General features: G+C 28.4%; 10 protein-coding genes across 20 annotated transcripts in view; 5 read left to right on the forward strand and 5 right to left on the reverse strand.

The window, feature by feature from the left end:
* Window positions 1-5819: 5819 nt before the first annotated feature.
* LOC112596168 (protein spitz-like) lies at window positions 5820-64795 on the reverse strand. 3 transcript variants are annotated; one of them, XM_025341664.1, is made up of 7 exons: window positions 64645-64795; window positions 36788-36928; window positions 13084-13255; window positions 9904-9965; window positions 8006-8150; window positions 7800-7896; window positions 5820-6904 (listed from the first exon to the last, which is right to left on the reverse strand). In XM_025341664.1, exons 1-7 carry the CDS (start codon window positions 64769-64771, stop codon window positions 6830-6832), a joined length of 819 nt encoding a protein of 272 aa, XP_025197449.1. In that variant the 5' UTR covers window positions 64772-64795; the 3' UTR covers window positions 5820-6829. The 3 variants fall into 3 exon arrangements, with proteins under 3 accessions (XP_025197449.1, XP_025197461.1, XP_025197456.1); XM_025341676.1 differs by lacking the exon at window positions 64645-64795 and adding an exon at window positions 44154-44250 and having other exon boundaries at window positions 5821-6904; XM_025341671.1 differs by lacking the exon at window positions 64645-64795 and adding an exon at window positions 41602-42539 and having other exon boundaries at window positions 5823-6904.
* Window positions 64796-66540: 1745 nt separating this feature from the next.
* On the forward strand, window positions 66541-68986 carry LOC112590963 (CCR4-NOT transcription complex subunit 11). The gene is made up of 9 exons (XM_025334609.1): window positions 66541-66578; window positions 66643-66734; window positions 67144-67292; window positions 67361-67632; window positions 67691-67814; window positions 67883-68092; window positions 68170-68309; window positions 68370-68535; window positions 68685-68986. The coding sequence occupies exons 1-9, from the start codon at window positions 66541-66543 to the stop codon at window positions 68886-68888; spliced, it is 1395 nt and encodes a 464-aa protein (XP_025190394.1). The 3' UTR covers window positions 68889-68986.
* A 1059-nt stretch (window positions 68987-70045) lies between these two features.
* Window positions 70046-72962, reverse strand: LOC112591035 (EF-hand calcium-binding domain-containing protein 1). Of its 2 annotated transcripts, none has more exons than XM_025334714.1 (5): window positions 72919-72962; window positions 71243-71416; window positions 70863-70980; window positions 70539-70792; window positions 70046-70417 (listed from the first exon to the last, which is right to left on the reverse strand). In XM_025334714.1, the coding sequence occupies exons 1-5, from the start codon at window positions 72960-72962 to the stop codon at window positions 70189-70191; spliced, it is 819 nt and encodes a 272-aa protein (XP_025190499.1). In that variant the 3' UTR covers window positions 70046-70188. The 2 variants fall into 2 exon arrangements, with proteins under 2 accessions (XP_025190499.1, XP_025190575.1); XM_025334790.1 differs by lacking the exon at window positions 72919-72962 and adding an exon at window positions 72544-72687.
* A 9796-nt stretch (window positions 72963-82758) lies between these two features.
* Window positions 82759-94885, forward strand: LOC112591162 (prosaposin). Of its 2 annotated transcripts, XM_025334912.1 has the most exons (18): window positions 82759-83197; window positions 83361-83463; window positions 86738-86885; window positions 87091-87297; window positions 87357-87476; window positions 87561-87725; window positions 87784-88005; window positions 88075-88212; window positions 88289-88499; window positions 88617-88849; window positions 88913-89053; window positions 91388-91586; window positions 91696-91877; window positions 91951-92122; window positions 92212-92408; window positions 94400-94517; window positions 94577-94671; window positions 94730-94885. In XM_025334912.1, exons 1-18 carry the CDS (start codon window positions 83122-83124, stop codon window positions 94883-94885), a joined length of 2883 nt encoding a protein of 960 aa, XP_025190697.1. In that variant the 5' UTR covers window positions 82759-83121. The 2 variants fall into 2 exon arrangements, with proteins under 2 accessions (XP_025190697.1, XP_025190779.1); XM_025334994.1 differs by lacking the exons at window positions 94400-94517; window positions 94577-94671; window positions 94730-94885 and adding exons at window positions 92754-92948; window positions 93253-93388 and having other exon boundaries at window positions 82760-83197.
* Window positions 94886-95044: 159 nt separating this feature from the next.
* LOC112591294 (histone H2A.V) lies at window positions 95045-97921 on the reverse strand. The gene is made up of 5 exons (XM_025335100.1): window positions 97598-97921; window positions 97294-97371; window positions 95751-95864; window positions 95560-95689; window positions 95045-95502 (listed from the first exon to the last, which is right to left on the reverse strand). Exons 1-5 carry the CDS (start codon window positions 97598-97600, stop codon window positions 95441-95443), a joined length of 387 nt encoding a protein of 128 aa, XP_025190885.1. The 5' UTR covers window positions 97601-97921; the 3' UTR covers window positions 95045-95440.
* Window positions 97922-99177: 1256 nt separating this feature from the next.
* Window positions 99178-102062, reverse strand: LOC112591374 (secretory carrier-associated membrane protein 1). Of its 3 annotated transcripts, XM_025335290.1 has the most exons (10): window positions 102047-102062; window positions 101502-101725; window positions 100883-100978; window positions 100511-100648; window positions 100365-100443; window positions 100164-100292; window positions 99942-100098; window positions 99775-99876; window positions 99583-99703; window positions 99178-99521 (listed from the first exon to the last, which is right to left on the reverse strand). In XM_025335290.1, the coding sequence occupies exons 2-10, from the start codon at window positions 101562-101564 to the stop codon at window positions 99402-99404; spliced, it is 1005 nt and encodes a 334-aa protein (XP_025191075.1). In that variant the 5' UTR covers window positions 101565-101725; window positions 102047-102062; the 3' UTR covers window positions 99178-99401. The 3 variants fall into 3 exon arrangements, with proteins under 3 accessions (XP_025191075.1, XP_025190997.1, XP_025191144.1); XM_025335212.1 differs by lacking the exon at window positions 102047-102062 and having other exon boundaries at window positions 101502-101895; XM_025335359.1 differs by lacking the exons at window positions 100883-100978; window positions 102047-102062 and having other exon boundaries at window positions 101502-101895.
* A 248-nt stretch (window positions 102063-102310) lies between these two features.
* Window positions 102311-107217, forward strand: LOC112591574 (U3 small nucleolar ribonucleoprotein protein IMP3). Its single transcript, XM_025335455.1, has 4 exons — window positions 102311-102484; window positions 102542-102649; window positions 105542-105748; window positions 107063-107217. Exons 1-4 carry the CDS (start codon window positions 102348-102350, stop codon window positions 107157-107159), a joined length of 549 nt encoding a protein of 182 aa, XP_025191240.1. The 5' UTR covers window positions 102311-102347; the 3' UTR covers window positions 107160-107217.
* A 2242-nt stretch (window positions 107218-109459) lies between these two features.
* Window positions 109460-112831, reverse strand: LOC112599810. Its single transcript, XM_025346872.1, has 4 exons — window positions 112800-112831; window positions 111930-112046; window positions 111012-111134; window positions 109460-109589 (listed from the first exon to the last, which is right to left on the reverse strand). The coding sequence occupies exons 1-4, from the start codon at window positions 112829-112831 to the stop codon at window positions 109460-109462; spliced, it is 402 nt and encodes a 133-aa protein (XP_025202657.1).
* Window positions 112832-118217: 5386 nt separating this feature from the next.
* LOC112599827 (cap-specific mRNA (nucleoside-2'-O-)-methyltransferase 2-like) lies at window positions 118218-123532 on the forward strand. The gene is made up of 11 exons (XM_025346895.1): window positions 118218-118699; window positions 120831-121151; window positions 121217-121417; window positions 121488-121599; window positions 121667-121879; window positions 121945-122204; window positions 122285-122470; window positions 122609-122766; window positions 122852-123092; window positions 123166-123358; window positions 123441-123532. The coding sequence occupies exons 1-11, from the start codon at window positions 118466-118468 to the stop codon at window positions 123530-123532; spliced, it is 2211 nt and encodes a 736-aa protein (XP_025202680.1). The 5' UTR covers window positions 118218-118465.
* Window positions 123533-143502: 19970 nt separating this feature from the next.
* LOC112593219 (activating transcription factor 7-interacting protein 2-like) overlaps window positions 143503-144179 on the forward strand; it is a 15552-nt gene continuing 14875 nt past the window's right edge. For 4 of the 5 annotated variants that reach the window (XM_025337582.1, XM_025337612.1, XM_025337573.1 and 1 more), the window contains exon 1: window positions 143503-143565. In XM_025337582.1, coding sequence (XP_025193367.1) covers window positions 143518-143565 — 48 coding nt within the window. In that variant the 5' untranslated portion in view covers window positions 143503-143517. Of the gene's footprint in view, window positions 143566-143929 lie in introns of those variants that run through there. The other variant, XM_025337605.1, reaches the window with a different exon arrangement.

The raw sequence follows: 144179 nt of genomic DNA on the forward strand, positions 1-144179 counted from the left end.
ATATTAAACGACGCGGAGAACTCGTAGTTGTGGTAAAAACCAGGAACAATACAATACATTAGCAATAACTAATATTTACAATACATAATATTATAAACAAGAGATTGTAGGTACTTGCGCCGTAAAGGTAATAGTCGAATAATTATAGAACTCCTTCGTATAGCTGGTGAAATCACCTCCTCGCATCAATTAAGTTTGAGTTATCGACTGACAGGAGTAACGGACACATTTTTTTTATGTTTTATGCATTTTTTTTTTGTTGTTTTTTTGTAATAAGTATTTTTCTTGAATATACGAATTATCGAAAATCTCAACTCAACCCATCGAGTCTATCCATCCACTTCCCCTGCAAATGAAATGTAAAATATCCCACTGTGGTGCGATTAATATTATAAATATATGATAGGTATATGTATACGTAGAGAGAGAAAGAGAGAAAGAGATTGAGCTGCAAACAAGCAAAATATTTGAAGTTATGTGCTAATTAGCTAATATTATGAATAGATAATACACTGTATTACAAAGGTATTTTATTTTTATTCTTTTTGTTTTTAATTCAAACATGGCTTAATATAATTGCACCAACAGAGTGAATTAATTTGTCACATGACTACTCGTATAGCGAAAACATACATAGGTACCTACGCGTGATGATGCGATATAATTACGCCGATCACATAATAGTAGGTACTGCAGTAGTTTACCTAACCTGCACCTTAGTTTCAAATTAATAAAATTGCGAGATGATAAAATGTGACCAAACATAATGATGTAATCACTATTTACACGCGTACATCGTGTACGCAATGTCATGCGTACTTTTTTTATTTCTATTTTACACGTGTTTTCTGTACACCCATATAATATGTATTATATTATTATTGAACACCGCTCAAACGTGCGACCCGGCCGTTCACTTTCGTTTAGTCGTAAAAATCGTTTCTCGTGTATTGCTCGCACGGGATCGTAATATTATATAGGTATTAAAGGTATTGTAGGGCGAGGTACGCCTAACCAGCTCTTTAATAAACACACACACACACAACATACCTGCCAACCAGTATTGTGTTATTATATGTAGTTTAAAATATTATAGTGCCAGCCAATGTACGTGCGCCGATTTATTATCGCGAACACGCGTGCGGGAGGTTAACACGCGATAACCGGCAATACCGTTTTGACGACAGCGAAACGGGCGCGCGCGACCGCGGTTCTCCAAAATCACGTGAGTCCGATTCCGCACGGGACGTATCAACGTGGGGTACAAAAACGACCAAGGGCGGTCGATAGCCCCTAAATCACTAAAATCGCCTGTATAATATTACATTGATGTTATGTACAATATGATTCACTAAGCATACAAACCTCCAATTTTTATTTTAACTATGAATGTATCCAAATTTTAATTTTTGGAATTTTTAAATAAACATTAAAACCGCGTTTTTAAATTTTTGAGATTTACGCGCTGCTTGTTTAATGATATAAGCTTTTACTTTTCAAACAAGGACCCCCATTATTTTTACTGTACTTAAGCAACATTATTTTGTGGATAATTTTAGGAATAGTTTTTTTCAGTTATTAAAATGTTTATATTAAGGATAATAGTCCTTAAAAATGAGTTTACTAAAATATAAAATAGATGTAACATTGAAGTAGTATTTATTAAAATTGGATTGTTTTTATAAATTATAGATATTGACAATTAATAAAAATTACTACTCATATACCTTCCAAACTCATTGCCATAAACCTATTATTATCACAAAATTAAATAACTCAAAAATTACTCGTTTAAATTCTGACACGTTAAAATTTTTCTGAAAAAATATCAACTAAATAATCTACAAAAAAAGGGAAATCTCTTATTTACAAAAATAAAATGCTGTATCTCCACAAGACACTTCTTAGGTAAGTAGTAAAAAATATTTCAATTTTTATAAATGGTATTTAAATGTATTTCAAAATTTCAAAAATCAGAATTTTAAGAAATGTATTATTAAAGTAAAAATGGGGAGTAAACATGTTTGGGAAATTTTCTTGTATAGTATTAAACGTTTATTAAAAAGTTAATCTTACAGTTTGTGTATTTGGCATTGAAGTAAAATTCTACAACCTATACGCATACTTAGCGTGAAATGTCGAATTACAGTATATGTCAAATTGAATATTATGGATATACAATATTCATATAATTAAGTAATTGGCTAACCTATAATAATGAACAACTAAATATTATAAACCTATAGATTATTATTCAATAATTTTTTATTTTACTAATTTTTTAAAGTAACTACTTTGGACTTTGACAAGTTTTACAATACTCTAGCAACGCCCACTACTTATGTACTGAAAATGGTACATTTGAGGTTTGAATCATCTAATATTATAAATTAGAGGGCGTATAAAAATAATTTACTGAATAAAACGAATACTATCAATTTACTAACGTAAGATATCATGTTAAAATATTTTGATGACAATATTTCCATGAACGATATTTGTACTCGGTTTTTATTCATAGTAAAAATCATAATATTCATAAGCATAAAAAAATTAGTATATATTATAGAACATAGATTATTATTGTATTTCATTAAAATAGTTTATATTTCCTCACCACCTTTACTCATTAAACGACAATAATGTAGGTACCAATAATCTAAATGTCTATTTTAAACGAAGTATTAATATTTATGTTAAGTTTATGAACTATGGAAAATGAGAGTTATGAATAAATGTATAAGTATCTATAATGTGTTATTGTGTTTTATGTTTATCATATATTATGAAGTTGTTTGTTGTTCTTGGCTTTTAAAAATATTATTTATAAGAATCAGTAATAATATACTTGTTAATTACTTTATTGGTATTTTTTATTATTTTATTTTTAAAAAATAGACAACTATGTAGAACTGTAAAATAGTAGAAACTGAAATTATTTTTATAATTGAGATTATTGAGGATAAAGGTTAAAGTTTGAAAGATAAGAACGGTTTATTAGAAGTGTTGTGTTTCGAGATTAAATGCACTTTGAATCCAGATTTTAACAAGTTAACAGATTGAGCTAAGTTAGTTAATTTTCTACTTTCTACTACGCTATGTTAAGCATTTTCATAAAACATATTTTATTACTTGTTAAAAATTAGTAAAAAATAATTATGGTACTATATGCCATAGCTGATACTTAAATTTAGTTGTAACAATGTCGCTGCTAATATTATTGCTGATTTTAATTTACTTAACTGAACCTATATATGAAATACACAATTACACAAATAATCTATCACCAATCTTCTACAATTTTATTTTCATTATTGCTCACAACAGAGGAGTATTTTAATTTATCGTATATTTGGCAATAGATAGGTATCTTGTTTGTCCTTCATAAATACTTGGTGGAACATAATTGCTATATTTATATGCATAAATTATGTTTTATCAGCTATGATAAATGACTAAAATTCGATTTCGATTACGATGTAGGTATTCGGTATAAGTATTCTTGGAAAATTTTAATAAAAACTAAAATATATATAACTCGTGACTGAACAAAATAAGAATAACTGACTGTTAAAGTACGAGTACATTATAAAAATAATATGTTATTATTTAATAGATTTCTATTATAACTCTCTTGTTAATTTGTTTTATAAATGTTGTATTACAATCAATATTATTATTTTATTATATTTTGGAAAAAAATTATTATTTAAATACTAGCTATAACGCTGTTAATTATAAATTATAGATTATTAGTTAGAACGTAAAATTAGTTCACATATTATGATTACCTGATGTACAATACAATATATTTCACGACTTTTAGTTAAATATTTCATCTAAAAAAACAAAACGAAATACGATGAATTATAAAATAATAATGTTACTTACATTTTACTGGATTTGCGGTAGTTATAGTCTTATGGACTCAAGTATTTTGACTAATACATTTTCATATCATAACCTAAATTATGTCAAAATATTAGCGTACCAACCTTTATAGTGTTGTTTATTTTTTTAATGTTTATCCTGCTCTTGAAATAAGGGTAGGTAGTAGCCAGTAGGTAGGTATGCATACTGATACAGCAGTAATCATTTTTACGCTACATCATCATATTATTATCTGGGTTTGGGTTGAGGGATGTACGACAATTGAAAATCTGAACGAATGGATTTATCATAATATAGTTATATAGTACCTATATGATGGAATTTTAACAACGCGAAATATCGTAAAATACAGATTTATGATTTTTGGTTTTTTAAGTTTATGTTCAAATATAACATAATGTCTCTTACAACAGCTCCAATCGGTACAGGATAACTCGATGAAAAGGTTGTAATTTTACAAATTTACTTTTTTAAGTTCAAACTCGCTCAAAAAAATAGGTATTTTAAAATTTAATATTAATAATAAATGTTTATAATAAAAAAAAAACATTACGAATTTTAAAATCTGGTCGTTATCTTATATCAAATACAAATTAAAATGATCAGGAACATATATAATGTGATACAATTGTTTATAGTATTTCAATTAAAATGATTAAACAAAAGGACAATCAGAAGATTTAAGGTACTTAATATTAAAATACTTAAAATGTTCAATACATTAAGTATGTATGAATCTACATCTATTGCTAATAAGAATTAAAATTTTAAAAAATGATAACTTTTATCATTAAAAATGTTTAAAACTATCACTAAAAATGTCATTGTTTGTATGTTAGAAAAGAGTATACCATTTTCAATAATAAATCAGTCAATTAAAATATAAAGAACACCTGTGGGATGCAAACGCTACCCTTACACCATGCGATTGACACCCCTACTGAACGACGATCCCGAATAATAATTTTTTTCTCTCATTCGATTTAAATTTTTATTAATTTCGAGTCGTGTGGAAAAAACAATCGTGAGTAAAAAATGTATAATGGTTTAAATAAAAAAATATATCAAACGAATAGGTCGGTTGCCAGCCACGAAGTCTTGCAAAAAAATATTAGTTTTAAACGTGTAACAAATACGTAGTTTAATTTATTGAAAACGCGAACCCAGCATCCACTGTCTCCCACTGAATGTATACAGTGTAAATATTGTAATATTTTATATTAGACAAATATATAGAGTAAAAAAAAAGTGTTTGGTATATATTTTGAGTTTATTTTTATTTACAATAACTAAAAAATATCGTAAATTTACTATAGCATTTTTTTTACCATTGTTATCATTAATATTAAATTATTACAATAAAAAAATTAGGAACTGGTAGATTTCTCTGTTTTTTGTTTTTGTAAAAACTTATTTTTTTTTACAACAGTTATAATATAATATTTATATATATATATCATATATTATACTGTAAAAAAGGATTTTTATTTTAGCGTATCTAAAATTCATTATACACATAAATACAACAACACACTGGCTGGAGGAATGAGGGAGGGCACAGGGCAGTAAGCTTAATTTGATAACAACAAACTGGTAGTAGGTGTGCTCGAAGAAACAATAATACAAATCTACTTTTTCAACAGAGAATAACAGCAATAATTTACATTAAAAATAATAATAAATAAATAACTATAATAATATAAAATATAAAAACGCATAAATTTCAAATTTACCACTTTACACAATTTTCTTTTATATATAAATCGAAAAGACATTTTGTTTTTTTAAAAAAATATTCACAATTCCTCGCTTTCAAAATACAATTGGTTTTTAGTTATAATTTTTTTATGCATTATTAAGCATTGGGAAAAAAAAAATGGTAACCCATTATTAATAATAATAAGATGGGAGGAGGAAAAAAAAACAAAACAGTTTAAAACAATGATTCTAAAAATTATAAAAAAATAATAATATCTATATATATTATGATGGAGATACACACAGAGATAGGTTAGCAGAATTATATATATATGTATACATATACATTTATTTATATATGTATATATATACATACATACATACATACATATATACATTTACAGACATATATAGGGATTGTGGGCCATTATGGAGACAACTAGTTGAAGTCTTGTCACGCGGACTTGTTTTGTTTTTCGTTGATATCGAAAACAAAACACAAATCGCTATATTATATATATTATATATAATATATGTATATATGTATCTATAAATTATATATATATTGGCTCAGACGATTTTTTTTTTTTTTATATATTAATATATACGTTTGAGGTTAAAAATGTCACGAAAATTACGATTTTATACAATATAAAACACTATAACATGATCAATTTCGAGCGCGTTTTCTACTATAGCGGCACGTATTTGCGTTAATAATATTTGGAGCAAAACAGCAAGCAAATAAGAAAAACGCGATGGTGACACCACGCCAGGGGATCGACGACGACGACGGTAAAAATGAATATAATCAAAAAATGAATATCAAAACTATTTGAATTATGTCAATTAGCGTCATCGATTATATGCCACGGCGTTGCTCACGACATATCCATCGTACACGATACACAAAAGTTGAAAAAATCCGTTTAAAAACAATTTTTTTTAAAATTTTATTACATTCGATTTTGTATTTCTCAACTCCAAATTTTGCACGTGTCGTATGTAAAATCCTTAACGTAGCTGTTGGGCGTCATCACCGGCACGTGACATCGATGTTGTGTTTTCGCGTTGTAATTTGTGTGTCTAGCTGCTGACTGACTGTTGTGCCATGTGTAGTAGTAGTATTTCCGCGGCGTCACGCTTGACACCAAACATTGATCTCCACGTGAAAAAAAATCGTCATCTGTCGTCCGCACGGATTGTGCTGATTATAATAACTTTGGAATTAGCAGTCGTTTCATACGATCAAAGGTTCTTGTCGCGAACTCTCATCCGATCGGCGGCCATCGCCGGAGGATCGCGTCGACTGTTCCTACGGGGGAAAAAACAAATATAATTCGTTAAAAAATTGTATTTTTATATTAAGTATTTATACGATATTTAACAATATTGTTTCCCATACTATACTGTCGTCGTCGTCGTCGTAATAGTAAGTTTATAATAAACGCGCGTCTATTTTTTTTTTTTATTTTTATATATAACTCGGACATTAACATAATACATTATAACCAACCTCACGTCTCAATTACAATGATTTCGCCCACGATTTGTACTTAAATTACCACGGTAGAGAATATAATATAGTTATAATAACAATGATAATATATACGCACACGATGTTTTCTTTCCCTCCCGACGTTATAAAAAAAAAGGTTTCAATGAGTATATAGTTTTATACGCGCCGCCACTGCCGCCGTATATATTTTCTTTCTTCGTAAAGAATAGAACGCCGACGACTAGTATATAAAAAGATCGTAAAAACCATATATTAACGTATAGATCAAATTCGCATCCGACTCTTCTATATACATATACACACACATATATATAATATGTGTGTGTTCCGTGCTGCTTAGCATACCCGCCTGCACCATATTTGGACAAACTATATACAGTGATGATTGTGTGAGTATATGTTGGCTTTAAGGCGCACAGAGTGTATTATTATTATCATTATTATTAGAGTTTCCTTTTTTTTTTTTTTAATTAAACGAGATGCGGCGGCATTTATATTATTATGTATTCACGTGTGTAGCAACAATAATCGTCGACGACCATCGACCTAAATGATTAAAACCGAAAAACAGAAAATAAAAATAAACGCGTGGGTTTATTCGTAAAAAAATATAATCCGTTTTTGTCCAATAGAATACTGAGGTAGTATTTTGTATTATACTCATGTATGTATGTATTTAATTTACACTCACTGTGATTACTGTCTTTAGGGGAATTGTGATGATCGTGTGCTTCGGCCGGTACGAAAACGGCCGCTTTTCCGCGTCCGTCCAGTTACCGTCTACCATTCTATAAACAAGATAAAAAACACACACCGTTTTAGACGATACTATTATATAATATGTTTGTACAGATTATAATGAGTGTAATGCGACAACTCTGCAGATGGCTAACTTACGAGACGTCGGCTGCGTTCAACTTGAGTTTCCGCTGTCTCTTGGACCTGACGTAAAACGTGGTACAAATTATGAACACTAAAAGTACCGCCACGCTGACTCCCGATGCTATGCTGGCCGATTCAAGCATCACTTGTCGCCGGGCAGCTGTAAAAAATCAAAAATCGAAATAGTTAATACACGAACGACAAGTCTATATCATAATACCCATTTATTGCATACAATAGTATATAAAATATTTTGTACACACGCATACACACGCATGTATAGCAACTGTAGTTTAGGTCAAACTTTACCGTCGTGTAAGACACACTATATACATGCCTATTGGCTATTATTATAATAAGTATGCGTTTACTTTGTATACGCTTTTATTATCTTATCGTTATTTTCATAATGGACCTAGTAAAATCGTATACTATTTATGTATATATAGCGTAATATATATATATATATATAGCTATATACATGTAATCGAGCGGTGTCGTTTTCTTTTTTATTATTATTATTTTAATAACGCGACGGGCGCTGCAACGGAGGAGGGATGATGGCGCATACCTATAGTAGGTAAATCATTAGTATGCCGGACCGAGCGCGGGTTTGGTATGCGGTCTCGTTTCTTCTTTGCCTCCCCCTACACCTGTGCACAGTCTATACACAATGTTATATAAGTGCGCGCACACACTCACACACTCACACACACACACACGCATACACGCACGCAAACACATACACATACATTTATGTACACGTATATAATATGCAAACGCAAGTATAAACCTACAATATTATTACACACGTGCTTGTGTGTGTGTGTGCGCACCGGTGTCCCCACGGCCCATTCATGCGTCCGATGCAGTTTTGACGGTCAAGTCTCTCTCTCGCCTCGTCGGTGAATTTTCGTCATCGTCTCGACGTGATGGCGCGCGAGCAGTAATATACATCGTAATAATAACAATATTAAATCAAATCGAAATGTGGCAAACTCGAATGACGGTGGCGGTGGCGACAGAGACGACGAGGTCGTGGAGAGACGACGGTCGGGTCGCCTTCAAAAAGTAAAAAATAAAAAAATAACTCACACAATGTAACCTCCTCGTCCTCTTCCACCACCACCACCACCACCACCACTACCTTCACCACCGCCTTCGCGCCGCCGACGGATTTGTTGTTTCGTTTATGTTGTAGCAGCGGCCAGTAATAAGAGATCGCGGCGGACGGCAATCAATCGATTTCGTCAAAAGCTATATTATACGCTGCACAGGTCCCCACCCCTCTCGGCCACCCAAGTAACACGACATCGTTTTTATTGTTTTTGGTTTTTAGTTTATTTTTCTTCTTTTTTTTTCTTGTGTTAGTTCGTTTCACAATTTAGAAATAGCGCACAGATGATTGTGTGCACCGTTTGAGTGGTGTACTCGACGGTTTTAATAAACCGCCGTCCTTTCTTGGACGGCGCCCAAAATCGCGGTCGTAATAATAAAAAGAAAAAAAAATGTAAATCGGTAGGCTTCGCGTGTTGATTTACTCGTACACAGATTTTTATTGTCATCTCCGCCGCTACCGAGCAGTAATTATTTTCGGAGGAAAAAAAAATCCCGTTTGTAAAAATAACGACGTCCATCAACCGCTCGCGCGTTTTACATACGTTATGTATATACCTACGTATATAATATGGCGTGGGGATTGGGGTTTAGTCTATCAAACCGCTCTGAATACGTTTATGTGTGAGTGTGTATGGATGTTTTTTTTAATTTTTATACCCGACGTATAATATACACGCCAGAGTTCTCTGTAACTCCTCGGTATCATATAATAATAGTATAATATAATGATAGATGAATGCGTGTATATAAGGCACATAATATACGAGTAATATCATACGTATTATACTACTTACTCGTGTACGAGCCGTCCAAATTTTTGAACTCGCATCTCTGTCCCATGAAACCGTCGGTACACCTGAAACACAAAAAGCGCATTATATTACAACAAAACTGGCCAAATAATATATAATATTATGATATTATTTTAAATTTATTATGTTATAAATTTGTAATAGTAGGTAATAATAATAAAGTTATAGTTGTGTGTTCTCTGTGTAGCGTACGTATGCATGGGAAGGCGCGGAATTCTAATCGCTCGGGACAAATCAAGTAACAATTAAAACGTTATCGCAATGAAATTCGTATTGCCATTTAGTACTGGTATTAAAGAATGTACAAATGTATTTATTATATTATATATTTATATTTATATACACGTACTAATACACTGCAAGTCAACACAATATAACTATTAAGTGCCTGTGTTTGTGTGTATAATGTAGTTAAATTCGCATTCTGCGCCAAAAGCACTCCTTACAAAATTACGACGCCCGTTGCAACAGTATAAGTATTGCTATGTGTCTCGACCTTGTCCCGAATTGATTTTTATCAACAACAAGTCACTTCGTTTGTGTAACGGTCGCGGGTGTAATAATTTCTGTTTCAAAGGCCGTTTGTGCGTGTCTCGTTAATCCAATTCTTTTTAAACGTATACATAAGTAGTATAATGCAAATTCCAAGTAAACAAATTTCGTAAATGTGTACAATTTTCGAACATTGTCTGAAGATTTCTGAAACCGTTTCCTTCTCTCTCAATAAATAAACATATATTTATTATGGTATATACTATATACACTATAAAATCGTTTCCCAACACACGAGAAACCCACGTTCCATATATATACGCGTAAAGTGTATAGTGCATGTGTATTCGGTATTTCTCCGACTGAAATATGTTTATGCATGAGTAATTCAAATGGATTTTTCCTTTTTCAGCGTCATCGTAATTAATAAGCAAATGATTTCTTCGTGGAAAGTTACGTTTTATTTCTTCGTTAATATTCAAATTAAATTAGAAACAAAAAAAAACACATCGTAAATAGATGCATACATATACAGCGTGCACACGATTATTATTATTATACTTGGAGATTTACACAAAAAACAACAAACGTAAGAAAATGTTCCATCACAATATTTTTCACAGTAATAGTTCACGAATGAACAGATTTATCACAATAGAAAACGTCGAACGTGGTAGGCAAGTATATGTATGTATATAATGTCTATATGCATATATGTAATACGCGGTGTATTTCGCACGTTTATTTTTAACATCTAATCGCCCGAATCGACCGTTTCGGAACGTTAAACTCCAAAGTTTAATCTCGTACGTTACCTATGTATATAACTATACTATACGCATGCATATACACTAATTATATATTCCCTTCCAACAGTAGCTCGTGAAACGTTCGATCGGACAAACGACGTGCACGAAAACAATTGCCACGTATACGTAAATGCATATATTATTATATATGACAAAAATCGGTTATTATGGTCGATCTGTACAGATGGCATAAGATAATATAATAACAATAATAATTAATAATATATAGTACAACGTATAGACGACGATAAAGATAGCGATATGGAGATTTCCGGCCCACAATATTCGACACGAATACATGACAATACCGGCGAAAGTCAAGGTATTTGCGAGATCAAAAAGCTACAGTCATGTTTACTTAAATAGCGAATCGTCTAGCCACAGTCTGTACGCGGGTAATATAAGCACAACTGCGGTAAATACCGCTCTATTATATAATATTATTAAACATACCTACGTTATTATTATTATTATTATTATTATTATGTACTATAGAGTTTTCCAAACGTCGTTGTGGCCGTGCAGCTGCAGCGGACAGTTTTCGGGTGTGCGGTAGGAATTTTTTGAAATATTTGCGACCCCGGCGTACTGCTGCGCGCGACTCGCACGGTGGCGGTACGAGAACGGGAGAGCGAGAAAGAGATCCGAAGGATATCCGTGCTCGGGCATTAAACAGATACGTGACCCGCAATGCGGCCCGGGGATTATGTGCGTACACACACGCATTTAATAACGCCTGTCTATGTATATATATAATAGTGTGCAGTGTATGTGAGTGCAGTGCGTACTTCTAGTCCTCCCGCCGCTGAATTCACATAATATATTGTAACCCGTCCACCACCGCCGCCCCACACCCCGTTCGTTTGTATAATTCATATACATATATACACGATATAGGTACGTGCATATGGGTACGTAAGTATAATGCATACATAGGTACGTGTACGGGAGTGCGTGTATGTGTGCTAGCGTAGCGCCGGCGGTCGACAAAACGCGATACACTTACACAAGTATAGCCGGTATTTCGATGTAATAATTATTATATTATTACAGTGGCACAACCAGAATATTTTTAAAAGGAGTGGGAAGTCCGAGAAAAATGCTAGAAAATCGTTTTAATCATCATCACATAAGAATATAAAAAAATATTTTATAATCTATACTACAAAAATCTAATCAATATTCTCTGATGCGTTTATTACTTTTAATTAAGTTTAACCTAACACATCAGACAACGTTTTGAATTAATATTACAGTAATTGTCAATCTACAATACATAATGATAAAAGCTCTATAAAAAAAGAAAGAATTAAATTGATAAGAACAAAATTAGTATCTATTTTAAAATTTAGATTACCAGCCCATGTGATATAAAAATTCCCATAGCTAATTTAAAAAAATGTGCACTATAAAATCTAATCAATAAAAAAAATGCTAACCAAATCACACCGAATTTTTATTAGAAAATTTTGTTTTCTGATAACATTTAAATAATTTGATATTTTACATGCTATTCTGATAAAGGGAAGGAGTTCGGAACAAAACAAACCTTTTTGGATACGCCATTGTAAATATATCTATCATTTATAGGTACGCGTAGAAAGAAATAAATGATTTATTGAAAATCACTTATAAATAATTTTGTAGACAAAATACGCTAGATACCGTCGATACCGATATATTAATTTTTTTGTGTTTACTACAATCCTCGTTATTTTTACATGGAAATGTAATTGTGGAAAAAATCCAGTACGTTAAAAGGGGTACTCGTATGTTTATTTTTCGACAAAATGTGCTTTACTTCTGCTTTACGCACAATCGTTAAATAGTAATGGGAGATTAAATATAAAATTATACTCACTCGCAATTATACAGCACCGATTCGCCGATTTCGATGGCGAAACACGTTGCGTCGTTAAGACAATACCATTTGGCATAAACGTTTGGACAGGGGGTAGTGTGAAAGGTGATGTTCGGCCGTTCCGTAGGCTGCAACGGTCGTGGTTTAGGCGTCGACCTACTCGAACACGCGTCTGCAACATACACAAAAAAAGAACAAAAATTAAAAAAATTAAAAACCAAACAATAAATAAAGATTATTTCAAAGCGTAAAATACAAAACATGATTGAAAGGTGGTGCAGCAGCGATGTTACACCTATCCAGAGCTGGATTTAAACTATAAAAATCCTAGCGCTAGGAAGATTTTGAGGCTAAAACTGTGAACTTATCGTATTCTATTGACTAATTATAATGAAATAAAAAATTAATTATTATAAAATTAATCTACGATTAATGTACAAGAAAATCGATGATGACGATAAGATGTATAACTACATAACTCGCAACTTTACGCCACCGCGATAATTTATAATGTAGTCACGACCCGTAGAATACAATTATATATTTTAAAACGAACATTTTTATTTAAGAAAACCAATATTTTTTCTTAAATACCTATAGGATCCAAACCACAATTTTTCATATTTCAAGCCCAGAAGCCCCTTAAATGACATGAGGCCCTGGACAGGTGCCCTTAATGCCCTCCATCAAATCCGGTCCTGCGCCTATCTGCTTGATACATCATGATACATTATAATAATAATATATATTATGACGGAAAAAAACATGTGTGATGAATAAGACATCTCTATATATTATAATAATATATTATGCACGCGAGTCTTACAAGAACAATGGCCGCGAGTAATACAACACACCTATATAGAAGGGACCTCCCGCACGACGAGCCCGGACATCCGATATCTTTCGGAGCGCTTGGCGCGTGATAACGGTATACGCACTATATTATACAAAAACGTAGCCGGAAGGGACTATGTTATAGTATATTATTATTATGACGATGCATAATAGCGTACCACTGTCGCAGTTGCGATATGCTATATGCTGTTATGTCATATTGTGCATATCGCACCCCGCTCGTTTGCCGCTGTATCAGTTTAAGCACACGCGCTCGCACACAATGGTTTTGCTGGTATCGAGACGCGGTGACGACGATGACAAAGTGGAGGGTACGACGACCACGAACTACGACGATATTTTAACGCGCCGGGAGACCCAAAACGGATGTACGATTTGTATTCATTTCGAGATCATCGCGTCTACAAACACACGCGTGCGCACGCAGTTTTTTTTTTTTTTTTGTTCATCGTTTTATATCATGTCTATATAATATTAAATACCTACCTCTTGAAGTGTGTGTATAGTAGTTTCAATTATTACTTTATAAACACGCACGACAAGATTACAAGTTTTTCGTCTTTGGAGTAGGTATGACTAAATATTTCTACTTTATTTTCAAGCGGACTCATGCCTACAAAATGTATAGACATTTTATTGGTAAAATAATTAAATACTATAAAATTAGTCAAAAAATAAATTTATTAACCTCGATTTTTTTTTTAATGTATTGAACAATTTTTTTGGTATTTTTATAATCAGATTTTAAATCATGTAAATTTATGATACAGGATGTTATTTATTTATCATTTTTACTTATTATACAATGATTTACTTAAAATGTTAATTATTTAAAAGAAAGTTATACTTATTATTTATGTTGGAATCAGAAACGCTTTTGTAAAATGTATATAACTTATCGAAATAAGTGTACATAACCTACGTGATTATCAAAATAATTATGAACCATAAATTATGATATCTATATGCATATATAAAATATATAATTATCGTTATATCATGACGATTGTTTGCAATACTACGATAAAATTATTATATTATATAATAAACCCAGGTACCTACTATTGGTATAAAAATTCAAGTTTCATCATAATATCGTTAAAATTATGATTAATTTCTATTCATCGTGTTCTACACGTTATAATATGTGTGTGTGTGTGTGTTATAATATATATATATATATTAATATATTATATTATTTTATCATTGTCAACGTTTGATCATTAGCCATACGTATAGTCAGATAATATTTATTAATGGTGGTTAAAGTACAATTTCAAATGTCATTAGTGATTAGCCAAAAGCCAAGGTAGTTAAACTTGACATTAGTCAAGCATCGGACATAACCCGTAACATAATATATAATATATACACGAGCTGTGCAGTCAAAGAACTTACATCAGAACTTATCAGCGTTATAATCATAATACATTATTATTGTTATCGTTGAGTTTAAAATTTAAGACATAATAAATTAATAAGTAATAAATGAAAACGGTTAAAAGATAAACATATAAACAAAAACTTTTTAATGCGCGAGTATGTATATTAGAAACGCAAGTATATTATTTTATCAATAACGATTCGTGTGGTCTTAAGAAAATAACACTATATGTACTATATTTACCGAGCCAATCACTGGGCCCAATTGCCCCAATTGACTGCCAAGAACATAAATTTTCGACATTTATTAGCGAGTCGCTGAAGTAAATGCCCGACAACGATTATATTAACACGAAAACATTAAATTAAATATTTATAATAATACTATCTCTAATAAATACGTCATCTTAAACCGCGGTATCATCTTACAATAATACATACTGTTTTGTACATAAGTGTATTATACGTATACACATATACCTATACTGCAGGGTGTTTGAAAAATGTTTGAGGAAAATAAATTAAGTAGGTATACCTACTACCTAGGTTTAATACGGATAACGTTCCGTGTTTTTCCCTATTACGGTAAACGCGTGTTCGTGCGTGCGTGTAGTACATTATAATAAGTATAATCGACAAGAACACGGTGACGGTCGGTAAAATGCGCGTAGTGGTACCTATATAAATAAATGTTCAAAATATTATACAATATACATATATAGATATATATTGTGTCATGCAATAGTAATTTTCGTAGGGAAATGTCGTTAAGTGTTTATCCGCATTTTTGTTCATATCAAATTCTTATAATATTATTAATATACGGTAATTTATTTAAAACTGGATTCATTATATTTTACCACAGTGAACGGTGTTTTTTTTTTCTCCCGTCCATGGGAAATATCGTATTATATTATGTACTATAGAAACTTCTCGCTCTATACGCGCGTACATAGAAACCGCCAATTAACCGAGTTTTGGTATTTTTTGAATTACAGCACCTGTTTATTATTATTATTATTATTATTATTATCATTATTATTATTATTACAGGTGAACAGACGAATTATAATAACTCACTACGAGTATCCGTAGTTCTTATACGTGTATATAAGAAAAAAAAATATCAAATATAGAAGAAACCTAAATTCCGCAGCGCGAGATCGAGGCTCGCGTCAAGGGCGACTCATGCGTTGTGAGGAGATAGTCGTGAAATAATACGACGTGTAAACTACGCGTGACAAGTGACCTCCTCGGCGGTGCCTCTGCATCAATACCGACGGGCAACATCACACTGTGATGTACGTGTGGGCCGTGTGGGCATTAGGAGCGAAAAGTATTGTAATAACAATAAGGGACGAAGTTGTCTGTACACACATGGGCCGGCTGCAGCGAAGATACGTGCCGCCGACAAACGGTCTCCGCGAAAATTGCGGTGGTCTCTTCTCCGCCCACCTACGTACGCACACATTATATTACACCCATATTATGATGGGTAGGCAGGTAAGATATAAAAATAATTGTGTTGTCACGAGGGAGACGACGGCCGGTGGTCGTAAAAGTCAGACCGTCGGCAGCGGTGGTTAGGTCTTCTAGTTATGTATTATAAAGATTCACCTCTCTCTTCCTCGCCACACCGCCTTGTCGCACTCTCGACGTTGTCGGTACGTTTAAAAAAAAAAAAAAAAAAAAACGACGATTTTCTTTTCGTACACAAACTTATTATACTGCAACAGGCACGATACTCGCACTAATGTAATGTTATTACTTATTATATAAAAACGTAATACCAATAAAAGCTGGCGAAAAAAAAAATAAATACAAACACGGATAAAATAAAAAAATCGGACCGCCCAGAGTACATATAATATAGAGTGGTGCACTAAAACGCACGCCGCCACTGTTAGTCGAACCTATGTATGAGTGTGTTTATGTTTATATATATTATAGTATATATATGCGCGCGCGGCGTATGGCGTGCGGGTCAAATAATGTAATTAGTGGGCGGTGGCTGCGGCGGCGGTAACCGGCGAGAGAAGCGCATCGCCGTCGTTCGGCGGCAGCAGCAAGAAAACGCCACTCTATATACTGCTCCGAACGAGATTTACGAGGATAAAACAATAAATATAATTAGAGAGACCTATCACATCGGCAACAGTATAATAGGTACAACGCGTATGGTTACCGCCGACCATACGTATCGAAGGTATATAGGTACCTATAATATATTTATAATGTTCGCAATGTGTACACTGCACCCGTGTGATGTGTACCGTCGTGTGCGCGCGCGAGTATATACGCGTATATAATAAATAATAATATAATAATAGTGCAATATAGTATTTTCGGCCACGACCTACCACACGACGGCGGTGGCGGTCCGGAGGCGGTGGCATTTTTTTTCTTTTTACTTTTTTACTTTTCTCCTTGAGCCTCCTTGCGTATTGCCGTCGTCGTCCGCGGAGCGGGACCGTGCGTATCGCGTGATTAGCGTAAAAAAGACCGCCGCCAAAAGTAAACATTGTGCCGCGATATAAAGTGTATAGGTATACATAGGTACCTACTTACCTACCACCAATCTATTTATAAACACACGACGCTTTTGAGCTCTCCCAGAAAACGCGGCAGTGGGCTCTGTAATTACGGAGGCGGCACTTTTTTACGGATCGGTCGGTGGCAGCACAAATGGACAAATCGAAAATATTTTATTTTTTCTCTTCATCTCCTTTTGGTTAATAATCTGGGAAAACGCACCGCGACTCATCAACAAGGCATAAGTGTGCGTACCTACTTCATGTGTGTGTGTGTGTTTTTGTTGTCATTACTCATTATCCAACCAACCGACCCCCCCAAACGTGTGTTTAACTCGCGCGCGCAGCGTGTGTGTATGTGTGTGTAAAATGATTAGATCCCCAAAGATTATGTGGTTATATCATGGTTGTTTATTGTCTTTTCACCGTCGACACAGCGGTCACACGACGATTTTCACCGGTAATTCAAAATAAATAAAAAATATACCGAGTCACCGCCACTATATAATATACTTCGCGGTCACTGCATTTACACTTACGTACAACACACGCTCCGACACTCGTTTTCAAAACGTTTCCTATCGACCATAAATCAAATATGATATTATATGGAATAATTTATATATTAAATAATGTATAATATCAGTTCAAAAGAAGATTATGCAACAGAATTTTTAGTATTTTTTAAACGAAATGCGCGTTTGCACAGAAATTATATCAAAGTAAATGCCCACTCAATTTATTTCATGAAATCTAGCAAGAAGGTTTAAAAAATAAATTTGCTAATAAACGCCTAAAGAGGACACGCCAGCCACACCCGCATATGTAATCTCCATCTTACACACATACAACATAGCAAATTTTCGTTCAGCAAAATCTATTTTATGTCATTAGTTTTAATATTAAAATAAATTTACCTATTATCAAACTTAAAGGTAAGAATTTTATCTAGGCCATCACATGTGCTTTTCTTGATATTTTAATTTTAAACTGAGTTATAGCTATGTAAAATATTAAAACTTTAAAATGCTCATAACTCACTTGAAAATTATAATATTAATAAAAGCCTATATGATGGCCTAGATCAAATTTTTACCTTTAAGATTGATTATAGATAAATTTACTCTGATGTTAAAGCTAACAACATAAAATGGATTCTGTTGAAAGTTAGGCTAGCATGCCACTTTTCTCTTATGCCTTCGTATATATTTATTTCTGTTAATTATCTATATAATTTAACTATTGTGTTATAATTAGTATAAATTATAAATATTCTTTTAAATAAAATAAACCAAAAATATACTATAATATTATATTATAAATTATAAAACGGTTTAATTTTTTTTTCGTTTTTATCAAACAATTTTATGGTCATTATAAACTCACTCAAATGCCATTATTATACGATAAAATAATAGTATGCGAGAGTATACAATATTATAAGTCCCAACTATTTAAACATAGAATTATAATAATAATATAATAACTACAGAAAACGATAAACTACTAATAAGTCTGTTGCTATAATACTTTGTATATGGCAACGTATTTTTCGTATTATTCATTGAATTTTTAACTCAATAATAAACAGTGGAATATACAACTTTATTGTATAATATTTATTATGTTAGTCTTAGTCACTACAATAGTTTAATAACAAAATAGGTTTATTATTGTAGTCGAATATCAATTTATTACGATAGCTTTTTATATGCTTTTTTCATTTTCGTTTATTTAACCGTAAATAATATTTATGTTAATGTTTTATGTATTAAAAAAATAATTTTTCCCATTCAATAATAAATGGTCTCTGAGAACTAAAATACAGAACATTTTTAACCGAATATAGTTTTATTGTGCGTATGTGTATAAATATATATATATATATATGTTTATACTCTTTATACATTGTTAAGTATAATAATTTTATTTTATGTCGTCTGGAAATATATTACGTAAAAGACTACGTTCGGTCGAAAGAAAACGCACTATTTATTATATTTTATTATTTATACGATGCGAGATAACGTTATATACCTAAACCACAAAATAATAATATTTTAGACAGAGTGCGCATAAAAATACACGTAGACTGCCACGCACCTAGCCTACATGTTGCTCATAATTTCTATAAAATATTAGGCCGACAGGAAACCTTTTAGAGGCGCACAGATAAGATTGCTAAACCATATCCACAATGCCACATTAAATATACTGCAAAACTTAAGGTTCACCATTATTTAGACTATATAAAAGCTATAAAGAGTGAGAGAAAAAGAGAGAGTGAAAGAGAGAGTACGAGAAATAGAGTGGCGCGGTGGAAAACAGCATAATGAATAAACAATTTTTATTACCAAACCATTATTAATAAATTACTTATTAATGGTTAAGTCAAAAAGAATTGTGTTGCTTTCATCCGACAGTATAATATAATAATATAGGTACAACATAATATATTATATAAATTTGGACAAAAATGATTATTTGTTCAAAAACATTTCACTAGCTCGACTTGTTAGTACCTAAACACGGTTAGAGCTAATAGCTGCTTCGCCCTCCCCCCCGCGGATTTGTCATCAAAAATACAATTCTTAAAGTATTTTAGGAGAGTGAGGTGGCAAATATCGAGTTACACACTTACACTCAACGGCGACGTTAAACCTAACATTGTATGCGCGTAATGTTAAAACTCACAGAATAAATTTTATTAAAAGAGAGAAAAGGCTTGACCTAGAAATGTCTATACTCCGCAGTTGGTAGGCCTCAAAGTGACGATCGTTTGTTTTAATTCGGTCAAAACACTGCAGCAGTATAGCTAGTATTGCTGTGGGCTTACTGAACGCTGTTACGTTAACAGCTGACGATCATATTGGATACGATTAAATTTAGAATTTTTTTTCGACGGTACGCGTAGACGGTCGACGTTTCGCATGTGATAAACAGTTTACACTGTTGGAACTTTAATCAAACATATACGTTGAGTACCACTACGATCGTCAACGACATACATTATAATTTATAATATTTAATAATAAAGAATTATATAGAGCGTTATGATATTAAACAACATATTATCGTAGAAGCTATAAAAATAAATAATTTAATTGGATTTCTGTACAGTTGCATAGTTGATAAGGCACATACAAGTCACATAGATGTTATGAAGAAAAATAAAATGACGAGTAACACACATTTTTATGGTAATTAAATAATGACATACAGTACACGGTGTTTCTGTGTTAATTTGAATTTCAAATAACCGCGTCGGATTCTGATGCAAAAGTGCAATCTATAAAAGATAATAGAATACTAAAACATTTATGTGCACACGTACAAAATTTGTAAACCATCAATTCGTGAAATATATTACACGTACTTAATGACTTTCGAGTATGAAATACGTATTATTGTTGTTAGGAATAAAATATAATAGAGATTTCAAAACCAAAATGGACGTATAGCGTATCAATAGATTGCGCTGCGTGTGTGCGGTGTGGAAAAATACAATTTGTTCTACTTGGACAATATTATATTATATATATTATTATGTAAGACACCTACAAATGGGTTTAGGGTATACATAGTACACACCTCTTATATTACGTATACACTATACTCACAGCATCACGTCGCGCGCAGGGTCACCGCTCGTGAATAAACGGTGGCAGCGATCCGTGTATAAAATGCCATGTACACGCTGAATACACCCGCAGTGGTCATGGACAGCAAGTGTTTTGATAATTAATGATTGTGGGAGATTAGTTTTTGGACGATTTCCGAACGGAACGCGGAAATGATTTCCAAAAGACATAGCACGGTGCAGCAGGTGGCGCGGTAATGATATGAGCTCTGAACGATCAACAATATTAATATAATGTATAGTGACGCATTTTTTCCGGAGTAAAAAAAAAATCGATGTGTTTATCACCAAAAAAATTTTTACGCAGGTATACGAAAAATGTATATAGGTACATAAAGGTCCGTAATAAATATAATCTAAGGACATGTCAGTACAGGAATTTCAATTGAGAAGACATGCTAGCGGCAACGGCTGCAGCGCAACGAGGTCCCATTGATACAAACGGTATTTTTTCTAATACCGTCCCCTTTGCGAGAGACGCAACACACGCGGCGGTGCCTGTTACCTATACACATAATAATATATAGGTACGCGTGTTATATTATTATAATAATATGTATATTGTGCGCAACAGCGGAGGCAGCTTCGTTGTCGTCGGTGCAGATTAAAAAAAATATATATATTGTATAAATATTACGTTTGGTTTTCTACGTGTGCGATACTACAACACTATACCCCGATAGCGACGTCGACGACTAGCGATGACGACGTGCCGAAAAAGGAAAATAATAATAATAATAATACGTACATAACGTAAAATATCGGTTTTCTACGTTTTTCGTATAGGAAGAGTGACGGCGGTGGCGGGTGGGATAAAGAGAGCAATAAAAAGTAAGTTGAATACAATCATATTATTATTGTTGTTGTCATCAGAGGGAGGAGGCGGAGACGACCGTCGCGTCCAGCTGCGAGTCGTATACACACATACATATACAAAAATACACAAACCAACCGAACATAAGCCGACGGCGGCGGCGTATGTGTGTGTTGATTACGAATAATATATACGGCGGCGGGGCGGGTGTGGTACTCACTACTATAAGGATTCGGATTGTGTGGCCCAATGTATATTTGGTCGACGGGTGACAAATGACTAATGTCTCCATATATGTTTCATACGTCTCCGCCGTCTCTCTACCTCCGTATTATATATAATATATATATATATATATTATTAAATCAGTGGTGTCCGACGATATTTCTATTACCGCGGGATTTGTGTGTGTGTGTATGGGAACTCCCGCTGATTATTATTTACCTTACCCGACCGGAGAGCGTGAGCCGAAATACACATATATGTGTATCTATATATATATATGAGCTCGATCTTAGAGGCTGTAAGTACGAAATAGGTGGGGGTGAAACAAGTTGTTAGTGTAGTGGTGTTAGGGAGGACGGCAAGAATACGCGGGTTCTATCGGCGGCGGCAGCGGCTCAGGACAGTTTCGGATTGACGGACACGGTGGCGGCGAAGGACCTCCTCCGCCAGGAGCCGGGGGGTCCATGTGTACAAACAAGCCGCCTCTTTTTGCCGGCTTTTTCGGCCCTATTAATCATGACCGTTAATCGGTTGACGTCTGAAATTATTATTATATCGTATATAAAAGTAAAATATAATAAACAATAATAAAAGAAACCCACGCTACGCGCGCACCGTGTGAAAATCGTCATTATATTGTCGATTATTGTTTTTTTTTTTTTTACGATTCCATAAAACATTGGTTCCATCATTATAATACACATAGTAAGATGGTTGAAAAAAGTAGTAGTAGTAATATTTAGTACTTGTATCTAGTAGAACTAGTAGAAGTTAACTATAGTAAAAACAATATATATGGATAATGCGTTTGTTGTTATATGTCTATATTCTGTAATATATTGTAGTGGAATAGGTTTATAATAATATTAAACACACAACGACGACAACGACTGTTTCACGGAGAGAATTTCATTGCTATCCTTACAACACACACACACGAATAACACTTAATATGTTATGTATATTTTTCTCCTCTAATTATTCGCTTCGGATGGTCCGAGAGACTACTTCTCGTTAACACGCGCGCCAGCACAGTTATAAATCACCGAGTTTTTTTTTTTTAAACATATTATAATATACGCGTATAATAATGATAATGAAAAGCACCACGGACGGCGAGAGAGCGAGTGTGTGCGTGTCCGTGTACACAGTCCGAGAAAAAGAGAACAGCGCACAATTTGAATAAATAAAAAGCGTATATAATAAAAATAATAATAATAATATATAATATATACGGTCCCAGCGAGTGTCAGCATACCAGTTCGGTAATAAATATCACCTGGGCCGTTTTTCGGCAGCCTTTATGTGTATACCTACACACAAACGTACCCCACAGCCCGCGTATGTGTATAATATTATAATACTCGGGCGACACACGAAAGCGTTTGAAACGCGCCGCCGTCCGTCATGACACACACACACACACACACACACACACACACACACGCACGCAGACAGGCACAGACTCGTATGTACTGCGCGTACAATGCCCCCAACGTCACCACTGCTTTTCATCAGTGGCGACGGTGGTGACGACGACGACGACGATGACGACGGTTGCGTGCAGGGGAGTGTCGACGGGGAGAGATTGAGATTATTATTATTATTATTATTATTTGAGATTGTCAGACTCGAAAGAGGAAATCCTGTCCTATTTAAACAATGTCGCGCACAAACACCAGATAACCGCGGCGGCCATAGTATATTTAGTATCACCTGCGCGGCGTTTCGGGGTTCGACACGTTCCCGGGGCACTTGCAGCAGCCACACCGCACACACATACACATGCACATGTATGTGTGTGTGTGTGTGTGTGTGTGTGTGTGTGTGTGAAGAAAGTCAAAGATAATGTCCGTACACCGTTCGCGCCAGTCGGATTATTACATTATAATAATATTATATACTGGCGGTGCTCCTTCAGACTGTTAAACCCGATTAAAACGATTTCGTCGTCATCGCACAATAATATATAATATATTTATTATAATATACCGTCTACTTAAGACTTAACGTACTACATATACATGCGAGACGCATAGCGCCAGAACGGCTTAACCCACAAAAAATTAATTTAGTTTTAATTTATTACATTAAACATTATGGAATAATATATAGGTATAATATTACAAAGCCGAATTGGCGCAAACCTACAAAAATTGTCCGCTAGAAGTAGCTGAAACGGGATCTCATTTATTTTTTTCGACAGTCAACGTTAACATGGAAATAATTCATTTTAGAACCAGAGTACAGGATTGTAAACTCTATGCAAATAGTGCAAGATTAAGCTATTTGTTTTAATATTAATCCATTGGCATAACCGCTATAAAAACCAACTAAAATTTTAAAAAAAGCACATCATATTTAAATGGTATTTTATAGTTAACTATACAATAAACTATATTTAACTTACTATTAATTCATAATAATAATTCCGTAAAAAATTCAAAAGTTATACGAGTAGTATAATATGGTTTATTGGTTTCTTTTAAAATATTGGATTTACGAGACAAGCTGTACTGCTGCAGTTTTGATGTTATAGGCCTTAAATATGAAGTCGTAATCGCGTATCGGTGCTCTATCATATTATAATATTTTCTCGTTTGTTGAAAATATAGATGCCGGTAATATTAAATGAGATATCGTCACCCTAGTGAGAAGTTGATTAAAATATTAAAATCTGACTTAAATTATTATTACACACTCTTTAATCGTCGGGTCTTTAATCGCGTACGACATATGTTCCATTAATTGCATACTGGATATTAACGAGCGCGCCTATCGACTATTAAAACGCGTACTATTATATATAATAATTAACCTAACCTATAACTCATCAAAACCATTAATTAATTGGCACTTAATAATAGTCGACATTTTCTGACTATTATTATCGGTATCGATTTCTATTTCATAGATGAGTGGCTATGGAGAGAGATAGATAGTGAACGGAAACTAAAAGATAACAAGAGAGATAGTAGTGATGAGTTAATGAGAATTATTTATACAGTACGCATATAAAACTCTTGAAGAAAATACGAATATAATTACGTATTTCTATTATACTTCAATAGATAATTTTTTGTACTTGATAACTCACATCGTTAATATATTATACATACACTTTTGATCATAATATTTTAGGTTTATATTATACGTTCATAAAATGTCAAAGTTTTGGCGCATGCGGTTAAATGTAACTAAAAGTGAAAAAAATAGTGAAATAACTGTTTGAAATTATATTACTTTACCACGTTTGTCCGTTCGGAGCGTTCGCAGAAACTTCACAAATAAAATATTTCGAAGTTCTATGCAATGTTTCTACTATTTACAAAGAACGTTTTTTAGCCAGGGCGTCAGCCGTCTTGGCTGTAATTTTTACTGTGACATTTTTTTTTTAACTTTATTTATATACATTTATACATAAGATATGGGAAAAACATTATCGAACGAAATAAATTTATAGAAATGACGTTAAAGTGATTGTTTTCACATTTTACGACCGGAAATGAAACGCGCAAAGTCGTTCTCGGTAAACGCCTAAACTTTTGAGGCCAACGATCGGACTTGTTTCTGACCCGATACGGTCATATTTTATATAGTGGCAAAGTACTTTACACTCCACACTGGTGGCTGTGACAATGTTCGATCGATTTTTGGTCGCTAAATGCAAAAGACAATAACGCGTGTGTTCAATGATAAGATATTATAATTATGGTAAGGATTTTAATATATTTATATATTTTTATATTTATTACTGTTAGATTTTTTCCTTCAGTCGTGCATATTAAATCCGTTCGGTATACCTAATGTAAAGTCGTGAAGAAAATATACGCGTTAAATTTTATTTTGCATGTTTTTAATTTATACAGATATTTTTTCTAAAATTTAGATTTATTATATTTTATCGCACACAGGTGCTTGTCCATGATACACTGCAAGCGTATCATATCCATAACATCTTTATTATTGGTGTCACATTTATTCCGCATGAATTATAGTGTATTTTGAATGCAAATAATACAATTTTTGACATATTTCATTTTTTTCAGATCCGATTGTTTTAAGGATAAAATTTATATATTGCATAATCTACATTTAGTTCTACATATTTTTAGAGTTTTTAAGGTTATAAACATAATAACTTTATGGAATATAATTGTGTGATTGGCAAATCACTATAGAATTCACATTGTATAATATAAGATATTGATATGACTTGTTATTATTATATTATGTTAATAAGTTAATCTAAAATATGATAACATAAACTATAAACTATAAACATAAAGTATTATGTCAAAGATTAACGGAAAAAACGACATGTTATACATAATGCAATCGCTTGTGTTTAAAAAAAAACTTTTCAAACACGTTTATTTTTCTGTTTACCTAACTGGCGTCATTTAACTATGAAAAATGTTTCGATTGGTTTTTTTTTTTTTTTTTAATTAAATACGTATTTATTATTATTCATTAAATTTATTTCGAATTAAACGCAGTCACGTTGTGCACTATTAGCGATATTAATATTCAACTCCGATAAACCGGTAATCGTACAGATAAACCTGCCGTGCTGCAAAAACGATTGTTTTCGTACGATTTCTTCTATTGATCACCGTCGTGTTTTTTTAGTACGTAATTTTCGGAAACGTTTCCGGATCTACTAAATTAAATACGATATGAGATATGAATACTAATGATGAACAGTCACGACGAGTACAAAAAAAAAAAGAAAAACAATATTGACATACAGTAGTAATATAATTTCAGTCATGCGGAATGGTATTGTATTATACTCATAAATACAATTGTGTTGCCGCAAGCATATTTTTTTACCTATGTGTATTCAATTTTACACAATTCTGCACCACCATTACTTCTATAGATACCATACAGCGTAAACCTTCATCTACTTACCATTATTTAAAGTTAAATTATATTCCATTAAATATTGAACATTATAATGTTTCAAAGCAAAATTAGTTTAAACCTAAAAAAAAAATTGTCTAGTAGATGACAGATCTTTTGATAGTGAGTATAAAGAGCGATATCAAAATACTTCTCTCTATGACAGTGTATATGAGGTTATTTAGGCTGCTATATGAGTATAACCGATATTAGTTGAACCAACCCTATAAATATAACTTTATGTATTATTAAAAATGTATATAAGTATATTGTATAGTAGCCTATATATCCACTGCCATTATTTGAAAACCTAATTGAAGTTTAAGAAAAAGCATATTTAAGCGATATAGTATACAACTATGCTTACTATACGAGTGCCTACTAATAATTAAAAAAAATAATAATAATAATAATAATATGAAAATCATAAGAGTATGCAAAACTTGTATCGTAGGCTTTCTCTTAAAATAATAGATTTGCGGGATAACCTCGGTTCTGGATTACCTCCACTGCCATTGCCGTCGCCGTGTCGGCGGTGCAGGAGTTACATGTTGGTCGTAAGTATATGGTAGTAGCGGGCGTGTATACAAGAAGTGTCATAACCCCGGTTCGTCACAAGCAAGTTCTTACGTTACACGAGGAGTTAACCGTACACCGCTGCTTGTGCATGGCTTCGGGTTTTTCGGCGAGGCGGGCGCGACACACTGCTTGCAGCGACCTGCTGTTATTGTGAGCGCGTGCGTGCGTGCGTGTGTGCGCACGCTCGCGTATTATATGTACCGCGACAGGTCTACGGCGCGTTGTACCGCCGCCGGTGCGAAACGGTACCGGTGTGGTGTGCGGAGCGTGCTTCTCATTGCTCGCATGAGCTATCCAAACTATTCGCGCTCTGAATACACGCACACGCGATGCACGGCTCGGTGCGATAACGGATTGCCGGTCGTCACTTTGCTGCAAACGCGCAATCATATTGGCGATGCCGTTCAATTAATATAGTAGAGCAAATTTACCCATCATGTCAAACTTAGCTTTGATAAAATATTACTGTTGATATTACTGTTGATTCGTATGTTGGCTTTATAGATTTTTACGATGTTTCAATTTTTGAATGCGAGTCATGAGAGCAGGCAAGTAAAAATGTTCGAAACCAACGTACTTATCTAAAAAAATGCAGAGAATGTTCTCAACTTTATAAGATTTGATAATCGGTCAACGTTTAACTCTAATACAGTATCAAGCCGAACACAGAATCGATTGGTTCTACTGCAGAGCGCGAACTTTAGCGCGCTTGTCGGTGAGGGGATACAAATACAAATGACGGTACTGCGCTGACATCCTATAAAACGACAAAGTCTATTACTGCGTAATCACTGCGCATCTGCGCTTATTATACAAATGTACCAGCTATACCGTATACGATACAAGGTCGGTGACCATCGCCCTCATTTTTCCTCCTCATACTCATCACACAACATAACTACGACTAAAATATACTACTATTCCGACAGAAGTGCTATTATTGTGGTGTGTCATATTTATTGCGAGTCCGCGGCGTGTCGGAAATGAGAGAGAAATCTCCGACGATTTTGGTTTTCATTGACGGTGGACCAACAACAATGGACGTGATACGGGAGACGAGCGTCCGCGAACCTGCAGCGGTCCCGGGGGAGACGATGACACGTCCACGCGGCGAACAATCAACACGTCTGCATGTACAGACACACTCATTTTTAAATGTAAGAAGGCCGTCGTATTATTATATACATTTACACGTGTGTACGTTACATGTATATAGTAAAGCACTCGGTCACGCGTGATGTTAGGTTGGCATACGTGGGACCGTGGCGGCCGCCAAACGTGCCGCTTCCTGTGCGCTCCGTTGCCGCCTCCGACGACGACGACGACCGCGCGACGATACCGGAAACGACGGCGCATATGACGTCGACGTCTTATACGTTTTAATATTATTACATTACTATTATTATTAACACTTTGGCCCCTCAGCCAGCCAACACAAACGATTTCACAATATTATCCATTTATTCGGTGATACTCAAACTTCACTACTCGAAGCGTAATCTTATCTGACTAGTCCGTTTCCCGACTAGATTGTAGTTTTTTTTTCCTCCAATGTCGATTCGAGATGTCAAGTGTTCTTCAGATAGATTAATAATACGGTGAAAAAGTCAAAATGAGACAACCAACGTCGCCAACGAGATAGAGATCTTAACGGATACCGAAAAAAACACGTAACCCTCAAATTGTTTCTTTTTTTTAAGAGAATTTGGACGAAAAAATTTAACATACTCTTGTCGAATCATTTTTTAATAAAACTTTAAGCACTTTAGTCGCTCTGGTAAATTTCGACGCTACCACTTTCCACCTTCTGAACTGTAATAACACATATGCCACAGCTGGTCTTGCATGTAACGCTTTTCCATTAGAAAATAAGTCAAAGCTCAATAAGTCTTTCGCAGTGCATACACTTTCCGTACCTATAGTCCAAAATAATAAAATCGCTGTTTCTGGTACTGCTGTTACGTATGTAATAGATATATTATACATCACAATATATATTTTGAACAGGGAAATCGCGTATGAGTCACGTATTATATTCCAAATAAATTTCAATATGGGTCTTCATCGATTGTTTGTCGTATTATACCAACAGCAGCTACTACTATGTCGTACACTGCTGGCTGCCCATACGCACGCCACAGAAAGCTATATCGACAACGATGATTATTATTATTATAAGACGCGTATTGTTATATTTTACACCTCGTGCTGGTGTTTTTTTACCTATACGCGATTAGCGCACATAAGTTATAAACAACACGAACAGAATATTGTAATACATACAAAAAAATAATAATAATACTTTAATTATAGAGTTTTTTTTTTTAATGAATAATCGAATTTTTTGGCGAGACGTTCAAGCGTTTAAAAATTAATTATATATAATTTCAACACAAACACGTTAAACCTGAGAATCATTTTTGCGGTGAATAAATGAAGTATTAATAATTACGAAAAGAACAAAAACAAAAAAAAAACGGCAAATAGCAGCTGTACTTAAAATATTATTATTCTTCTGACACATGTGGCAGCCACCGCTTTGAATGGAATAGAAATGTTGTTTTATAAATGTTTCCTTAGTGTTATTAAAACGGAAGTATAATAATATAATATTATATAGTAGGTAATTACGACGGTAAACTGTCTGATACATGTCGACCCTAAAGGACACATTGTCGCATAATACTCGTATGAACCTCGATCGGCGATATTCGCAAGAAATACATTGTGTAGAGAATACAAATCATCGGCAATGCGATTAGTCGTTATCCAGCACTACAAGTTTAACGTGCACATCGTACAAATAATATCATTCCGGCATGCATTAATAACCGCAGAAAAATCATGGAAATTTATTTACGAGCGACGAAAAGTATATAATGATAAGTACCCATCGTACGGTTTAAACTTTGGTGGTACTACTATTATAATATGTGTATTGATATTATATTTATTTACATACATCGGATGTAAACTATAAAATTAAATTAAAATGTGAAACAAGTCGTTCTCGCGAGTAAGAATCGTTTTTATTTATTTTTATTGGACATTACGGCGCGAACCTACACACAAACAACGACCTCGAAATCCTTCTCCTCCTCGACTCGACCGCATGCTATTACAATATTGTGTTATACAGTTTCCACGATAATAATTAAATAATAACATTATTACGCGCGTATTTCGGATAAGGCCACAGAGAGAAAACGTGTACCTGCGCGACGCGCGCGGGCACGCCGCCCACCGCCGCCGTAGCACATTACTGCGGCGGACAATAAAAATAAAAATACGACGTTTCTTATTATGTCGGCGGTTGCCACTTGAGCGCCGGGGCGTTCGCACGGGGTTTTTATTATTATTATTATTATTCGTTTTTGTTTGATTGAACGGTCGCGTCTTGCGTTCTTCCTTTTGTGACGGCGGCGACCGGACCGACGCACAACAATAATAATAATAATCTTATAATAAAACCCGACCGACGACTTCACCAGAAGGTAGGTACCTACAACACTCTATATCTATGCCGATCTCTTAACGACGTCGACGACGGATTGTTTTCACGATTCGGTTGTTTAGGCGGTGTGCAAAACACTGCCGCCGCTGGTAAAACGCCGACCGGACCGCGGTAGCCTCATCGTCGTCGATCGAGTTTTTCCGTAACATTGCGTTTTCAATTGTGGTTTGCCATTTTTCGGTCCTCGTCTTTCATGGACCGAATACAATAATAATGATATATAAGCCGATGAGAACTGACACGGTCCGTACGCCGTCGTAATCGATTTGTCAGTGTATACGCACTTTATATAATACGCATAAATACACGTTACCGCCATCGTCGTGTCGTATGAAAAAACCGATTATCCCGTATTATGTATTTTATTCTTATTAAATTTATTTTTCCTCCGACCACTAACGGTTTACGCGTCGTCTCACACACACAGTGCTGTAGGTACCTACTATATATAATACAAAGATACACGTAGACATTATTAATATTATTAAACGAGACGTATATACAGCCGCATTCCTAATTATTATACAATATACGTAATGTAATATTAATAGTAATAATAATACATAATATAGTTGTCGGATATTTAATAATAATCGATACTTGAGCGCGCGCGCGTTGATCGTGGTATAATAATGTGGTATCGGCGGTAGTGGTACGGTGACGATGGCGTGTATGGTCTTTGGGGGTCATAAACGGGTTATGATTCCGTGTGAGGTCTTGCGGACCCCTCAACCCGTCGTCCCATCATCTTCGTCATCGTCCTAGTTCGGCCGACCGCCGCACAATCATCCCGAAAAGCCCCGCGTATGTCAGCCGATCGGTGGGAACGCTGCGGCGGCGACGGTGGCGTTTGACAGGTTACAACTAGCTTTGGTGGTTAATGATGATGTTGTTATATAGCGCCACAAGGACGACTCGCGCGATGGGATTCGGCGGCATCGTGGTATATACCTGTCACATAGATATAGAGGTACCTATATAATATAATATATATACACGCAACATCCATATAACAAAAACGGAACAACGACCAACGCCGCCACGGAGGAGGTCGCGTCGTCTCCGTCTGCTGATGTTGTTGTTGTTATTATTATTATTACTATTTTATTAATTTCTTCAGCTAGAGTGACAGCTATAGCAGCATCGGTGACGGAGGCAGAGTTTTTATATTATAATGACGATTTAATAAAGCCCGTTTATACCTTCACTGTCGCTGTCGCCGCCACAACCCCCACGGATCGTGAGAATATGTGCGGACCGCCTCACTAATACCTATATACAAACCACAATCTCCGGACTCGGTATTTTACCTACTGGTGCCGCTGACCACCGGTGTCTCCGCGAAAATATGTCAAAACGTGTTTTTGCAAAAGGCCGACAGATTTTACGAACAATTTTTTTTCGGAATCCTTTCGGCTTCAGGCGGTTGCTGCAGCTGTGTTGACAATGACACTCGAAATATTTCGAAATCCATTATTTAATCCGATTTGCGATATACGTACAATGTAATAATAATATTATATGTGTGTGTGTGTGTGTGTGTGTGTGTAAGTCTGTGTGCGCGACCGCGTAAACCTATATTGGTCCGTTTATAAACGGTAACCCGTCAAACGTATTTACGTAAAATACGTCGTCGAAAGGATTAAAAGTTCCACGCGAACTTATAACGGAAGGTTTTAATTTGATTAATTTTTTCCAAATACAAATTTGTTTTGATAACACTTCACGGGCGTGTTGAAATGTAACTATTATTAATATAATAAATATAAAAGAACATCAATAACACCGTATGATAAATACATTAAAAAACTACACGAATTTGAACTATTGTTTATGATTACACATAATATGCTATATTTTAGATGTATATATAAACTTTTTGTTCCTAAACTAAAATATTGCATTTATTAATCACGAATTTTCTAAAAAGAGTATTGCCAAGAAACGAAAAGCTATATTTATGCGTATTGCATCATTAAACCTACAAGAAAATGTATTTATTATACTAACAAACACACATGTATACGTCTTATTGTACATTATATATATTATTATACTTGATTATTAAAAAATACTTCTTTTAAAATTACATTATTTATAATAAACGGTTTTTGGAGACTTTCAAAAACAGGTAGTCAATAGTTTTCCAAATTCCAGCACTTTTACTTAATGTTTAGGATTTATTGTTATAAGGTTTAAAAAATGGCCAAGGAATACAATGTTTACAACAACAAAAAGATAATGCATACAATAGACATTTCAGATTTATTGTTATACCCATAAATCGTTTTAAGTATATCTCTTTTTGTTATTTTTCAATTGACATTAGAGTGCTTTCATTAAAAAGCAATATAATATAATATATACCTCATACCTACTGCGGTTTTGCATCTGAAGATTTTTTTCTACGAAAATCGATCAAATAAAAGTGAAATGTATATAGGTAGAGGTCTTTAATCCCAATTCGACATGCTCAAAGGTCAGGTTAATTCGTAAAGCAATACTTACAACAATATACTAAACAGAGGTAATTCTGTTAAATACTTGTCATGTATACCAACATTTTTCACGTGTTTTTTTTTAACCAGCCTACCTAAACTACCACCTAGTAACTTGTATTATAATAAAGGACTATTGCTTTTTTTTATTATTCACACTGTTTCGTCTATTTTGAAGTTCGTAATTCTAAAACGTTCTCAAACCATGTTTATCGACATATTATTTGCAAATAATATGAAACGCACATAAATATATATCTATCACTGTACTTATGACTCAATACACACGTGCCTTCCCGTACTCTATAGCTTGGTGGCGCCTAAGTCATGATCGTTGTATATTTTAGAGTAGGTATAAAATATTATCAACTATAATAACCATTATAATACCTAAGTTGCGGCGGCTAAGGATTTGAGTAGGCGCGCGTAGGACGAACGCCATCGCGGATGCGCGTTGGCGAAACTGGTCTCCGCCGCAATGTACTTGTACACACGTAATAATATTATTATATACCATAATATTGCATTATTATAGGTATTCACGTTGTGCAACTGACGACGCGTTATAGTAATAATATTACACGCTGCAACAAAACGGCCGATATCACCAACAACCAAATATATTAATATAGGAAACGTGACTTCCTTCTGTCGTAGTATTATAATATATGATATTATGTTTGATACATAATACATAATATAATGTACAATATACGTTTCGTATACATATTATACCTGACCTAACCGCGATATCGTTGTATCGGTTTATGATAAAACAAAAACAAAAAAGGGTTATGTGAGCGCTGCAACACGAACGCGCGATCGCAACCGACCCGCGACCCACCCTCTTAGTAGACAATTTGGTACACCTATTATACGTATATGAGTATAAATGATTATAATATACGTGTTTACTGTTTACCACACACAGGACCAAATCAATCAAAACGCGCGGCGTTCGATCGATTTGTCAGGGCGATCGATCGTCGACTTTGTGACTAAGTGGACTCCGTGAATATCGGGAAATAAGGGGGTACGGACAAAGGCCAAGAGATAATATAACGCTCCGGACGGCGTCAGGGATTTCTTCGATCAGAGAGAAAGAGAGAGAATGACAGAGAACTATGAAAATAAAATAAAATCGTTCCGACGAATACTATATAATATACCTATGTATACAATCATGTCTATAATATATTATTGGATATATACGATACGATATATTATATTATATTATATTATGTATATATTATATATATTATTATAATGTACGACGATAACTGTTGGAGGATTTTGTAGCCCGGGCCGGCCTGCACAGATCGGTATCTCGTCCAGACCGCTAATGACGCCATACGCGCGCGTTTAGATAATCTTATTATATTGTTATAATGCGAGTGTGTGCGTGTATGTATACGACTAGAAGCACGCACACACGGCGTATACCCGACGAATCTTTATTAGCGCCGCCGCCGTCGAGACCACCTACACTACTGACGATATATAAATATAATATGTGTTATATCGTATACACTATACGTAATATATAATAGGACGACCGTGTGTCACCTCCGAGATGGGCAATTAATAATCCGATTTCGATTAATATATATGGGTACCTCGCCCGCGCGCGTCGGTGTCGAGGGTTGTTGCGGTCGTCGTCATCGTTCTCGTTAAAACAAACCGAAAAAAAACGTATGCTCAATAATATTATTGACGTCGTAATTTTGATTATAAAAAAAAAAAGAAGAAATCCATTCCTACATAATATATAAACATTATGGGTAGACTGCGGTGTAGGCGTAACTAGGTCTTTAAGTTAGTTTAAATAGTGTCCTAACATTTTTTAATAGAAAATTCAGTGCAATGACAGAATCGTCCTAATACGGTTTAGACACTTAATATTATTAAATACTTTTTTTTGTGATGGTTATTTATACCGAATCTATTAGAAATTGAACCAAACAATATTATGTAAGTATACACACATATTTAGCCGAAAAAAATCAGGGTAGGGTTCAAACGACTGTGCCCCAATAGTTATGCCTATTGTATATTACGTAGAGATACAAAAAAAATAAAGAGAGCTTTGAGATTGAGGCAAGGTGAAAATTGCTGGTCTTCAGGGTCTCTAATACAATCTCAACGGTAGCAGTAGCAGCAGCAGCATCGGCGGCGATCGCGCGGGCTCCATTCCGCCGCTGTCGACCGGAAACATGCCCAGACGCCGGCACTCTGGCAGCGTGTCAACATACCGCGACGTCTAGTGCCTAACCCTCTGTACGGTCGCCGTGAACGCCGCCGCGTCTAGCCCACGCGGCCGCCAACTTTAGCCCACATTGTCGCCGCGATGCCGTTTCCAATTTCTTCTCTCTCCTGCAGCGCCGTCGTCGCCACCGATGGTCTGCTCGCACTACCGCAACTACACGTCGCGTGACCTATCGCTTTAGCCGCTGGCGTGACTCGCGCGGTCTTTCGTCACGACTATGCGAATTATAACAAGAAGATGGATACAACGTACACGACGAATGACGATATTATTATGGAAACTCTAATGAGTAATGACAAATATAACGAAAAAAAAACGTAATCAAATCACGCGGAATCACGATATAATATATTATATATATATGCGAACAAATAATATGATATTCAAGTACGACATCGAGCGGGACGTTGATATAATAATATTACGATAATATATCACTATCATGTACATAATATGAAGATAAATTGTATTTAAGAAAATTTACTCACGTGTAGTTGACGAAAGGCATACGGAGACTAGCAGGAGGAAATTGAACATGGTGAACGTGGCGGCGCGGTGCAGGCTTTGTGGCGACCCGCCGCCGCCTTGCCGCCTTACTGCTTCTTCGGATTCCGCTGTGCGTCTCCGACCTGTTAGCAAAAACACAAACACATTAATTCATTACACGTCACTCGCGTATTATGACGAAACATCAGTTTTAATTTGTTGATATTAGATTAGATGATATTAAATAATAACATCGTGGTAGTACAATATACACATGTAAACATATTATATAACAAATGTAAACTTTCAAGCCATCGAAATCGAGAGACGATGATGGGTATAGGCTGTAGGTATATAAATATATAAAATACAGACGCGCGCGCAAAGATATTAATATAATATAATATATAATATATTATATTATGGTGCGCGGTAGCCTCTGGCGATGTTTTTAAAGATACGTCGAATTAACCGAGTGAAGATAATTGAGGTGCCCGCCGCCACCGTTGCTTTGGATTACACCACACTTCCTTTTTATGCTCATTGTCAGTGAAAGCATGTATAATATAATATTATTAAACATCAGGTTTTTATCGGAAACGTCACGCTCGTAAATGATTATCACAGTTTGTAAGTACTGATATTAAATTATAAATTATAAATTATAATATACAACGCCGCCGCCGCCGCCGAAAACGTCATCGATACGCATTTTTCTCGTCTCTCGGAGAGCCAGCCATATGACGATGGGAAAGGGAGGGGGGCGATTTACTTTTCGTTTATTATTATATTATATTGTTTTCTTTCTACCTGCATCGGTGCGGAGAACAAACGTGAAAACTTGGAGATATTGACCGGACGCATACTAGCGTGATTTCCACGAGTTTTCTGGGTCGGTAACACGACGACGACGTCAACACGCGTCGTCGTCATTTAATGTAATATGGGTTATGAGCGCGGCATGGAATCCGGCATGAAATTTGCGCGCGTTCCGGTTTGCCTTCCAGATATATTATATTATTATCGCGTTCGGCGGTGCACTAAGAGTGTAAAATATCATATGCGTGTGTGTGTAGTGTATAACATCATATTATGTCCAACACTATAATACGTGTACCACTGGCAAATAGACGGGCACGTGATTACAATCGGGTCATAACAAGTCTACGGCCGACGCCGCGCACCGCCACCGATCGTGTGCCAACGCTTATATTAAGTCTTCGCACGGTACACTGTAATACTTTATTATTAGGTACATATATATTATACTTATTATTAAAATATTATATTATAGAATTCGATAGCTCTCTCCTCTCACCAAAGTCCGATACCGGTGTGTGCCGCATCTCTCGCTGCAGTTCGTTACACAACATTATTATTTCTAATATTCGATTTTATGATCCATCGATCTTTATCACGCCAAGTCTAGAACAAAATACCGAATGTACTCCAGATTTTGAAAAGATTTACCAACGGTGGCAGTTGAGAGAGGCGTCTCCGAGCCGGAGAAGCTATAGGAGACATTGAACGGTATTCGTCGGGGATAAAAAAAAACCCAAGTCTACTTCCTTTTGTTTCTTTTTACCCCCACAGCGGCTGTTGGTTGTTTTGTACGGATTCGTTATATAGGAAAATAACATGGTTATAATACGCACATGCACATAGGTATATTTACACACTTACACACGTATAAATACAGTTGTATATACGCGCACACAAACGCACACACAATATCGAAGATGAAAAATGGTGACGGACGACAGCTGTCTTGCGTGGGAAATTAAATACCTGAGGAAAGGAAGGTTAATTGACCCTGGCCAAAGGTGCAACGAACCCCCACCACCACCATGGCAGCTATCACACAAGCACTATGACAACAACGCATTGCAATATAATAATAATAATAGGTATAGATAAAATACATAATGAATACACAATGCCGCGACTACGCGGATAAAAACACTGCAAATGATTATTTGGCGGGTTATTTTGGACCTATCCCCCAGAGTCTGCACACCACTTTAATATAAATATATATATTATATAATCGCATATTGTTCGTCCCACAGACTAAGATAGTCGTGACGACACGGTCCGGTTGACAATTTCAGTAATATAGTAATGGTGCGCCGAGTTCATCTTTTGCCTAGTGTTTTGTTGCAGTTGTACTTTTTTATATTTTTTTATATTTTTTTTTAATAATAATACAGATGTATTTACGAATCCTTTCTATGTATATACATATATTTTTTTATATTTATTTATTTTTGGTTCACCATCCGTGACGTTACCGCCGATGGACCTGCCAGTGGCACAGCAACGGCAGTGGCAGTTCTTGTCCCGCGACCCGTACCGGTTAGCTCTCATAGTTTGATTTAAAATATAGACACGGCGAGAGAGACAGAATAAACGCAGAAGTCGTATTATATATTCACACAATCTAGCGACAACGATGAAACAAAAAGGACCATTTTATTTACAAAAAAATAGTCGAGGTCAATAGTCTTTTTCAAACTTTAAAAATCGTGCAATTATTTAATTTGAAAATACTAGCGTTTACATTCGTTTAGCACACATCACGTACTTATAATAAACACACAGTGGAAACATGTCATAAATAAGAACTAATAATTCTCTCGGTTGTACCATTGATTGGCTGCGTTGGAGGTCCGTTGACCTTGAACCCGTTCCACCGAGAAGTCTTCCTTTAACAGAATTTCCTATTTAATCGCCGTGTCCATTGTAAAGCTGTTTAACGTTGCTATTTTTTTTTAATATGGCTCCTTCTCTCTCTCTCTCTCTCTTCGTTGTAAACTTTACTAATCAATAAGTCATTAAAACACAAAAATGCATTAAAATAACATATTGTGCCATTATTTATTTTCTCCAATTGCTACATACTCGCACATCCTATATACAACTATATAATACATATTATTCACATCCGATTCGATTGTAAATTCATACACTTGTTTAAACATTTTTAAATTAGTATTTATAAAAACAAGAGGAATAGTTTAAACAGCACAAAACCTATTGTCGAAAATGCATTCTAAATCGAGAGTCCGTAATCGGAAATCGCGAGACTACGTGCTTAGCTGTTGATTAAAGCTTTCATTGTCAAAACATTTTGTGTACCGGATACTTCACATAAAATTTAAGTGCAATAATAACTATAATATGAATCTTGTCTTAATGATTCATGATGGTAGATACCGGATATATTTTTAAATTTTTGTTAAGCTGGTCATACTTATTCATATTATTATACATAATATTTGACAAATATTGCCATCAAATGAAAAATAAAATAATTTATGAATTACAATACAAAAATTAGTTTTGAAATAATAACGTAAAAGTTTAATTCTTATTTCTTGTTATTCTTTTTAACTCACACGTATGCTTCGAAAATATTGCCAATTGTTTATTATTGATCCCTTAGTACCGAACCATTTCATTCGATAAAAACATAATTTCTATTCATAATATAGTATATTACAATGGATATCATAACGGCATTTATTGAATATTTTGAAGAGATTAAACAAACTGTTTACACATTTAGTTTTTATGAAATTAATTACCATTTTTAGCTGTAATAATATGAATTTCAATTGTAAACTTTCTAAAACTAAAAAAGATATACAAAATTCCAAGAATTTTTTATTCTGTAATACTTTACGTTAATTTACGCAGGACATATACGAGTTTATGACATAATATTATTATGAATCACATGACGCATAAAATTCATGAAGATTTTTCTTAAACATATTAGCAATCAACATGTAACTTACTTATCTTGAACAATTTAGAAATAACCTTGGCATGTGAAAATGTACGTTAAATTATACATATATTACATAGTTTTCTAACACTATTTAGATAAACAGATGTGACCTATACATTTCAAGTGTACTGCATATATGTTCATAATTAAGCTAGATATCAATAGATCTAATTACGGGGACGCAAAAATACTTTCTCCACGGGAATAATAAAATGTCTAGCAATGCGGAAATCAGCCAGTGAATCATGTATGTGTGTGCCAACAAAAATTTTAAAACACCAGAATATACTTTACAAATGGCTATTGTTTTAGGCCCTCCAAAAATGAAAAAACAACCCTTCTAGTAAAAAAATTTCCGGTCAAATTAGCCCCGTTCACATTAGAGTCGTTATTTGATTTCGGCGGTTCGTTTATTATTTTCGGTTGACATCATTGTTTTTCCCCTTGACACAGCATCACCCCATTACTTTATTATACGTGTGCAATAATATATGTATGTATAATGTATATAGGTGTATGCACTATACATATATAAATATATATATGTATGTACATATGTAGGTATTAACCAACCGAAGGCGGCTGGTATTTTACTGATATTGCTTCATAATAAATATTTCAATGAACGAAATATTATCCAAATCTAATGCAATAAACAATTTCTGTAAAAATACTTAAAATTTTATCGAGACAAGAAATATTGATAAAATTGCGGTTTATAAAAATAAATATGTTATCGGTTATCATGCGTGTTCAATTACTAACGTCGATTAAGGTACTTAAGACAGTTTGTATAATAGTGAATGGAAATAAAGCCCACTCAACGAAATATCTTAGCGAATAATAATAATAGTTTAAATAAAAAATGCATATTATGAATAAGTATTAACGGTACGTATATGTACGTCGAACAGAAAATGAAAATGCACACAACAGTACAAACACTATAATCTCCCACTCTCTTCATAATTAATTAAATTAGCAGCAGCGTGTTTATCAAAATAATGAATATTATGTGATTACCTGAATGCCTGGCGAGAAATAAATAAAAGCCAGAATACACCGTAGACCAACAGGAGCCTTGTGGCATATTACAATCCGTTTCGTTTTCGATTCGCTCTACCATTGTCGATTTTCGAAATCTTGTTATCTCGGTTCGGACTTAGGTTTCTCAGCGTCCTTTTCGACGTTCAGGAATTTAGTCCCGTGATAGTAAGAACGTGCTCTAACATCGTTTCAGACGGAATTACATCGTTAACGACAAACACGCAAACCTTACGCACTACATCACTGTACATACACCACTGATCGTGTTTTTGAGAACAGTAACACTATGTTATACTATATTAAATAGCATAAGATGACAGTAATACGAAAGTGTATAATATTGAAATGCCGGTGGAGTAAATTGACACTAAGTAAAAAAAATGCACCACTCACAAAGAACGGTATAATTTAACAAAATTAAACGTAGGGCAATATAATTCACTCACTATAAATTATAACAAAAAGTAAGTTAAAAAATGGTTTTAAAAAAAGGCAATTAAAAGAAAATTTTTGCGTTTTACAATTCATTAAAAAAAGCACACCAAATCACGATCGGAGACCACCGGCACACGTCTTCCGCAAAAACATACGTTTTCAAGAATAGCTCGTTTCGCTTGCACCACGACTTACCGAATCGGGGTTTTCACTCGGGCGTGAGGTGATAACAACAGAACCCAAATAGACCCGATTACGATGCACGACATATTTTTAATATAATTATTATACCACACATAGAATGTGTTACCGGCGCACGTGGGTGAGTGTGATAATAATTTTTAATAAATGAATAAGTAAATAAATATAATAATATCATACACGACACCTGAACTAGATAAGATTACGCGGACAGAGAGAGACGACGAACGACCGACCGAGCAACGAACCTTCGACTGACGTGCGTGCGTGTGTGTGTAGTCGTGTGTACAGGAGGGACGGTGCCACCGTCGCCACCGCCGTCGACGCAGCCAGCCGCCGGGCCAACCGGCTCACGACCGCCAACGACCGTGCCCGAACCGGATACGCGCCGCCGAGCCATGCCTCGTTTTTACTACCCGCACGCTACCGCACTGGTGGTTATGATATTATTATATTATTATACGTACACACATAAATCAACCCTTCAGGAATGTGCGAATCACCGGTAAATTATTATTACTATTCAAATATCTTACATAACATGAATTGTATAATCAAATTTGTATGGTATAAAAGTACACATCCTCGGAACTGTTTACTCTCTACTACAATGAGCGGCGTGTCAAATTATATTAGAGCATTATTATAAGTTACCCATAATATTGTGTTTTACTAACATCGTTTTAATTACTTTTGTATGACATTAATGTTATACTTAAACAATACAGTACAGTGTACATTATTATTAGTAATTTGTAATGGATATAAAAAATAGTATTTGTTAGAAGTTTTGAATTAATATATTATTTTTTTTTTAAATATTCTTAAGTTAAAAGGAAATATATAACTTTACTATATATGTCTTCAATATATTTTATAAAAGATTTATTTTACATAACATAGCATCACATTTTTAAAGCATAAAGGAAAAAAACCAAATAAATATTAGCATTATAATATACATAATTATATTTTACTTAAAACTAATAAAAAAATAATAAACTAAAAAAATATCTAGGTATAATCTAGAACAAAAGTAACTCGTTAAGTTGAAAGTTAATAAAAAAATGTAATTCGTTAGCTATTAGGAAACCTCAATTAAAATTGACTTAACTTTTTAACTGGTTAATGTTCCCGCCTAGTGTATACTTAAACGAGTATAATCTATACGAATAACGTTTGAAAAATACAATATGATAACAAATCGTTTCGTTCATAGAGGCGCGAACGCGCCCAATAAACGACGATTAGTTGTATCAAGTTTTACTAAAACATAATTAATAACTGTTGTCATTACATGTACGATAAAATTAAAATCATTTTATATATGTTTTAATCAATTTATTATAAATACACGAAAAAAAATAAAAACACGAAACAGCACTAAAGAAAACGTGTAAAAATTAAATACGGAATTCGATTACAATCGTCCGCCGACGACCTGGCGCGGCGGCAAACGATTAACTTGTTTAGACCAGTAATGACGAGATAATCCTCGATAAACGTTATATAAGTAGTTATTATTACTTACTAGGATGGGTGACCGTCTAAGATTTTTTATCTGATACTGTCGCCTTATATCATATATTAATATATTAACCGATTATAGCGATTTACTGTTTACAGTTGATAAATATTAATTAAACAAATCTTCTAAATTGGTAAATATTTAGAACAATTGTGTGTCAAATTTCTAATATTTTTAACTATTAACTCCTACAATAATTAATAATATTTTACAGATATTTTAACAAATATCTCTAACCATACGCAAAACAATTATAAAGTAAATATTATTTTTATAAAAGTAATAACGATTTTTCTAAAATTTTAATTTTAAAATAAAGAAATTAAGCTGTTATTTCTTTAAATAATAAAATAAAATAAATCACCTATTTTATCGGCATCCATGTGTTTTAAGTTTATGTGCATTTCAATTGTTAACACTTTACACATTACACTTATAATAATTTACGTCTGAGAATCACGATAAATAATACGAATCATAGAAAGAAACATTCGTAACTGTTGTTAATCGGAAACTGAACAGATATCTCTTTTTTAAGAATTTCCCCAAACGTCCTGCGCATTTTGACATCCCACCACACACGATTTATATGATTCAATAGGAGAATAAAAAAATGAACAAATATGCGACCCAAGACCTCGACCATAGTTTGTGGGTTTTGTAAAAAAACTTCCTTCACAGCTTGACCACCACATTCATCCCTAATGACATATGCGGTAAACCTATATACCAGTGATGATACTATTTGCAAATAATAACTTATGTAATAATATTTATCAGTCTATTATAATGATTCCAAGACTTAAGCATGTATAAAAATTAATTAAATACTCAACACAGTGGTGATGCAATTGAATGTAAATAATCTTACTCGGTTATTCGTCCGGAATATACAGTCGTATGTCCAAATTACTTAAAAAAAAGTCAATGACGACAACAACAATAACAATGTATACTAAAATATAATATATATACATATACATATATCATATACAATATAGTGTAAAATGTTGTTATACCACATAAAAAAGGTATTTTATTCCACAATAAAATGTCATCATTTTCTTTTTCAAAAATTACCCATGGAGATATTTATATGACACTTTAAAAATAATCCGAACATCTCTGTTGTCAATAATACTATATAAGAAGCATTTTGCAACCACCACGCACAATATGTTCAAATTAAAAAATCCTACTGTTATACCTTACTAACTGTATTGATAATAATAATAAAAAGTAGAAATGCTTCTTGGCATTATTGTTAATAATTTTTTTGTGCTCAAGCCCCATGTCAATAATACCGTTTCGTGTCCACGATCTAATGATCCGGACACAGCATCTGCTTTTATTTCTATCGTCTGGACACGCATCGAATGAAATTGGACTATTATACAAATCTCGTACGCACGGAAATATTATTAAATACCAGTGTTCACTCTAGTGAGTAGTTTTATCGATTATTGTGCCTGCAGTCTTGTATAATATTATGGTATTCGTTTGTAATAAGGCACCATGTGTGATTATTGAAACATAACGAAATTTCATGTATGAGCGAACTCGTGGTTAAAGCAAAGCAAATTAATATTTCTGACTAATAGTAGCAAGATCGTACGTGTGTACAATATTTTATCAAATTCAATCGCTTTATCATAATATACTCTTGATTAATATACAATTATTATATACCTAACATTAATTTTTACAATTTACTATATATTTTATGTTAAAGTTAAACGACGCTGTAATAAATTACTTTTAAAATAATAATTACACATGCCTATAATTAAATATACTGTAAATATATATGTACTTGCAGTTTTATAAATTAAAACTTATATTTATTTTTTTTTTAAATTTATTTTTTACATATATACTTGTATAGGTATGTCACAGAAAATTAGTATTTATTATGATTTTTAGTATTCTAGAACACCAATAAGATTCAATTGAAACTACGTATGACTACACAAAATATCGATCTGTATTGGAAAAATATACAATAACATCAACTAATAACATAGTTGAAAGTTAAAACAACAATAGTTAAGACAATTTCGTGTAAACGATTGAATGAAATTTATTTTTAACATCAGGCCCTAATAATATTATTGTTGAAGAATATAAATCCGAAATGTTTGGGTGTCACGTTTTGTATCCGGAGGTGTACAACACCAATACATAGTAAAACATACATGATCTAAAGTATGAGTAACAACGATTGCAATGAAAAATATTATATGTGTGTGTGTGTGTGTGTGTGTGTGTGTGTGTGTGAGTGTATACATAATATATACATACATAGGGCAATTAATAATTGTATAAATGTAATTTAGTTTTACAAGCTCCCACGTTACAGCGTATAGAATTTACGTATCTGAATTGCGACACTTCAAAATAATATACTTGTGTGTCACATAGACTTTGTTAAATTGATAATTTCCGGAGAGAGAAAGAAGTTTATGCGCCACTTGTGTACGTCTGAGTTTGTATTTTATTGAGTACTCGATAAGCATTAGTTATTGAATAAGTATAGATGTCAACAGCGCTAATATTAATATATCAATAATTTAACACAACTAAAGCTGACAAATAGGCGGCACACTACATATAATAATATATTATTGTATATTTAAACAAGATTATACCGGCGTTATGGAGGTTACGATCATAACCTTTACGTCAGCTCAATATGTAAGACTAAAGGGCCTACGGCACGGCGGTGGCATTATACAAACGACCGTTTTACTATTTTTTCTATGGCTGCTCTCGATTAACACGCGCCTACAGCAGGTAAGTCGCGTATAAGGGTCGATTTCGTTGTATTCATTTACACATATAAAGTGAGATCGGAGCGTATTCGATTCGTTCTTACTATTACGAAAAAAAATCGTTAAATTATTATGCATAGGATTATTTTGAAATATATTATAAAAGATTAGATTTATATGAAAAAGTTCACAATGTGTAATATTATACACACATATATAGGTAGCTATTATATAAATACTTGTCGCCACAATTTTGAAACGTTTTATGCGTATGCCTGTCTAGACACAGCGTGCGCGCATCGCTTTTATTGATACCGTTCCAAATTCGTCTGCATTACAAAACTCTGGATTGTTTATGTGCCCTATTATGCGATATTTTATGATAATTCAACTAGAGGACTAACCTTGCCCAACGGAAAACGGCTCACAATTTGGGAGGCATTGGCGCCATCCGAACGACCGTAGACTTCCATTTATGTATAATACTGAGAAAACTTTAGTGGACGAGACAAACGCTCGAGGGGAGAAGCTGCAGGATGGAAAAAAAATAAAAGAAAAAGAAATAGTCTCCGAAAATATATAAGGTTTTATTGCTTTAGCTGGCTTTTAACAATGCATCGGCACAGCTTTTAAATATTTGTAAGCAAACAATTTTGGACCGGAGCTTTGCAGGACGAAACCCAAATTGGAGCAGCGGGAAAGGAAAGCGCAAACCATACTATCAATATATTTTATTGAAGAAGTGATGTAAAATAATAATAATTATTATTTATATTTTATAACGACATAATTGAAATATCTCTACGTTGTGATATACACATAACGCAATATACCATTATACTGCAACACCAATAAAAATCTGTTTAAATACGAAAATTCAACATTAAAGAATAACCAATAAACTTTTATATCATTACCAGATATTACGTATATTATTAGATATTGTAATAGTGGAAAGATCACGATAGAGAAGTTAATACAGTAACGGGCATAGGTTTAAAACTTTGTTTCCAATAAATCAGATGTATAAGATAATTGCAAACGTTTAAGAGTGACTTTATATACAAGAACAAAATAAAATGTCGATTTTTGTGAAAAAATGTTGTAAAATAAACTTTAATAAATGTACAGAACAACTAGGCGCCATTAAACTTGCTTTCATACTGTAAGGCGCATTGAATAGGCAATATTATTGATTAGATGCTCTTTGATATACGATACTAAATGGTTCTTCACTAGATTTTGAGTAAAATATAACGTGTAAATAATACAACATGTATTACCTTGTAATACATCATGTAAGCCTTGCAGTGTATGATGAAAATGTATAGATGTATTGGACTTGTGTAAACTTAAAGTATATTATAAAAACACATTAGCAATAATAATATTCCTATAAAAACCTATAAAAATACTGCGTATATTATATTTTATTTAATATATTGCGTCTAGAATTTATTTATGTAATAAATTATTTTCACATCGGTTTGGTTTTAAAAAAGTACCTACCATTAAAATTTTAAGCTCACCATTCTTAAATAGTAACATATTTTATATTAATTCATATAATTATATTGAATCTAAAATGTTCTCAGTGTAAGAGGATATGAAAGAATACAATTTATATCAATGGCGATTCGTGGGTTTTTAATGAAGTAATGCACAACATCCAAAAAAATATATGAATATATAATAGATTGTATAAAATACTTGTTTACAAATTTTAGTTATTTACATTTTATTTTATTTATATTTTTATTTTTTATACGTATATACATATTAAATTTAGTAATTTACTAATATAAATATTATAACTAAGTACAAACTAAAGACTTACTTAATACTTAAATCACTTCAATACACATATTAAACAGTACCAATGTTGTATGATATTTGTATAACGATTTTTTACTTAAACTAAGAATTATTATTAAGCCAATCAGATAAAACTGTTAATGTATATATTTATTAAATTAATACTTTAAAATTAGAATTAATCAAATATTTTATTTTAACTTAAATTATTGAATAATATTATGATTTATGAGTTACAGTTAATTTTTTATTTTTTTACCATCATATAACGTGATATTTATTTGTAAATCTGTAAAAACCAAGTAAAACCTTAAATAACGCAACGCTTAGTATGACAGACGTATGCATTTATGCGCGCGTTAAACACCCACCTATATATAAGTTGCCACTGAAAGTTACTATCACTCGCAATTCAAATAAAGCGTCTTGCGGCGACGTCAATAAAATCGGTATCAGAACAAATGAATATAGGTATATTCATATTTTGTAGTCAACTTTTCATATTTTTTAAAAATATAAATATAGATGATTTCTTCATATTTTATACACTGAGTTTACGTCCCTCTCCCCGGAAATTTATGTAGAGATATCATTCAAACTCAATAATTATTATGAATATTTATTAGACTTATTAAATGAATAAAAAAAAGTAATTTTTTGGTCATTATATAAATTTAGGGTTTAAAATTTAAGAAAAAAAATATTTTATTTCTATAGTTCTGTGTTGTATACGTAAAATACACATTTCAACGTTTTTAGTAAGATTCGATAAATGTTTACCGGGAAAGAATGATCTGTTTTCCAGGCATTAACATTATATTATATTGTATATATATAATATACATGTATATACAATAATATGAATATTTTTTGAAACCATTAGTAAACAAATAAAATGTGATTCAATTTTTATGGCGTTCCGTTTTGCTGCCAATAGCATAGTCATGAGTCATGACTGGAGAACATTAAAAGTCATACAGACGTCTGGAAAACAACCATATACGAACCAATGGCTCTTTGGAAAAACAGCAATTTCCTTATTATGTCTTTTTATCGATGATATATATATATATATATACAAAACACATGAAGACGCGTTTATAAAACAATATATTTGGCACGCGATCCCAGCCATACAGAGACTCTATATATTAAAAACATTATGTTAATATATACATGTATAGTATACACAGTATACATATATTATTATCAAGCAAACGTCCTATGTATGTCAAATTATCCCATAACATCATTTATTTTATTTCACTTTCTCTTGATATACGGTCTCGACATGCATCATAAAACGTAATGCAAAGATATAATGCACGAAGCACACGAACGCGAGTGAGAAAACACATACCCCTAAGCACTATTATACGCGTATAAATATATAACCAACATGTTGACTGTGCAGCGTAAAGCACGGTGTTTGTTCCATTGAACCGGTTTTCACCTTAGGGGTATATCATATACATTTATATATATATATATATAAATAACGAGGCGTTTAACCCCGTTTTCCGTTCCTTACGCGCAGAGATATACGCGTATGTTTCCAGAAATAAATTGTTCAATTTATATACGTCCCGTGGGTAAAGAAACTTCATTTTTTTTTCTCCCGGTACTAGCTCCCCTATTAAAAATTCCGTTCTTTTCGCATTGTAATTTATTGCAAGCGTCACAAACTAATTCTATTCCCCAGATGAGAGGAAAAACACCCTTTTCCACGAGATAACGAAGTAACTTGGAAAGACGACGAACGCGCTTACAAATTCGATTTTTTACATTCCATTAGACATATAACTCTTATAAGTACTACGTCACTATACTAAACATATATAATCATTATACATATTACTATATCTATTCAGTATACCCGGCGTTGTTTAAATACGTTATAAAATTGTTTTTTTATACAATATACATGTGTGTATATTATATCCACGATAAGAATCGATTTACGAAATACCTGCATCAACAAATACATTGCGCGTATATATATATATATGAAATTATTCAGAGATTTTATGCTTATATATTCGCTATATAAGGTAGGTTTATCATGAATTCATGAACAATAATAGAATAGCATTCAGTACTACCGACCTACTACAGCAATGTGCATCGCGCTGAACTGCAAGCTCAGGCCACGACGACCTTTCGAGACAGTTTATTATTATACACCTCATCCACAGTTCATTACCGCGACTCTTGGTAATGAAGCTATTACATACATAATACACATACATTATATTATAAGACGTGTGCCTGTGCGTAAATGGGCGGTGGACGGGATGGGGAGTTCAAATGTGCCATATGGCCATCGACGCGCACAGGAAGAGGAAAAACAGAGAGTGTATAGGTAACCGCGATACATTTATATATAATATATTTAAGGGGGTTGTTTTCGTCGTCGTCGTCATCATCGTCGCCGTCGTGTGTCAGTAGCGAGCGCGCGCGCCCCGTATAAGAATCTGCACGCGTCGAGGACCTGTGCAGCGCTCTACTCCACATCTGCCGCAGTGACGAGACGATAGAATCGAGAGAGACTGAGAAGGAGAGACGAACGAGAGAGGTCCCATCTGCCCTTGGCCGCCGCGTGTGCCGACGTTTCTATATTTAAAGAATATATATGTGCCGCACACGGGGCACGGCAGCACACGTGTCCCAGCATCCTGTTACCGGCCCAGACACCTCAGCTTGCCCCCATTTGTCCTGCAGCAACAGCCCCGTTAGCGCCGCGTTCGCGATATTCAATTAGTAACGATACAAGGAAAAAAAACCGAACAAACAAAAAACAAATATATTATATAGGTCGTCTCTTCTCCTCTCATTAACACGCGTTGACCTTTCAAATTGTTTTCTTGATTTTTTTCTCCTAAACGTAGTCCCGACTATCCAGACACGCAATTATTTTTTGCGGTACCAGCTATGTGTATTATGTAATTCAGCTCGTCGAAAACATAACGGTGGCGATGAAACGAATTTTCGACACGCATACAGACTGTTGGTCACACAGACGGACGGCACATATTGTATTATATTATGACGTATTTTATACTTATTATAGTTATATAATATTATTTATTAATATTAAACGAATATAACCGTACGGTTCAATGGACACGGCGTGCGGCCAACGTAACACGATCTCCCTTGCGCTCGGCCGAATAGAACATACATATTATTATTATAATATAAATACAAATAAACGGCGCGCGTATGGTGCAGGGCGGACGGACGGACCACGGACGGCCGGCCGTGCAGCCGCACAGGTATATAGCATTATATACCCAGCGACGGATCTAGACCTTTAAAAACACGCACACAAGGAGAAGAGAACGGGTGTTTTGGATAAAATATAAAATAAAATACATATACATAATATATATATCGAAAGCAAAAGCACCCGGTGCTGGCGGTATCAGGTTGCAGCGGTCGTGTGCCATTTGGTGTCTCGGCATCTCTCTTGTCTCACATCTGTCCGCCGTTATTGTGGCACGTACCTTAACGGTATGGTTCAACCCTTCGGGTCCACATATACATGTACACAATACCGACAAAATTTACCGAGCGCGAGTATTATAAGTATAGTATTCATTATCCATATAATATATTATACAAATAATAATAATAATAATATTTTTTTTCGAATAGACATACGTGCGCATAATACCGTAAGTGTTCAATTTCAGTCATTTATCTACAACATATAATATTATATATATATTGTACATTAATATGTAATGTAGTATGTATAATATATTATAGGTATAAAAAGTCGTTTACACCTTACCTCATATACTTATTTCCAAGGACCATACACGTTATACACACCTACAAGTATCGCGGGATGGCATTATTGTATATATATACCCAATACTCGGGATGAATACAAGCGCAAGTTACATATATTTCATACACGACAATACGACATATTACAGCATAAATATAACATAAAAATCGTACACGTTACATTTTACGTAACGGTACATATATATTATTTATATTTATATTTATATATATATATATCCACATTGCTGCACGGTCTACCGTGGATATACAATATGTTTGCAAGGAGGATGTGTGTATGTAGAGTACCTACCTATGTGTACGCGTATAATAATCGTCAGGGGTTGTTGGTATACACAGCAACACGTGGCTTACGGTGGCGGCGACGGCGAACTATTTAGCCATCACCATCTGCCCGTCAGATTGTTGCAAACTCCCTTTTAACAAGTTTTAATTTAATTCCTCCCACAACGCGTTCGCTCTTACCTATGTACGCGATAGAGTGAACGTGCTCCCGCGTAGGGTACTTAGCAGAGTCCTCTGCGGCGGGGGCGGGGGACGCGAGCCGTCTGCTTTTCCAATGGCTGCTGCTACTGTGACGGACGCGCGCGTCGCGAGTTTGCCAAATGTTACTCTATCGGGTTCCCGTGTTTGCGCACCCAGCACGAGCCCTTATATTTGGGGTGGTGTTTTTTTTCCTTATTTTCTCGTAAACAACTACCGAAAATCGCAAAATCATTACGGTATTATACACCTTTACGCACGTCGTGGCATGTGCGAACACGTCTAATTGGGCAGTCACCGCCGCCACCCACAATACAAAATCGCACAATAGGCCAAACACCGTGATCAAAAGTATGACGATGAGTTTTCATTATTTCGCCATTATCGTTTTGTATTTAATACTCGTATATGATTGATTTAATCGCAATTTATAAACTCCCGACATCATATTATATAATACAAAATATATTTTATACGTACAATAAGTATAATATAGGTATTCTATATACTCGTAGACATACTTTAGATATGTACTACGAGTATATTATTCTGTGCATATTATTACGAACTGTTACAAAAATAATGATTTGATGCTTTAATAAGTTTTTATATAGCCTGGTTATATTTCATAACTAAATAACTTACAACAAGTGAATTAATTCTTACGTTCATATTGACAAATTTGGTAATTAATAATCGATTTCTAATAGAAGTATTAAAATAACAGTCAGTTGTAATATCTTGCTATTTTAATTCTTTGCTAACTATTTGGACAGTTACATATAAAACTTATCACAATAGTTTATACACAAAAATCTTAAGATTTTAAAGTGTTGATTTATTTCTTCTAGTTAAGATTTACTTTATTACTTTTTATTATAATAAAAAAAAAATAATAGTTGCAAATATCAATGATGTAAATTATGTTACTTTTGAAATGTAAAACATGGTTATAAATTAAAATATTAGCTCAAAAAATCATTTAAAAAGTATATTGCCTATCTTATTACATATAGTGAGATAATAAAACTTTAGATCTATTAGAGTATTACAACTCTGACTGATCAATTTACAGTTTACACATACCTAGATATGAACAACAATTATTTATTATAACTCTGAACATGTTTAATTTATTACCGGATGAGATTAGGACTACCTAGATGAATATTCTCTTCAACGCTCTAGTCTACCTTTTATACATAACTACCCTTAACAACAGTTTATACAAACAAAATAAAACATTACATGTTCTAAGGTATATATGAATATGATGCGTTTTGGATAATTATACACATTTACGTATTTTACTATCTGTATTATAATTATAATTGCTATACATTTAATTTAACGTAATGAATTAAAATTAAAGAAAATAAAAATAATTAAAACTCAATAACTTAATAATAGATATAATTTTCTTTTTTATTCTTATACAATGGATATTTGAAATACTAATATTTCACTAAAAATTAAAATGTCAATACTATTTTTACAATTATATTTGTTGCTTATTTCTGTTACTAGTTATTACACGTTATAAAAAATAACTAGGTATACATAACAAATTACAAAATAAAAAATAAAATATATTTTAATAAAGTAAAACAGATTCTTAAATTTTAAAATACTCTGAACTGTTAAACCATTCAAAAACACTGAACTCGTTAAAAGTGTTTTAAATTTCTTATTATGTATTGCACGAGTCTAAAGGTTCAAAGTGGCACGGGCCAAATCGAGTGGCGCGGCGGTAGTTTCCAGCTGCAGGTTCTTAATATGAAGGGTAATAGCACACACATACAAACCCTGAGAAACATGAACCCGCTCTTCCATTACAACCCCTCGGACGGTCTTGGGTAATTCTAGACGGGCGCCTACTGCAGTTTGTTTAACCGGTTGTTCCGAATACTCCAGAAATGAACACATAAAATACTTTTTTATTCTTAATTTTTAAGAGATTAATTTAAAAAAACGCTTCGTTATAGAGTGTATCAATTTGAAAAATAAAACGAGCATCTAAAACGGTCCAAACATTAACTTTTATGATAAAAATCATTAACTACCTACTTTATAAAAACCAATTCAAAAAAACTGACATAAGTATTTTTTTTATTTAGTTTATTGAATAATTTACTAATAAATGTTTAAAATCTTTTTTCGTAAATAGTTTACGTATAATAATTATTAAATAACACTTAAAATAACTTGCTATGTATATTAAATAACAATATTAAAATATCATAACTATATTTTTAAGTTTTCAATAAGTCATTATAATTTTAATTTAGTCATTAACTTTTAGTTTTTGAGTCATAGAGATAACTTTTTATAATAAATTTCATAAAATGTCAATGATTTTATTATGTAAAATTGTTTCATCACAGTTACATGTAAAATATTATCAAAAAAATATTTTTAAATGTTTTCCTCTATGTTAAATAATATGTATCTAATTTAATCCGATTCTAATTTATATCTGATTTTAATTTCAACAGGAAATATAACAAAAAACATAATATACTCAGAAGTCTTATAAAATTCTTATTTTAATTCTTTTTTATTCTTTTTTTTCTTCATCAACTTCAATAAAATTCTTTTTCAACCATAAATTATTCCTTTTTTATCTGTATTTATTTTTATCATTTATAACGCTAGAAAAATTTCAATCCATTTTCGTTAACCGTTTTTTTATATTTACTTGCCGATCACATCAAACAATAATATTTGAATAAAAAATTCTACATATCATGGTCCGAAGGCAAAATAAACAACCAATCACGGGCGAAGCTGTGACGGGTCGGCTAGTGTTTAATATTCACCTAGCTAACATTAACAATTAATATTAGTATGTTACAAACAATATATTATAATATTTAAACATAAAAACAATTAAAAAGATACATTGCGCCATTTACAGCGGAAATGTCAATAACATTGTATTCGCATAAAATAAAATGAAAGGTAAATTAATTTCTACAAAATGGAATCGATTTTCTGTCAATAGACAATCCTTTTAAATATTCATTAACGATGTATTTGTAAAAATTTTATCCAGTAATATTTCTATTTAATACCTATGGGAAATAACGTATACAGAGGAATATAATCAAACCAATAAAATAAAGTGAAACATTTTAATATCATAAGAAATGTTTCAAATATATATTAAGAAAAAAAAAACAATAATATAAAATTAAATATCAGAAATTAAAATATTATTACGCTAAAGAAAATTGTAAATTTATGTCGCGTAAGAAATAAGAATACTTATTCCAATTCGTCATGATACTACCAAAAGCTAAAAGTTCGAAAAATCTATTTGTTTTTTTTTTCACCAGCTGTACTGAAAATGATGCATACATGCATACAGCATATATATTTATAATTGACACATATTGAAATCATTATCTGAACATTAAATTACGACAGCATTTTAAAGTAAAAAAGCAGTCAAGTACGTGACTAAGAACATGCGTGACCCACACAATTAATTATGTAAATTCAGCAAGCACGCGCTGTATATCGCATATCACGTGCTTATAGAGCTTTTATTTGATATCTTAAACTTAAATCAATAAAAGAAAATAGTATCAGAAACATACATTTTTATACATCAGTTTTCAAAAATAACGGAAAATAAATAGATCGACTATCGAACATTCGTACATAGTATTCATGTTATCGATGGAAAAATCATTGACTTCGTCAAACGAAATTTTTGACACTGCAATATTATAGTACTCGAACGTTACTAGTTGCCAATTTATAACAGCTAATGGCGAAATGACAAAGGAATGGTTTAATGTTACATTACCGAACAAATAATGATCGGCATATCTAAAAGCAAATATTATAAATACTTTACTTACAATGCACTTATTTAGTTTTCAGAATTTACCGAACTGTATAGAAATAATCAAAATAAAACCACGATTTACTTCATAATATCCTTAATCCGATCTAGTAATCTGTGAGCACGCGCGTGACAAATTCCTTACACACCAAAGTCGGCATATTACAATATCGGTGAATAATGTATATTAATAATGAAAAAAACAACTGGCGCCGAAAAACCGGTTCAGTCGAAAAACATATGATAATATAAAATAATTCCAAAGCTATTTAAACAGGGCACGCGATATTTAAAAAATCCCTTGTTGGAATTTAGAATAATACGTAAATACAAGCACCTGGTAAGACTACAGTGCACGCCCAAAATCCAACATACAACATCGTAATGTCGATATAGGGATATAGGGTCTTTTTTTCTTTTTTTTTTTTTTTACTCTTAGAGGTCGTCAGCTTCCTTGTTTTTGTGCACCAGGAAACTGAGGAACTTGAGTACTTCATGAACAAAACATAACGATTACTATTTTCTTTAAAGGCAATACATACGATAAATAAAAACTTCCACAACCGATATATATTATGTTACCAAAACCACGCCTACAGATGGGTACATCGAGAAATGTTTTATTATATTACAACGTGAGAGACACGTACCTAGTTTATTTGACATAAATACGCGGAGCGCTGCATACGTGACCTCACATAAAATGTGCAACATTATATATTTTTAATAGAAAACTTTTTTTTTCATCGCATTTTTCAATTTTGATTTAAAATTGTCATTCTTTAGAATAACATAAGTCATAACCAACGTTATGACTTATTGGTGGTATTCAATTTCTATAAATGTATTTTTTAGAATGAGATTTCTTAACTTTTAAAGATAACATTGAAGAAAAATGAAAATATAAGAAAACTTGTATTATACAAATTAATATTGTACAAACTAGAATTATTTATATTTAAAATTAAAATTATGAAAGTAATAAGATTCAATACTAAAAATAATTAATTTTAAAAAAGGTCTAATATTATATAAATATAATAAGCGTATAGTATATTAGTATATATCATAAAATTTAATTTAATAGGTTTTTTTTTTTATTAAAACAGAAAAATGTACAATCTGTAACTTGTACAATAAGCAAATAAGAAATTGTACGAAAAATATTTACAAGATGATATAGTGTGAGGAGGGAGGCTGCCCAGTGATAGAACCTTTAGTGATATTATGATTTATGGTCAAGAATTAAGTAAATCCCTACACCAAATAAGTTATATGTTATAGTTTAAAACTTTAAAACATTAAACAAAATTACGAAATGTATACCTTAACAATATGAATTATTGTATTTAAAGATAAAAATTGATTTATTATGGGTAATCACCAGACTCTTTTTTAAATACATTTATTTTTACAATTATGTTTTTAAAGTTAAAAAAATATTATTTTATACCCTTCTTCATGCATGTTAAAAAAAACACTTCATTCATTTTAAGGGTGTAGTAACTTATAAATATATGTATACATAATATTCAATAAGGGTGAATAAATTGTTTCAAAAAAAATAAACCTTGAATAAAAAAAAAGTAACAATTTCTCAAAGGATAGTTTTTATGGTAATAAAATAATTTTGTTGTAAATTGTGTTAATTTATTATTTTTGTTACTTATACCTTAACATTAGTAATTAAATACTAAGAACTTTTTTATTTAACTACCATAATATATATCTATAAATATTTTTAAAATAAAAAGTCAATTTTTAAACATAATTTTATAATTAAAATCAAACTATAGATAACACATGACAAAAAAACACCGTTTAAATCATTTTATTTTCAATAAATATTTTATTAAAAATTATTATTATTATTATATATGTATCATCTTAATAATTTTTAACTTAAAGATTTGTTTAGGCGTAATGCATAGGCAAAATTATTTCACCTATGTTTTGTTAAAATTATTTTATTACAATCCTATTTATAATATTTATTATTAAATAATATATAATAAATATTTATTACTTTATATTATACACGAAAAATAATTTTAGTAACAATTATTGCTGTTTATTAGTAATATAAATATACAATTTGTTCAATTATTACAAATTAGTTGTAATTTGTTATATTTTAGATTAACTTAAGCACATATTCATATTTTAATAAGTTAAAATAAAATTACGATTTTCAATTTTTGAAATGTCTTAATATGACTACTTTAAAGTACAATTCATGTTAAATTTTCTATATCTATAAAACATAAGAAAAAAGCTCCATAAGAAGCTATATAAATCTATGCGAATGTCTTCAAATCTTTTTATACTCAAACAATTATGAGTATTTAATTAATTAATATTTACATGCCTACAACTAAAAAAATTTAATCTATACTATAAATATAATAAAGCTAAAGAGTAATTGTTTTTTGTTTGAATGCGTTAATATTTAAAACTACCATTCGGATTCGCAAAATTATTTTTACATTTTATAACCCAATTCTTAGAGAAAGTTATAGGCTCTCGTACTACAACCCTTAGAAACCGAGCAAAAAAGTCAAAAAGAATGCTAAGCAAAAAAAAATAATAAAGCAGACGGACGATGCAACATTATGAGTAAGGGTCTTCAGTTAATGATGGAATAAATTTTAAAATGTTGCGTGTTAATACTTAAATATAAATTAAACGCAATTAGAGTGAAGAAATGTGTAAAATATAATTATTGTGTTGAAAATCAAATAAAAATTAAACTTAAAATATTTTAATTTTTGAACATCTTTACACCAAATATTTAATAAGAAACTGAACAAAATTGTTTTACGATAAACGAAGTACACAAGGGAGATAACTAATATATAGTATAAAATATTTAAATACGATGAAATAAAATATCTTAATTGTTTTAGTTAATATTTAAGTAAACAATAGATTGTGGGTTTTAACCAAATCGTAACAAATGTAAGATGATAAGATTTAAGGCTTAAAATAAAAATTAACATCAATATAAAAAAAAAATAGTAAGAAGTACTCACGAGAAACTATGTTTTAATGGGTCAATAGTTCGTGACAAAAGTCAATTTAAAACGCGCTTTTGACCTACTTTTTATGAAGTGAGTAATGATATATTATATTATGTATATTAACGCCGGAAATTAAAACATACATTAAGTTATTAAACTATTGAATTTTTGTATCATGTTTTAAATTGAGTAATTGATAAACTCAAGTGTGATTCATATTCATTGTATGTGCAATATTTTCGTTGACGCAAAGTAGAATTAGATAAGTAATAATAACTTAAAAATTAGTTCTATCAAAAAATAATAAATCACAGTTATCACTATATAATACACATCATATGTATAGGGAACAGTAATCTCAACCAATGTCATGAATATAAAAACACCAATTCTATTTAACTCTACGGATCATATCGACCATTTCCTTCTTTTTTTTTTGTCATTGAACTCATTGTGGTCATATCTATTAAATCATACATTTCGTTCAATATTAAAACATTCAAAATAAAGCATAAACTTTTCTTATTTAAAACTATTTTTCTTAATTATGTATATTTTTTAACTAAAATACACAATAAAAATTTAAAAAACAAAGTTCCATCTTTATAATATAAATTAAAATATATTAGATATATTATTAAGTATAGCTGGTTTTAATGGTACTATGACAACTACTATCTAATAATTGTTATTAATTGTTAGACTACAATACTTTTGCAGTGAAAGCTAATAAATACAATTAACTATTAAGAATGACTGGAAATCGTATTTAAAACAAGGCATTATTCTTCAAAATAATCTTTGGTTATATTATATACTAAAAAAATTTGTTTTTGGCAATAATAATAAATCGATCTAATAATCATTACGTATTAATTTTATAATTATTTAAATCTATATACGTATAATGTATACGTAAATCGGATTTTTTAAAAATAATGAAAAATACGATAAAATGTCTTTAAAAAGTTTAATATTCTTATAAGATAACTTAAAATTAACTATTTGTAAACATTTTACAAAATATAAAAAATAACATTCTTTAATTTAATAATATATATTAGTATATTATATCTAGATCATTGATTAGATATTGGTTTTAATTTATCAATCAACATTAATTAACAACATAATGATAAATCATAAGCATAGCATTCAGTATTTACATATAGGTATATATATAAATATTAACTATTAATCAATTTATATTTACAATTATACTAAATGTGATAATATATTTTATGAAATATAAAAGTTATAAAATTACAAACCACTTAACCATAATTTTATGCTTATAATTTATTATAATTTAAACCTAACCTTTTAATTTTAACAACTCGTGTGGTCATGCTACAAATCTCAATTAATTTTTACTTTAACATTTACAAATACAGTTACATGTTATAATACAAAATGTCTCATCAGTTATCGAATTAGACTTCGTACATATCACGAAATCTTATAAACTTATAAATATATACTTACATTAGTATTTAAATACTTATGGAAAATAATTTATTTTAAAATATTTAAATATAAATTAGGTATGGGTATATGAATAGACTATATTCGATTTTTATAATTTATGTAATTCGTTTAGGCAAAGCAAAATGCAAAAAAATCTAAGAAACCTCTCTGCTATATAGATGATTTTGAATGTACCTCATCATTCAGTAGGTTATATTGTAACAGATTTGTTAAATTTGAATTTAATTATGATAATAATATTAATAATAATAATAATAATAATAATAATACACATGAAAAATGCGTTTCTGAATATATACTGTGCATCATACGCTTATAAAAAATATTGTATTAGAATTAAAACACATAAATCAAAAAAAAAAAAAAAAAAACAGTAGTAAGCTTCAAATGTCTATACGATAAGAACCTTTAGACATCTTTTTGAAAATTATATCATAATTAGAAAATTCTAATTTAAATATTTCATGAAAATTTCAAGTATTTACTATTTTTAATTTTTGATTTATAACAAAAACATCATTGAAATTATAGAAAACTGGTTTAGCGCGATTTTGTTTGCAATTTAGTATTTATTTTTTTTAATTTTGATTGATTTTTTTTGAAAAATACTGGGAATTTTTTTAGTTTAGATGTATTCAAAGTACCAACTTGATTCAATTTTCTGTCAAGAAATACCTTCAAATTTGGAGACTTGAAGCATTATTTTTTTTAATTTACAACTAGTTTTGACAATAATTACTGACTTTAAGCATTATTACTGCTAGTGATACGTGAAGAACAAATAATAAGGCACAAATAAAATTGTACTCTAAAATATTATATTTTTTCTATAATTAATTTATAATATCAAAAATATTGATTAGAAAAAAGTTAAAATAATGAGAAACCCGGTATAGTACAGATGTACAACGCTATGCGTTTTCTTAATGACTTGACCATTTAAGACGGTCATGCTCCTAGAAAGTTCAAGTTACCTATGAAACGGTTTACGTATATGTGTGTACTGGCCTGTATTATTATGTAACGGACGAATAGATTCAGAGGTTTTACGGGTGAGTTACTGAAAAAGAGAGAACGCGCGATGTTCTACGAGGAAAAAACAGAAGCCAGGTGGTATGGACAGCGCCATAACTGCTCTGCACCTGGCAAGACATTTCATATATATACACTGAGCGTTATGTATAACTTATTACAAACAGGGAAATGACGCGCTTCCTCCCGTCCTATCGCTCTTCCCTCGCCGTCATCCCAAGGTCCTTGATACTTCCAGGCTCCAATGATTTTGGACACTTCACGCACTACTACCAAGGTCACCAAACTCAGTTTCATGTCTCAACGAAGAGATCAGTTACAATTGTAAAAAAAATAAAAAGTAATTATCAACCAACACTTTTTTGGCAGTACCTTTTGTTTTTTATTCATGTATATTTATTAAGTTATGAAAAGAATATATGAGTATATAATTTTATGTGAGCATTAGCAAATAAAATTTATATTTATACCTAGGTCTACAACTTTGACAATGAAATATTCTAAACAACTTAGACGTAGAAATTAAAAAATATCTTTTTCGATCTTAATCAATTACAAACTTTAAAAAAATACTTAATTTTAATTTCTAACCATGCAACATTTTAGAATCGAAAAATGATTAGTATAACATATGAAAGTACTTATGATAAATAATAATTGATAATCAATAGTTTGATGGAAATACAAATTATTAAAACATATAGACAGCTGTAATCTGAATTAAAGTATCTAAAAATATGCAAAGACCATTATTTTTAGTTTAAAATTATTACTATAGTATGAAAAAATTTAAGGGAACTTAATTTCTGAGTCCTTATGCGTTAATACAACTTTTTTAAATTTTAAGTTATGGTTAATTTTTATCCACTCTTAAAATAGAAAATTACTTAAAAAAGTAACGTCACAGCTATAATAATAGTATAAATAGACAATATAATTGAGTTATTTTATACTTGTAAAACATAACATTGTAATACATAAAATAAGAAATTTTTATTTATTTAAATATATAATAATGCATATTTATAATACTTAGTCTAACTCCCGGTTTTTCATATGAGAAAATTTTTAATATCATCAACTGGTATACTGATTTCCTTGTAAATATGTAATAATTAATAACAATGATGCACACATGTTATACAGCCCATTAGAAAAACAGGTACGCTACTGACAATTTCTGAATTATATAAAGTCGAATTTTAGCAAAAATGCAAAGTGTAATATAAATTACCAAGATTTATATAGTTATACTTATATTAAAGTTTTCACAAATTAAATCAGTTACTATCGACTAGTAGTTTACTCCCTCCGAGAATCAATCATATAATCATATATTTTAATAAAATAAAAGTTTAAAAATTAAATAAATCTAATAATAAGTCACGAAAATATTTTGAATATCATAAATATGAAATTGTGTACCAAATATTTCATGTACAAGTATCAATATGATATATAAGGATAGTTATAACTAATGACTAACGAGTAACCTTGAATTTTTTATCTTGTAAACACTAACGAACTAATTCTATGGACTATGGCAATTTTTTCTGCGTTGTATTGCCAAAATGTAAGTTATATTGGTTAAGGTCTTGGATGTCTCAAATTAATGATATTCATTGTGTAATAACAACGATAGCAATCAATCCCTTACGACCCGCTGAGAAATGACATTATTTTATTATTTAATATAATATCATATTAAACAACATTCGAGGGCAATGACATTATTAAACAAATTTACAAATTTTAGTTTCTTAACATGTAATATTAAATATCTATATTATACCTTAAAGACTATTTTTAATAAAATATCTACTTCCTACCTATTAATTCGATGTACCTTTAATTATTTGTATTATATAACACCTCCCTCCAGTCATTGGTTAATAACAATTCTACTTCCACTGTTTAAACAAAATATTTCATAACAACAAACCAAACATGTTTTTAACCTTTAAATTTCAATAGTCAGTTACTAATCATTACATAATGTCTTATGTCTACATACTCTACATATTTATTATTAACAGCTCTGCAGTTACTGACGTTATTACTGTGAGATGTAAGGGGAGGAGAGTACTACCATAAAAAGAACGAAAAAGTATTTGACGTAGGTACTAACCTATACTTTTTTTTATTTGTTTATTTTATTTACTAAATCAATAAAAGCTATTAAATACTAAATTTTTTCAGGGAAAATAATATTTTCTATTTTATTAATATCATTATTGTATGTAAAATCCATCAATAATCTCACTCTGAAATGTATTTCATATTCAATTATTTAAATAATACATTTTGAATTATAATTAATAAAACTATAATAAATTTGTACCTACATTACAATATTATCGTCAAATTAACTTGTTTAGTTATTAATAACTATATGTTTTAAAAAATTTCTTTCGAGAATAACATCTATACAAATACAACCGTTCAAATAATAATTTAATCATTACCTAATTTATTCAATAAAATTCGAAAATACCTACTAGACACTAACCAGTATTTTATTTTAAAACTTCAAACACATAAAAATAATTAAAATTCAATAATTACATAATATAGTCTTACCTTTGCATGCTAGGTAAATCCGAGGAGTGATATTTTTCTTAATAATGGTTTCATAATAATATCCAATTGAGAAAATTGGCAAAATTTTGAAATGACGAGATAATTTGATTACGCGTTGTGCTTGCATCAAGTTGAGTAGACATGCAATTTAAATAAAAATGCATAAAACATCGTTTGATAATAATAAATTTGTAGATTGTGAAAATTTGTAAAAAAGATTAAAAATTCTTAATTATTTTTCGGTTTAAAATATATGGACTAACAATTTGTGAATATTTGAAATGATAATAAATTAATTTTGATAAGAATTATGTTTAATAATGGTACCTGGTAACTACTGGCATGAAAATAGATGACCCCATAGATAACAAATAGTTAACACCGTAACCCACAGATAATATAGATATCTGTGCCGTAACCACATTTTGAAGGATAATGATCAGATGATATTAATAATTTTCAATAGGTAACATAGAACTTGCATAGAACAATTAATAAATTATAGACTATAGTAAAATATTATACTACAATAGTTTTTTTAAATCTGAATATTTTACCAAAGACACTTATTATTTTTTTTTTTTACACGAAAATCTGTAAATTTATATTATAAGAGTAGTAAATGATACAAAAATATAACCATAATTAAAAACTCCCATAGGTACATCTATTATTTCTATTTTATTTTTGGAGAATTATATTTACAATTTAAAATTTATTGTTAAAATATTGCCATTGATTAAGTATAGATGGATATGCTTCAATAATATTCGTATATTTAATCAATGTTATTAAATATTATAAACTATACTTAATTATTAGTGTAACCTTTTACTGAAACAGACAATTACAATTGTCGTTTCGTCTTAATTTAAGATAAAAAAAAAATAAATTTTTAAATAAATAATTTTTTTTTTAGAAGACGAATAATTTGTTTGTTAACTGTTTAAATTACAAAATTAAATTAGTATAGGAACTTTTTATTATATACGTATAAATATCAATTTAATTTTCTTTATATAAATTATAAAGTTATTGGATATTTGGATAATATAAGTAGATGTTTATAATTTTTTTTATATTATAATGAATATTTAACTTATAATTTAACAATACATCTTAAAGCTATTTTAATCTCATACTCCTATTACTCTTGTGTTTAAAATTAGTAAATAATCATTGTAATAAAGTACTTCCTACCTACCTATATCTTAATTCTGATAGGTAAACATAATATTGTAAAATATATTAGTAAATTATACATATTATATTATGTATCTATCTATCTATCTATTATATTACTATAGAACCTTAAAATTTAAAATCTTTATTCGATTACTGAAATACACCAAAACTATTAATTACATTATAGTAGGTACGTTAATTTAAAACTTATGGTACACCTATGGAAACAAATTATAAATTTAATACATTATTAATTATACTAACCTTAAAAGTTAAAATATAAACTTACTTACCCTAATAACTTAACGTTTATTTTAAATTTTTGAATAATAATAATAATTGTTATTGTTGATTATTATAAGTACAGTAATTTAAAATTTTTCAAACATTTCAACCATTTTGCTTAATATGTCCTCTTTGGAATATTTTTATAAGTATTTAGATTGTCGTGATAATAAAAATTTATTCTTTATGTTGGCAACAATGTATAATCAATTCTTATCAAGTTATTAGTCAAATGTTTATAAATTACACTATTTAAAACTAATAATTACAAATTATTTTTTGTCTTATTCATAAGCATTACAATTTATTAATCTAATTTGTTAATATTCTCTATCTAAGGTACAACCTAATTTTACTGTGAAATTTACTTAAGTATTTTATTGAATAAATAAGCATAATTTGACCACCATCATTCATACCTACAGAATGTATCTCTCTGTGAATCAATTATCTACTCTCATGAGGTATGAAAATAAACTTTTAACATTAATTGTATTTAATTTCATAATAAATTACTTATTTCCATAGTATACTCAGTGAAGAAACTGTTGAAAATCAAACACTTGAATATCTAGTTTCACAATTACACCAATATTTTAAACGAGAAGATAATTTTAAAGGTAAATTATTAAACTTAATAAAATATTCGTGTTATAACACTGAAAACATTATTTAAATAATAATAATAATAATAATAATAATAATATAAAATTTAATTTTTGCTTCAAATATAGTATTAAATATATGTATTTATGATTTTCTCATGTTAAGAATATTGCTATAATATCTTTCATTACCATTCTAGTAAGTAATAAACATAAATTTTTATCTTATTCTAATAATTTTTTTAAATTTTATTTATTCACATTTAAGTTACCTATTTTTTTTCATTACTACATTTTTAAATTTATAATTAACTGCCTAAAGGTTACATTTTAATATTTATTTATAAAAAAAAAAAAATATATATATATATATATTAATTTTCACTTATCTATAATTATTAAATGTGTATATTATTTATTACAGTTGGTTGTACTTTACTTATGCTAATTCAACATTCTGATTTCTTACTTAATCAAACACAAAAATTTGCTGCTATAATATTATGTTATGAACTATACCGAAATGAACCAATTGCAACTAATCCTTTAGCACCTGTTTTTATGCATCTTTTGGTAAGATATAATTTTGAATATAATTGTTTTAATAATAAACCTTAATGTTTATGACATTTTATTTACAGCATAAAAAAGTTGGTAAAAATGAATATGTTGGTGATTTACCAGTTTTAACTATGCCTGTTAAAATATTTCTTTCTAATTTAATTATGTCACAAAATTCTAAAGAGTTATTACGAAAATCTGCTAAACAAGTATTAACAGCACGCAGTGATCCCACTAAACCTGTAGTAAATACAGCAACAATTCTTAATACAATTAAAGAACGGCGAAAAAATCTTCCACGCACAGCAAAAAGCTCCCTTCCAGTTATCATACCAGATCCTCAAAAAACTGAGTAAGACATTAAATTATTAAACTGTTATAGTTTTTAAATTTATATTTTTATGTTACAGATCAAAAGAAGGTGCAAAACAAGTCTTAGAAATGTTAATTAGTGGACCAAAATCATATGTTTCACACAATTTTAAACCAGAAATGATGCGACTTGTACCACCATTGTATGTGTGCAAGGAAGAAGTAAGAATTAAATAAAAAATTAGAAAATAAATTATACTTTTTATTATTTCAATTGAATATCTTCATAGATGGTATGGATGAATATGAGTAGTCGATCGAATCACCAGATCATGTATGATAAAACAATGTGTGTATCTACTAGTGCTGCTACCGAAGCACGAGAACTTATGACTAAAGCTCTTAAAACACCTTTAACCTTACAACAACAACAGCATCTTTTAGCAGAACTTGGAAATGATCCAAAACTAGTTTATCATATTGGTCTTACACCTTGTAAAGTAAGCAAAGTTACATACAATTTATTGATGCTTATATGATTAGTAATAATTTATATTTTTGTATTTTAATATTTAAGTTGCCAGATTTAGTTGAGAATAATCCTCTAATAGCTATTGAAGTATTACTAAAACTAATGCAGTCACATTGTATTACTGATTACTTCTCCGTCTTAGTTAATATGGAAATGTCTTTGCATTCAATGGAAGTAGTTAATCGGTATGTCATTATTGTTATAATTTTTATCACTGTTTAATAAGTTTATGTGTTATTTAATAGATTAACTACTACTGTAGAACTTCCAACTGAATTTGTACATCTATACATATCAAATTGTATTGTAGCATGTGAAACTATTAAGGATCAATATATGCAAAACCGATTAGTTCGTTTAGTATGTGTTTTCCTACAATCTCTCATTAGAAACAAAATAATCAATGTGCAGGTAAAAACTTATTATTTATAAATAAATATTTTTTCATTGTTTACTGTATTAAGTATATTTTATTTGTTTTAAAACTTAATAAACTTAATGAATTAATATAATTATTTTATTAGTAATAAATGTTCACTTATTATTTTTATTTCTTATAGGAATTATTTATTGAAGTCCAAGCATTTTGTATTGATTTTATCCAAATTCGAGAAGCATCAGCCTTATTTCGTTTATTAAAACAACTAGAAACAGGAGATACTTGTAGTATTGGTAATATAGCTGCTGCTGCTGGTATTACACCTAGTACAATTGCTGCTGCTAAAGATAAAGATAAAGACAAAATTGTGCCAAAAGAAAAATAGTTTTAATATAGTTGTTAATTAAATTTAAATGACATCTAATTTTTTTTACGATAAGCGAGACTGTAAAGTGGAAATATAAGTGTAATAATTTATTATAATATGTTTTATATTTATACTTTTGCTAGTTCATAATGGCTGCATTTTTTTAATATATATATATATTTCAAATTAATAAAACAATACCTAATTATACATTAAAACATTATACAAAATTACATTATTCACTGTATTTTATGAATGAAAAATATAAAAAAATAATTGCGATTTTTTTTTTTGCTTTAAAAAATACTTTTAATTTATATTTCTGTTTAATTACCAAATTCAAATAATTGTAATTAAAATATTCCTTCTAGTACATAATTTATTTCATATCCAAACATATAAATACAACTTAATGACGATAAGCATTTTATTGTGCTGAGAGATTAGACTTATTTTTCTAACCAAAAATACACAAATTTGTGTCATATTATAGAAATTATCTTTACTTAAATCTTTGCTTTAGCAACAAAAATAATTTATATTATTATTATACCGTTCCATAATAATCTAAAATGTTGATACAAAAATCATCCAAAGTAACTAAAAATAGCAATAATGATGAATATTATAATTTGTAGACTATTTATTTAAGTTGAGTCATAATAATTAGTTTATATTTTTCTTTAGTAGTATTAAGATTAATTGATTTATATTGTACGATAAAAGAAAATGATTTAAGTGATTTTAAATATAGAATATAGAAAAAATAATAAATTTTAAAACTTTATTAGATTTACTTAATATAGTCCTTAGGTATATACATTATTGATATAAAACATATAACATAGTTTGTTATAGTTGATTTCTTTTATATTTTATATGTATATATTTTTGTTATGCGTGTTTAAATTATAAGTACCATGGACAAACTTAAAATACATTTTAAATGAGTATATCTTTAAATAAATATAAATACATTGTATATTAAAAATAATAGAAATATGACCTTAAAGTTTTTCCTGGAAAAATGTATTTCTATTCATTTGAGACTAAGACTAAGAATGTAGGTATTTAACATTTGAAAAAAAATATATGTTACGCTTTTATTTGATGCATTTTTAATTTTTTATCATATACTTATATTTATTTTAATAATTGTATATAATTTAGTCTACGTTAATTAAAAAGTATTAACTAATAAGATTTTTTGATTCTAATACATAACATTTCTGATAATAATAGCGTATGACTGAACGTCTGAACGAGATTTTTAAATAGTTTTATTGCTCTTGCTGGTAACTTTTTGAATATCAAATATTTACTGTACACTGTTAATAGAATTTAAAAAGCTCTCTGAAATTTCTCTAGATGGTAAACATTGTCCAAAAGCTTCAAGCAATAACGATTGTTTGATAACAGACGTAGAAAAATCTTCAAACGAAAGTTTTGAATCGTTGTCACAATCCATTTTGCGCAATACAATGTCGACAAGTTCTCGTACGCCTTCATCTGGATCCTCGTCTTGCGGATGTTTGACCAAACAGTTCCTAAAACACAAAATCCTATTTATTTATTAATTACTGAATATAATACCTGTGGGCTGTGAGACACTTCAGCTACGTCTAAGTAACATTTAATCTATAATAATGTATTGCCGAGTTTTTAAACCTTAACAGACTGAAAATCTCTTCTTTCGTTATAAATCCATCGTTATTTAGATCGTATATAGTGAACGTGTATTTAATTCGTTCGTCCTGAGTGCCTTTTAGCAATACCGACAATCCAGTTATCCATTCATCTTCGTGTATAACGCCGTCATTTCGTTGATCGAAAAAACAAAATATACGATCTGTCAAAATCTCCTCAGTTGTAATTCCAAATTCATTTTGCAGAAATTCTCTGAACATTGACCTATCAAAACCCTACATGAAGACAAAATTAAGAATGAGAAAAAATAGGTAGGTATATATAACATTATACATGGAAAATAACCTGCGTTGGAATCGTTATTAAAGCAACCGAACTCATTGCCGCTACTGAAGACGTGGATTCAACGCCATAAATAGCAACAAGTTTTTTAAATAGCTTGCATAATCCAACGATTTCTTTCCTAAAATTTTACAAATAATTGTATAAAATACAAAAACCTCACAATATAGGTACCCACTATTATGTACCTATTATTGTAATTCAAAAAATAAGATGAAATTAACAGGGATAAGGTAGTTAATTAAAAGTGACTAATTCTTAATACCTACCTAAGTAATATGTTCATAATTGTAAGTTGTAAAATATCTAATATTAAAATATTAAAAATAATGTATATAATGTATATTACTTATATCTTAAGAATTAAAAGAAGGTGTACTTACTTTGTAAATCTTGTTTGCTTAAATAAATTGTCTACAAAGTTTGGAGGGATGGTAGGTTTTACTTTTGACATTAATTTGGTTGAACAAAGTTCAGATAATTGCTTGCGTTTTGAATTTACTGTTTTTGCTGGTGGCCATTGCTTAGAACCTCTTGAAACTTTAGTTCCTGATTTCCTACAGTTAAAATTTTAATATTCAATTATTGTACTATTTGACTTTAAATATGGAAAATAATTTATCCCTAATACCTACATTACATTGTAAATTTTCGAAAAATACATATTTGCAATATTTTTCAACAAATCATTATATAATAGGGCATAAAGCCATAAAATATAAAAAATGATATAAATTTAATAATTCTTAATTAGAATTTTAAGTATTTAAAAATGTATACTACTAGGGGCGGATTGAATAACGTGTGCTGGTGTGTTGTAGCACTTGTAGCACCCTCAGCTAGTTAACGGTTGTTATAGACACTATTGTGAGTACTACCAAATGTGACCAGTTTTCCTTTTTATTTTGTAACTTCAAATTTCTTTTAATTATTTCATTCAGTTCATCCCACGGTTTATAAAGTGTATCCCCACATAAAGTAGTTTTACTATTTCTAGTATTTGGTGTAGAACGTAGGTACCTATTTAAAAATATACTGTGTAGAAGTGTAGTGTGTATCCACATCACGATGTAAATAAATTATCAAAATCGTGATCCGCACACATACTATAATACTTATTCAGCTCATTTTTACACCTAATTACAGATTGTTTTATAAATGAACTTTAAAAAAAACAATGTTAAAATGTGCGTGTGTTAATAGAAAATATCTTTACCAGCGTATTACGTAATTTAAAAAGTAACATAATAATATTATTGTAGTTTATTCACTAGACTCCCTATATTTTATGCATAAATAGCTACCTATTAATTAAAAATTAAATTTTAATATGATATTCAAGATTTTTTGCATCTATAATAAATTTAATAGTTAATAAATAGCATTAAGTAATTTTTACTTTCACTGAATAAACAATAAATACCTAATTATGCAATTATAGAACTTTTAGAACTTATTAGATACAATACTCGAGGTACTTACTAATATACATTGATTATAAAATAGACTATTCTATAATCAATGGCATAAATGTATAATATTTAATATACCATTAAAGTCTACCTACTATAAACTATAAAATACATGTAAACGTAATATTAAGTCCACCTAATACATAAAATTGGATTAGCTATTGTACTTAATTATTTGTATGTACAGTGGCTACTTTTACAAACTTAGGTACCTGATAATCTGATAAGATGGTCCGACCTGCTATAGTGCGTATTATGGTAACAAGTAACAACGAAATATTTTTATAACGAATTTCACTACAACACAACGCATGAGACTAAACGTCTAAACACCAATGATATACTTTGGTATTGCACTTACGGCATAGCACATCAAATACTGTCACCAACATTATTCAATTCATTTTTGTTATTTACTAAAAACACGCTATTTTTGGCATATACGCCGTAAACAATTTACAAATGTATGTATAAATTACACATCACGCAATATAAAAAAGACATTGTTTGTTTACAAAATATTTTTTTCATACTTTCTTTACACATATATAAGTATACTAATATAAAAAACTACCCGTAATACTTACAAGTTTGACTTTTTTGTCATTGCCTTTTGAGTTACAGCGTCCATTGTCAGTACGTATATAACAAGCCACGTGTAAGTAGGTAGGTAATATGTATTAAAAACAGTATTATTGATCAAACATATTTTTGTTCACACAATTGTCAATCTTACGTATATACCTAATATAAATTATAATATATACATATACCTATCAACTATCATTAATATATTATATTTATTATTAAAAATAATTAGTGTATTTAGTATTTACTAACCTAAACAATAAGATCTTTGAAAATATTCAGATTAAAATGCATGATACAAGAATACAAATGACTGTTATGAATCATTGAATGTATACTGTATAGCAATAATTTACATTTTATTTTAATGCAATGACAAAATTTTAGCTAGCCCACATATTATGCATAACTTAATATTAGTTAAAATATTACTATTTTAGTTCATTAAAAATAAGTATTGTACTTCGATCAATTTCATTGACTTACTTATTTGAACGTTTATTAAATAAACTAAAATGTAGATAAAATTATAAAAAATATTTTTAAACCGATTTAATTTGCATTGAAAAATTGTAAAATGATTTTTTTTAACAGGTTAACTAAGTAATAGGTACCAAAGATTTTTTTCATCGAGTTCCTTCACCTGGCCATGAAACCCATATTGCATAAATAACCAAAAAAATGTTTGGATTGGATCTCACTTACATTTCATTTTAATAAATGAGATCTATATAGGATTGGGTATTATACACCACAAAAAAATTAAATTTAATTAGATTCTACTGTATTTTTAGTTTGGTTTGATAGTTTTAGTTAGAAATTGTCATCTTTTGATGATTTATTATTATTATTTTTTTTTTTTGTTTATCCTATTAAAATAACCTTTAATATCCTTTTAAATTTTAATTCACTAAATTATTGCTTTTAAAACGTAAACTATAATATAGTAGCACAAACCACAAAGTGAATAGTAAGAATAGTAAATATTGGTAAAAGTGTACAAGACCTACTAGTGCCATTGATAAAATACCCTCCATTATTGTTATCAATTATCATGATAAACGATAGTAAAATTTAAAAATGTAATATAAAAATGTGTCATATAAGCAAATAACCAAGGTGGATATCCACCTTGCATATAACAAGTAAATTTTAATGAATTAATTAATTTAAATTATTAGTGAAGTAGATATTATAGTCTTATTTCTTATTTTTAATAATGAATGAACATATTAAAATTAATCTAATGTTGAATTCATTCTTATATTATAAAAATACATAGGTACAAGTACCTAGTTTAATTTATTACATTTATTCACAATAAAATATCTGTGGTATAAAATTTCATAATAAATTGAGGGGTCAATTTGGATCTCACTTTGTATAAATATAAAACCAATTATATTATTGATCCTATTTTGAGTCTCATTAGTCATTCATTTATAAAGTATAAAATAATACTTGGAATACCTGAATATCTTCATGATGTCTTTGAAAATATATCCAAAAATTTTAAAATGGATAAAACTATTTTATAATATTTTTTTTTTTTTTTTGAGTACATTAACAAAAAAAAAACCTTTGGCAGGCAAGATATATATATATATATATACCATGATGAGATTCAGTATGAAATCTCATAGCAGTCAATCTGTTGAACCATATACTCATAAAATTGGCAATTTCAGGGTTAAGTTTGATTGAGATTCAAAAATCTATTCCATCTGCTGTATCAAAATACTCCTGACATAATTTGTATAGTTTAATTAATTTATAATGAATGACCTGATTATAATTACCAACTAGTTAACAAATAAAATTTATTTCTTAGCTATATTCACAACTGTGATAGTCACAACTACAATATAAACCTAAAATAGGGTCAATTAGATTTAGTTATTTAGATAACTTAATTTAAAATAATCAAAAAATGATACTTTTTCTACTCTTATCTTAATAGTCTTTGTAGGACCTGAGTTGCTATAAGCAATTATCTCCACCTTTCCTTATTAAATACCAAGTCAACTAACACATTTCTTCCTAATATTTTGATATTTTTCTCCACAGTTCATAGCATCTTTCCATCTTGTATTCTTGTACATGATCTATTTATTGGGTTTTTTTTATGTTTGGTTTCAGTTGGTACGTTTTTATGATATCATCAGTTTTTCAATTCTCCATAAATATCCAAACAATTGCATTCTCTTAACTTTTAGATAAGTATAATAAAATATTGATTTTGTCATACAGTCTGTACAGGTCATAATTCTTCCTTCTTTTGACCATTCCTAACTCTGTACCTATAACCTATTACACTGGCCCAAAAATGTTTCTAAATACCTTTTTTTTCAAAAATTGCCAGTCTATTGTTATCGTTATCACCTTTCATCGAAGATTATGTTTCAATTACATAAGTAATTGTTGGTCTTAGATAGTAGCTTGTATAAAACACATATTATACTTGTATACATTTGATATACCTACAGTGTATAATATTATAAGTAGGAACTTCTTGAGTTTATACTATAGTCCATTGTGCCAAATCCGATCGAAGGCTTGGGATATATCTAGGAATATTGATGTACAAAACTGATTTTAGTTTGATATTGTATAAACTGTCTTATGTAGTTGATGTATGGTCGAGTGTTTTAGTTTGAATCCAAATTGGATGTGTGGTATATGTTGTTTGAGGAAGCGAAAGGTAGAAGCCTTTTTAATAGAATTTTCTCCAATACTTTAGAAAAGGTTAGAAGAAGGCTTATAAGTCTATATGAGACAGGAGAAATAAAATACTTATGAATAATTAATGTCTTGATCAGTCGATTTTTATTAAATTATTTTCTTTATAACTTGAACTTTTAACTACCTATTTAAATTTATATTTATTTAACTTTTTTATATATGATGGTGAAAATCTTTTAAAAAATTAAAACAATTTTTTACAAAAACGTAATGTATATTCTACGTTCTGTTCTGTACATATAAGTATATAACATGGGTATTAGGTAACAAATAATAATATATTATGTACTATTGTACCTACTATATACACAAAAATATAACATCTATTATACAAATATAATATTCAATTCCATGCCTCTTGGACTTGGTGTTGTGTTTGTATACTATCTAGTGTGAATTCAGTTTTACTCATTATGAGCGGCTCAATTTTGTTTTCTGTTATAAGGTTTGTTTCTGTAATCAAATAAAATCATAATTTATTATGATTACATTCCATTATACCTAATCATTCTTATTTTGATATTATTCTTTAATATTTTTGCGATTAAATAAATAAAATGTTCTTATGTATTTTGTTTTCAAATGTTTTAATATTATTATATTCAATATAAAAATCGATAATTAGAGAAGTAGTCTATTTTAAGTAGAGTTCATATTATAATGCAAAATATGTAAATAATATCAGGGGCGTCATTTAGGGAGCTCAGGGTGTGCACCCTTACTTTTAAAATAGTTCCAGTTGGTCTGTGTCCTACTGAAATAATACACTATTATTCGTCAATCGTCTAAAATTGTTTTTTGGTATTTATCAGTATTGGTAAACACTAAACTGTCAATCATTATTAGTTATAAACAAATATCGTGTAATCAATTAATTAAGTAAATAATAGATAACATGATATTGATTGTTCCAAAAAATATTTGTTTCACTGTTTTTATTGCATTTAACGCCGCACGATAATATAAACTGATAATATTATAAAATCTACATAACAGAATACATTGTTACATTATAAAAATAAGTAAATACTTATTATTTTACAATTAAAACAGAATTATGATGAAATTCTAATTGCTTTAGAGTTTCCATCTGCAAAAGTATTTTTAAATTACAAATATAATGTTGAAAATATAGACGTGAACAATACCAATCTATAAGAATGTGCAGATTTATTTACTTAACTATAACCGGTGTCCGTTTATTTAAATTTAAAATAATATATTTTTATTTTTTGAGCATTTTGCTTTTACAAAAATTGTAAGTATAAAAAATAAACGACAATTTATAAATATATGTGTGTTTTATTTACTGCTGTATTTTTTTTTTCTAGCTTTTTATGCATTGGTTATTAGTTCTCACTATTAAGGTAATTAATTAATTATTTACTATATTTTTAGTTTTTAAATTGATTCTTACTATTTATGTTGGTGCAATTATTTGGTCTATGATGTGTAGAAATAATTGAAAACAAGATAATGTACATAAACGTATATATATTTTTATATGGCCTGGTAAAATTTCAAAATGGCCTGCTTGAAACCTTACACATCCGAAAAAACCCTGAAATGACGTCCCTGCATAATATACATATATATTATTGTGTAGATTATATATTATCTATGTAGGTAGAATATACGAATATTAGCTTAATAACCTAATAAAGGTACCCTATTAATATGTCTACTGCCCTACCAGCATTTATTAATGAAACTTAACTAATTGTATAGTTTATGTTATAGGGGTTTATTTGTTAAGATAATTTATTTTAGAAGCTTACTTGTATACAAATATTCTAGAAGGTTTTGAAATGTATTTCAGCTAATTTAATTTTTTTATTATATTAATATACTTCTAGTTATAAAACTATAATATACTATATCATGAGGGTCAAATGATTGGTTGAAAAAAAAATTTTATTTTAATTCAATAAACTTGCAAACATATTAATCTACCGTAGAATTATTGCGTTTTGAATTGGTGTAATAAAATATTTAAGTATATGTTTAACACTCAGACCTCGCGGGATATCTGAAAGAGTAGCATTATGGTATTCTCTAATTATTATTATTATTTATTTTATTTATAATAAACGGAATTCTTTAAAAATTAATTGGATACATAAAATTTAAAATTAACTAGGTAATAATTGAAGGGTCCGGTGCAATAACAAGGTATCTCCACTTTTTTTCGAAATGCATGTTTTAACATATTCTAATAGTGGAAAAATTTGTCTACATTTCGGTGCAATAACGATATATCTCCGACTATTAAATACGCTAATATCATACAAAAGGAGATATCTGGTTTTAAATGTTCTGGGCAAGAACCAGGTATCTCCGGAGATACCTTGTTTATGCTCAGAAAGATGGCAACACTGTACTTTAAGCATTTTCTGGGCAAGAACCAGATATCTCCGGAGATACCTTGTTTATGCTCCGATAATGCTTCTATTTATTTATTATGTGCTCATTAATAGGTACTAATATGCTCATGATTATATTCTAAAATGAAATATCCTACCAAAGTAGTTTTGTTAAGTATTTTTTTAGTCGTAAAGGATATCAAAGCTACATTAATGAATGCATAGACCAAAGTTTTACTTATATTTTGGGTCAAAAAACCAGGTATCTCCTTAAAACACATAGTTACTCAATTTAATCATTATAAAAGGTTGTGATAGGTTGGATGATTTTGATTATAGGTATAAATTACACATTATAAATGTTTTTTGAGATTATTCAATACATATGATGAAAGAATTTCTGAGATAAAAAAAAAACAAAAAACATGGATTTTAATTTTGGGGCAAGAACCCATATATCTCCACTAAATTAAACTTGAATTAATTAATTAAAATTATTCAAATTTATTTAAAAGTAATAAGGCTTTATGGAATGTTATATATACATCCAAAGCATAAAAATCAGTTTTGGAAACAGTAACATGATGAAAGGTGGGTCAGTAAAAACATTTTTTATGTCTCCTGAACAATTTCAAAAAGTGGAGATACCTTGTTATTGCACCGGACCCTTCAATTAGTGTCAGGTATTGAACAACTTTACAGAAGTAGTTTATAAATTATAAGATATTAATAAGTAATAACTAACCTTAACTTAAAATAATAACGATTTTTAGAAAAGATCAAGTTACAGGAACTTGAAAATGTATCCCTAAAATATATCGTAAATGAACTGTGTTACAATGTTTCGAAATTATTTTTCCTAGATGTTTTTTTGTTTTTTACTAGATTAACATTTATTTCTTATTCTCTTGTCATCTGTGTGTTGTAAATATTTATTCTTTATCGACTTTATCTAATGACATACTATTATTTATAATTAGATTACAATAGCGTCTCCTTACTCATCAATGAAAAACTGAGAGACGCAATTAAATATAATATACAGGCATACAGCCAGAGGCGTATTTACGGGGGGGGGGGGTCCCCGGGTCACAACCCCCCAGAAAAAATAATATTAATTTATATTATGTGTTTTTAATGTTTGTATTACAATATTTTTAAAAATAACTTGGGTTTAACTATTAATTGACATTTATTTTCATAATAATAGTGAAATATAATATAATATAAATAGTATCATTATTAAATCATAACTTGTATGTATTTTATTATAATGTTATAAACTTATATTTAATATTAAACCCCCCCCCCCCACAAAAAAATTGAAAATACGCCACTGCATATAGCTATATATTGTACCTATTTATATATTTATAATATTATTATTATTTTTTATAATATAGATATCGTGTTATCAATTTTTTGCTTCTCTACTAAAATACTACTATTACACGAATAATAATTATAGTTTATACCTAATAAGTATAATAAAAAAAGGCATTAAATCAAAATTTAAAACTATCTTAATAGTTTTATAAAAGAAACGTCTGTTTTTTGACACGAATACACAATGGACAATGGTTTATTTGTTTTTAAATAAATCGAACGCAATGTGTTATATTATGAATACTTGGCACTAATGCAATAAACATTGTGTAGGGCGCACGACAATCATTGTGATTTGTGACTTACGTTTCGTTCGATCATTCAGCCAACATTATTAGAGACGCGAATTTCATATAATATGGTGGAATTAACGTAGGTATCTATTAAGTACTAATATCTACCAGGGTGACTAAACGTACTCTTTTACGAGGATTTGTCCTCTATTTATTAATGACCTTGTTTTTCCGGCCTCTTTTAAAAAAATATTAAAATTTCCTCCTTTTATACGTATTTTGTTTTTTTCTATATTATAGGTAGTTGTAAAAGATTAAAAATTAATTTTTTTTTATTTGCTTAGTTTTGGTTGATATATATTTTTTTTTCGTTAATAGCATTGATTAAATTTAGTATAGGTATACCGACATATATTTAGTCTTTATAATTTATATAATATGCTGACCTATACCATCTACTAGACGTATTTATGTTGTCACTTAGTTTTTTTAAACAGTACCCATTAAAATTAGGAGTTAAGACAAAAATTAGTCCACGAGTCTATGAGGATTATTAAGCTCAATATTATTTATTTGTTCTCCTTGTATAATTTGCAAGGATGCGTGCTTGTGCAGGAAAGTCCGGGATTAATAATAAATATGTTTTATAAATTTTCAAACGTATATTTTTCACTCAATAAATTTGTAAAATAATAATAGTATTCAATCATTATTGTCTAAATGACTAACTGAATCAATCATAATATGATGATGCATATATTATATTGTGTTATTATTTGATGAGTGCCAGCATGCTAAATTTTCCAAGTCACCCTAGTTAAATAGATAATAATAAAGTAGATAAATATTTAAAAGAGATGCTATATAGCCTATTTAGACTTTAATCAGTTTGAAATAATATTAATATGATACAAATATTTAATATCAAAATAATCATTATGTCATGCAAATTGTCGAATGTGTAAATGTATTATTATTTGTTATTGCAATAGGTAATATAGATAATGATGACTCGTTATAGTCATATGACTCATATGTAAAGTGTATATTCTATAAATCTATAAAATTATTATAAATATTTAGGTGAGGAAAATTGAGGTCTTAATAATATCTTTTAAAGCTTGACTTGTTATGATGGAGGACTAAAGGAGGGGTCGTAAGTGTACGACAGGAGTCACCAAATAGCAGCTGGCAAATAAATTTTATCTGGCCCACAAATAAAGAATAAATATTATGTAGTTTTAATTTTTTTTGTATTTATAACTAATTTTTATTTTAAATGTTTTTAAATATTGGTAATATTAAGGTTCTTAATATGTATAAACAAAAGCAAATAATAAATAAAATAAAATAATGTTCTCATTAGATCCAATTTTAAAATAATATCTATGTATCATATTATGTTAAAAATATGTACTTAGATATATGATGGCTCTTGCAAATTTTTCAGATTTCTTATGTGACCTTTCGAAAACATTAATTGGGTGACCCCTGATGTTCAGAGTACCATAATTATTTTTTTTTTTAAATGGGTACCTAGCGTACTTTTACTACTTTTAAGTGAAATGTATTTTATATAGTACCATTAGTACCTCGTATATAAGCAATACGTACCTTACCTATAAGCAATTATATAGTATTTTGAATGCTCCTTTTTTTAAAAATCAAATATAGCTCTTGCTCTTCTACTTTCTAGTCTTATTTTGCCTATTTGAGCGCTATTTATACAAATACGATTACAATACTTGTAAAAATGGAAAGCCATTTGTCTATAAAAAATATTAAAAACCATTTGTCTATTTGTAACTGAATACCGACATAATTATAACTATAATCTAATTATATAATTATAATAATATGCATCAAAGAATGTGGTCATTATTTACTACCTACCTATAATATTCTATAAGCTAGTTACATAATATTAAATCACAGAGTTCGTCGCTGTATTAACTTTATTATTTAACAGATTCGTGTATCTTTACAAGTATCTATATTTTAACGGTACCTATAGCATATATAAAGCCATATAGGTATTCACCATTCAAGATATTAATATATATAAACATTACTTCAAAATACGTATAAAACAAAACAATTATACATCTTATGTTAAAAATTAAAAATACAATTTATAAGTAGTGCCAAACGGTTCTATAGATAAATGCAAAATGAAAATATTAATTGTAAACACTTTTTCTGAAGTATTGCAATTATAGTGCATTGAGCACTGGCGTACATTTTTTTCGATAAATACCTATTTGTAGTGTGTAGTTTAAGAAGATCGATACAATTATTCACTGTAACAGCAAACATTTAGCAACAAACAAGTAAAGGGTAAAGGCCTCAGGCATTTGCACAGAATGCTCCCAGCCCAATCACTGATGATCACGCAGGGCTTGTATGGCTCGAACGATAAGTAACGACAATCACAATGACGATAATTGTAGCAAAATTTTTTTTAATTATTTAGCCGTAGTCATGTCAAAGAGTAGATAATTGTAAAGTAAGTACTGCCGATGTATCAAAATTAATGACACACAAGTCATATAACTGCGAGTTGGTCTAATTTTAATTTATGATGTTATTTATTGAATTCTTTTTTAAAACAACAATAAATGCTCAAGAAACGGTCCGTTGTTTTTTTTTTTTTTTTGGGTAATAACAGTCTTATGTATTAATTTACTATAATATACAAAGGTATGCATTATGCGTATTATGCAAGCCTGAAGGTCGTGGCTAGATGTTAAATAGGCATGTAAAAATTTCATAATTTTAGTTTATAAATTGATAACAACCGATACATTGTCTCGTTGGTTTAATTTCAATCAGCTGACATGTAGGTGTATAAAATAACGATATGTATAAATTTATAATGATGTTAAAATATCTAAATTACTTCTACGCGACAATAATAACGCGATTGTACGTAGACACGTATAGTTGCAGCAGTTGCGTTTATTATTATTATTATTATTATTATTCAATATGTACACAGCATAGGAATTGTTACTACGTAGTAGTACTAATACTACTTACCCCCCACTCCTAACCACCCTACCGCACCGCAAACCGGACAACATTGCTATTATCAATTCCCCCGTACGTCTCCGTCGCAGTTTAGCAACAGAGGTCGTCGTATCGCTTGTCTTCCTCTTGGCATCCCGAGCCCAATGCAAACAAAAACCTTTTCACGTTTTATTATCGTAAGCCAGTTGTATTTTTGTAATCTGACTACGTGAAACGCTGCATTATTGTTGTGATGCACTGACGCGTTCGCGTTCCACTCTCCGACCTTTGTTACTGTTGTGAGACGTTACGATTTTTATTATTGCTGTCTCGACCAAGTCGACATCCACACGTTCGCCGTCTCACGTTGTTTGCTTGATGAACAACGTCCGAACCATAAAATATTGTGTAAATTATTATATTTCGTGCAGTTTTTCATAAGCATTAATCGTCGAAAACAACCCTGACGATGACCGCTTCCGCGGGTATTGCGTGCCTTTGTAGGCCTCTGGCTTTTTTCGGCCTCGTCGCACTGTTGTCCTCCGGTAAGTACTACACAACAGTAGCCTGGTTTATCTATAATATTGTAAATATGTTATTATATATTATTATTGTGATATTCAAACACCTTGATATTAGATGTGTTTGAATATTGTCATTGATAGACTGCCACTGTCCAACTTCTACTTTTTTTCTTTTCGTGCCTAGGTGCTTTGGCTAATGTTGAAACTATCATTGTCCAAAAACATGTCCAAATGCTCGGCTCACAAGAATGCACGTATGGTCCGTCGTTTTGGTGTAAAAATATTACGTGAGTAAATGTTTCTATAATTCACATGATGAACTGTATAGTGGAAAAAATATATATATTTTGTATTTATTCTTTTGTGTATATTTGGCCACGTCATCGTTTCATTTATTGTTTTTATGTTACAGTTTATTAGGTTTGAAAATATTAAAAACACTACCTATACTATAGGTCCTATAGTTTAGCTTATAAATAACTCAAAATCAATAAATTATATCTGCAACATAAACATTAGGCTTGTTCAATATTTATAATTTAAGGAACTAAGAAAAATCGAATTATGATTGTTAAATAAGTGATGTTGTTACACTTTGACAAAATTAACTTTAGTATTATTTAAATTCAATATTTTTAAGTATTTATTCATTATTTATTTACTTTAATAATTTCATGATAAATAAGAAAATTATTCATTTAATATTGTTTGTTTCAATAATTGTTTTTGATCTTGGGTGTATAGTCATTAATCACATTACATTTTAATTACCTGATTATATAATTTATGATTAATTTTAAATTAAGTGTTATTATGAGTTTTTTATACTATTTATAGGTGTATTTGTATATTATACTAATTATCAGTTAAGATATCAAGTACCTTAAGATAAAGTGTCAATAATAATAATTTATTGAATTTAATATGCATTCTTGGGCAATAATATACGTTATTTTAACTCATATTATGATTATATAAAAAAAAAAAAAAAAATACATTACTTTACTGTTATCAATAAAATGTGCTAAACAAAATAAACAAAAATGTAAAATTCTAATTATTTTATTTATTATTTCAATTGAACAAAAATATTTGTTTAAAAAAACTGGATAACCTTGAATAACAGGAAACTATCCGTAATACTATATACTGATAAGTCATTTATGACTAAGACATCCTTTTGTGACATGCCTTACTACAGTAAGTTGTATCCAGCTGTTAATACATTTTTATATGCCAGAACATTAGATGATGTTTGTAACATTTTTTATAAAAGTATTTTAATTTTGTTGGTAATTAAATAATAATGAACTTCATTGTCAAGTATACAATCATGGTATTTTATTATATCTCCTTTTTGAAACATTTTTATAATTCTTTAGAAATCAATATTACCACATCTACATAACTTAATAATTTAATCTAAATTAATTATTAAAATAATTAACTTATATCAATTTAATTCATATTAAATTGTTTTCGACAGAATAGTTTCTTAATTTCTATCAAACTGTTTATAGTAAATTAAGTGACAAATAAATATTTAATTACAATAAAATATTTATCACACATTCATTTTAAATTTGCCTCATGATAATTTTTCATAACATTATTTTTTAACCCACTAATCTAAATTTTAAACATTTTTGACTTGTGAAGAATATTTACTAATAATTAATGTATTAATGCAAAATATTAAATTATTTGTTTATATTAATTGTGAATAATTAAATGTAACTAGATATTTAATCTTTAATTTCATTAAATTTTGATTTTTGTATTGTTTTCTATAGGTGGTTTTATTGATGTTGTAATTTATTTTCATTATGTTTGTAGTATTTGTACATCTGTTTTTACATAAATGTGTTGTCTTTAGATCAACAATACAATAATCTTTACTCTTATTTTATATTATTTAACAAAAACTATTGAAGTTAAAACTACAAATTTTAATTTCTAATAGTTATAATATTGATATATGTATATTTATTTTATTAATAGTTAGGTTTAATATTTTTCATAATAGTCAAATTTTTTTTTGAGGGGGGAGGGGGATGTAGGCTTTCTAGAGATAGACATGTACTGACGCATGAAGGGTTTCATCCGTATTTTGGGGGGCTAAGCACCTCAAAATCCCCCCTAACTACGTCTATGATGTTTTTTAAATTATATATACAATGAACAAGATCTATTATTAAATAAAAAATTATATTTTATCAACTCAATTGTGTAGAATTTTGTTTTTGAAAAATGTTTTCTAATTATTCACTCACCATTAATCAAAATTCATTTATTGCATATTTACTTTATCACACTATTTTACACAACAAATGCTTCTCTCACCCACTCAATATGTTGTGTATTAAGTCTACATAATATGTAAATCATAAAAGAATCTGTATATCCCAAATTCATATCAAACGTCTTGCTCTGAATAATCAATTATTTAGAGGGTAAACTATTATAGCATACATTTTTTTTTGTCTTGCTTGTATTTAATTTAATTGAAATGTAGCTATTTTAGTATACCAATCATGATTATATTTTTGAAATTATAGTATTTTAACTCAGTATAACATTGTTTGTTTCGTGAAAAGTATTTTTAATGTTTTTATTTTTAATAATTATTGGTAACAAATAAAAAAATGAATGCTAATTTTTTTGAAAATTAAAATATTAAAAAATATTCTGCCAAAATAGATATTATCTTTGGCAGTTTTTCAATATGTGGCATTATTTACTGTAATAAAAATAAAAGTATAATAGGTATACAGTTTAGAGCAGTGGTTCTCAACCTCTTTTATTCTACACCCTCTTTTGTAGATTTTCAAAAACCTCATGCCCCCTCCTATAAATTGAAATAATTAATCACCTTTTACAATGTACTTTACAAATAAACTATACACTATTTGGAATGACTATTTTTTTGTTAATGATATTTATCGGTTATCCATTGATACTCATTAATGGTTAAAAAGAACTGGTTAATTAATTTTTTTCTCTATGTTTTAAAATAAAAATTGTATTTCGTAATAATGCTTGCGCCTCCCCAGCAATGTGTACATGCCCCCCAGTTTGGGAACCAGTGGTTTAGAGTATATATTTTATTAAATTCAATGATTTTATTTGAAATAAATATTTCAGTAGTTAATTAAAAATTAAAATGTAATATAAAAATGAGAATTTTATTATAAAAATAAATGGGTACATTCAATTAATTATTATTAATAGTTGTGGATTCTTCAGTTAAGAATATATTACAATGCTCAATAGTCACATTTTTTAAAATTATTATTTCTTATCTATGTAAACATTTTTAAATTAACAATTTAAAAATATTTATTTATTTACAATTGAAACAAGTTATTAATTATAATGCAATTAAACCCATAAATATAAAAATAAAATGGTTTTGTTTATAACAACTATTAATTAAAAATAAATAATTATACTTTCTTTGCTTCAATTTCATAAATATTAGTTAAATTAATTCTATTGAAAATAAAATATAAAAATATTTTTCAATTAAAAATCAATTTAAATATTTCTTTTTTTTTTTAGTAATGCTGCCGGATGTAATGCTGTCAAACATTGTATTCAAACAACTTGGGTTACACAGACATATCCAGAAGATAATGATGATATTTGTACTATTTGTAAAAATATGGTGAAAGAAGCTCGTGACACACTCACCAGTAATGTTACATTGGTTGGTTATTAATGTATTCATATTAAATTTATTGACAATATCTTAGTTATATTTATCCCTGCCTTAAAAATAAAATAATAAGAATTTAATAATAGTTAAAAAGAAATTTATGATTTAATAAAAATTCTTTTAGTGACCTAATGCACATATCTATATAAAGTGATTAATAATTATGGTTACAATAATTGAATGATTGAACTTTTAGGAAGAATTGAAAGAAGTCTTTGATGGATCTTGTAACTTGTTGCCATTAAAAATAATTAAAAACGAGTGTAAAAAATTATCGGATGATTTTATACCTGAACTTGTGGACACTTTGGCTTCACAAATGGACCCAAATGTTGTTTGCACTGTATCTGGATTGTGTAATAATGCACGTATTGATAAGCTGTTATTGGAAAATAAAGAAAAAGTAACTATAATATTTTAATCAATTTTTTAATTTGCACTAATTTAACTGTTTTTGTATAGGAACAACCAACAGTTGATAGTGAACACCATCAATGTGAACAATGTACTATTGTTATGGACAAAGGAGAATATTTACTTCAGAGCATGTCTAAAGATGATGTTCTAAATAAAATATTACTGGTAAGTTTAATTATAAATATGTAGAATATATCAATATTATTTAATAAGTAAAATATATTTATTTATACATAATTAATTTATTAGATGTGTGGAGAACTGAGCAGTTATTCTGACGCATGCAGTAGTATAGTATTAACATATCACAATGAAATATTCAATACCATTAAAAATGGCTTTAATAAACGTAATGTGTGTTTGTTGAGTGGTATGTGTTCAGAAATATTTCATCCCCATGCTGATGGTTATGAAGTAAGATTGGAGTTAAACAATACAATAAATATTTTACTACTAGTATATTTATTTGTAGAAATCAAAAAATGCTTTGATGGGCGTTGAAATTAGCAATGCTGGTGAGCGAGGTAGAATTCAAATCCAAAAATCTGATAAAGTCAATGATGATTTGACATGTGAATTTTGTGAAACCTTGGTCAAACATTTGAGAGATATTTTGGTTGCCAATACGACTGAAGAACAATTTTCAGATGTATTGAAAGGTCTTTGCAAACAAACTAGGAGTTTCTCAAACGAGGTATTATCCAAATATAATATATTATTGTCATTTTATAATTCATGTATTTTATATAATGTTTTGTTTCAGTGTTTAGCAATAGTTGATGAAAATTATGCACGTATTTATCAATTCCTTGTTAACGAATTGAATGGAAATGTTCTTTGTACAATAGTTGGTATTTGCCCCAAATCTCTAAACTCTCGTTATAATCTTGACTATATGATAGTAAGTTAATAACTATTTACATTAATGAGTACCATATTTTGAGTTTTAATTTCATAAATTATATCTTTTCATTTAGCCAGTGTATCCTCTTATTCCTATTGAACTTCTACAAAGCCAGGAAACGACTAAAATTGAAAAAGATAGTTCATTTACTGCTAAAAAAGAACAAAATGAAAATAAACCTACACTTGTCGTTGTCGATGAACAACCTCCAAAAATTCAAAATATTAATGTCGTTAAAAAATCTCCAGTTATTGATGTATTCTATAAGGAAATGCATTTTGTTGGTAAGATTGATAAAACAATTATTTTCATATTATATCTTATATAATAAGTAAATAAAACATAACATTTGTGTAATAAGTAATTTTACCAATTAACATATCGTATTATATTTTATATAGTCAATGACGTCAACATGCCTACTGATAAAACTGCATGTTTCTTGTGTCAGTCGATTTTAAATTATGTTCAACAAGTAGTAACTGATCCAAAATCTGAAGCAGAAATCCGTACAGCATTGGAAAAATCCTGTTTGGTTGTACCATCATCATTTGAACAACAATGTAAACAATTTGTCGATCAATATGGCGATGCCTTTATTTCACTTGTAGCTCAAGAAGTTGATCCATCAATAGTGAGTGTTCAGTTATAATTTTTATCTAAATATAATAATAAATAAATAATTGATTTAATTTAGATCTGTCCAGAATTGAAATTATGTCCAGTAGCAGATTTGTCTTTGACTTCAAACAAAAATAGTGAAAGTTCTAATAATTGTCCAATGTGTGTTATTTTTATGTCAGCTTTAGAATCTGAGATTTCTAATAAAGATACAGAAGTAAGTGGACCTAATATTTTATGATACAATTGTTAATGAGTGGTATATTATTTTAATTTTTGGTATTTATCAATTGAAATAAATAATTGTAATGGTTAAGAACATCTAAACTAAAAATTTATACTTTTAAAAATGGTAATTATTTGTAACTGCTACTGCACTGTTTAAAATCACCCCGCCTTCAAGTAACCATCTGTTTAAATCTAATAATTAGGGCTCGGAAGTTATAGGAGTTAAAAAAGGCAAAATATGCATGCAAATATGCACAAAAAAATTGTAAAATATGCATGAAAATATGTTAAATATGCAAAATAAAATTTATTAAATATGCAAAAAAATGTACTACGTATATACAAAAAAAAATATTTTTTATGTTTTGGCTTGTATTTTGTGTTTGGTGGATTGTAATTTTTTCAATCTAAAAATATACATAGAATAAAAGTTATTTGAAAAATTATATTAATTTTTTTTTTAATTCATTAAACATATAGATTATTGTAACCGTCATACCCGTAAATGTATTGCATTGAATAACCAGAGCTTTTTTGATATTTTCTATCTCAAACGAACGACGGTTGTCTGTAAGTACATTTTTGTAGCGCGAAAAACTTCTTTCAATATCCGATGAAGTTATGGGTGCGTATTTAAAGTGTGCCAAGTCATTCCCATTTAAGTCTTCTGGTAGTCCTTCCATTGACGTTGCTTCACCAGTTAAAATGCTTGATATTTTTTTTAAATCATTAAAACCACAGTTTTTTTCCAAAACATTTTTTAATTTTTCTTTGATTGCAGTGCCTGCCTCGTCAATAATGTGCTCTAACTTATTTTCGACGGATTTCACTGTCGCTATTGACTCATGTAACGGGAGTTTTTGTTTTTCGAGTTGTGTTATTGTTGTCGGTAAAAAAACCATAATTTACATGAATGAAAGTTAAGTTCATTTCCACAGAACGGTCACTTACAATGTCTTTAGCTTCTCTAATAGAAACCGCATCGCTTGAATCTAGAAGTTGTAAAACTTTGTTTATTTCTTTAAAATATTGACAGTAATATGAAGCTGCTTGTAGCCATGTCCCCCAAATTCAGTATTCATAATTTTATTAAGAGGAATATTAGCACACATCATTGACTTACATAAATCTTTTGAAAATTCACATTTTTTGGAGGTACTTGAAGAGAAAAACTGTTGTGTAGTTGATACTTTATTCATATTATTTCGTTGACGATTTAACAACCGCTCATGTTTATTCGTTTTTACATGTTGAGTAACTGTAAATCGTTTTTTGCAATTCACTTTAACTTCACAGATCTTACAAAATAGAATAGTACCGTCTGTTGAAAAAACATTTTCGCCGAATTCTAAAACGAATTTTCTAGTTTGTGAAATTTTCGGCATATTATAATTTTTTTAAATATTTAGGTAGATTTTACAGAGCACGGACGAATTTATTACACGAGACAGTTCACACACAACTGACGGGGTAAATATACTTGCCCAAATAATTCAGTCATACACCTATAAATACACTCATATATAGAACAAATCGCTATTAGATTAACGATAACGTCGATAGCAAAGACGTTAGTGCAATAAAGATAAATACGCTCCGCTGTAGGTACATCGCGTCGCGACTGTTAATTTAATCGAAAATAAAATAATAAAACCATAATTATTAAAAAAAAAACATCAATTTGTTTAGAAAATATTAAACGAGCATAAAAATCCAATGAAAATTGAGAAATATGCATAAAAAGCATATGAAAATTGAGAAATATGCACTTTTTTCTAAAACTGACAAAATATGCAAAAATATGCACTTTTAATTTTTTTATTTAAGCTTGTCATTGTATAAAACGGATTTCTAGCCTGGTCTGCTATAAATTAAGGGCATACAGAAAAATATGCAACTCCTACAACTTCCGAGCCCTACTAATAATTATAGTATGCAGTTTACAACTATTAGAAACATGGTTAATTATTAGTATTTCATAAGAATACCTAAAAAGTATTTCAAAGTAAACAAATTATGTTTGTAAGATAGGTTCTTTGCACATTTAATATTTTTTTAAATTATCTATCAACAAGTTGATAACATATTAAACATGTTATAATGTAACAAAATATATTTTCAAATATTAAAATAATCCTTTTTATTTATAAATAATAAAATAAATCATATAATAGAATTATTCACTTGTTAAATATTATCAATATTCACTGAAATTTCAAATTTTTAGATTTAAACTAATGATGGGTTGATGTATAGCTCAATATCAAAACAATTTTATTAAGTACATTAAAAATTAATAACTAATTCTTATTGTAATATTCAGGAAGTGATTAAAAAAAAATTAGAGAAGTTGTGTACCAAACTACCATCTAAATGGAAAGGGGAATGTACAGATTTTGTTTCATCCCAGCTGCAAAGTATACTTGATATGTTAGTTGCTCAAGTTAAGCCTGAAGAAATTTGTGTTTTATTGGACATTTGCAAACCAAAGACCATCTCTGAAAGTGCGGAAAATGATTTAGGTAAGCAAAAAAAAAGTATATTATCTGTGTATGTATAATATATATTAATTATTTATATAAGTTAGTAAATATAAATATTGGATATTCAAGTTTTATTTTTTATTTTTAGAAACAAATATGATTGCTACAGCTGGACAAATTACTGTAGTGTTTCCTGGGTACAATATGGGACAATTATTGGCCAATAATTACAAAATGTTGGAAGAGCCAAAAATTCCGACTCCTTTTTGTGTAGTATGCACTGTTGTAATGAAATATTTGAATAGTGAAATTAGAGACAAAACAAATCAAGTATGTTACATTGCTTTAAAGATTTAATCGAATAGGAGTTAAAGTAATAAATTCAATTTAATAATTTTTTTAGGATGAAATAGAACACGTTTTAGAATCAATATGTAGTATATTACCCAATGTAGAAGAAAATGAATGTCAATCTTTTATTGATTCAAACTATTTACAAATTATCAAATTTATTCAAGTTGGAACAGACCCAGGTATTGCGTGTATGGCGTTAATGGTGTGTGAAGAAAACAAAAGTAATAAAATAAATCATTTTAATAAAAACCAAATCATTTTTTTATGTTATATATTAATTTAATACTCATATCGCATGTGTTCCATACAGTTGAGGGTAAAATAAACGTAGACTTATCAAAAAAGAATGTAAAAGAGTCTGTTGAATTGGATAGTTCTAATAGTTGTGCCGCTTGTGAAGCATTTATCACTGTATTTGAAGATCGCTTAACTAATGATTCAGTAAGCGTTGACGACATAGATTTGATTGAACTGTGCAATGAAGTTGACATCGCTTCTAAAGACGAGGTAAATAATTATATTAGTGTTCTTGAATTGCAATAAGCAAATTATGGGTAATTATTATCAAATGTGTTGCTAGTTGAATGGCATTCAGACCCAAGAAATAATAATTTTTATCTTAAACACTTATCATATTATTAAGAAATTATGATCTTAACAAACCATTATATTATATATTTATTTTATAACTCTTGAAAAAATTTAAATAGACTAGTATCAAAATAATTAAATAGTTCATATGTTATTATTTTTATTCTGCAAGCCGCTGTGCGTGCGTGAGTGTGTATGTGTAAATTCAATAATTTTAGCAAAGCCTAAAATTGAAAATTCACACAAATAAATATTATGCAGTGTATGGAGATGATAGAATCGTACGCTCAAACTTTCAAAAATCTCTATAATCACTTGCCTACATGGATGATGTGCGAAAAAACGGGGCTGTGCACTAAAAATAAGAGTTTTGCAGTCAACCAATTTAGTAACTCCAGATGTTTAGAAGGTTCTGAATATTGGTGTGCATCCTGGGATAATGCTAAAGAGTGCAAGGTAATTATCAAATTCAATTTTTCTTACACTATTAATTATCAATAATTATTATGTAACCTTTGTCTTGAGAATAGCAAAGCGACAAATGGTAGTTATATTGATTTAAACTTATTGTTTCAACTTCTGAATAACTAATTTACTAAGATTGTTAATTTAAACACAAATTATTTATCTAAAAAAATTAATAAAATATTTTATCAGATTTTTTGAAATCTTACAGAATCCTAGTTGATTTTACAATTTAAATTTTACAAGAATTAAAAAATTTTATTATCTGATTAGTGTATTATTGTTTTTTTTTCAGGCTGAAATGTTGTGCAAACACTCTTCATGGAACGTGAAAGTCATTGAAAACTAGTGAAGTGATATTAGATTAAAATGAATAATTAACTCATGTTATGTTAATGTAAAATCAATATTATAATTAATATGACTTATAATAATAATATTCTAGATTTAATAATTATTATTACCTATAAATATTACTTTTTATGTTAATAGATGGTTTTTAAATTTATTATGTGTTAAGGATAAAAACATACTATAAAAATTAATTAATATGTTTTGAATTTTCTTTAATAGTTATAATATAATATACATTCTTACTATTTTTATTTTTTTATTTTGATTAATTAATATATATTTTTATACTTATACTTATATATTTATAATATCTAAATATTCTAAATTAAAGAGACAACATCAATTTGTCTACAATAAATACGCACTTAAAAAAATCCACAAAATGTGTTTAGGGTAACAAAATTAAAAGTGATGAAATCAACATTTATTTTTTATTTTTTTTCGCGAATATGGTGTTTATTTATATATTAGATTAGATAAACTTATTAATCCAATTGAAGAGTTTGATTTCAATTTGTTAGAAAAGTATGAACATTTATTAAAACAGATTGTGAAATTATAAGATTAGTTGAATTGTTAAAAATGTATTTAAAAAAAAAATAACGATTTTTCTATGTTCATATCCATTGTAGTGTACAGCCTTAGACATATGTTGTTTGTGACTGAATATTGATGGGGACTGAGAAATTTTTATCTGTAAGCTTGTATTAGATTGACTTCAAACTAGAAAACTTATTTGTCATTAATTTTCTAGTTTGTTTCAATTTTGTTGGACAGCTGCTGTGAATCTAATCAAATTTGAAACTATTCTATGTTGCCATTTACCAAAATATACGATATGTAGTACTTATTTTACGAGTTGTAGAAAACATGTATTGTGGTAAATGTGATGAAAATTAAACATTATAACTATAATAACTAATAACTTTAATAAACTATATTGTTAAAATCAAATATTTTGTAGTTATTTTCATTATGAACAAAAACATTTTCCATTACTCATTTATTATATTCCTTGGGTCATCAGTGTCATAAAATCATAAAATGCTACCTTTCAATACTTAACAAAAAAAAATTTGTGTTAAAAGGTCAACGATATGCTGAAACTTGTCAAGTACAGTTGTAAAGCCAAATTTGATGACAACAACGATTGGCTCATTAGAGCTCTAATTGAGAAGTTGCGAACCACGTGTACCAAACAGTATAGTAAGTTTTTTTTCTAATTGTAAGTTTGTACTGTTCATTCAATTAAATAATATTTTTAGTGAAAAAAAAGGATGTAAAATTTCATCCCAAGTGTAGCATTTGCAAGGACATAATCCGCGATATCAAACATAAAATTGAAACCTCTCCATTTGAAGTATGAACATATTTGAATACATTGATAAATAATTTTTAATAATTTTATTTGTCTGTAGAAAGATATTCAGTATAGATTAGAATCATTGTGTGACGTTCTACCAAACAAGGACAAGTGTGTTGACTTTGTGGAGCAGTACTCTGAAAAATTTCTCAATACTTTAATAGATGATATTAAAGAACAAAAAGTGTGCGCTGAAATTGGATATTGCTAATGTAGTAATATCTATTTCATGAAAATCATATTGTATGAACAAACGCTCCTACTGTTCATTAAGAACTGATATTTACTCAATTTAGTCATTGATGATCTAATTTAAAATAAAACTTAATTTTATAATATAACTAATGTAAGGAATAAATAAAAACACAAATTATAAAAAGAAATGGATATATTTTATTTTTTTTTTTTTATCTTTTAAGTGAATAATACAAAAAAATATTGTACATTCTAGATTTTACGTAATCGAGATTTTCGATTAGAAACATAATCAAAAACAATTTTCAATTGATATAACTTTAGTGAAAAAATTGATATAATTAAAAAAAAAAGTCGAAGTTTACTTTGTCTTAATATAATTAGTCTTTGCCATAAGAAGTTTTATACCTCCTACACTCGCACAAAAATAGCAAATGGAATCATTTTATAATATTGTGAGGTATAAAATTAATTATTGAAAAAGGCAAAAGAATAAAATCAAATTACATAGCTTACAAATTACAAATAAATGTTTTACATTTAATTAAAGTCTTGTATGGCAGGTGGAATTTTACTGTGGTTTTTGAGATCCCTTTTTGCCGATGAGGGATTTGTGGATATGAGGGATAACACCTGAAAAAAATAAAATGTATAGAGAATGCTTAATAACAATCCTATAATTTATATTACCTCCTCCTGCAATTGTAGCTCTGATGAGTGTGTCTAATTCTTCATCTCCTCTGATGGCAAGTTGCAAATGACGTGGCGTGATACGCTTCACTTTTAAATCCTTTGATGCATTACCAGCCAATTCAAGTACCTTTAAATAACATTATTTTAAATACATTATATTTAGATAATATTTCTCAAACTATATTTACTTCAGCAGTCAAATATTCTAAAATGGCAGCACTGTATACAGCCGCTGTCGCTCCTACACGGCCATGACTTGTAGTACGATTTTTTAAATGACGATGAATTCTTCCCACTGGAAACTGTAAATAAATTATGTAAATGATAAATAGATAGATCGTTAAAGGGACAACAATATAATGTTTATTAATGAGCAACATATCTCAATTTATGTACATAAATTTAAATACAAACTTAACTGATATAAATATATAAAATCTATGATCGAATACAGGAGAAACACAGCAACTTGAGGTAGAAATGTATTTTTTATAGTGAATTACATTTATTCATTAGTATTTCATGATTTTTTTTTTTTTACAAGTTAACCAAACATATTAAATTTTAATATCTTTTAGAAATTTCTGAATTCACAGTAGCTCTACTAACATATTGATTGTTGACCCTCTTATAGGAGAATGCCAACTTATAATAGCCACCTAATTTAAAACCATTTTATGAATCACCTAAAGAATGAACTGTGTCATAATTTTTACATAACTAAAAATCCAATTATCATATTAAGTACAGTATAAAATTATCATTTATTTAATTGTATAGTATTATTTTTGAAAAGTGGATAAAAACAGCTATTTATTTTTAAAATTTTTATGTAATGTATGTCCAATTATAAAGTAATTATATAAATGAAGTATTTGATAAGCAATTAAATTTAAAATTAATACTTTTTTAATAGTAACTATTTTTTTAGAAGTTAACAATATCACTACAAAATTATAAAATAAACATTTATTTTGTTGTTAGGTGCACTATCTATTGGAGAGTTGAACAACTAATTAATACTTGAAAAATTGTAACAAAAAGTATATTATTTATATCCATTATACTGCCTACAGCATACATATAAAATATTATAAAATCATTTAATAAATTTAAAAATACAAAGTATATGGTAAATGTCAGTTGAAGTTTAAGATAATATATTTATAATTTTTTATTACCCCCTATAAATATAATTAACAAATGTGCTTAAAAGATATAAATATTTAATGAAATAAATAGAAATATAGTAGAAGCTAATACCTGCCCAAGGTTAAAAAATATTGAAATTGGTATCCTCAAAACGGCTGGAAATTTAACTACCCGGGTGTTAAAATTAAAACACTACCTAATTTAAATATACTAGATATCGAATTACCTAATTATGCATTAAGAAAAATACAGAGTTAATAATAACATTAGAATACATTTGTTAATCAATGACAATTAATAAAATTTAACTTGGCAGTCACGTCGCTTTCCTTTAAGACGCGCACAAAACGATCCAGTTGATTAATTTGTGTTCGTTTTGAGCGGGTCAAACAATAGGTTAGGAAACTGTTGATAAAGGAGAGAATAATAAGAATAGTTACTTGCGCCAAATCAGGGAACCATCAAATAACAACATTAAATTAGTAGTTATTAGTATTAAACTACCTATATATAACTAAAATTTATTTTTCTTAAAATAAAATAATAGTAAATAGTATTAAAAACACAGTTGTGACTTACCTGTAATCCTGCCCTGGCGGATCTGGATACAGCTTTCGCCTTGGATTTACCGGAGTCTTTACCCGCTTTACCACCAGCCTAGAGTGAAAAAAAATTGTTCAAATGAAATAGATTTGAGAAAAAAAAAACAGAACATTGTTGGATTATCGATTAGGAAAACCATCGAGAAACGACCTAAGTACAAAAACCGCGCGCGCCAAACGTCGGCGTGCGTTTTTTGCGCGGTAAAAATCTGTCATAATTGAGTGGCAACGTCCATCGGTGGTACGTAAAAATCTAACCAACGCATGTAGTGGATACGTACCATTTTTGCTAAGGCGGTGGTGCTCTGTTGTTACGAGACGGCGTTGGTTGAATCTGGAACGTATCGTTGTCGTTGTGCGACACAAACGACACAGCCGGTACGAGTTCGTCGACAACGGTGTTCGACGGACGGTGGATGTTGCACGGTGTAACTACTAACTGTATTTTGCGCGCGCGTACGTGACGAGATGCTTTCAACTAGTCGGGCACTCGGGCGTGCGGTTGTAAAAAACCGTTGAGAAAAAAAAACGGAGAAAAAATTTAACCGAATGTTACACTGACCAGTCAGAGGACGAGCAATGAGCGGCGGCAGCAAACAGTCGTCAGATACGCATACACAGTGTACACACGCGCGCACCCGCACGATCTCGTCTCACGCGCACGCGCACCGGTCCACTCGACGACCGTTACGCGCGCCAACCGCCAGTGGCCGCCATATTTGGTGTACACGTGACCCACCATCGTCCAATCGCCGTCGTCGGAGCATGATCGGCGGGTGAACCGTCGGAGGGACGACGCCGCCGCGGAAATCGATGCCGTTAACAAAAGAAATCGGTTGTTGGCTGCGGCTTCATCGGCGGGACGTTGTATGTCCACGCCGAAAATGCCGCCATTTTTCCCTCTCCCCACCAGTCGTCGACAGTGCAAGTCATAAGTGTTAAAAGGTAACGCACGATTCACGAACAGGACGAGTACCAGTATTAGCATAATTAGTATCAATAAAAATCTCATCTGTCTCTAAGAACGAAAAGAAATCAGGTTTTCGTCCGTTCGATTTCGAATGTCCTCAGTAAAGTTTGCGTTGAACGTATCTCAAAATGTTCAGTCATCTGGTTATCTTATCTCCCGCTCAAAAAATATCCTCGTTATCGCTGGCAGTCCGAAACCAAAGAGGTTGGTTAATTATTTTAACCGTCTTGTCAGTCGGCGTGGCGTATCAAGTACAAACTATGGAACGCCGAACGAGTACTGAACTACTGAAACTCACAAAACGAGTAACGACTGAATCACAATTCACAATATATTATGACCAACTGTAGGACTGCAGAATTAGAATAGCTCAACTTTACTATTACAGCGTCACATAAATGGTTATGACTCATGACGTCTGTTAGGTCTTTAGAATTAATACAATACTCGACGATAATAAATGTAATCATAGCCTGGCGGCAATGGTTAACATTAATGAGGATCAATTACTACACAAATTAAATTTCATATTAATTTTATCCAAATTTTAATATAGTTTATAATTATTATTTTTTTAAATTATTTGATTTGTGCACATCTAATGGCGATTAAAATTGTATTAAAAAAATTCAAATTAAACAAAATTTTTTACATTATTTTATATAGTTAAGACTTAGGAATGAATATAATTAATAACAAACAAACAAACAAACTTCTAATGATGTAAAAATTGTATATAAAACAAAAAACCATAATAAATTATCATAAAATATATTATGTTTATATAACTCTGAACTCAATAGAGAAAAAATGACAATAATATATAGGATAATTAAAATCCTATTATATAATTTTTAGGACAAAATAATTTTATATATTTAAAAAGTCCTAATGATTAATAAAATTCAAACAAAAATGATTCATCATTATGAAATTGTTATCATTTTTGCTTGAAAATATTTGAGTAATGACTATTATGCTAAAATATGCGAAAGATTAAATGTTGTTTTCAGTTGCATTATGTACAATATTGATCACAATATAACAATGTATATTCCAAAGTAATATTAAGTGTGTTAAATAGAATATATATTGAGAATGTATGATTTGTTATTTTAAAATCTGATATTGGATGCAATGACATTGGAGACTGCACCACTAGAAATAACACCGGAACGAAATTCTTCTTGTGCTTTAGCAAAACTGGCGCCTGAACTACGATAAATTCTATGAATCTAAAAAAAAAAATTAAATCATAATAATTGTTGACTATAGCGATATTAAATTTTTTTTTACTTTAGTCAACAAAAGGAAGTCCATAGTTGCTCCAAGAGCAAAAGCAATTCCCATCAATGTTACTAAAGTACCCAAAAATGGATGAGAGTTTTCATAAAGCTTAACAGCCATAAACAATCCACTATGAAACAAAAAATACAAATTTTAAAATTTTTACAATAATACAATTAAATAAATATTAAAAATAATTACCAATAACCCGATTCATATGTGCCCAATGCTTGAACTATTGCTATAACAAACTGGATACAAAACACAAAGAAGTAAAGCATGAAGTTGAAAGAACTGTCGTCACTACAAGAAAAAGAAAATATTAATTAATTATATAAAAAAAAAAATTGGAACTTTTTAACATTTACCGAAAAGCTTTATATCCTGGACGGAACCAAAATAAAAATGATAGTGGTACTAATATTCCAGCATAAACGATTGAAAAAATAAATGTAGCTATCGCTCCAGTTAAGAAAAGTAATAAGGTACCAATCAATATATTGCATGCTAGCAATCCAGTATGGTCTATAAAATAAATATTTGATATTAATTTGATTTATATGTAAGTTTATTTATTTTTAGTAACTTACATAACCATAAATAGTATAGTTGTCTGACAACATGTTGAAAATCTGGTGGAATTTCTACACTTATATCCAAATAAAAACATGGTTGATAGCAAAACCCTTTAGGTAATGGTGGCCAATTGTTTTGACGAACTTGAACAATTTATAAAAAAAGTTTTCATTAATTTTTATACAAACATGAGCATGTTATATGATAACAAATACCATTTATTGAAGCAGTACGCAATTCCTCTTCTCTTTTATCTAATTCAGCTTGTCTTCGATCAAGTTCAGCTTTTCTAGCCTAATTAAATGATGACACAAATAAGTACAAATTATACAAAGAAACCAGTAATAAACAAAGTAAATACCAATAAATCAGCTGACACATCGCCAGGATTTCTTCCGTAAGTAGGAGCAACTTGTGGAGTAATAGGATACTCTTGTGTAGGTGACATTACAGCAGGCATAGAATTAAGTGGTGGATTGGCTGCACCTCTTACAGGTTTCTGTAATAAAATATAAATGTAATGAATAGTAGTCTAATTTAATTTATTTTTAAGATTTGAAATAACATTTTTTTTTAATTTTTCTATAAGTATAAATTATAAATATGTATCACATATTATAAAAATTAGTATTGAAAACAAATTACAAAAACACAAAACTACTAAAACTAAAGAATAATGACAACTAAACAAAATATTTATAGTAATAATAAAGTACAATAGCTATAATTTTACCGCATTGTTAACAACATTTTGATCCTTTCCAAATGGATTGAAGTCTTCAATTAAAGATTGTACTTTATTATTTGTTAGTTCTTTGACTGAAGGGTCCTAAAAAAATAATTAAAACACAATTTTTCCCTTATACTAAAACATATACTTATAAAGTTACATTTTTTTAACGTTATCTGCTTAAATTATTTATAACATTTGTAATGACAATTAATATTAAGAATAACAATAATTGCTTTGTAATCTATAAATTATCTTCCCATACCTAATGTATATTAAATGAATAAATAGGTATATACATATAATTTTGATTGTATTAATAAGGAGCAAGTTAGAAGTCTACAATTTTTAATAATAATTTTTCCCTTAGGTAGTATTAAAATATATAATATTTGAATCTCATGGTTCATAAACATATGTGATGAAATCTCTGTTAAAATACACATGACCAATACATTTACATTTAATTATAAATAAATATTACATTGTTATGTTTTTTTTTAAATAAACTATATAAACGTGATCTTATTTTGATAAACAAATTATTTATCTGTAATAAAATAGGACCTACTAAATTTATTTATATAAAAATAAAAATAAAATAAAAACATTAAATAATTACCTGAAAAGGATGACCCACGGAAGGGGTGGGATCACCAAAAGGATTTTCGTCAGGTTCAGCCATAGTTAATAGTTATGTAATCTGTAATTTGCTATGAGTGAAACGACACGAGCTTGTTATATTTTAGTTACTGTTATGTATCATACAAAACAGCGATTGAGACGAGTTGAATTCACTTCGAGAATAACATGGTAAAACGTTTACCAAAATGACAAACCCAAATACTAAAACAAATGATTAGTTAACGGTAACCTGTTTATATCATACAATATTTTTATGTGAGTATATGACTATACGACTGCCGAAATGCCGAACGCCAGTGCCAATTATTATGTTAATCGACGAAAGATTAAGAAGACTGAAAAATTTCACAGAATTATGTGACGTACGCTATCAATAAATGGAAAAAAAACTATGTTACAGTGTGTGAACGAGATAAATGTATTGTTAACAATAATATTAATTACTGTCTGGCGTTTAATAGACTCATGATTAGTGTGAATAAACTCAGTAAACAATCGAAAATAATATGATCATGCAATTACTTTTATTGTGGGTGTAACGAGTGAAATATTATTAAGATTTGTCATTTTTAAATTTAAATTTACTTTTGGATAATTCCAGAGATAAAGTAATAAAATGTTGGACTTCCTGTTGACTGATAACAAGTCTTCTATTTATCTTAAGCAATGATAATCTGTTATCTTATCATTTAACTCTTACAGTATCAACTATCAGACACGTTTTTGATATTTTGGAATGTTCTTATTTAGTTATTCTTTCGTTTATTAATTATTTGAATCGCATTGTTAAATAATTCTTAAATAAAATCATTATAACATCAAAATGGTTAGAAAATTAAAATTTCACGAACAAAAATTGTTGAAGAAAGTTGACTTCATATCATGGGAATTGGACAACAATTTACACGAATTAAAAATTATGAAGAAGTACATGATTCAAAAACGAGAACATTACACTTTGTAAGTTTATAATTTTTCAAGGTAAGAACAATTAATTGTATTTTTGGCGTGTTTTAGATATAATAGGTTATCCAGAGAAATACGGACTGTAGCAGAAAAGATTAAAAATTTAGAACCTAAAGATCCATTTCGAAATGAAAAAGGTGCTCAATTATTGGAAAAATTGTAAGATTGAATATCTAATATATTCTCTATCCTTAAATATTTCAATAAAAAAACAAATTTTTAATGTTTAAAACGTAGGAATTTTATGTTAAAAATAAAAATATTATTATTACTTAGAACCAATTTGATTGAAAATTAAAATACAGACATAAATTTAATTCAACTAAAATTACCTTCTTAATTTTGTTTAGTGTGTTTAAAATCTTTTATCTTACTGTTATTTTTAATTATTTTTAAAGCAATGTATAGTAGTATCTCAATAATTTATCATTTACTAGGTGTAAGGGGAAAAAATAATTTTGTTCAAATAATTATTACAACAAAATCAATTTGTATAATCTTCAAGTTCGACATTTAAACTTGACAATTATATAGCTTTTTATTAATTTAAACTAAACTACAATTAAATAAAATTAATATTACATTTTTTCATTGCATATTTCTGTTATTATCTATTATAATCACACATTGATACTTTCTTATCTAAATTAATAACTATTTTTAAATATTTGAGTAATATTTAATATTTTTTTAAAGCGTATATTAGTTAATATTTTATCTAAATCCGATTTGAATTGAACGTTAAAAAAAATGCGTACCACTCTGCTGTATTGTAAATCACTTAAATAGATATTATATTGAATTTAAATTCAATGATTTATGATTGTACATGAAAAACGATTGTGAATGGAAATAATCTGTCAGCCTAAATCATTAAATATATTTCATGATTTGTTTTTTTATACAGCTATTTAAATCATTTATTTTATTTTTGGCATTATATTAAGTAGATTTATTTTTTCCAATAACTTGCAATTTATTATATTATTATTTTATTATTATAACTATATATTATTTATATCATATTATTTTTATTCACTTTTAAGGCAAAGCTAGTATACCACAAAAAACAGTTTGAATAGATTAATAATATAAATAGGTAATATCTTAAAATTAATCTATATATTTTAGAAAATATCATTGTGTAAAGTAAATTTCTTTATATACATAAAAGCTTAAAATTTTCCATGAATTATTTTTAAATAATAATTATAACAAAATAAAGAACATTATTCACATAATATGTAATTTCAACCAATTATAAACTTCAAATGTTAATATAAAAAAAAAAAAATACTAGTGAACTACTCATAATGAATATTGTATTACATTTGTAAAACCTCTTAAATAATGGAAAACTATATAAAATTTAATTTGTAAATTCATCTTATTTTTACAAATTTTATAAAAATTTAAACTTTAAATACATTTAACAAACATTAAGCTGTGCCTATGAATTTTTAATATTTATATACAGTTATAAAAACGACTCATAAAAAATTGTGTTAAATGTCTTATGATTTTGACCTGATAAATAAATTTTTTTAACTATAGAAAAAAATGTTAAAAATTACTTAATATGCTACAAATAGCTCAAAAAGTTTTTATATTTTAAAAATTATACTATGTAATAAAAAATAGCAATTTAAATAGTTGATCAAAATTTCAAGTATTAAGGGTAATTTATATTTTAATTACAACAAAATAATAAAAAATTTCTAAAGATAAATTATGATTTTATGGCAAAAGGTTGAATATTTGCAATGTAGTAAAAATTTGAACTTCAAACATTCTTAATAAATAAATTTTGTTTTTCGACATTAGGTTGAAAACTTATAGAGAAGCTTGTGTTACATATTTAAATCTTAATATGAAGGCTATCTTGTTGTACGTGGTCTACCTGCAATTACCTGCTTATCGTATGCGCTCTACTACTCAATTTATCTTTACTATCGTAACTTAATGCTAATAAAGATTATCACTCTCTTTTACTGCATGATATAATTTTTGATTGTGTATTTAGTCATTGGTCGACAGTTCTTGGGTTTACACAGTTTTTATTTTCACTTTTCAATATACTTGCAAAAGAATTTTATACCATAATTCAAAACGAAGAATCAGCTACTAATTTTTTAATTTTTAAAAATTTTTTAGTAAATGTAGAAAATATATTGTGCGATAAATGTATCTATATATAATCTTTAAATTGTAATCGTAATCCGTGCCGGTCTAGATAATATTATTATTTTCAAAATTATATAAACTGCGATGTTTGTCGGAATAAAATAAATCTAAAAATACGGTTTCCAAATATTCCTATAATTCGACTTATCTGTATATAAAATTAATACTTGTACCTATCACTTGTGTATAGTGTGTATATGGTGTAATAAAAATAATTACTTATATTACTTACAATTGGAGTGGTAAAAACGGTAGAGTGCAATCAAACATAAAACGGTTGAGCGCATACTGCAGTTGTAATGTGGCCGGTAGAGCGCATACAACAAGGTAGCCAATATGAATATTAAAAATGTTATGAATTTATAACTACAAAATAATTTCCTAATTTCCTAACTCATTAATACTTATACACTTTTATCAAATTTTATGCTCAACTTTTTGTTTTTAAATTTATATTATCGATAACAATGATAACTAATGAAGACCTTATGTTAAATTTTTAAGGTTTTATAAAAAGCAAAAAAAAATTAATTATCTATACACTAAAACTTTTTTATTTAGTCCAAATCTAACATGTATACTTTAGTATACAACCCATCTGATCTAAATGTATTTTCAAAGTGGCTCAAAAGGTCCTTAATTTATTTTGTTTTCCGCAGTTATTAAAAAAAAGTGCTGAGAATTATTTGCTTTTTACTTCTCAAAATATAAATTAGACCAATTTGCTACTATAAACCATTTTTAATTGAAAATTAAACATTTTTTTTTTTTTTACTGTAAAAAAGGTCATTATTGCTGATAACAAAAAAAAAAAAAAAAAAATGTCCAATAATTCCAATATATTTCTAAATAAGTATTTTATTTTAGATACATGATGGGATTAATAACAACAAAAAGGAACTTTGAACTTTGTTCAAAGATAACTGCATCATGTTTTTGTAGACGCCGATTACCTGTTATAATGGTTCGGTCTAAAATGGTCCAAACACTGAAATCTGCTATCACCTATATAGAACAAGGGCATGTTCGAGTTGGTCCACAATTAATAAAAGATCCAGCATTTTTAGTATCAAGGTATGTCAAATATGTTTTATCCCATTTTTTTGCTTTAGTTTCATTTTATTGTATTTTTTGAGATAACCTAATTGTATGACTTAATGGTTAATATATGTAAATATTTCAAAATCTGATTAATCTTTAATAATTTTTAATTACTCTAAAGTATAAAAAATACCCTAGAAGATTAAGTTATTAAGTTGTATATTATACAGGTAATAATTATCTAATATTCTTAAGAAATTAACCTATTTTCCGTCTTTCAATAATTATTATTCTCTAAGCTTACCTTTTTCTCCATGCATAATTCATTAAATAACTTATTCTTACTTCTAATTTTCGAACTGAACACCTCACTTTTTTATATTATTCGTGTATTTACCTCAGAAAATCACTTTTTTATTCTATTAGAAAGTATAAAAATAAAACATGTTATGTTTGGAATAATATTATGATGTGATATTATTACATGCCCAAATGTATGAGTATACGTAATGGCTCAGTCTTATCTTCAGTCTCGTCTGATATCATTAAAAATAGTACTGCATCAGAAGTAATGCTCGATTTCGTTGGTTTTGTAAATTACTGCTATATCAGTAGTAATCCATTGCATCAGATTTGAAAAAAATTTAAATTACTGCTTTAGCAGTAACTGGACTGTGAACTTGTTAAAATAATTATAATTAATGAAATAGTTTAAATTTTGGATCGATATATTCATATACATTATGATATATCAACAATAACAAATATCAATTAGTGATCACAGTATTAAACAAATATTTATAGTGAATAAAATAATATAATGTTTTATTTGAAGTTGATTTATTTTTCAATTCTTTGCTTTTTATATTAAGAAAATTACATCTTTAGTTAAATTATTTTTCTCTTTTTTTTGTATTCATATTTTCAATTCATGTAGTTTTACTTTGTACTCTTAACCTTGAGGCATTTAAATATAAATAAATAAATTAAGATAACTATTTCCAATGGACAAAATATTAATTTCAAGTGACCGATATCAAAACCATACCAATATATGGCGTCTAAAGTTATGTATTATAGAAATTTTTTGGTTTTTAAGTTTACTATTGTTGTAATATCTATGAAATTAATATTGTTATATGACTTCAAAATGTATTTTCCAAGTCTGATCCATTTTAATAATAACAATTAAATAAATAATGTATATATTTTATTTAAAAACATTATAATTTTATAAATGAAACTTAAATTTTATAACTTAACATAATTCATAATACTTTATTAAATTTTAAGCTAAATCTTAAATTAAATAAAAATGTTTAACATTGAACAATATAATATTTTCAGACCTTTAGAAGATTTTGTTACGTGGGTGGATAATTCAGCTATCAAGAAACGTGTTCTTGAGTATAATGACCTAAGAGATGATTTTGAGATAATGTAAAATAATAATTTATTTAATTATAACTGATAAGTTTCTTTTTTAAATTTTTATACATGCCTATTTTATTAGTTATTATAAATAAACTATGTTTACATTTAACCATTTTGTTTTGAACTGCCATTCAACATATTATATATCCTTGTCTGTTGAGTTTATATGTGAAATTTGAACTAGTAATTTATTAGATTACTTAAAAATAGAAAAATAAATATTAGATAAGATTTAGGTGAACATTAGTGTATAGATTTTTTAAAATAAATTTAAAGGTTTTTGTTATTGTACATACAGATTTAATTAATTCTAGATATTTAAAGTTATAATTTACATATTGATCAATAACTATTTTTTCAAGATTTAATTATTGAAAATTAAATTTTATTATCTTAAGTATATTAATCATTGTTCTTTTAAAAGTGATATTTTTTTTAATCATATTTTTGTTATATTCTATTTTATATTAGTTGCTTAAAAATACTATAATGAAAATATATTTAATAAATATAAAATAGAGTATAACAACTATTGGTTTTATGTATTATTATTTATTTCTGTTCATTATTTTGATTATTTAAAAAAATAATTTCATACTATAAATTATACATATTCAATTTCAATTCAAAATCCATACCATATCATATACCTAGATTTATTTTGAAACTACATTCCTTCTCATATAGTCTATGCTAATGCCTCTATAAATGTTAGTGTTAAGTGGACTAATTAACAATATGATAATTACATAAGCATTATGATACTTTCCTAATTTTGATAGGCAATACATACAAAGTTAAACACTTACTTTGATTATATTATAAAATTTCCCTATCTAACAATTTGAACCACTTTATTTTTTTTACCTTATTTAATACCTATTTATAATAATTAGTTTTAGTTATTTATGTTTATATTAATTACATATTTTTCTAATGACACTTTTAAATAATTATTTTATACAATAATTATTACTGCAAGAGCTTTTATCAAATCCTACATCAAGCATGTCAAACATACAGCTAAATTGTATGTGGCTCATAGTTATAATATTAATGAACAAATTAAAAAAATAATAATAAAACAAAATTGTTAATTTTGTATTATAACTATCTTAAAGAATGGTATATTTGGTATACATTATTCATCATTATACTGTCTTATCTCCTGATTAACTGTTATTGAATAAGTATTATTGATAGTTATGTATATATATATATTAGATTAATAACGTAGGTATGCAACACGCATGCCTCTTTTATTGTCAACATCTAATCTAATTGTTCAATAACTACCGTGTGTTTGAGTTAAATTTTTTTTATGTATTTATTTTGTTTATAATGTTCCAAAAACTTAATATTTGAAAATGTCTTTGTCAAAATTAAGTAGTTGTAATAAATAAAAAATTACTGATGAACATCGTCAATTTCAAAAAAATTGGAATTGTAGTATTTTTGCAATGAAATAAATGATAAAATAATTTACTAATTTACAATAAAAAAAATTATTAATATTGCCAAATTAATGAAAAATAATTTAATTGCACCTATTGTGTTCATAAATAATAAAATTTAAAAAATTGTATGAAATGTTTTTTTTTTTTTTGGTAAATATTTATGTACAGCCTGTTTATGTGAATAGTGAACTATTCAATATATTTGGCTCACTTGATACTTTGAGTTTAACATGCCTGTACTATATTATTTACAATTAAACTACACAGAAGAACAAACTCTCATGTAACTATTAAAAATAATTAAAATTATACAAAATCTTAAATTACAAGTATTATTATTTATTACAATATCTTAAAAGTTAAACTAATTTTCCGTTCATTAAATTTCTAAGTACTTAAATTATTTAGATAAGCTATATTAATTTTGTAGATAAAATAACCTTTACATAGCCAAAGTTGACAAGATAATATTGACTTTGATTTAGATATATGTGTTTGATATAAAAATAAAAGTTAATAATATTTTTATACTGTTTATCAATTAATAATTACTATACTTTTATGCTATTATGTTATAATAATACATAAATACCACCAGTAAATATGATAATATGTTATATGTATTAAATTTATAGGAAACATTAAATTTAATTAAAGTTGGTAATTTAATCAAAAAAGTCAAAATATGTTTATTAAGCAATGTTACAATGCCCATTAACTATGTCCAAAATATACTCTAACCCACTAATGTGTCATCCTGTCAGAGAAAAATAGCGTTTTAATGAGTTCCCAAAAAAATCAAGCAAGATATACAACATAGTTTGTTATATAAATATTTATATCTGATAATTGTTTATAAGTACTTGAGTTTCCAGATGGTTTTGTAAAAATCTGTTAGAGTTGCATGCAAATGAATACATCCTTTGCAATCATATATTGCTTCACTGACTAAATTTATGTTCATCATATTTTTGAGCAACATACTGTTTATGAATTATTTTTAATTATTAATTTATAGGTACAACAATTTTAACAATTTTAGATAGGATATTTTCACAATATTATGTAATATATTGTGTATTAAACCATTTTAATTTTTTCCAATGACAAAATAATAATTTTCTCATAGACCATAATATAATTAATGTATATTCATATATTCTTGTGTTACTACTTTAAATTCAATAATATATATTATATATATTTAAATAAAACTATTTTATTTTTAAAAGATTGTGATTTAAAATTATAACCTTTGGTTACACTACTACAACTAAGAGTTACATATTATAATTTTAAAATATATACATTTATTTACTAAAATTTAAATAAATAAACACGTTTCCATTTAACTATTTGGTTTTCACTGCTACTTAACATATTTTGTTTAAACATTCTTGTATTGAGTTCATGTGTGAAATTCAAATTTATAATTTATTTGAGTGTTTAAAAATTAGTAAATAATTTTTTTGTTAAATATGGTTTAGCTTAACATTGGGAAATTTTTTTTTTCATTTCAAGATATTTATAAATTACCATAATTTATATATTGATAAATATTAAATAACTATTTTCCTAAGCCTTATTATATTTATTGAAAATTAAATTTTATCACGTTTACCAATTAGTGTAAAGATTGGTAATTTTATTATGCTTATCTCTATACTTCTACATAGGTAGTATTGATAATGTTTTTAGTATACAATGTATACATACATTTTTATTTTATTATATGTTAATTACATAATTAAAAATATCTAACAAATATAAGATAGAGTATAAAAACTATTTATTTATTAATTATTTATTATTATTTATTTAATATTAATTATTTCAAATAATAATTACACTCCAATAAATGGATATTTAATTTATATTCTTAATATAAATGCCCATATTCATTTTAAAATCAATAAGATATTAGTACCTATAGAAGCGTATACTGAGTGGTGCAAAGGCATGTTTTTTCACCACCAGAAAATTATTAAAATTGTATACATACAATATTATTTTTAATTTTATAACTATATTTATTTATATATATTTATAGACAGGTATAAAATTGTAATTTTTGTACATGTATTAGATCTTTTCAATTAAATTATTATCTCTATTTATATTCTAACATTGTGTAACCACCATAAATAATTAGGTTATTACCTATGACAACAACAGAATTTTTTAGTTACCAAATATATAATTTAAAATATATTTATTATTTAAAGAAATATATAGTTTATTAGGAAGAATTTTACTTAGGAAGTTGGATTATTGGTATATTGGAAATTATAAGTTGGGAATATGCCTTTGCATCACTAGTAATTGAACTTAATTTATGCCACTAAGTACCTTATAACATTATTCTTTTTCCTACACAAATAACTTATATCTAAATTTTTAATTACTTGAGTTTCCAGATGGTTTTATAAAGATCTTTAACAGTAGTTGAATGAATATCAACACATCTTTTACAATCATGTCTTGTTTCACTGGCTAAATTTATTTTTAACATATTCTTGAGCAACATACTGTTTATGAATAATTATTAATTTATAGGTACAAAACTTGGGTAATTTTAGATAGTTGTGTTCACAATACTATGTAGTATTTTGTGAGTAAATTATTTTAGTTTTTTTGTAATACAACACAAATCAGTCATATGTAAGATTAATGTATGTTCATAGTTCATATAATCTTTTGCTACTACTTTTAAACTAATCTATATTATAAAATAATAAAGCTAAAGAGTTTGTATTTTGTTTGTACGTGCTACTATATGAAACTATCTGTTTGATTTTAAAAAAAAAATGTTTGTGTTTAATAACAATTCTTGAGATATGTAATAGTCAGGAGCTAAGCAAAAGTAAATAAGTCTAAAAGACTGTTAAATGAAAACAAAATAATAGCACTGATGAATGATACAATGCGGTGGGTTAAAGATCGATAATGTTTAAAATGTCAATTAATAATAAAATAAGCTTTAAAAAGTTGGTGACATTTTAGAGAAAATAAGACTAAAAATATTGTCTATGAAGAAGTACTCTAAATTATTTATAAATAATCCAATTTCTTTTAAATTAAATGGCAAATATGATCGTGGGACATAGCTATTACATATATATTAGAAAGGATATTGGCAATATTATTATTATAATTCTTACATCCTTTCAGCAAGTATTTAATAATAAATTGAACAAAATTTGAATCATGTAAGAGGTGTTATTTTTTTTGGGTAACTAAATATCCTGGGACAGTCATATATGAAAATAAACCTCTTCATTTTTAAAGGTATTCATGGATTATTATATAAGATTGTAACCTACTTAGTGTTCCACATTATCCTAAACACAGACAAAAGATTTCCATTGGATGACTTTTGTTCTGTTGGAAACTGATTCATACTTTGGTTATATTTAACTATTAGAGATGGAAAATAATGTCTTGAGGTTTTAATTTATCTATCTGAAACCAATTCAAATGAGAAATAAATAAAAATATATCATTTAAATTACATGTACTCACAATTTTTTTAATGTTTTATGTGGCCTTTATTTGTTTAATTATTTTTTTAATGTAGTTCTTTTTCTTTAAAGAACTACCTTTAAGCAATGATTTAAATATTTAGTTGTTAACTACCTATTTAATAGTTACTTTTAACTCATCATAGAGGAGGGTGAACTGGATAGTTGACGAATGGTCATTGCTCATTGGCCAAAATTCAGGAATTAGTCATAACTCACCGTTCAGGTGATATTAATATTTAATTTTCTGATTGGCTTACTAAAACATGGTAGTAAATGTCTAACTGTATCTATCAAAACGTAACCATGGTATAGAATATACATAAAAAAATTACTATTTTTGTATAACTATGAATTTGTTTAAAACTATTTACGTATTAATTATTAATTAGAAATGAAATATTTATTTAATTAAATATTAAATTATTTGGTTTCAATAATACATTTGTTGTGAGTATATTAAATATATAATTAATTTAACAGAAAAAAAATTTACAATATTTTCAAGAAATGAGATCTATCATCTATAGCAACATAATTGTTAAATAAAAAAAATATAAATTGAACCGAATGAATCAATTTACAAATGTTTTCAATGACCATAATTATTTGTCACTGTGGTGTGCTAGTATTTTGAGAGATGTAAGATAATCTTACTAAGATTCGACTCACCGCAAACTTGACTTACCATAAAAAGTTGACATGTTGATGACTGGAACCGTGCATTTTTCGATATATGAAAGGAAAATAAGACAGTATTTTTTTTTTATTTTTTTTTCAAGTTTAAACAGCTCATTTTACCAGGAAACCGCGTTCAATTGTCTGACTAGCCGGATTTAATGAACAGTCTAGTTGATACTACATTCCTAAATCCTAAACTAAAAATGTCTTACGGCTGAAAATGCATCAATGTTGAAAAGCTTATTGCAAAACTTTTGATTCATTAAAATTTGGGAAATAGGGACCAGGTACATGAAAAAATAATGGGCATTGACAAAATATTATGAAATAATGCCATTGAAAAAATAATTTATCAATAATTAATACTACGTAAAATTACAGGTGAACTAATTATTATGGTCAAAAAAGTTCAGTGTTTTTCAGTTGCAAACTAAGTAGCAGACGATAGCTGTCTAAATATTAAGTAGACAAAATACCACCAGCATATATTATTATACCAGTAGAATATGTTAAATTTAGAGTGGCTACAACAAAATCGTTGACTAAGCTGCATAATATAGTACTATGCGAAGCTTTGCTGTTGGTTCAAGTTGCAACCGAATAATAAAATTACCATAGTTGTAAATAAATAAAAAGTAAAGGTAGTTTTGGACTAATCGACGATAACAATGGCAGTATATTGAACATCAGAAACTACTTTACACCGTTTTTCATTATTCTTTAAATACACATGAATAACAGTCTAAAAATTTAAAAATTAGTCGCCCATGTAGTCTGTATGAGAAAAAATAGAAAAAATCCTGGATTTTTATTTTAAAATTGCTTTATCTACATAATGATAAAACAAGATTTATAATTCTCAATATTTACATATAATACAATTCTACAGTTTTAATACTTATCCATGTATGATAATTAATGTAACAAATTAGCCAAATTAGCAACATTTATAATTAGTAATAATAACACATACACATTTATAATTATCAAATATGTATATTTAAGAATAATTTCGTAACTTTGTAACTTTTTTTTATATTGACTTTTTATACATACAATTATAGTTCAACAATTTTAGAGAATAACAATTATACAATAAAATTAGATGTTAAAGCTGGACTTCAATATAAAGGCCGTAATTTAATTTATGACTATTTCTGATTTAGAGTTAAAAATAGGAAAAAGGTTTGGGGTGATATAAAGGGCTTGTTTCATGTACAGAGAAAAACAGCTAAAAAGAATGTGGGATAAATTATAAGGACTTTCTGTTAAATGTAAGGTGCAGAATTGAGAGTTATTTAAATCCAGTTTGTATGCATGTGGCAGGTAGAAGTGTGTGACCGTAAGCGATTAAATTATGTAATGGTTATTCTAGATAGGTGGAAGTTTATATTGGGTGGCAAATTCTGCTGGGACATTTGACAATTAGGTGGACCAAATGTGTTTAATGTGATGATGTAGAAATAGAGTGAAATCAGTAAGAAGTTGGGTAAGAGAGATTCATATTGACTGGTGAAGTGAATTTGTTTAATGCAAAGAATTCAATGCTAGAATTATTTGTCTATGCCTGTCCTTTTTCTTATTTGTGGTCCCATTTCGATGATCCAAATTTTTGCAGTAAGGTTTTGGAATGATGTATTCCCGAATTATGTGTTATATTTTACAATTATTGGGTCGATATATACAGCAAGAAATGCATAGCCTATGCACAGAACATTATTTGTTTTAAACTTCTTTTAGTTCGATACCATTAACTATGACGTTTATGAGTATCCGTCTTAGGGACATCATTTTCTTTCCAATATACTCTTTTATCATTTCTTCTAGGTTAAATTCCGAAAGTTCATCTAAAATATTAAGGTAGAACAATTATTTTAAAAAGATGTTGATAAGGTTAAATATTTATTATTTTTTATTACCTCTAAGATCTGATAAATACTTTTTAATGTTTTCCTCTTCTAAAAAAATATAATATTATTATACAATATTGATTACAAATATACAAGCGTGAACAATTTAGATGTAATTTATACGCAATTATTAAAAATTATTATGGTTAAAATATTATAATTCATAAAAAAAATTTAATAAAATTTCATCAATGGACTCTTCGTTGTGACATTTTGTTTTTACAATTTGATTATTCCTTCAGACAAGTTTGAAATTATTTTTTTCATTTCTTCTAAAAAATGGAGACAGATTAATTAGTTTATAAATATTTTTTTGGTTCTATATTTTATATTACCATTATATTTCAATAAAAACTTTTTGTCACTAATCAAATCTAAAAAAATATAATATATAAAAAAATTAATATTAATATATTACATTATCAATTACAATTTACATGTGTGAAAAGTGTAGATGTGTATTATGTATATATATTCAAAATTATATTTGTTTAAATATTATAACAAAGAAAAATAATTTAAAAATATTAACTTGATAATATAATGCCTATTTGACTCTTGGTGAGGGCATTATTTTTACCTTCTTTCAATATCTGAATTTTTTCTTTTAATTGATTATTTATTTATTTTTACTTCATATGAAAATTTAAAATACAGTATAGTAAGTTAATTTGAGTGATTTTTATAAAAAATTTGAAGGTTTTTTATTTTTGTTTTATTATTATGATCTAATAACCCTCGTACAACATTCTCTGTTTCTAAGAAAAAAAATAAATATAAAAATAATATTTATAGTTATGTTACAATGCTGATCACAAATAAACAAAATTTGAAAACTGTAGATGTGTATTATGTGCAAATATTAAAAATTATTATGGTTTAAATATTATATTTTTACTTCATAAAATAATTTAAAAATATTAACCTCCTGATATTTTTCTAAATCAAAGTTTGATGAGGGCATTATTTTCTTTCAATTTTTGAATTTCTTTTGTTAATTGATAGTTTATTTTTTTAAATTTATTTGAAAATTTAAAATCCAATATAGTAGGTTCATTTGAGTAATTTTTATAAAAATGTTTAAGGCTTTTTATTTTTGTTTTACCAATAGAACACAATAACTTTTGTACTGTTATACTCTCTTCTATTTCTGAAAAAAAATAATATTTATGTTACAATGTTAATCACTAATAAAAATTTTTTGAAAATTATAGATGTGTATTATGTGCGAATATTAAAAATTATTATGGTTCAAATATTAATTTTTACTTCATAAAAAAATTTAAAAATAATAACCTAATAATTTTGTCGATTGACACTTTGTGAGGACATTTTTTTTTCTAATAACCTATTCCTTCTTCTAAAAAATTACAATACAAATTCATAAGTTTTAAAATCTAAGCTCCAGTATTGGTTATATATAAATATACAATTGTTTAGACAAGACAAGATAAGATCCTAAAGTCTTATCAAGGGCAGTGGCGACTCTTGGGTTTTTAATGAAGTAGTGCACGTCCAAAAAAATATAACCAATATTATATAAATTATAAATGGTATTAAATAATTGTTTACAAATTTTAGTTATTCATCAATTACCTTTTATTTTGTTTATATTTTATGTCTGGAATAGGCCTACTTTTTTTTTTTTTATTTCCATCTTCTTCTCTAACGATATTGTTGAAAAATTACATTATAGTATTTGATATACTGAATTAATTTTAAAAATTGAAATCAAATACACGAATAATATTATTATACGTTAATGTGGGTGGTCGATAAAAAACATAAATAAGATTGTATTGTTTTGAATTTCCGATGATAAATATTAAATAATGATCGACTAGCATTACCAGCTGATAATCGGAGTAAAATAAACGAATGAAAATAAAAATAAATTATAATGCCGATGCCGACGCGTAACGACGCGGCGACGTCGAAAATAATTTTCGGAAAACAAGTAACAACTTAATTGGTTATGAGTTATGACTTATGTCACTTATGTTTACAGAACTACAGAAACGAATGTGCATTGTAATATTTTGTGAACATCAATTCCATTATAACAAGGGTTGCTTGTTTCGATTTGTTGTAATTTTTACACTGTACAAATGTACGCAGCGATTTTGTGCACAACTGCAATACACCAGTACTCAGTACTGCACCATTATAATATACATCGTCACCGATAACCGTCTAGTCCGCCTGACTGTTTAGGTACATTTTAAATATACAATATGATGCCATGTGTACGATTTACTATATAAAAATACGAAAGTATTTTTGAAAATAACCTAAATTTAATACTAAAATTGGAAAATAAGCTATTTGTAAGTTTTTTATTGCTTATGAACAAAGCTTAAATGACAATTAATGTATATTGTAGTCAATTATACGCATAGGCGAAATTGCGGGTCAGGCCAGTCAGGTCTGATCCAGTGGCGTAATTAGGAATTGGTTCTGTGGTGGGACATAAGTTTATATACTAACGTTATAGTGGAGGGCTATGCCCCCCTTTATTCAAAAAGTTTCATAGATCTCAATATTATATTAATTTATTATTACAAATTAAAGTACAAGGAATAGGTATGTATGATGTACTGTAGAAAAATAAAACAAATTTAGTAAATTAGTACCTTTTAAATCTAATGGATCAATGATTGATAATTTTTGTTTAAAATAAACACTTCAAAATGGTTAGAGCCCACGATACAACTTTTTAGAGTGTTCATGAAAAATCTAAAACACAGTCATAGTAATTTAATAAGATATACCTATTATAAAAACTAACATGTATAGTAAATACTATATTATAATGACGTGTTTCGAATTTTCCATTCATCTAAAACCCTAATAGCAAGTTGACCTATCATTACTGATTATCAATCACATCTAAGTAAATGAAAAATGTTCTCAACGACAAATATCGATAATACATTTTTCTCATCAATCTGTCTGTAGATATCAGCTATCAGAAGTCAGGTAACAACTGTCAAAGTGTCAAAACTCAAAACTCAATAGTCAATACTTAACGTTAACAGTGTCAACTTACAAAGTTACACTTAAGAGGACGTCGTATCCGCATATGTTGTCTTCGTCTTACAAATGCGTAACATGGCAAATAGTACTCTCAGAAGATCACGTTTAGCTCCTTCAGCTTGAAAATTAGAATGAATTGACCTCTTTTGAAATTTAAAAGTGAGATTATTATCTAGGGCATCTCATAGGCTTTTTATTATATTTTAATTTTAAAGCGAGTTATGTGTGTTTACTGCCGTGTACAACATTAATCCATATTCTATATCTAAACATACAGCACACCATACTATTACTACCACCATAAACTATTATGATAGCCAGTGTCACTAGATGATAAAAATAAATACCAATAATGACACGCGGACACACGGTATTAGAAAATAAGGCGCGCACGACACATCATAATATTCGATAACAGTAGAAAGCTGTTATCATTGAAAAAATCAGGCCAATGACCATTCTGATTTTAATATTTTATAATATATTCTAAATAAATTTCTAATTCTAGTATTCGCTCAACGCTCAACGTTGATCTTCAAAGTTCTAAGTTCTTACTCATAATTTGCAAATCGTAATACACAAAAAATGCTAGTTAATAGGGATTAAAATGTAATGTTAATTGTTATTAAATATTTTAAATTCCATAATTATCGTCCATTATAAATTACTTTCCAAGTAGTAGTAAATTATTTTTTTTAAATTCTACGAGTAATGCAAACTAAAATGGACAAAACCGAAGATTCATTTAATAACAATTACACTTCTTACGAGTACTCAAAAGAAGATGGGATAAGGGACAAGAAACACTATAACGGCTACCAAAACAAATCATCGCAATATGACGAAGTTATAGCTCAATTGTTTTCTAAGCAATTTTGCATACCAAATCAAAGCAAATGGAAACTTCCTAATCCAGACACCATGCTAAGTCAGTGTAAATGGGAGGTAATTTAAGACATTAAGTTTCATTTTTAACTTTTATATTGTTTATACATACATTAACTAAATATATATAAATAAATCAATGTTTAGCAAACTAATTATTATTTGATACTAACATTTCAATCAACATAAAAATTAAGATCATTATACATAATATATTTTATATTAATTTATTAGGTGCACAATGAATTTTTAACATATTGTAATTTATTAAAGTTTTAGACATTTAAAAATGATAAGAATGATTTAAATAATTTATATTTTTCACATATTGATTTAGTTTCAAAAGAATTATAAATTATTGTAATTACCTAATAAATAATAACAATTAAGTATTTTTATGTACTAGGAAAAATATAATCTAGACTGTTAAATGAATTATACAAGCAGTGTATTAATGGCAAAAAAAAACCAGTTCATAATTTTAGATTAGGCTTGTTATCCCCTAAGATGATAGAAAATTAAAATAATGATAGCATTATGGCATACTATAATTTGTAACTTTATTATTTTTTGACTTATATTATATTATTGTAAATGATTATCTAATATACCTGTGTTTTTAAAAGACACTACACAATTTCATGGTATTTGAATTCATATAATATTAAAAATAACATTTTAAATAACTACAAAAATATAAATAATTTATATTATAAGTTAAATTACTAAACCAACATAGTATACAAATCATAATTTATAAATATTAGTAAACCTAAAAATTTTCAAGGGTCAACACTCAACCTTAGATAGGTACTTTAAAAATATTCCTTGTAAATAATTATATCCAATTATTAATTAGTGTCAATTTGTAGTTTTATTTTGTGATACTGATGGTATTTTTTTTTAAATATATCTATTGTTAATGAATAGAAATTTTTATTAATATAGATGGACAGACTTTGTTAAAACAAAATTCTTTTTTTTTTTTTAATTTTAAACCCAATGTGTAATTCAGTTATATTATAAGTTAATCATATTATATTTTAAATTACATTTTCAACCAAAAATAAGCAATCAAAGTTGAAATTTTCAATTTTGTAGTGCATATAATCCTCTCCAAATCTTATTATTAAATATTTATTTTATCATTCTTAAAATAAGTATGTTGTAATAAAATATAATGTTTTGAATTTTATTATCAGATAATCTTAATTTGGGCTCCAAATGATAGATAGGTACTTATTCTTAAATAGACCAGATTAGATAAAAATAAAATACACAGGCATATTAAGTAGTGAAATTCCCAGTAATTATGAATTGCATAGTATCAGGCCCGAATTAACATTATCGTAGGCTCTAAATACAGATAAATAAAAAAGAATGCTACAAAATATTGTAGCCACACATTTTCGTAGGCCTAAAAATGTTTTTAGATCCTAGGCACAGTGTCTATAGTGCCTAATGGCTAATATGGCCTTGCATAGTACTGATGTTAATGCATTAAGATAAATTGATTTAATATTTTTTATTTACATTCAAGATTGTAATAATTAGGGTTTGGAAGTTATAAGAGCTAAAAGAGACAAAATATGCATGAAAAAATTTGAAATATGCAAAAACTTATTAAAAACTCACTATTTAAAAACATATAACAATGTTCTTATTTCTTATGTTTATTGATTATTAGTTATTGTTATTACTATTAAATATTAATTACTATTTTATTAATATGCACAAGAAAAAAAAAATTATATTATTGAAAAATTAAATAAGATTATTTAAAATACATAGTTTGAAAAAACTATTAAATATGCATGATATGCATATGAAAATAAAGAAATATGCTCTCTTTTTTTTAGAATCAATGAAATATGTATTTTTAATTTTCAGTTTTTAAACTCAATATTATGTAGCTCAGTTTTCTAGCTTGGTCTGCTATAAATCAATAGCATACTGAACAATATACAACTCCTATATTTTTTAAGTCCTAGTATTAATAATTATATAAATATATATATTTTGTTATAAATGTTATAATAGTTGTTTGATAGTTTAAAAGCTTATAAAATAATAATAACAATAATAATATGAGGTAATAATTAATAAAAAGTAAAAACTATTAAACTTAAGAGTACTTATTTAATTGTTATTCTAAATATACTAAATAAAATTTTATTATATTTTTTTTTAGTTACCAGATTTTATACGTTTAAAAAAATCACTTAATAAAGTTAAGGATAAACTTGATGATTTTAATTTAGCTGAATGGCATAAGAATACAAAACAAACAAATCCAGCTGGTAAAGTCTTACCTAAAGTTAAAGGAATTGGACATCCAGAGTTATTGACTGGGGCTTGGTTGAAGTTTTTTGAACTATTAAATGATTATAAACTAATACCTCAGAAAAGTATTGATAATGGTAAATTGTATAGTGTTCATTTATGTGAAGCTCCTGGTGGTTTTATTTCTGCTCTCAACCACTTTATTGTTAGCCAAGAAATAGATGTTGAAGTAAGTTACTTCAATAAGTTTTAATAATTATTTTATTTATTTTTTATTTTTTTTTGTCATCCAAGTGGGATTGGATAGGAGTTTCATTAAATCCATATCATGAAGGAAACGGTAATCCTGATTTAATAAATGATGATCGATTCATGTTATTTTCAATAAATCATTGGTTTTTTGGTAAGGATCATACTGGCGATATTTTCCAAAAATATTTCTACAAAGATTTATATGCCTTTATTAAAAATCGTTTTGGTGAAGAAGCAAACTTGGTAAATAAAACTTTTATTTGTCAGTTGTATTTATTATTTTAAATAATATTTTTATTTTTTTAATCTCCAGGTAACAGCTGATGGCAGTATGGACTGCCAAAATAATCCTGATGAACAAGAAAATGTAGTAATGCGACTTCATATAGTTGAAACTATGGTCGCCTTAATGATACTTCAAGAAGGTTGTATTAATATTAGACATATTTGTGAATTTTTAGTTTTGATAATGTTTTTGAAAAAAATATTTAGGTGGTACTTTTGTTCTAAAAATGTTCACTTTATTTGAATGCAATTCATTATGTCGAATATATTTGTTATGCTGTGCTTTTGATTCAGTACAAATAAAAAAACCAGTTACTAGTAAACAAGGAAATTCTGAAGTTTATATTATATGTTGTGGGTACAAGGGCTTACAACATGTGGAACCTTGGATTCATACATATTTTTCAACTATTGATCGTAGTATGTATTATTGAAAGCCATAAATATTGATTTTTTTCTACATGTGACTTATTTTATTATTTTAGCTGTGTCTGATAATTGTTTATTTCCATTAAAAGAATTGCCTAAAGATTTCTTATCTTCTATGTATAATTGCTCAAAATATTTTAGTGAACTACAAATGCAAGTTATTGAAAACAACATAGAACGATTTGTAAAAAAAAATGAAAATGACATTAAATATTTAACTGAGTTACAATATTGGGTTGCTAAAACATATGTTAATAGATATAAAGTAAAATCAATAGACCCATCTCAGGAAATAGTTGGACAAAATAAACTTCAGGTAAAAGTAAAAAATCAAATGATAAAATTTGTATTCTATTTACTTATTTTATAAATACTAAATTATTTTAAATTAAATAGAGTTTTCAGTATGATTTGCCAAAAGTTTCGTCTACAAAGTTAGTCATGGATTATTCATTTTCTGAGAAACAACGCAGGATAGAATGTCAAGCATTGGATGAAGCAAAGTTACTTCAATATGAAATAAACATGTTTAAACAATATCAATGGCAATATGATTCAACTGTTTTGTGGTTTACTGCAGAGGTTAATTTCATAATTTGATTTTATAGTAATATCATAGTAGTAAAATAGTAAAAATAATCAGTTTTTGATGAAATTATATTTATTTTGTATTCTTAACAAATGATTAGAATTGGTTAAATTTTTTATTTTTTCATACAGGATGCCAAAATTCAATCATCTGATTTTAATATACAAATGGGTAAACCTGTATCTGTGATACGTAACTCTAAGTTTTGTGTGAATACACTAATTGACTATAGTAATCGAGCAAGATCATTATTTACTATTCCTATTGAGGATAATATTAAGCGTAGAGAGTTAGTTTTAAATTCATTTTAATTTATGAGTAAAATTTTTATCAAACTTATAATTTTAATATGGAATATTTTTTATGTATTACAGTTATTTTTGGCTTCAAATTCCAAGACAAACTATTAATGGACAATTAATTGTTTGCGACCTAACATCAATATATATCAGCGATTGTATCAACAATAATAGAAAACAACATGATTCTTTGATTGCTATCTTAGAATCATTTGAAAAACTTCAAACTTCTGATAGTTTATTAGTAATTGGATATCCGTTGCTTACTCAAGTGAATGTTGGTGTTTTCTTTATGCTCCTTAATATGTTCCTAAAGGTATTTTAAATTTACCTTATAATAATTTTTAAAACTAAATATTTTAATTGCATTATTTTATATTTCATTTTAGACAGGTATAATGAAACCTGATGAAATGGGTCATGCTTTTGTGTTTTGCTCAAAAGTTAATGATAAACATGCAGACGAATTAATAACTCTTTTAAAGAAATTAAAAGAGTATATTAAAGATCCTAGTATCATAGATATAGTTGAAAAACAAGAACAATCTTTGATATCATTCTTTCCAATTAAGAAACTTATGTGTAAGTTATATTTTTTTATATTGTTAAATTATTAAACGTGTTCATAACTGAAATAACTTTAAAATATATATTTATGTTTCAGTTCAACCTATTTATAAAGATATTGTTACTGTTAATTGTTTGATTTTAATCAATGAAGTGAAAAAAACTGTCTGTTCTTACTTGCAACATTAATAAATAGTTTGTTATAAGAAGACAGTTAACTATTTATTTTTTCATTCATTGTTAATGTATTATTTTGTTAAAATATACTATATCCAATATTTGAATCATTAAAAATATAGATAAATTGTGATAATTATTATTAAAATGCTTACTATATAACATATTAATATTATTATAATGTTTCTTGCACATTTTATTTATTTATTTATTTATACCCAACTTATTTTATAAATATGTTTTAAAGTAAATTTGGAAAATAATATTAAAATACCATTATATACTTACAAATATATTTTTCTTATCTTTTGTAATGTACTAATCAAATTTAAATTGCCTATTGTGATTATGTTTGGAAAAGACTGATGATTGTAATATTTTAAGTCATTATTTAATTATAGCATAAACATATGTTTACAATAATTGAATATTATATATATATATATAAAAGCATAATATATATTAATATGATTCAAAAAAATAATTTTTTAACCATTTAAGAAATTATGAAATAAACCAAAGCAATTTAGTTGCATCCCATTCCAGTGTTGACTGTTTTTATATTAGGGGAAATTGTTTTTTATTCTAAATTTATTTTATATAATGTTATTTATATTTATAGAATATTGATATTAATAAACATAATAATTGTTGTAAATGTACCTAATATTATTAATGTTATTAAATTGATATTTTAAGATATTAAATATTTTTTTAATGTTTTTAATGCTGTGTCTTGTGTTTTATTTGATTATTTTATCAGTAACAGATTTTTCATTTTTGTTGTTTCCTTAAAAATATATATAAATGCAATTTTTAAATTTTTTGAATATAAGTGGTGTAATGAATGTTTTGAATTTGCAACAATATAAATTAATTATTATTTTTTTTTAGTAAAAAATGCTTTAATCATTAACTTTGATAGAAGCATAAGGTAACAAATGAATTTGGTACTTTTGACATATCAAAATCAAGAATTATCAAATTATTTATAATTGCAAAGGTTTTATTAAAAAAGGTTGACCATTTTAATTTTCTTAGTATATTTTCTATTAATTAATGACAGTAAAATATTTTTTGCTTTCTAAAAAAACTTTAATAATGAATACAAGATTCCTTATTAATTACTAATACTTGAAGTGAAATAAAAAAAATAAGCATAAATCCGCAATAATTTTTTTATGGGTGTTTGAAGATAAAATGTAGAAAAATCTATAAATTAAATTCTAATAGTATATAATATTGTATCAATAATATAATAAATGTAATGTTTTCAGCCAAAATCAAATTAACTTATCAAAATACTAGCATTTAAGTATATTAAATACTTATGATTTATGAACCTACATGATAGATAAAATCAGTTCAATAATTATTTTTTGTAAGCAAAGATTTATCATTGAATTTAAATTTAATTGTTTGTGGGTTTTTAATAGATTTTTAATGATAACTGCGAGACCCTAATTATAAAGTGCAATGTAGAATTTTATAATAAGTTAATTTTTACATTTGCATTGTTACAGATCTGATGTACCTATACATTTTACTGGTCTATAGTTATACAGTTGAGTGAACGTTTTTACATATACCTATTCTTTAGTTATCCTTATTTCTAATTCAAGGTTTGTAGATTTAATTAGATTATAGAAGTTACCTTGCTTTTGATTATTTGGAAAAACGGGAGTAGGAAAAATACAGCATTGATTTCACAGCCGGAATATTGTCGAATGTTGTGGTGTGTTATACTAATTATGTGTGCATTGCATTTTCTACAGCTTTGAGTATTCGTATCATATTAAGATTTTTTTATACACGAATACATTACATCATATCACCTATTACTTTAACACGTAAAATAATTTTATTATATAAATAATAACAATAAGTGCTAGAAGTAGTGGTTTTAACTTCTAATATTGTAGTATTGTAAAGTGCAATATAAATGCGGCAAAACAAAAAGAACTGGAATGACTGATATTTACAGTGTAATAAAATTGTAAAATTTCAAGTACCTACCTATTCATATTATTATAAAAACATAATATATTTAATGTTAAAATTGTGTCTATGAGCTATGAAACATATTGCAGTTTTAGTTAGGTACTTGATTACCTACTAAAGCCAGTTGTGTATCGATAATTTGATGGGGGGTGACCCTTCGTGAAGAAATGACTAAGTATTTCTATTGTAGAATGAAATTATTATTTTTTACTACCTCTTCTAATCCCCTCCCCCACAGGAAATAATCTTGCGTACGCCACCGACTAGAGCTAGGAAAGAAGTACACTGAAAACCTACTTTAAAGGCATTAAAAAGTTGCCAATTGGTAATGCTACAAAAAATGCATTTTATCCATGAAAATAATACTAAAAATTGACTTAGAAATAAAAAAATTTAGCTAAAAATAATTTTTAATATCGAAAAATAACTTATAAATGAACGCATTTTTATAAGTTCAAATTAATTAATTTTTAAAACACATAGGTAATATAACTTAGTATCTATATAAAACATTAAATTTAAAAAACAGTTTTATTACATTTTAAGTACCTATACCTGTTTATTATACAAATTAATATAAATACTTTATAACATACCTAATATGTATAATTTGCTTTATGTATCAAATGTTCTTTTATTTTTCGGAAATAAATATTGATAAGGCGATAACATTTCATTAGGTACGAAAACATGAAATATGTCTATAGTAATTTTACTTTAAATAAACAAATACTTACTTATTTTTTTACACGTTGAATATGCAAACCTATAATTATTAAAAACCAAATAAACAAAAAAAATTTAGGCACAAACTAAAAATTGACACAAAAATACCAAAATTGCTCTTATTTACAAAAGTCATAAGAAAATGTAAAAAAACACAAAAAGCTTTTTGAGTAATTTATAGACATTTTTAATTTTTCATAATTTTTTAGTTTTTTTTTTTTTTTATGTGGTAAAAATATTATACACTGGGTTCTTAATAACGTATAATTATATGATTCAATACAAATTGTTCTTCTATTTGTACAAAAGTATTAAAAATACATTTGCACAATTTGTTTTTATAAACATTTGAAGTTCAAATTTGAACAAAATCACGAATCTTCACAAATTTTTAAGTAGTTAAAAATTTATAAAATGTGTAATTTTCATAGTTAAGGTTTGAAAATTTATTACTAAGTTCTTCATAAATATTTCATACTGAAACTGAAAAGTTAAAATATATTTAAGAACAACTTTTTTTTAATAAATTTTGGTTTAATTTTGAACAACCTACATAATATGTACAGTTTAAATTATGAATAATAACAATATTTATTATTTAGTTAAAGCTAAAAAATATTATTTTGTATTATTTGTGGGAACATAAAACTTTCGCATATTTTATTATATTTTAGACGTAATGATATTTTCAAATTCATTGTTTTCAACAAAATTGATTCAATCTTCTGTACTGCTAAAGTGCTAAATACTAATAGTTGGGAAAATCAATTAATTCACTAACTAGCAATATCAAAAACGTATGTACCTACAAATTATTGGATATTAATTTATTATAAGATCATATCTAGTTTATATATATTATTTTAATCATAGATGTGGTGCATAAAGTACTTGGTTAATCAAATGAATAAATTATTATTCTTAATCAACTAATAATGTCTAATGTTTTGGAAATTACGTTTGTAGACAAGAAGTGGTACCAGGAGATTATTTTGTTTACACGACTTAGGTCTATGAGATAACCTGTAATATAATCTACTTATCTCGAAAAACGACTACATTAAATCCATGTATGTAATAAACTAATAACCTTTATGATTTAACTAGTGGTAACTAAGAGGAGAAAATCTGAAAACATATAATCATAATAGACATATTATGATCGACCACACTAAAAAAGTATGAATTATCCCTGACGCTGATGCACTAAGATGGATAGCACTAAAGACTATACAGTATTTTCTTCTGTGTTTCGTTTGTTTAAGATTTTCGTTATCAGTTTAACTTTTAACTCCTTCTAATTTAAAACAATGTAAAATTATGAATTTTTGTTATTACTATTTTGGCGTTCATTCACTGAAATATGAACTCACCGGTGTTTTCCGTCGCAAATGAAAACGTCGCGTATCATATCTGTCGTGTATACATATACTAGGTAATAGGTATATCGTAATTCCGATTTAAAGCAAAACATTTCAAATTCGATGGAAGATGCCATCGGAATATGCGATGGAAAACGTTGCGTTTTACCCCGGTTTAATGAAGTTATAATGATAATTGTTCATACTTTATTGAAATGAAAATAACGGCGCATCCAAGTTGGGTCCGAGCACTAGAGGCTAATCACAGGTAGTGTACTTGTGTACTAGTTGGGTCCCGGATTTTTATAGGTACTATACTAGTTCGATCCTGAATTATTTTAAGTATTACACTAGTTCTTGAATTTTTTTTTTAAGTACTACACTATACTAACATTTTTATTCTAATTTTAACATACTTAGGATAAGTCTGTTAAAAGCTATACTTAAAATATAGCCATATAAGTAAGTGAAAAAATATTAAAGATATTATGAAGAATTTTTAATATTTTTACCGACACAAAGATGATTTATTTTTTACAAAATTTTAATAATTTATATTTTTAATATTTTTCACTTACACCTATATGGCTAATTTATATTATATGAATTTTTATACTTGGTTTTTAACATTTTTAATATTTTCAAAAAAACATTTTTAACCATACCTGTGGTCTAAATAGATCATAGACAGTTCTAAGTCTGTTAAAATGGAAAGAAAAATGTTAGTATAGTACAGTGTACTTACCAAAAAATATTCAAGAACTAATGTTGTACCTAAAATAATTCAGGACCGTACTAGTGTAGTACCTATAAAAATTCGGGACCCAACTAGTGTAGCAATTTTAAATTTGGGACCCAACTTGGATGCAGCCGAAAATAAAACTTATGATATACTAATTACAGAAAATTATTACCAAATTAGTTGAGTAAGTATTACTAAAGATCAGCTTCTAACTATATTATCACTTTTCAATCGTCGAACGTTTAATATCGATCAAAGTGATGATACTTTTGATTACCTATTCAATTTAGGTATGCGTGGTATGACTTTAAATAAGTATTAATTAAAAATACAAGTTAGATAGGTATTCCAATTTATGGATTATTTATAAAATCAATTTCCGATTGTTAATTTATTATGTTGTAGATAATTATTATTAAAAAGTGACATCATTCTAGAGACCTGAAATGACCAGTGACTACTGACTAATTTATTTTATATTAACTTAAAATCACTGAATAATAAGAAAAATTTTGATTATTTTTTAAATAAACGTGTAATTTGAGTTTGAAGTATGACGATAGACCGATGTATATTTATATAGGCCTTAAGGTTCCAAGTCATAATATGTCACTGTAAGTCATATAGTTAAATGGATAAGTCATATAAAAATCAATTTTTTTTTTTTTTTAATTATTTGAACAATAAACTTGTGATGTTTTTAATCATTAATATTCATACCAATAATTCCTTTAATTATTTGTATATAATAGCGTATATGTTGGGAAATACACTAGCTACCTATATGAATAATAGTAGAAAGATAAGAAAAAAAATAATAGTTTATGTTCAAGGTGATTCAAGGTGAGGCACGTACATCGTAATCATTACTATTTTATGGATTTAGGTTAAGGGGTTCTTAAAAAATATCTTAAATAATTAATTAAGTTTTTTGGCAGAAATCGGAATAGAATTTTTGGTGGAAAACGGTTACATCCATATTGCACTTTAGGACACTTACAGTTTTGTCATTAATTTTATTTATACTTTATTTAAATTGAAAAAAAGATTGAAAAAATTTATTTATTTCTTTTATTTGAAAAACTAGGTTTCATTTAGTTCCAAAATATTGGTGAAGATTAATTTGACAATATGGGATCACCAATTACAATTTATCGCATATCTCAGGTTTATAGTTACATAATATCTTAAAAAAATTATTAAAGGTCAATACTAATCATAAGGGGTGCGATACGACTGTGTGCGGTCCTTATCAACGGTACCTTTTTTGGCGTACGATTGCGCGAGCTATATTATTTTTATTTTTTAGCAATGTTGCTAAATACATGGCTAATTTATGGTAAATCTAAAATCTGTTCGATACTATAGTAGATTATAGTAGATTATTTATTACTTATTATTGCCGATTCCAGATAAATTTCCCATCGCCAAGAAGTAAATTATATACTATTTTATTTTGTGTTATTTACCGAAAATTTAACAATATATTTTAACGATAATTTTTTTTAAATAATAATTTTTGTATTTCATGACGATATTATAAAATTTTTTTTAAATATTATAACATATTCTTAGTTTCTGAATGAATGTATTTTTTGTATTTGTATTAAAAAAATGTTAAAAAAACTATGATATAGCTAAATTTTTGTTTAATAAAAAATTTGGCAACGTTCTTTGCTCACAATTGTACGCCTTTGAATAGTTAAAATCATGTCCTTTGTTATTTTGACACTGCGCGTAATTTTACACCAAAAAAACAAAATAAAACGCGCGCATCATACTTCAACGACCACGGTCCACGATCATAAAACATAAGATAAGTATAAAAATAACATAACATTATATTTTAATTAATTTATTATTACTAAGATAGGTCAGAGGTCGATGCCTAAATACAATGCTTACAACAGGAATATCCAACCTTTTTTAAGGAGGGCAAAATTTGAGATACACTTTGTCATCGCGAGCCAAATTTTTTTAAAGGAATAAAGAGGTAGAAATTGAGAATAAAAAAGATATTTTTGATTTTAGAAAAATGAATATTTTTTCGATTACGCAGATAACGCAATTGATAACAATAAACGAAAAATTATTTATTTTATTTTAAGGTTTTATTATTTTTCTTTTACTAAGAAATACTATTGATAAATAAATAATATTTTTAAAACATCAATTAACTTGGTGGGCCAGTTTGAAAAGCTGTACATGCCGGAATCGGCCGTGGGCCGTAGGTTGGAGACCCCTGAGTTACAATATTAAACTACAATAATGTTATATAACGATAATTAAAATTGTTTATGTAATAAACGAGATAACATTAAATTAAAAATTAAGTTGTTATCTTTGGTGTAGCTACTAACTACTAGCTAAGGTAGGGAGCATTTTTTTTTTCAGAAGCAGAAATATATTTTAAATAGATACAAGTTATTAATTTGTAAACATTAAATAATTTATAAGAATTTATAAATGAATGTTGCTATATAATGGATTATATAAAATGTATTTTTCAAATATGTAGATTAATTTAAAAATATTATTATTTAAGAATTTTTATACTACAAAACTATATATAACACGAAAGTAAAAAAAATAAAGTATTAGTTTTTTTTTACTTAGGTATAAATACTAAATTTAGATCCTTAATAATATTATAATGGATGAATATGAATTTAGAAAAAACGTGTCTAATCCTATGGCCCGTGAAAGTATGTCTGATGAAAATGTCATAAAAATAGAAGTTTATATAAATAAAATTATTTAGTTAATAAAAGTAATAATAAAGTAATTATTATTAAGTTAATAAAAATAAAAATAATAATTTAAAAAAAAAAAAATGTTTTTTTTAATAACCTTTTAAAAGTTATATCTCTTAATAATTTTTAATTTGAATATAAAAAATATATACATATATTAGATTTTTGAATATTTAATAAAAATTAATTAGTTTTTTTTTAAACCAATTTTAGGATATTCAGAGTAAAATGTATAAAGCAAATTCTTTTTTTTATTATTATTATTTTAGAAAATTTACTATCTGTATTACATGACACAACAAGTAAAATAGATGACTGACATAACACTATAAACATAATAAAAACAATATATGAAGCACAAGATGAGGGAAATCATCCAGCGATAGTATGTTTTTCATTAATTTAATAGGTCACGGCACCAATTTCTTTTGAGTCGGCGCGGAGGGTATTGTCAGGAAGAGTACGTGATGCTAGGTGAGTGACTAAAGAATTGAGATGGTGTTATAGTTTAGAGTGGATTCTGTTAAAATACAATTTAGCTAGTTGGTCAACTGTTGGAATTCTTAGATCTTTGAGAACGGTTTCATTTGTTACGTACCAAGGGACCGAGGCTATTAGCCGGAGAGTGATGGACTGGAAAGCTTGGATAGTGCGGACTTAAGAAGGTTTGACACACCTCCAAATTTGCATACCGTACGTTCAAATGGGTCTGAGTAGAGATTTGTACAATGTGGATTTTATGTGTATTGTTAGTTTAGATTTGAGAATCGGCCTAGGTAGATGAAGGATATTGTTAAGGATTTTACGTTTGGACTTTAAATACGGCCCCCATGTCAATCTTTTGTCTAGCAAAATTCCCAAGTATTTTACCTGGTAAAACAAATTCTTAACAAAGAATGTAACTGTTTATGAATCAAAGAGATCTTCTTGACATTTTTAATAATTTTTGAATTTTTGTTTGTGATAATATTATAATTAAATGATTTCTTTTTATCAGTATGGACAATAAATTCGTGAAGTATTTACAACCTACAGCATAAATATGAATTTCGAATACGGCACGGAATTTAAAATAGGTTGGGCACCCCTGATCCAGCCCACAACCATTTTTGAAATTAATTCTTCAACGTGCTTGGAGCTCTAGTACCTATATCATAAATATTTGTTTACAGCAATCGACCATTATTTACGTGTGACGTGGGTTATAATACCTAACACGGCTGTAAAAAGAAACCGGTTTTTATTTTAGTTATTATCCTGTGGTATTTTAGCTGTTATGGAATGCTTAACTAGTGACAGGTGCAACAGCAGCTGCTCCTGTCGAATGGGATTACCCACACTTATTTTTTTACCGAAAATTTTGGTTGCATTCTTCCTATATGACGACTTACTGAATAGTTTTACAGTAAAAATACCTTATGTAAAAATTAGAATCCTTTAAATAACGAAGGAAAAAACCATGCAAAAACAACTAACGGAGAAAAACTAAGAGCTGTATAGCACGGCAGCAAGCATCTGCAATCTGCATGTTTGAATTTTTTTTTAATTTTGGTTTTTCTGTATTTTTACTGAATACAGAATAGTGTTATTGAAAATAAATATAAAAGCGTGTTTCCATTTTATTTTTACTGTTACGTGAACTTACCTAGGTAGTTGCTAAATCAATTATCTATTTTGTTATATAGGTACTTTAAAGTTTTTATAGGAATTATTTCTGTATTTAAATATTTAAACTCGACAATTACTACGAATGTATTAATTAATTTATTGGGCCGAACGTGATTATTTAAATTATCAACTGATTAAATATTTAAAGAAAATTAGTAAAAATAAAACTATATCTTTTAAGTTTTAGGCTTTAGTTGTCACATTTCATTAAATATCAATAATATCATACATTTTAAATTTTGAACAGAAATATGAACAAATCGATTTACAATGGTGTGTGTGTATTTTTTTTATGTCTAACATTTGAGTAAGGCCGCATTTATTAATTATAATTTTTTGCTTAGATAACACAGGTCTACAAAGATTTTACTGTTTAAAATTTAATAACTGATTTATATGTATTTTTTGACACTGATTTCAAAAATATTACAATTTTTTGTCTATCACGTAAAGTTCTAAAGTTATCCCGTTATTACCAATTAACATTATGCACAAATAGCCTACGAACAGTTAATTCTTTATTATATGTTATCGTTACGATATTAATACATAGTTACAATGGACAACCATATCTTAATCCATACATTTTATCATAATGAATAAAGATATAGTGGTTTTTATATTAGGTACTATAGGTTTATCTGTATATTCGACTATATGGGATCGTCAATTAGGAAAAAACTGATAACATAAGCTCGGAGGTAAATGTGTTTACCTATTATAACTTTATTTTTATTATTTAGTGTCACAGTTTCAATAGTAATTATATATTATTGTCAGTGTTCTATTAGAAATATTTTATTAAATATAATATAATAAAATATATTATAAACATGGAAAAAAGACGCTGCGTTAATAGTCCAGACATTTTTTGTTTTATTTGTGGTGAGTTTATGGTGAAGAAACAAATTCAAAACATCAATCCTTTCGTGAAAAATGCATATTATGCATATTTTGGAATAAAAATTGGAGACCAGGATAAATCATGGGCACCTCATAAAGTTTGTAAAATTTGCGTCGAAGACCTTAGAAATTGGACTAAAGGTAAGAAAAAAGCTTTACGTTTCGGAATACCAATGGTTTGGCGTGAACCTAAAAATCATGGTGATGATTGTTATTTTTGTTCATGTAATGTACAAGGGTTTAATATAAAAAATAAGAAAAATATTATCTATCCCGATGACATTCGATCTGCTATAAGACCCATGCCCCATGGACCTACTATACCCATACCTTTACCTCCATTCAATCTTGATACTATTTTAACATCTGAATCCAGTGATATTGATTCGAATAATTCTGATTATTTTGAAGAATCTTGTAATACACCTCAACTTTTCACACAGAGTGAATTAAATGACCTTATAAGGGATTTGGATCTTCCAAAAGATGCTTCAGAACTTTTAGCTTCGAGACTTCGTAATAAAAACTTATTAGCACCAGGCACGTTGTCATCTTTTTATAGAAATCGTGAACATGAGTATGTTCAATATTTTACTCAAGAGGAATCATTAGTATATTGTAACGATATTCCCAAGTTGATTAATAAATTAGGAAATATTGAATATAATAAAAATGAATGGCGACTGTTTATTGATTCAAGCAAACGAAGTTTAAAAGGAGTTTTACTACATAATGGCAATTTTTTAGCATCTGTGCCAGTAGCCCATCAATATATCTTAAAGAAACTTATGATAACCTAAAGTTTGTTCTCGAAAAAATAAAATATTTAGAACACAAATGGTCGATTTGTGGAGATTTAAAAATAATATGCATGTTACTTGGTCAACAACATGGGTATACAAAATTTCCGTGTTACATTTGTGAGTGGGATAGTCGAGCGCGTGACAAACATTGGACTCAAAGACAGTGGCCTTTAAGAAATAATCTTATTGTAGGAGATAAAAATATATTACGAAGTAATTTAGTCGACCCCAAAAATATTTTATTACCACCGTTACACATAAAACTGGGTCTAATGAAACAATTTGTAAAAGCATTAGATAAAAATAAAAATTGTTTTCAATATTTATGCAAAAAATTTCCACAACTTTCCGAAGCTAAGCTCAAAGAGGGTATTTTTGTAGGCCCACAAATAAGAAAATTATGCGAAGACAATGCATTTTTAAATTCAATGACAACTATTGAAAAAAATGCTTGGATTTCATTTAAGGAAGTAATTAACAATTTTTTTGGAAATATTAAAAGTGAAAATTACGAAACCATAGTAAATTCTATGTTAGAAAACTATCGTATCTTGGGCTGTAACATGAGTATCAAAATGCATTTTCTATATTCACATTTGGACAAATTCCCGGAAAATTTGGGAGACGTTAGCGAGGAACAAGGCGAAAGATTTCACCAGGATATAAAAGAAATGGAGAGACGCTACCAAGGGCGTTGGAGTGTTACCATGATGGCTGACTATTGTTGGATGTTGCAACGTGAAACTCACCATGTATATAAAAGAAAATCGACTAAACGAAGTTTTTTTTCAAAGAGGCAAAGATATTCTTCAAATACGAAGTAATATTAATGTAAAAATTGTATTAGTTGTTTAAAATAGTTATGTAAATAGGTAATCTTTATTATTTTTAATTAAAATTTTTTTTGTTAATATGCTATATTTCATTCGTAAATTGTAAAAAACTGTGACGTGGTATGACCAAATAGTTAATATATTTAAATTTGGTGTACATATTTTAAATAAAACCAGTGATTAGAAACAGGACAGCTTTTGAAAATATTTTTTTTGTAGACCTGTGTAATAAATGGATAACACATACTATGTATTTAAGTGTAATTGTAGATTATGATACGCTATTGTAATAATTTATAAATAAAAATAATATAATAAATGCAATGTTTACTGTAAAAATCAATTCAATCCATCGTATTTCTAAGATAATGAAATAAATTAATATAGATAAGAGTTATACCTTTATAGGCTTATAAATAATAAAATGTACTATTATATAACGCTATTAGAAACCTATAGGTTAACAAACTGACTCCAATAATATTATTTGTGGTACCTATGCTTTGATTTATTATTAAATTTAAATTCCACACAACCATTACAGTGAGTTTCACTCAATATATTTCGTACATTTCTCATTTATCCGTTTAGGTACATCTACCTAATATTTGTCTGCAACTTTAAGTCTAACAGTTATAACTGTTTTTGATTATATTAAAATTTGTAAAATTAAGTATGAATTTAAACGTAAAGCATATATTGAGATATATATATATACTAATTAGTTATAAAACTTATAACTTAATACAAAATAATCAAATAAGTCAAATAGCTACATATTAATATATTTTTACTTGTTATTTTTTTTTATCTTATTATAATGTATCGTTAAAATTATCTGTCCATAACCTTTAAGTTTGTATATATTTAAGAGGATATCGTAACTACATGCGTTGTTTTAGTTCAACTAATACAGAGTATAACATATTTAACGTTCATTCAATCCATTTATATCAGGTTAGGTTAGGTTAAAAATCTTGAATGCAAACAACCTAAGCTAGTTTAACCTCTAATTTACTCTGTTATTTTATTTTTATATTATACGTATAGTTCTTTTTTATATACCAATTGCGTTCTAAATATTTTAGGGCTAATAGACCAATAATTGTGCTCTATACATTTTAGGGTCGTCAGACCAATTACGCTCAAAACATTTTAAAATACTAAGTGAAAACTTATTTGTAATAATGAGAAAATATGACAAAATAAAATAAAAATAATAAAGTTAAAAATAAGAAATTAAGTGAAGCCGGACAAACACAAAGAACAAAAGCCTTGGATATAAGTCCGGTTTTAATAACTATTGAATACACTTGTTCTCGCGTTATTACCTTCCTCTTGTTTCTTGGAGGGTCCTCGAGGACTTGAGGTTTTGTAATCGAGAATTTAATCAAGCACACCGTTACATAATAATAATAATTTTTAATATATAATACTAATGACTAGTCATTATACACGTTTTATACGTTAAACTACATATAGACTTTCAACAAAAGAGTGGGCACCAGTGAATTATTCTAATTTTCAAATTTGTTTTATAATCTAAAATTGATTTAAGATAATTTAACAATTTGCTACAAAGATACTTAAATTTATTTTATTTATTAAACATAATATTATCAATTATCATTATTAAATATATTAAAATTTCTACGATTATGTATTGATTCACATTGTTTAAATAAGTAATTTCGTTCAAATATGAACTTAATATATCTATATAAAAATTATCTTTTTATATTTTCTTAAATCTTATGATTTATTTATTGACTACTTATGATAAATCTTGTATTAGTTTATTCAAAATTAAAATATAAAAATAATTTTTTTTTAATTTTTAACTACAAAATGAATTTCGTAAAATTTATAACTTCAAATGCACATAAAAAAGAATTGTGTATATGAATTTTTAATTTTTAAATATATATAAGAAAAACTTATGTGCGATTAAATTTTCACAAATTTTGATCTACAACAATAATTTTTTATCGATATTCATTGAAAAAAGTTAAAAAAAAAAATCAAATTTTGTTTTGCTTATAATTAGTCCAAAAAGTATAAGGAAAAATTGATAATTTTATCGTAAATATAAAGAAGATGGTAAAACAAATACTTGGTGAAAATATCAAATATCTTCAGTTATTCGTTTAGAGTGACACCGCAAAAACAAAATAAATTTTGTTGAAAATTAGATTAGAGTAATAATAAGTTTTTTCCTTATTTTTTTTTTTTTTTTTTATTTTGTTTTTTCCAGTTATAAAAAGGAATTTTTTACTTTTGACCCATCCTTACCAGAAAAATAAATAAAAATAAAAGTTCCAAATAGATCAAATTTTCTACCAAAAACCGCCATCATTTTTAAAAATTAAAACATTTTATTGACTACTAATTATCTTTACATAAAAAACACACATAATTGAAAAATCTATACATTCAAAATCTAAAGTTTGTAGTAGTTTTACAGGGGTGAATCGCGGCCTAACGGGAATCGGATATCTTCCTGATGGACTGGTTATTGTGTGGACCTATATTATTATAGCTTTTACCCATAATGATATTTTAAAATATAATGTTTTAGGTAAAAATTAATTCAACTTATGGTGTTACTAATAGTAATATCACAAAATATATTAAGCGATATGGCTGACAACTACCTTCGTTCAGAATCTTTTTTTGGATACAAAATATTCTACCATCGATTTCAAAATTAACGCATATATTACAATAACTTATTTGACATATAATTTACAAGCCAAGAAGACCTACCTACCCAGCATTTTTTGGAAATCATATAAATAAGTTTATTCAATAATCCAATAATAGGTTGCACCTAACATGTAGGAAAAAAATAAATCGTACTAAAATGTTATAAAATTATATCTTTAATAATTATGATAATAAGTTATCATTAAACATATTCAAATTTTTTAATATCCTAAACTCTACATATTTTATGTAATTTTAATAGATTTTAAAATTGCCGTTATGAGTGAATAAATTGACAATAGCGTTCAAGTTAGATGTTTTTTTTTTTTAATTAATGTTAATCAACGTGGCGAAATACTAAACAATTAAGTATCTATTTCTTATTGCGATGATATGCTCACATATAATGATTGTGATATTGCTTATATTTATCTATTCAATAAAATAAATTACGGTCAAGTTGTTGCACGCAGATTAAAACCCCATAAACATCTTTCACCATTGATGAAAGAAACGACTTATATTATATGGTCACGTAAGGGCTGACACATGGTTTGTGACAATGTGTCTCAAAACGTGTGACCAATTTCGTGTGCCGCCAAAGATAAGGGATAGCCCAATGAGGGTCTCTGCGCCTAGGAGAAAGCCAATTTCTTTAGAAAACGCGGAGACCTTTGATGGTGCCGCCTGCGACTCTGGCTGGCTTGACCAGGTTGTCTTCTCACGGCAGTACACGACCATCAGCCAAACTATCGAGTGCATGAGCACCATACACACGAATAAGAGCTCTTCACACAACCACACTCAAGATTCTGCGAACAACCACTGGACTTCTTTTTTTTTCGAAGGCTAAACCAGTGTTGTTTTTATTTTGATTCAAGTGTTGAATTATTATTATTAGTGTTATCTTAATTCCTAACTAGCACCTCACATTCACTGCTGCGAGTCAGGTAAGGTGTATGGGTATGATTATAATATACTAAATCTTATTATTATTATATTTTGCATATTAGTTTTTATATTACGGTGTACTTGATTTTATTCTGAAATTCATGACCTCGAGAACCCTCCGAAGAACAGGAGGAAGGTAATAATTCGAGCATACGTAAACTCGATATTAAAACCCGACTAACATTCAAGGCTTGTGTCAGTCTAGTCTTTATATTTCTATTTTAAACTCTCTTATTTTTATTTTATTTCTTTCTCTTTTCTCGTTATTACATCATATAAAAGTAATAAAATAGCTTTTAGAGTAATTTATGGTATGATTAACACTTTAGTGTTTTCACCTTTCAATAATGAAGTAATTGATATAATGGTTTAAATGTATACATTATACGACACTTGTATAAATGGATAATTAATTATACAATACAACTTAAATATAAAAAAAAAAAATGTTAAAGGTAAGTCTGTTAGTATGATACATTATCTATATTTATTAAAGGTATATACAAAATTAGTTTAAATTTTTGCAATACAACAAATTACTTTTGTGAAAGATGAAATAATTATTTCAATACACTTGTAAGAACAAATATTTAAAAAAAAATAATTTAAAATTAACTAATTGTAATTTTCAAAGAATGACGATTTATTAAAAATTACATGAATATAATAAAAATTTAAAACTCTTTAAAATTAATTTTTGAAGAATACTTATTGATATTAGATAATCGATTTTAATTTATTTTGTTATACATCCTATGGGCCGTACTGATATTCCGACATTTGCAAATTGAGGTCAACTAGGTAGTTAATTCCAAGTAAAGTGAAAAATCTCAATAATGCTACCTTTTAAGGGTAAAATATCGACTACCTAGATTTGAGATCTAATACAATTACCTATATAAAATGCATTTATTTCTGGTTTATTCTTAAAAGTTTGTATAAAAATTTCTATTTAGACCAAAGAATTTTCTCAAGTATTTATATTATCGATAGTGATTGCAATAACATAAAGGGAGGAAGGTATGTAACCATTCTTCTTAACAGTAGATGTTTGAGTTTACCTCGTTCGGAGTTTGTCGATTGCGTCCCAGATGCAGGTAAACGATTTTTTGCCCACCTTTTCCGTGTTCCGATTGCGTCCTATTGTATAGTAGGTAAGCGTTAATGTGACAAATAAATTGACATATTAAATCTAATATTTTTGTCATACACGGTGTAGAGGTATATTTAAATACGAATTGGTTTTTACTTGATGAGTTAACGGACATTTTATCTTAAGGTTGGTACTCTTATCGATTTACGATCACGTAGCGATTTAGTACGTCAAGTGCCTTAGAATCGAAAGATACTTTAAAGTTTAGACTTAATAATGAATACCATTTTTAGTGAAAAAATAAGGAAATCCGTATAATTGATAAATTTAAATATTGTTTTTTAAATTATTTATTCTTATATATTTGGATTTATTTTTATTGGTTTTTGTATAATAATAATTATTATTAAAATAATTATTAATAATGACTATTCGTTTTACAAAATGTTATGCTTATATATCATACACCAGGACGCAATCGGAACATAAAAAGGTAAGAAAATATAATTGACCTATTCGACTTGTGGACGCAATCGATATACTGAAATGGTATAAAAGGTTGAAACGGGACGCAATCGAATGACGCCCACCTCGTTATAAGTCATTGTAATATATGTGTTGATTTTGAATGAAATTATAAATCAATACATACAAAATACTATTATTAACTGTGTTATCTGTATTACTGATTATAATTTATTATGTTTTTATAGGTATTGCTACTATACTACAATTATTTATTTATTTTACTAGGTATTATAAATACAATAGATTTAATTGATTTTTACCGAAAACATTGTATTTATTATTTTATTAATATTTAAATAAATTAATATAGTTTATAAATAATAATTAAATAATATAATATAGAAATATATTATCAATAACTTTTGAGCTAATATCGTTTTACTGGCGATTGACATGGATAAGTTCTTAGTATAAATAGAATTAAAACTAATCTAAATACTTTGAAAAGTCATTATAAAAAGATTATGTACAATTAATTTTAATTTTTAAATTGTTTTTTTTTAGATAAATGCTATAATTACTTTAATACTTTAGTTATTATTTAGTATTTACTATTAAAATCCATCCTTTAAAAAAGTTATGTGTTTTATAAAACAAGATATTTTGAAATAACTTTATGTTCGTGAGCCATCTTACTAAAATAAACAAATATTAATCAAGTAGAAGTTGATTTTTTAATTATTATTACATAATTTTGTATTTTTAATGCTTATATACTAGTAAATTTTATATTTTTATTATTAACAATGACAATAAAAATAATTTGTTGATTGGTGTATTTATTTTATAAAAACTGCATTAATTTAACTGCTATGTGTAATTTGTATTTTTAATTTTTTGCTTCGAGGAGAACGTTCTAAATTATTAATATACCTAATCATTAATCACTTATCAGAGGTATTTGTACATAAATTATAATATAGAATTAGAATAATTAATAAATAATAATCAATAATAATAAATAAATTATTGTGTGTTGGGGCTGTACAAGTGTATAGAATAATGTTACTAGATGTACAGAAGTTAAATTTTTTTTTTTTTTTATCTGAAAAGTTTAGTATTATAGTTGATTATTATTATGGAAAATTTTAAAAATCGGGGTGATTGTAAACTCCGCCAGTTTTTTTTTTTTTGTTTAGCTGCTCAGTGCTCACATTGCCTCATGCCTTCTCACATTTAATACGTTAACATCTATTACAATGATATATGTTACGGTGAAAGATGAATATTGGTGAATTTCGTCATTCTCCGGTGAATGACGTCTTTTACCAAAATGATTCGATTATGTAGGTAAATGATGTAAAAAACCAGATTTTAAATTCAAATGTACTCTTTCACCGGTCATTAATGTCATTTACCAAAACTAATGGTAAATGATGATAAATCTTAAATAATACATTGATTTTTTTACTATAGGCACTATTTATAATAATGATTTATTGTTGGTGGATGTTTTATTTTTTATTTTAGGCATTTATTTGAATGGGATAATATGTTAATTAAAAATAATAAAATACGTGCATATTACAAATAAATTATTTGTACAATTTTGGTTACCATGACATTTTGAACTGCACAACATTTCCGCTGTATTGCAAGCACATTTTTTAGTACCACAACTAGTACACAAGTTTTTACAAATAATATTATAAAACACACATTCGTAGCAAATACAACTCGCTATAATATGCTTGTCGATACTTACTAATAAATTAAAAGATTATCTCATATTATTACTCGGGTTATCAACGTTATTGCTAGTTGGGATTTTCGTTTATCTATATACTTCCGTCGTGATATTTTTAACTAACGAAGCTTATTCGGTACCTACATGCTTATCACTGATCGTTCACACCGACATAAAAGTATTTAATATCATTCTCCAATTAAACTGGTGATTGATGACAATAACCGGGGAATGTCTGCATTTACAACGTTTACCAATTTTACGTAAATGATGTCATTTACCGGGGAATGACGTCTTTTTCCACGTTTACATCATTCATCGTAATATATATACTGGTGTAATACAAGACTTAGAATATTTACAAATTGTATCACATCATTTTAGTTTACATACATGACATTACTATATATTTTTGCATGATTAGGTATAACGATTATTTATTCTGATTTTTTTAATCTGATTTAAATATTTAATGTGAACGATATATTATAATTTTTTTTTTAATAATATATTATACTAATTTTATATAATTACTTGATTTTCTTCACTGGCGGAGTTTACATGCGTCCAAAAATCGGGTAGTATTATCTACAGTCGCGATTATCGAATTAATATACTCAATTAATATAATTAAAACTCTTTCAATGTACTTTTATTATTCGTTATAAATTTATAATTTTATGTTTATGTATGTGTTATACGATATATGCAATATTTATTTTCGAATTAACGTCATTGATTTATAAACTGGGAAATAATCTACAAGTGCTTAATGTTATAACACTTATAACATTATTATGTGCACGGTGCAGTCACATGCCTTATTAATATAAACGGCAGCGGCAGTCCAGGCTAAACTCATCTATGCTCTGTTCAAAATAAGATCGGTACGGGCCGGTCGAGTTGTACGCATGAGCTAGGGCATGGGTGTGGCTTAGTTCCGATCCAAGGCCGCCGATGGAGTAGAGAACGTCGTTCATTTAAGTGACTGCGGATACGTCGTTTAAAATCCATAGCGAGTTGCGATGAACGCGTTTATCGTTATGTTTGTACGTTACGTCTGAGACTCGGTCACAAAAACGACGGTGGGTACAACATCTGACCTTCGAGAACGAAAACTGGTCGCCGGCTCATGCTTATCTCATTTTGAATAGAGTAATGAATATTTTAATGGCAGCAAACTCGTGTATTTGTTGTACATATTTTTCTCTACGCCTATACGTTATTTAGTCAACACTCAACATGAACTGCACATTCCAATCGCGACGACGCGACCCTTGCGGCCCTGCAGTGAGTTAACAAGTGCCTACAATATCGTTAGAAAAAGATAGTCATTGAACTTATGGATAATGTTATTTTTATCTAAATATTATTCTTTTTAAAATTCTTTCTGTCTCGCACGAAAAGGTAACAACATACTTACAAATTAAACCATTAACATTGTTGACCTCCGTATCTCAGATTTCTTACTGGCCATGTTTTCTAAATAGGTGTGTTTTGTTGCGCTTGTTTTTTTGTTTTATCCATGTTACAAATGTGCGACCCGTTGTAAACGATGCTCGGATGATGTTTCGTTAATGGAGTAGTGGGGGTAATGTCGCCGGTAACTTTCTGTGGGGGATTGCACTACACAGACCACAGTGCACTGTTGAAAAGAAACGCTTGGAGTACACAACGCAGTGACTCTGTATTCTGTGTTCTGTGTTCATATTTTCATAAGTATTATCATTCGTCGCGGCATCCGTTGATTCTAAAATTGCTTGTTTTACTTAGTGGCCGTTACATAATTATTGCCATTCGACATCGAGCAAAATAAATAGTCGTAAATTAATAGTAAACTAGTAAAATAGTTTTATACATTTAACTAGTTACACCGGTAACAATCTTGTGAATACAAACATTTT

This window comes from Melanaphis sacchari, unplaced genomic scaffold (genome assembly GCF_002803265.2).
Source record: "Melanaphis sacchari strain LSU unplaced genomic scaffold, SCAv2.0 Contig0_pilon_pilon, whole genome shotgun sequence".
Classification (NCBI taxonomy): domain Eukaryota; kingdom Metazoa; phylum Arthropoda; class Insecta; order Hemiptera; family Aphididae; genus Melanaphis; species Melanaphis sacchari.

Excerpts from the sequence above, each read along its gene's own strand:
- LOC112591162 (XM_025334912.1), top strand. The coding sequence starts at position 83,122 with ATGACCGCTTCCGCGGGTATTGCGTGCCTTTGTAGGCCTCTGGCTTTT. Across the intron at positions 87,726-87,783 it reads CCCATGCTGATGGTTATGAA|AAATCAAAAAATGCTTTGAT; the intron begins GTAAGATTGGAG and ends ATTTATTTGTAG. Across the intron at positions 89,054-91,387 it reads TTTCTAATAAAGATACAGAA|GAAGTGATTAAAAAAAAATT; the intron begins GTAAGTGGACCT and ends TGTAATATTCAG.
- LOC112596168 (XM_025341664.1), bottom strand. The coding sequence starts at position 64,771 with ATGCAAGCACAACGCGTAATCAAATTATCTCGTCATTTCAAAATTTTG. Across the intron at positions 8,151-9,903 it reads TTTGGACGGCTCGTACACGA|CTGCCCGGCGACAAGTGATG; the intron begins GTAAGTAGTATA and ends GATTTTTTACAG. Across the intron at positions 7,897-8,005 it reads TTGAACGCAGCCGACGTCTC|AATGGTAGACGGTAACTGGA; the intron begins GTAAGTTAGCCA and ends TCTTGTTTATAG.
- LOC112599827 (XM_025346895.1), top strand. The coding sequence starts at position 118,466 with ATGCAAACTAAAATGGACAAAACCGAAGATTCATTTAATAACAATTAC. Across the intron at positions 121,418-121,487 it reads TTGGTGAAGAAGCAAACTTG|GTAACAGCTGATGGCAGTAT; the intron begins GTAAATAAAACT and ends TTTAATCTCCAG. Across the intron at positions 122,205-122,284 it reads TTGGACAAAATAAACTTCAG|AGTTTTCAGTATGATTTGCC; the intron begins GTAAAAGTAAAA and ends TAAATTAAATAG.
- LOC112591574 (XM_025335455.1), top strand. The coding sequence starts at position 102,348 with ATGGTTAGAAAATTAAAATTTCACGAACAAAAATTGTTGAAGAAAGTT. Across the intron at positions 102,485-102,541 it reads AAACGAGAACATTACACTTT|ATATAATAGGTTATCCAGAG; the intron begins GTAAGTTTATAA and ends GGCGTGTTTTAG. Across the intron at positions 105,749-107,062 it reads CCAGCATTTTTAGTATCAAG|ACCTTTAGAAGATTTTGTTA; the intron begins GTATGTCAAATA and ends TAATATTTTCAG.
- LOC112599810 (XM_025346872.1), bottom strand. The coding sequence starts at position 112,831 with ATGTCAACTTTTTATGGTAAGTCAAGTTTGCG. Across the intron at positions 111,135-111,929 it reads AGGATAATGTGGAACACTAA|TATGTTGCTCAAGAATATGT; the intron begins GTAGGTTACAAT and ends ATTCATAAACAG. Across the intron at positions 109,590-111,011 it reads AAAACCATCTGGAAACTCAA|TATGTTGCTCAAAAATATGA; the intron begins GTAATTAAAAAT and ends ATTCATAAACAG.
- LOC112591035 (XM_025334714.1), bottom strand. The coding sequence starts at position 72,962 with ATGGACGCTGTAACTCAAAAGGCAATGACAAAAAAGTCAAACTT. Across the intron at positions 70,793-70,862 it reads TAATAACGATTCCAACGCAG|GGTTTTGATAGGTCAATGTT; the intron begins GTTATTTTCCAT and ends GTCTTCATGTAG. Across the intron at positions 70,418-70,538 it reads GAGATTTTCAGTCTGTTAAG|GAACTGTTTGGTCAAACATC; the intron begins GTTTAAAAACTC and ends TTTGTGTTTTAG.
- LOC112591294 (XM_025335100.1), bottom strand. Across the intron at positions 95,865-97,293 it reads CCGCCAGGGCAGGATTACAG|TTTCCAGTGGGAAGAATTCA; the intron begins GTAAGTCACAAC and ends ATTTATTTACAG. Across the intron at positions 95,503-95,559 it reads AGCTACAATTGCAGGAGGAG|GTGTTATCCCTCATATCCAC; the intron begins GTAATATAAATT and ends TATTTTTTTCAG.
- LOC112590963 (XM_025334609.1), top strand. The coding sequence starts at position 66,541 with ATGTATCTCTCTGTGAATCAATTATCTACTCTCATGAG. Across the intron at positions 66,579-66,642 it reads CAATTATCTACTCTCATGAG|TATACTCAGTGAAGAAACTG; the intron begins GTATGAAAATAA and ends TTATTTCCATAG. Across the intron at positions 67,815-67,882 it reads TGTATGTGTGCAAGGAAGAA|ATGGTATGGATGAATATGAG; the intron begins GTAAGAATTAAA and ends ATATCTTCATAG.
- LOC112591374 (XM_025335290.1), bottom strand. The coding sequence starts at position 101,564 with ATGGCTGAACCTGACGAAAATCCTTTTGGTGATCCCACCCCTTCCGTG. Across the intron at positions 100,979-101,501 it reads CCGTGGGTCATCCTTTTCAG|GACCCTTCAGTCAAAGAACT; the intron begins GTAATTATTTAA and ends TTATTTTTTTAG. Across the intron at positions 100,099-100,163 it reads ACTATACTATTTATGGTTAT|ACCATACTGGATTGCTAGCA; the intron begins GTAAGTTACTAA and ends TTTATTTTATAG.